Raw genomic sequence first — 121,896 nt, forward strand, 5'->3', positions numbered from 1 at the left:
TTGCGCTTTCTCTCTCAAAGTACGTTAAAAAAAAAAAAAAAAGAAAGAAAAACACTGAAATTCCAGAAGGAAGGTGCATGCACGCTTAACACTTTGCACTGAAGGCTATATTTGATAAATAGCTAATGACTGAGGCTATTTAGGACTGATGCAAACATTAATACATTAGAAACCCAGGGGATCCCAATCCGGATAAACGGAAAAAAAATCTCTACCTAGACACATAATAGTGAAAATAGAGAATACTAGACAGAATTCTTTTTTTTTTTTTTAATTTTTTTTAACGCTTTTATTTATTTTTGAGACAGGGAGAGACAGAGCATGAACAGGGGAGGGTCAGAGAGAGGGAGACACAGAATCTGAAACAGGCTCCAGGCTCTGAGCTGTCAGCACAGAGCCCGACACGGGGCTCAAACTCATGGACCACGAGATCATGACCTGAGCCGAAGTCAGCTGCTCAACCGACTGAGCCACCCAGGCGCCCCTAGACATAATTCTTAAAAGTAGCTGGAGAAAAGAGATTACCTTCAAATGAAGTGTCACTAGATTAATGTGGTCCAACTTCTCAACAGCAACAATGGAAGCCAGACAAACTAGAATGATGTTAGTAAACTGGAAGAGAATAGCTGTGATCCCAGATTTTTATACTCAGTAAAAGATCTTTTAAAGACAAGGGTGAAAAAAATATTTTCAGATGGGGGAGCCTGGGTGGCTCAGTCAGTTGAACGTCCAACTCTTGATTTTGCCTCAGGTCATGATCTCAAGGTGGGATTGAGCCATGCATTGGACTTCACACTGAGCATGAAGCCTGCTTGGAATTCTCTCTCTCTCTCTCTCTCTCTCTCTCTCTGTCTCTGCCCCCCCTTCCCTACTTGTGTGCCATCTCTCTCTCTCTTTCTCTCTTAAAATTAAAATTAAAAAGTATTTTCAGACAAAACTGCCATGTTACTACCAATACATTCTCAGTAAAGGAAATTATAAAGGGTATACTTCAGGTAAAAGGAAAATCTTCCCAAATGGAAAGTCTGAAAATGTAAGAAAGTATGATGATCCATGTAAATGGGTAAATCTGAACAAATATTGACTAAATAAAACAATCTTTTGTGAGGTTAAAAACAAAGGCAAATTAAAATACATGGAAGCATTCATGTAAACTTAGAAAGAGATCAGAATTCAGTTATTCAAAAGCCTTTATAAGTATGCTTACTGTAATATCTAAGATATTTGCTAAAAGACTAGAACTTGCCTGTAAAACCTGCAAGTTAGAAGGGAGAGTAATAGAATAAGGAAAAAAAATCATCTACAAGAAAACAAAGACAATGAAAAGAGAAGAGAAACAGTACAAGGTAAAAATCAATAAAAATAGATCAACAGTTACAATAAATGTAAGTGGACAAAATGTTCTAGTTAAAAGGCAATATTTGTCAAGATGAGAAAAAAATCCAACTATCTAGTTTATAAGAGATACAACTAAAAGATAAAATTACAGGAATGGTTGAACATAAAAGAATTTGAGGGACGCCTGGGTGGCTTAGTCAGTTAAGCATCTGACTTTGGCTCAGGTCATGATCTCATGGATCTTCAGCTCAGAGCCTGGAGCCTGCTTCAGATTCTGTGTCTCCCTCTCCCTCTGTCCCTACCTCACTCATGCTCTGTCTCTCTCTCTCTCTCTCAAGAGTAAATAAACATTAAAAAAAAAAAATTTGAAAACATACCAGGCTAATATTAATCAAAAGAAAATTAGCTCAACTATATTAATATTCCTAGAGCTAGAGGGGGTACTACTACTTTTATAATGGTCAAGATTCAATTTACCAGCTTGATATGACATTTCTAATATTTTGCATCTAATTACATAGCCTCAAAATATATAAAACAAAAGCTGACAACTACAAGGAAAATTCACTAGCATAGTAGAAGACTAACAAAACTTTAGTTTTTATCAAGCAGAGAAAAAATTAGTAAGGTGTGGCACATCCAATAGAACTTTCTGAGATTATGGAAATACTCTGTTTTGCACTGTTAAATATAGTCACTGTTCATATAGTCATATATATATATATACATGGCTATTAAGCACTTGAAATGTAACTAGTATGGCTGAGAAACTGAATTTTTAATTGAGTTTCTGTTAATTTAGATTTAGATAGCTATGTGCTTCTAGTGGCTGTCGGACAGCACAGATATTTTTTTAGCCATATATCTGTCAATATATAATATCAACATACAGGCATACCTCAATTAATTGAGCTTTGCTTTGTTGCATTTTGCAGATACTTTGTTTTTTTACAAATTGAAGGTTTGTGGCAACCCTATGTCAAGTCTCTCAGTGCCATTTTTCCAATACCATTTCCTGACTTCGTGTCTCTGGGTCACAATTTGGTAATTCTCACAATATTTTGAAGTTTTTCATTATTATTATGTTTGTTGTGAAGTTCTGTGACTGGTAATTATGACTTGCTAAAAGTTCAGGTGATGGTTAGCATTGTTTTTTGCAATACAGTATTTTTTTTTTATTTTAAAAAAAAAAATTTTTTTTTTTTCAACGTTTATTTATTTTTGGGACAGAGAGAGACAGAGCATGAACGGGGGAGGGGCAGAGAGAGAGGGAGACACAGAATCGGAAACAGGCTCCAGGCTCCGAGCCATCAGCCCAGAGCCTGACGCGGGGCTCGAACTCCCGGACCGCGAGATCGTGACCTGGCTGAAGTCGGACGCTTAACCGACTGCGCCACCCAGGCGCCCCTATTTTTTTTTTAATATTATTTTTGAGAGAACGCAAGCAAGAGAGGGGCAGAGAGATGAGGACAGAGGATTCGAAGCAGGCTCTGTGCCGACAGCAGTGAGCCTGATGTGGGGCTCAAACTCATGAACCGTGAGATCACGACCTGAGCCAAAGTTGGACGCTTAACCAACTGAGCCACCCAGGCGCCCCAGCAAAGGAAACTTTTTATTTTTATTTATTTTTTATTTTTATTATTTTTTTTTTTTAATTTTTTTCAACGTTTATTTATTCTGGGGACAGAGAGAGACAGAGCATGAATGGGGGAAGGGCAGAGAGAGAGGGAGACACAGAATCGGAAACAGGCTCCCGGCTCTGAGCCATCAGCCCAGAGCCCGACACGGGGCTCGAACTCACGGACCGCAAGATCGTGACCTGGCTGAAGTCGGACGCCTAACCGACTGCGCCACCCAGGCGCCCCTAAAGGAAACTTTTTAAATGCACAAATAAGGAGACAATATTTGCAACACATATAGCATGGATAAAGATTAGTTTCCAGAATTTTCAGAGAAATTCTGACATGGTAAGGAAGTCAGATAACCCAAAAGATAAATGGATAAAAGACTGAGCAAGTAGTTCACTGAAGAAACTTGAATGGCCAATAAACATTTAAAATATGCTTACCCTTAGTAATCAAGGAAAATGGAGATGGAAACCATGAGGACATGTCAATTCAGACCTATTAGGACAAAATACTAGTCTGACAGGAACACATAATTGGGGAACATCTAGAATATGCACATACTATTGATAGGAGTGCAATTGATACAACCACTTTAGAAAACATTTGGCATATTTACTGAAGTTCAAGATGTTTACCCTATTAGCCGACAATTCCCTTTCTAGGACTATACCCTCAGGAAACTGGGCTGTGTCTGTTAGGAGCCATGCACAGTCTGGTCCATTGCAGCACTGTTTGCGATGACAGAGGTGGAGGACACGTCAGTAATGGGACGGAAAAGTAAATCGTGGTATCGGCACATTGTTATTTAGAAGTGAAAATGAATTAATTACAGCCATCTGCAACAACAGGATATTCTTAGGAGTTGTGAAATAAGGATTCTATTTGTGTAAAGTCCTAAAATATGTAAAACTAAAGAGCATACATTGTTTTGGAAACAAACATTTGGTGAAAACATGAAACAGAAAATAGTGAAAAATCAAATTCAGGATAGTACTTCAGAGAGTCATACCGAGGACTTCAGAGGCTATATATCTGTAACTGAGTGGTAGTTACGTGCTTTGTTGCCACTACATAAGATGTATAAGATCTTATGCATTAAGTAGTTTATTTAAACTATTCAGTATTTAAAAATCATGGTATCTCAGAGTTGGAAGTGACCTTAAATATTATTTAGTCCACCTTAATCAAATACCACTTTAGGATGTTATTTCATTATTTTGTACTTCAGTCAAGCAGATTGCAGGTTCCTTAGCAAGGACTGTGTCTTATGCTTAATGGTGACGGGTTTCAGACCATAGCTGCAGTCCCATTGTATGAGACTTGATCTCAGTATAATAGAACACTCGAGCAGGACTGCCCTGGAATATCCAGAAGTATGGGCAACATACGAGTACTGGTTGGTTGGTTGGTTGGTTGGTTGGTTGGTTGGTTGGTTGGTTTTTAATGCATATTTTTGAGAGAGAGAGAGAGTGCGAGAGGGGGAAGAGATGGGCAGAGAGGGAGACACAGAATCCGAAGTGGTTCCAAGGTCTGAGCTGTCAGCACAGCCTGACATGGGGCTGGAACTCATGAACCACAAGATCATGACCTGAGCCGAAGTCAGATGCCTAACTGACAGCCGCCCAGGCACCCCAATAAGTGTACTTACTGTATTTTTCACTGCCATCAGGAATACTCTTAAATATGGAAGTTCTGTAAAAAATAAATTACAAAAGGGGCGCCTGGGTGGCGCAGTCGGTTAAGCGTCCGACTTCAGCCAGGTCAGGATCTCGCGGCCCGTGGGTTCGAGCCCCGCGTCACGCTCTGGGCTGATGGCTCAGAGCCTGGAGCCTGTTTCCGATTCTGTGTCTCCCTCTCTCTCTGCCCCTCCCCCGTTCATGCTCTGTCTCTCTCTGTCCCAAAAATAAATGTTGAAAATAAAATTTTTTTTTTTTAAATAAATTACAAAAAAATACATGTTTATTGTCGAAGTCAGACGATAGTTGACAAGGAAAGGTTAAAATCCCTCCCACTCATCTCCTTGAAGGTAAGTGGTGTTAACAGTTTATTGAGTATCTTTCAGACCTCCCTGTGTGCTGAAACAAACATATACTTGTATATCTTCTCTTCTTTAGGAAAGTGGGATCATAATAAATATATTTCCCGGGGAGCCTGTGTGGCTCAGTGGGTTGAGCTTCTGACTCAGGTTCAGGTCATGATCTTGTGGTTCCTGGGTTTGAGCCCTGCATTGAACTCTCAGCTCTCAGCACAGAGCCCACTTCAGATCCTCTGTCCCTCCTCTCTCTGCCCCTCCCCTGCTTGCACTCTCTTTCAAAAATAAACATTAAAATAAGTCTCTTTCCCTAAAAGTTGGATTTTTAACCAGCAGTGTATGGTGAAAACTCTACTGAATCATACACATAGATCTAACTCATTATTTAAAAAAAATTTTTTTCAATGTTTATTTTTGGTACAGAGCATGAGTGGGGGAGGGGCAGAGAGAGAGGGAGACAGAATCTGAAGCAGGCTTCAGGCTCCGAGCTGTCCAACGGAGCCTGACTTGGGGCTTGAACCCGTCAACTGCGAGATTATGACCTGAGCCGAAGTCGGAAGCTCAACCGACTGAGCCACCCAGGCACCCCTAACTCATTATTTTTAAAGGTCCTGTTTGGTTGTGCCATAATTTATTTAACCATGAACAGACATCTGGATTATTTCCAGGCTTCGACTATTCCAAAGGATGTTACCAGTAATCTCTGTGTGGATGTCAGTAAATAATGCCATTTATTTTTGTAAGATGGATTCTGGTAAATGGGATTGCTAGGTGAGAGGGTTTTTAATGACTTTTATGAGATATTCTTCCCTGAAGTTTGTAGTAGTTTTCATTCCTTCTGGGAGTGTTATGAAAGTGCCAGTTTTATATCCTAGTCAGCTCGGAATGTAGCTCCTTATCCCTCTTTTTCAAGTTTGTCAGCCTGGTGGGTGAAAAGCAGTTTTACTTGGTTATATTTGCACTCCTGACTGCTTCTTGACCACTTGCGTTTCTGCACTCACAATTGCTTACTTTGCAGTTTTATTTTGGGGTTGTTATCTTTTCCTTCCAGTTCATACCCTGTTTACATATATTCTCTCCCTGTCTGTTTTTTTAGACTTTGTTTATGGCGTCTTTCATGGCAGCTAACATTTTCTTCTCTCTTGGCGTTCTAAGTCGTGCTTACTGAGATGCAATTTACATCTGGTATAATTCGCTCTTCAGGCATACAGTTCAGTGAGTTTTGACAAATGTGTAGCTATCATCATGTTACCAAAATATAGAATATTTCCATCATCCCAGAAAGTGTTCCTTTGCATTCACTCTCCTTCTGCCCTCCAACCCCCTTACCCCCCACCCCCACCCCAGCCCCTGGCTACCACTCGTCTGTTTTCTGTCTCTGTCATTTTGCCTTTCCTGAATGTCATGTAAATGGAATAGAGTGGGTGGCATTTTGTGTCTGGCCTTTTTCACTTAGCATAATGATTTTGAGATCCATCCATGTTGTTACATATGTCAATAGTTTGTTCCTTTTTATTGCTAATGTATGATTAATACGCTAATTATTAATATAGTAATAATGTATTAGTATTCTATCGTATGTACCCTAGGGCTGCTGTAACAAAGTACTGCAAGTTGGGGGGCTTAAACACCAGAGGTGTATCGTCTTCACGGTTCTGGGGGCTGGAAGTCTGAAATCAGGGTGTCCACCGAATTGGAGAATCAGATATTCCAGGCTTCTCTCATTGCTTCTGGTGCCCCAGGCGTTTTTTCTTGGCTTGTGGCAATAGAACTCTGACCTCTGCCTCCACCGTCTCGTGGTTGTTTTCTCCCTGTGTGTGTCTTCACATCGTCTCCCCTAAGTACACGTCTGTCTCTGCCCAAATTTCCCCTTTCATAAGGACGCCAAATCATATTTGATTAGAGCCCACCTAATGACCTCATGTAACTTGATTTTCTCTGTAAATATTCTTATCTCAAGATAAGACCACATTCCGGGGCACCTGGATGACTCGGTTGATGGAGCATGAGACTCTTGATCTCGCTGTTTGAGTTCGAGCCCCATGTTAGGTATAGAGATTACTTAAAATAATAAAATCTTAAAAAAAAAATAGTTACACAGATAAGATCACATTCTGAGATACGGGTGGTTGGGACTTCAACATACCTGTTTGGGGAAACAAAATTCAACCCGTAACATAAGAATGGACCCTAGTTTGTTTATTGATTCACCTGATCCGTAGACATTTGAATTGTTTATTGATTCACCTGGTCCGTAGACATTTGAATTGTTTCCATCTCAATAGATCGTGCCAAACAGAAGTAGCAGCTTGACTTAACCACTCTTTTCAGCCTTTTGTTATGTACAAGAGGAGAGGAATTACTCCTTTGCTCAGATCCTGACCCACCTGCCCGTCTGCCTGAAGTGCTCAGCAAGCTGCAGAAAGCTGGCGGCAGAAAGGCAAGAGGGGGCTCCACGAAGCTGGAGAGGAGCGAGTGAAAGTGAAAAGCAGAACAGGCGATGAAATGAGTCTGTCCAAAAGCCTTGTATCGATCTTTTAGGTTAAACTTTCATTTAAATCTTTTTTAGGGGCGATAGTTCAGCTTTTAACCCACATGTTCCATAATGAACTGAGTTGAGTAACTGGAGTAGGTCACGGCCAAGCGTATGTTTTGAGTTTGGGGCCCGTCGGTTGCATTTTGGCCCCTGTTTCTCCAGACCCTAAGTCCTGGCCCCAGCTGTTCTTCCAAAGATACTCCCTCTCAGTGTCTTGGTCTCAGTGGATGGAGAAGCAGCCTTGAACAAAGTGTATGCCATATAAAAGAACATGAGCCTCTGGGGGTTTCGGACTGAGATCAACTTGCAGTGGTCCAAGGGGGGGGGGGGGAATAAGAGGGAGTGGTGGGAAGACTTCCCAGATGTTGGTTTCAGTCATGTCGAGCTTCAGCTGTAGTGATTTTCCTGCTGTTGGGGACAGATCATAAAAACGAGAAGCGTAAGGCAAATGTCAGTAGACTTCATCACGTCATGTCAGTGAACATATATGAAGGATTTAGGAGGTGTTACTGTGCTAACCGCTTGGGCACAAAGATAAAGGAGTTGAGTCCTGTAGGTCCTACTGGGGATTTGTGTCTTTGTTGGTCTTAGAGAATATGCTAAGAGTGAAAAACAGGTAACAAAATATTATGTACAATATAATTTCAATTATGTACAAAATAGATAAGTTAAAAGATTAACAAAAACCTTACAGGGGCGCCTAGGTGGCTCAGTCGGTTGACCATCTGACTTTGGCTCAGGTCATGATCTCACCCCCCTGCTTCGGATTCTGTGTCTTCCTCTCTACCCTCCCCTGCTCATGCTTGCTCGCTCTCTCTCTCTCTCTCTCTCAAAAATAAATAAACAAACATTAAAAAAAAAACCTTACAGAAATACACCAAAATTCTAACAGCTTACTTCTGGATGGTGGTATTTTACATAATTTTTTTCCTTCTACTTTTCAGTATTTCCTCATTACAACGTACATGTATCATTTGCAGCATCAGAATGTAAAAGAGCATGCTTTAAAAAAAACAAAAGTAGAAACTAGGTAGCTCTAAACACTCTTGGACCCACTGGACCCATTGTTTCCTTTACGTGATGTTTGGAAACGACACTGACCCTGTGTCTGATTCTTCAGCACAGGAGGAAACGCCGCTCCACACCTTTGACTCCTTCCATGTTGCCCCCACAAGAGACAGAGAAAAGCTCCTATTTGCAAACCACAGAGATTTCACTGTGGACCGTGGTGGCCGCCCTTCAGGCCGTGGAGAAGAAGGTGGATGCCCAGGCCGCCCGGATACAGAGCCTGGAAGGGCGGACGGGCACCGCCGAGAAGAAGCTGGTGGACTGCGAGAAGACGGCCGTGGAGTTCGGGAACCAGCTGGAGGGCAAGTGGGCCGTGCTGGGGACCCTGCTGCAGGAGTACGGGCTGCTGCAGAGGCGGCTGGAGAACATGGAGAACCTGCTGAGAAACAGGAACTTCTGGGTGCTGAGGCTGCCTCCGGACAGCAAGGGGGAGGCCCCCAAGGTAGTCCCCTTGGGGATTAAGAATTAGGCTAGATGGGGAGTCCTGCCTTTTATTCTTTAAGATTCTGACTTGCTGGCTTTTCCTTCGTAGCCGTGGCTGGAGGCGCTCACTGCGCAGTGTTTGTGATTTCAGGTGCCCAGGTCACTTGAAAACGATGGAGGGTGCTTTTCGGAGCAGGAGTGGGAGAATCTGGAGGACTGGCAGAAGGAGCTTTACAGAAATGTGATGAAGAGCAACTACGAGGCCCTGGTCTCTCTGAGTAAGTAGCAGTTTCTCCCTGGAATTCTCTTTCAGCATCTTACATCCCTGGCCAAGTAGCTTGTGACTCAGACCACACCTGTGATTCTAGTCGGCTTTGGCTCCTCTGTCGATCTGGGCCAGGTCGAGAAATGGGAATCTCCAGGTCCTCAGTTCTCGAAGACTTTTAGAAAGGTCTTGGTGTTGCATATTGTGTATTTCTTCTCTCCGGTCACATAGTCCGTTCCTGACAATATTTACTAGTAGATAAGATGTCATATGCATTGTAGTGTAGTGTGGCCAGGGCTCCTCATGCTGTTTTTATTTTTTTTATTTATTTATTTTTTTAATTATTTTTTTTTTTTCAACATTTATTTATTTTTGGGACAGAGAGAGACAGAGCATGAACGGGGGAGGGGCAGAGAGAGAGGGAGACACAGAATCGGAAACAGGCTCCAGGCTCTGAGCCATCAGCCCAGAGCCTGACGCGGGGCTCGAACTCACGGACCGCGAGATCGTGACCTGGCTGAAGTCGGACGCTTAACCGACTGCGCCACCCAGGCGCCCCTCCTCATGCTGTTTTTAAAACTTAAACTGTTTGACAAGAAATCCTTTGTTACCTAAGATGAGGCAGGCAGCACAGGCTAACCAAAACATTTTCTTGGCATTTGGCTGGACTTAGATCCAGTCACTGTGAGCTCAATGTCTATTTTGTGTTAATTACAAGTGCTGCTTAATAGATGTATATCTTTATATATAAAAGACTAGCTTTTACTTAGTAAGTAGATTTTGGTAAACAAAATCTTTTAAAACTGAAGTCCATGGGGGGCCCTGGGTGGCTCAGTCTGTTAAGCGTCCAACTTCGCCTCAGGTCATGATCTCACAGCTGGGGAGTTGGAACCCCACATCCGGCTCTCTGCTGTCAGCCCAGAGCCCGCTTTGGATCCTCTGTCTTCCTCCCTCTCTCTGCTCTACCCGCCCCCACCCCCAGCTCTCTCTCTCAAAATAAACATTTAAAAAAAAACAACACAAGAATGTTGTATGAATGTCTCCCTCTTTCTCTGCCCCTCCCCCACTAGGGCTCTTTCTCTCTCTCTCTCTCAAAAATAAATAAACATTAAAAAAAAAAAAAAAACAACTGAGTTCCATGGAGGAATGTCAGAAAGACCAGTGTGTGGGGCGCCTTGGTGGCTTAGTCTGTAAGTATCCAGGTTCGGCTCAAGTCATGATCTCATGGTTCGTGAGTTTTAGCCTCGCATCGGACTCTCTGCTTTCCTCCCAGGGCCCGCTTCAGATCCTGTCTTTCTCCCTCTCTATCCCTCCCCCACTTGCACTCTCTCTCTCTCTCTCAAAAATAAACATTAAAAAAAAAAGCCAGCATGACTGGAGCAGAGAGGGAAGTAGCAAATGGGCCAGAGAAGGGACTGCTTGACCTCGGCTGTTATGTGTTCTAGTGGCAGGTTCCTCGGCTGTCCTAGCTGGGGATAATGGTGCCTGCCTTACCTTGCAGTATGTCAGCATGGTTGAAATTAGATACCCTGAAAGGAAGCAGCACTTGAAACCCTGTACAAGTGAGGGCAGGGTGGTGCTGGGGGAAGGGGAGCGGGCTCCAGAGGCCGAATACTTGAGCCATGGTAACGCATGAAGGAGCGTGGAAGGCAGCAGCAAACTGAATAGATCTTTCTAATCGTCTCTAATTTTCCAGTTGTCCCAAACTGCCAGGGGAAAGTGGCAAGAACGGTAGCCCTTTAATCTTTTCAGCTTTTAATATCAACCCTCTGGCAGTGGTCACCTTGTTCGTTGGCAACTGACCAGTGCCCAGTGAGCTTTTACTCTCTCCTGGGCTCACACTGTGCCTATTCCAACCCAGAGGTTCTTGGCCCGCCAGAAGAAGAAGCGGAGTTGGGTACAGGGATGCTGGGTGACTTGGAGGAGGAAGGCCCTGGTGATGTCCACCCAGGTGAGTGGAACCAGAATATTCCATCCCTCTCCCTACTCCCTGCAGCCTGTAATGAGCTTTCCTACTGCTAAACTGCCAAACATTGTCAGCAACCTCATCTGGTATTACTTCTTTTAGATTCCTTGATGATTTTCATTAGTTCACCTGCTAAGGAGTCTTAACTCCTTACCGCTGTGAAGGTCTTGAGTTTCATGACCATATCCTACCTCATGCCTGCTCTACTATAAGAGTAGTGTACGTAATAGTTCTAGTTAAAACCCACTGAAGATTGAAGATAGGGTTGGTCAGATCTTAGGAGTTGGTCAGATCTGGGTGAGAGGCAGGCAGAGCATTTATAAGCCAGGTAATTTGGGGGGAATGTGCAGGAAGATTGGGGCTGGATACGTGAATGTTGAAGCTTTAGGTTTAAGGGTTGTTTTTTTAATCATTCACATTATTTTAACACTCTTGAATTAGTACAGTTTTTATAGTGTATTTTGCCATTTTTCATAGAAATTGAATACAAATTTGTGGACAACCTTAGAGAACTATCATTTATAACATTGTTCTAGAAAAATAGTATTCAGATTTTTCTTCATGAATATAGGTTTAGTTTTTCAGGTCTTAGAACCCAGTCTCCTTCTCCTCCAAATTATCCTAATTCCCTTGATCCTGGGATGCTTTGATTTGAGCCCTTTTGAAATTCACGGATGTTTGTTTAGTTCTGAAGAAACCGAACGTGCTAGAATGTGATCTTTTTTGTTGATCTTCTTTCTCTTGGCAGCAGAAGGGGTTATGATCAAGCAGGAGATACAGTATACTCAGGAAGGCTCTGCGGATCTTCCTGGAGAATTCTCAGGCATTGCAGAAGAGCACGCTTTCCTGAGCCCAGAACATACTGAACTCTGGGGTGGTCAGGGTAGTTCTGTCTTCTTGGATCCAGGCCCTGGAGACACTAATCTGGAGGATCCCATCGAGGGCAGTAGAGACTCTGGCAGTGGCGGCACTCTGGGCTGCCCCCCGAAGCAGGAGCCTAGTAGGCAGGTACAGCTGGAACAGCAGTGTGGCCAGGGCGTAAAGCTGAAAAGGGATGCTTCTGGCCCTTACGAATGCTCCGAGTGCGAGGTCAGCTTCCGCTATAAGCAGCAGCTAGCCGCGCATCTGCACACCCACTCGGAGCCGGGCATGGCCTCGGAGCCAGAGGAGAGCCTTAGACCCAGGCCGCGACTTAAGCCCCAGTCCAAGAGGGCAAAGCTGCATCAGTGTGACGTGTGCATGCGGAGCTTCAGCTGCAGGGTGAGCCTGGTGATCCACCAGCGCTGCCACCTGCAGGACGGGCCCAGTGCTGGCCACTCTGTCCAGGAGAGGTTCTCGCCCAACAGCCTGGTTGCCCTGCCCGGCCACATCCCTTGGAGGAAAAGCCGGAGTTCCCTCCTCTGTGGTTACTGTGGCAAGAGCTTCAGCCACCCATCTGATCTGGTGCGGCACCAGCGCATCCACACGGGCGAGCGGCCCTACAGCTGCTCAGAGTGTGAGAAGAGCTTTGTCCAGAAGCAGCACCTTCTGCAGCACCAGAAGATCCACCAGCGGGAGCGGGGTGGGCTGACCCTGCAGCCGGGAAGGCCCAACGGCCTGCTTTAAGGGTGCCGGCCCCTCGTCTGTCTGGGGGGCGAAGGGGCTGGCATCGGTCCCCCTGAAGAGACACTGTGCAGAGTCAGGGACTGACTTCTTCCTGAGGGGAGTCGCGTTGATTTGCCTTCCCTTGGCCAAGCACCAGGCCGAGCCCAGACACTGTGCTGAAAACTGTGGAGGAGGAGGAGGAGTCGGGGGCCGCGCCTCTCCCTGCCGTCTCTACCCTGCTGTGGAGCTTGCTGTCTCGGGCACCTTCACGTCTCTGGTTTTCTCATTCGGGCTGATACTCGTGGGCTGGGGTTGGCCCTCTGACCCTGCAGGGACCGGTGGCTGCTTCTAGGGCCTGTCCCAGCATCTCAGGTCTTCCCGGGAGGTTGGGTCAGGTCAGTGGAGTGAGCAGGTGGGCAAAAGTGTTCTGGGAAGCATATAACCCTCTCTTTCCTCTTCTTTTGTAGTCTCTTTGTTAATAACAAGTAGAGGACATAATTTAAATGACTGCTTACCCTGTTCTGAAGAAACTTTTTTGGAATTAGATTTTAGTTGATTTAAAAAAAAAATACAGTCTGACCTTGTTTTCTAAATTTCCAGCATTGTAGAGGTTGTTCCTAACATGGGGACTGGGCCTACCCTCTAGGAGGGATTTGTTTATGGGGCTCTTCTAGCCCACCCACACTTAGGCCAGAGATCAGGGGGCAGAGTGCTGGGCTCCCTGTCATGGGGGTCCTTGGCAGTCTCACAAGGGGCTACCTGAAGCCAGAGGAGCCAGAGGAGCCAGAGGAGGAGAGCGGTAGGAGTAGACCCCCAAAGCCCCTGCTGAGAACAGAGTCCCTCATGGAGCCAAGAGCTCACTGCTCGGGAATCCCGGTCTCTCACCGTAATCTTCCTCTTCCCACCTGGTCCTCGCTGGGTTCTGCAGCCGCCCAGGGTAGAAGACTACTTCGTTCCTTATGGTTGTCTGACTCGTTCCGGTGGGTGTTGGAGTTTGTTCTTACTACACCAGTTGTTGAGATTGTGCAGATTACACATGTTCCAAATTAGTTCTGGGATTGACTGTTCCAGAGACGGTGGAGAAAAAGCGCAGAAATGCTTATTTCTCAGGAGTGTTGAATGCTTGCCTCACTGTTGTCTGGGGAGATGGGAGTGGGCTTCTGGGTCCTATGTGAGTGTCCCCTTTGATGATTTGCAGTTGCCTAGAATAAAACTTGCTACTAGCAAAAAAAAAAAAAAAAAAAAAATGCTCATGTTGGATATTTTTCTCCCTTTGTCAAGAATACCGAGATGGAGGGGCGCCTGGGTGGCTCAGCCAAGCGTCCGACTCTTCATCTCAGGTCGTGGTCTCATGGATCGTGAGTTCAAGCCTCGCTTGAGATTCTGCCTCCCTCTCTCTTCTCTCTGCCCTTCCCCTGCTCTCTTTGTGCCTCTGTCTCAGTCTCTGTCTCTCTCTCTCTCTCTCCCTCTCTCCAGACAAATAATATGGAAGAGGTGGCTGACCTGGAGCAGTGACAGAGGCATAAAGTCACAGCCTGACCTGCATTTTACTTCAGTTTAGGACAGACGAGAGGAGGGCATGTACGAGGATATTCGTGGGACCTTGTTTGTGATCGAGGGCCGCACACAGTCTGGGTGTTGGTTGTTGGGAGATGGAAGGAAGAGAGGGCAGGTAGGGTGTGATCTCAGGGGGTACTGGGTAGCAGGAATGTCGGCTTGGATATGCATGTGGCCACATTGGTGGTTGATCTTAAACATGCAGTGCCGAGTGGGAAAATGTAAGCAACTGGACGGGATCTACGACAATACCATTTATATGAAATGCACGTACACAAAACATTTTGTAAGAACACCTGGAAACCAAAAGTGACACCTTAAAGGCATTACAGTTGCCTATGGGAGCGGTGAGAGGGACGTGGGGATAAAAAGGAATAAATAAATAGATAAAAATAAACGCAGGTCGCTGTAAGGTGTGGGACTGGCTTGGTGTAGAAATTGAACATGAAGGGAATGCAGGCGCCGTGTTCAGCTGAGGTGTCGGGCTTCGTACATATATGTAGGAAAAACCTCTGGAGCTACTCCAGGTTCCTTCTACAGGCTCCGGCCCCCAAGCTTTTTTGCATCCTGGATTCCCCTAAATCCCATCCTTGAATATCCTTACCTGCCAGTTGAGTGTCTTAATGTGACCAGTCTTTGGCATTGTGGGGAGAAAAACAAAGGACAGGATAGGATTCTGGTTCTCTGGCAGCCTTTAAGTTTTCCCTGAGGCAGAACAATTTATCAGGCCTTTGGACTACTGTAATAATGGCTAATAATTGCTGAGCCCTCATGTGTGAGGCACTCTTTTAAAAGTGAACTCAGCCCTCACACCAGCCTCTTGGGGGGTACGATTATACCCCGTTTCACATCTCGCATTCTGCGAGATGAAGTGACCGGCGGAGGTTGCTGGCAACCCAGGCCATCTTGCCTCAGAGCCCATACACTTGACCATGGGTGCTTCTGGTTGACCGTAACCAAGCACCTCGGGTCCAGGCTGGGTTCTGAGTCTTTGTTACCCAAAGCATGGGTTGCACCAGCGGCATCGGCATGGCCGGGGGGCTTTGTAGAAATGCAGACTCAGACCCACCGAAGCCGAGTCTGCAGGTTTTAACAAGATCTCCGGGTCTGTGTCTGCGTCTGTGTCTGCGGTGCCTTCTTGAGTGTGATACAAAATACCAACCTTTTGCCGGCTCTGCTAGGTGCCGGGAGGGAAACGGGAAATGGAGCTGTCGGAAGGACAAGGATGATCAAGTTAGAAAGTTTTAAATCGACAGTAAGGAAGAATTAAATGCCGAACATTAGTGACTCTCATCTGTCCTGTCTTCTCTCCTTCCTTTCCTACAGATTAGGGTCCAGATTGTTGCCCACCTAAACTGTCCGGTAGCCTAACTGCTCTCCTGCCCTTCACCACATCCTTTATGCTACCAGAGTCATTGTCCTGGCACACGAATTGGAGAAGGGCTTTCCTCCAAGACAAAGAGCCGGCTTTTTAGTATAGAACTTACACTTTGACCGCCTAAAACCTAACCTGCTCCGAGTTTCTTCCCCTTTCACTCTCTAAAGTATCCTTGCTGCTGCCACATTGGGCTGCCTGCCACTTAGTGAATAAGCTGTGCCTTCCATTTTCCAGGAATTCCCTTCTTTGTGAACCAAATACTATTTATTTTTCGCTGCTCAGTTAAAATTTTTTTTTTTTTAATGTTTATTTTTGAGAAAGAGTGAGACAGCGCGAGCAGGGGAGGGCCAGGGAGAGGGAGACACAGAATCCAAAGCAGGCTCCAGGCCCCCAGCTGTCAGCACAGAGCCCGACGTGGGGCTGGAACCACGAACCGGGAGAACATGACCTGAGCCGAAGTCGGACGCTCAACCGACTGAGCCACCCAGGCGTCCCTCGCTGCTCAGTTTATAAGCCCCCTTGTGTGAACGCTTCCCTCATGTGTTTCTTTTATTCAACAAATCTATATCACACCTGTCATCTAGGCACTTTTATTTTTATTTATTTTTTTAAATTTATTACTTTTTTTTGATGTTTATCTTTGAGACAGAGAGAGAGATGATGTGAGCGGACAAGGGGCAGAGAGAGAGGGAGGCAGAGAATCCGAAGCAGGCTCCAGACTCCGAGCTGTCAGCACAGAGCCTGACAAACAGCTGGAAGTCAGACGCTCAACCCACGGAGCCACCCAGGCGCCCCGAGGCACTTTTAAATACTTGGGATATTTAAGTGTACAAAACAGATCTTTGGCCTAGTCGAGTTTGTATTCTATCAAAATCTGTCTCCTCCTTGTGCTGTGTGTTTGCATAACCCTTTCCCAGACTGGTGCAAGATTCCATTCCACCTGAGAGTGTGTCCGCTCACAAGTATCTGAGTAGCCTCCGGGTGCAAGGTCTGCAGAGGATGTGGACGGTTAAATCAGACAGAGGTCTTGCTCTTGGGGTTTACAGGCTGTTAAGGGAATCTAATACAAGGTAAAATTGTATGTCCCAAGTGAGGCTGAAGGTCTGTTAGAATTCAGAGAATTCTTAAGTCGGTTAAGCATCCAATTCTTGGTCTTGGCTCAGGGCTTGATCTCCGGGTTGTGAGTTCAGGTCCCGAATTGGGCCCTGGAGTGGGTGCAAAGCCTACTTAAAAGAGAATTCAGAGAACAATTACATTTAGTTGTGGGGGTTGAGGAAGGCTTTATGAGAGGTGAATTTTTTTTTTTTAATGTGTGTTTATTTTTGAGAGAGAGAGAGACAAGAGTGCAAGCAGAGAAGGGGCAGAGAGAGAGGGAGACAATCTGAAGGAGGCTCCAGGCTCCACACTATCAGCACAGAACCCAGCGTGGGACTCGAACTCACGAACCACAAGATCATGACCTGAGCCAAAGTCAGACACTTAGCCGACTGAGCCACCCAGGCGCCATAAGACAGGACTTTTGGACTGGACCTTTAAGGATGGGAAGAAGGATGGGGTGCCTGGGTGGCTTAGTTGGTTGAACATCCAACTCTTGGTTTCAGCTCAGGTCATGATCTCTCACAGTTCATGAGTTCAAGCCCCGTGTCTGGCTCCGCACTGACAGTGTGGAGCCTGCTTGGAATTCTCTCTCTCTCTCTCTCTCTCTCTCTCTCTCTCTCTGTGCCCTTCCCCGCTCGCTCTATCAAAATAAGTAAGTAAACTTAAAAAAAAAAGGATGGGAAGAAGGACATTCTCGGTGAAGCAACATAAGCAAAAGAGACATTATAGGGCATGTACAAAGAAACACCAATTCATAAGATTTGGCTGGAGGGTGGGATGTGAGAAGAGGAATAGTCGGGGATGTGGTTGGAAAGATAGGTTGCAGTCGGCCTCAGGAGTTTGGATTTTATTGAGTTAGTAATGGAGAGCTCAGAGTTTGAGCAAAATGGTGAACTGATTCTAGCTGTGATTTGGGAATATTAATGTAATGAGAGTTACATCATGTGGGGTGGGGTGGGTTTTTTTGTATTCTTTCTTTTTTTGGTTGGGGTAAGGGGATATGTTAGAAAGTTTCTGAGGCCAACAAGAGCCAATGAAGACCTGACGGTACAGCTGCGATGGGAAGAGAGTGACGGACAAGGATATTGGACGAGATCGCTAAGGTAGAGTCAACAGGATGTGATGCGTTTTGAAGACAGGGACCAGACTCTACAGCTCTGAGTACCAGGGCTTTGCACTTACATGCTCACCACGGTTGTTGAATGATTCTGTATAATGGGTATTGCCGGGATAGGGAGCTCAGTATTGTCTACACTAGGCTCCCGGGAGAAGGTGGGGGGCGTGGTTATACTTCTGGTCTCCCTCTGCTAATACTTCCCTTCCTAATGCTTTATAATTCTGCATGGGCCCATTTCCTAATCTAAGTTACAAGCTTGGAAATAGGGTGTGTGTGGAGGGGGGCACAGGAATTCTTTTTCTGAGCTGTGCCTATCCTTTGGCTCATAATGTGCCGATAGGGCACTCGCACTTGAGTATCTTGACCCCAAGCTGAGTGACCCTAGGTGGTGGTGTGGTGGGCCTCAACCTCTGACGATACCACCTTCTGCAGGAGAGGCCTGAGGATACATTGTTTCAGAGTGACCTACACCTTGGCAGAGTCACCCCTGTTCCTCCAGGGTCTGCGCCGCCATTTTGGAAATCCGGTGTTGTCAGCTCACCGAGGGGTATTCAGGCCCAGGAGATCTGATCCAAAAAAGAGCAAACTCACCAGAAACATTAATAATTAAGGATGCAGGTAATTGTAACTTCTATTAGAGCTGCACAAGGGGGTTCCTGGGTGGCTCAGTTGGTTAATCAAGAGTCAGACTCTTGATTTCAGCTCAGGTCATGATCTCCTGGTTCATGGGTTTGAGCCCCACGTTGGGCTCTATGCTGACAGCACGGAGCCTGCTTGGGATTCTCTCTCTTCCTTTCTCTAAATAAGTAAGTAAGTAAGTAAATACATACATACATACATACATACATACATACATACATACATACATACAAAAAAGCTACACCAGGCTGGTCTGCCCAATAAACCACATCGTGGTGTAAAGTTTTTGTGTTTTTTGTTTAATGTATTTATAAAATCTGAGCATGGGAATTGGAGGCAGCTGTGGGAACCTGATAAACAGGGCAGTGATTCTCACAGTATGATCACCACATCAGTAGAATCAGCATCACCGGGGAGCTAGTTAGAAAAACAGATTCTGGGGGCGCCTGGGTGGCTCAGTCGGTTGAGCAGCCAACTTCGGCTCAGGTCATGATCTCGAGGTCTGTGAGTTCGAGCCCCGCATCAGGCTCTGTGCAGACCACTCAGAGCCTGGAGCCTGTTTCAGATTCTCTCACCCTCTCCCGTTCATGCTCTGTCTCTCCTGTCTCAAAAATAAATAAATGCTAAAAAAAAAAAAAAAAAAAAAAAAAAACCAGATTCTGGTCACCCCCACCCCCACCAGCCTCAGACTTGGGTTCATGTCTCAGACTCCGAGACAGGTGCCCAGCAGTCTGTGTCTTAACAAGCGCACCAGGGGAACATGATGCACACTGAAGGCTGGCTACCACGGACTTCCAGAAACTTTCTAAGAATCTAAGATGGCTGTCAAAAATTAGAGCATTCTTCCCTGAACAGAGTTTGTTAAATACTAATGTTTTCTTCTTCTCCAACTCATCTTCCAGACTCTTTCTGTTTGCATTGGACATTAATTCTTATTTTATAAGACCACAGCTTACCAGGATTTTATAATCCTTAATACATTTGTCTGACCAACCCCTGATGAGATGCTAAGGATGCTCTTAATGTTTTTCAGCACACATTTGCAAATTCTTAGGCTGGGTTATCTCAACAAGGATCTCCACAATGAATGAGGCCATATATTAACTTGATTTTTTTATTAAAATGACACTTCCTGTAGCACCTGCGTTGCTCAGTCGGTTAAGCGTCCGACTCTTGATTTCGGCTCAGGTCAGGATCTCACAGTTTACCGGTTTGAGCCCCCCACTGGGTTCTGTACTGACAGATGGGAGCCTGGAGCCTGCTTCAGACTCTCTCTCTCTCTCTCTCTCTCTCTCTCTCTCTCTCTGTCGCTCTGCTGCTTGTGCTCTCTCAAAATAAAGAAACATTAAAAAAAAAAAAACACTTCCTAAAAAAATAAAAATAAAATAATGCTTCCTAACCTTGCCCCAAATTCTAGGGGTGCACCTTACTTGGAGAAAGTCAGTTCTTTATTGTAGGTCAGTTGACCACACTTTTGCTTGGATCAAATATATGGGCAAATAATTTTCTTTCCTCCCTCCAAAAACAGGAAATACTAAAAAAAGAAAGAAAACTGCAGAGTAATTTCTAGTGGGAACTGTTTTCCGACTTGAACAAAAACTAGGATGAATGGGAAATGCAGAAAAGATAGAAAATAAAACTTCAACTGCATAAGCACATTTTACTTTATATTCAGTGGTTAACTAGATGAGGAAAATGGGTCCCAGATTGAGTGGTTTACTCAAGATGTGTCAGGGCCTGAATTAGCGTTCGATTTACTCTTGCTGCACACCCAGTCGGGAGCCAAAGCTACGGAAGATCCCCAGTTGGTGGCTGATGGGCAAGTGAAGACTGGGTGTGGCACAGAAGGCTCCAGAGAGCTCTGCAAAGCGTGCCTGAACTGACGGAGTGTCTGCTGGGGAAGCAGGCCCCAGGGAAGGAGGAGGAGACCCAGGATTCCCGGGGGGTGGGGGGGTAGGGGGGTGTTGGGGAAGGGAGGGAGAGCTTTTTGCTTTTCTTTTCTTTTCTTCTCTTTTCTTTTCTTTTCTTTTCTTTCTTTCTTTAAATGAAATAATTTTTTCCTGAGGGCCTTCTATTTGCTCTGGAAAACTAAACAAGTAGTTATCTGTCCCACACTACCCCACCGCTGGGCAAAACGTGTATACCAAACTAATAGTCACTTTCGGTCCATTAGAAGTGTTAAAATGGTAAATCTGCATACACTTCAGATTCCCCGCTGAGGACGGCCCTTCCTCCCCCACACAAAGGGAAACTCCCACATTTTCTTAGTGTCCCGAAAGCTTGTTTCGTTAGTAACCTGATCCGATTCTCCCAAGAGGGACGCTGAGGCCCCAGCGTCCTAGAGGGGTTAGGGGCCAGGGCTGGGTCCACCAAGCTGCTCCTGCACGGGGTCCGCGGGTCGCTCCCCCTCCCGCCGAAGCCGGGCTGGAGGGGCCCGCGGCAGGTCCGCCGCCCGCGTCCACTCCCGCGGCCCAGGCCAGGGCGGGCGGCCGCCCTCCCCCGGGTGGGCGCGCGGAAGGCCGCGGGCCGCGGGCGTGCGGTCCTTCGGGCTGCAGGGGGCGCTGTGCGCACCCTCGGGCCCGGCCGCGAGCACAGCTCTTGTTTAAAGGGCCGGCGGGGCACGTGGCTCGGACGCAGCTCGCGGCCGCCCGGCAGGAGCTCCGAGGCTGGGCGGCTCCGCTCCGCCTCCGCCGCCGCCTGCGCGCTGCGCCAGGCCCGACAGGCCAGGCCGAGGAGAGCCGCCGAGAGAGGGACGCGAGCAGCCATGGCCGAAGCGGCGCCCGCCCGGGTAAGCGCCCAGGCGCGCAGACGCCCAGACGGGCCGGGGCCGCCGCCGCCGCGAGGGCCCGCGAGGGTCTCGGCCCGGCCGGCGTGGGGCGGCCCCGCTGCGCGGCCTCCTGGCCCGCCGCCTCCGCCCGGGCCTGCGCCCGCGCCCGCTCGGTCCGCCCCGCCGACCCCGTCTGGCGTCCGGGCCGGGCTTTCGGGCCGACCGGCAGGGCGGCCCAAACGGGCAGGCGGGGCGGCGGGCGCCGGCCGGGAGGCCCGACGGCGGGGGACAGGCCGGGCTACCCAGTAACACCTCAGATGACAGGCCTCACATTAGAACCGAGTAGCTGTTCCCCCCCCTCCCCCCTCCATTGTCTTCCCGGAGGCGCGCACGGAGGACAGGGTCGCCAGCCCCCAGCACCATGTGGCTCTGACAGCCGCAGAGTCTGAGGGAAGGGACCCGCCCAAGGTCACTCACCTAGTCGAGGCCGCGGCCAGGACTTTGGAATTACGCCCCCTCGGAGGTACCCAGTGTTCTTCTTTTACCTGAGAGACAGGTATTGAATGCTGCTCAGGAGAGGAATTGTAGGTAGATTTTTTTTTTTTTTCTACGATTAGCCTGTTGGATTAGATTACTTGTATTCTTTTAGAATATTGGCCGATAATGTGCAGTATGCCCAATTCGGAGAAAAGAATCCTTTGGCTATTTTTGACACACCAGAAAACCACTTGCAAACAGAGCTCAATAAATAGCTTCTGTTAACGCATCTCAGTGAACTTTTTGAAACTTTGAGTTTTGTGGATCCTTTTACAGGAGAAACTTCCTCTCCCTCTTCTTTAATGAGTTTGGTGTGTGCTTCCCTTAGGGTTCCCCGAGTGCAGGGGAGAGAGAATGAGGGTGCCAGTACTGTGGTTACCAACCCCCCCCCGCGCCCCCCCCCCAAAGCATTTTTGTGACGACACTGGTGACAGCACCAGCTCCCACCCAGCCCAGGGCCACTGCCTCAGAACTTTTTCTGGCCATTCCTACCCACTCCCTCCTTTCCCTCTGCCATCATACAGTACCTGAGATTCCCCAGAAACTGCCCAAACAGGACAGAGTTGCCCCCAACTCTTGTTAGCCCATCATATACTGTTGTTTATCATGACGGTTTCTGTACGGAATTTTTCTCCCGGCGAAGGAAGAGCCACATCATTTTTTCTGCCTTCCCACCTTGCACCTTTGCAACGACAGGTGTTCAGTAACTGTTAATTAATGTTGTTTCATTGTGTAGTCCTTCATTCATTCACTAGGTATTAATTGAGCATCCGAGGTGAGAGAGGCGCTCTTTTAGAAGCCGGAAATGCAACTGGGAATCACAAACACACTCTCGGGAACTCATGTTCTGGGGGAAACAAACCATAACACAGATAGATGGGTAGAATCATCACGGGTTATTAGTGCTGTGAAAGAAGGAACCCACCGCGGCGTATTTTAGATGTGTTAGTCGGCGAAGGTCTCCATGGGGCTTTGAGCTGGAGCCTTAAAGATGAGAGGAAGCCAGACGCGGAGAGGTGCAGGGAGAGCCAAAGCCGACATGGAGGAGGGTTATGTGTCCCAGGAATCCAAGGAGGCCGGGGTGGCCGGAGTGTAGTAAATAAGTGAGGTCGGGGGGGCAGGCTGAGGTCTGAGAAGCTTAGATTCTGTTCTAAGTACGCTGGGAAGCTGTTGGAGAGTTTTGAGCGGGGGGCTAAAATCATCTAGCCTGTTTTTTAATGCTTACTGACTACTCTGTGGAAAGTGTATGGAGGAGAAGGGGAAATTAGCATTGCGGCAGCTGTCTGGGTGGACCGGGTGACGGCAGGGGAGAGAGAGGGAGCAAAGAGGGTGGGTTTAAGTTTGGAAGTCAAACGAATAGGACTTGATGGTGGTTTGGCCGTGAAGGAGGAGTGAACTGGAGGAGTAAGAGGTCAGTTCATCCTTCCAACAAGGCTTTTAGCACCATGTACCGGGACCAGGCCATTGCACGTGCTCCAGAAAGGCTTGTGCACCAGGCGCTGAGCTAAGGCGCCACAGGCTTTCAGGACAAGGCTCCTGTCCCCTCTCCATCTGGGTTAGGATGTCCGGTTTAGAGATAACCTAATCTGCGCACAGAACGGAAACGGATTCCACACCGGGGCGCCTGGGTGGCTCAGTCGGCTGAGCATCCAGCTTCGGCGCGGGTCATGATCTCGCGGTCTGTGAGTTCGAGCCCCGCGTCGGGCTCTGTGCTGACAGTTCGGAGCCTGGAGCCTGCTTCGGATTCTGCGTCTCCCTCTCTCTGCCCCTCCCCCACTCGTGCCCTGTCTCTGTCTCTCAAGAATAAAGAAACATTAAAAACAAATTTCTAAATAAATAAATAAAAAAGAAGCTCTTTCCCAGGGTGTCGAAGGATGATGAAATGAAAGAGGGGGAGAAAAAAGCCCATGAGAACTGTTTCATGCTGTGTCCCTGAGCCCAGAACCATTATCATTGTCAGCATCCTGATCATTATCATCTTAGCTGAATCAACATAGGGCGCAGGCATGCATGCACGTATTGGTATTGCGTATTGCGTATATGATGCGGTGCTAAGTGCTTTCAACAAAGATTGTGTCATTAATTCTCAGCACCCTACCACCTGAGCACTATTATTGTTCCATTGTCTAGATGCGGAAGTGAAGTTGAAAGATGTGTCAAAACCTTGCCCAAAGTCAGTGGGCGGAGTTGCCAGTTGCACCCAGGCTCTCTCACTGCAAACCTCATGTCCTCTGTGCTTTAAAGCCTGTGCCTTCATTTGTAGAGGAGACTAAGACCCAAGGTGGAAGTCACCTGAGACCCATGCCTTTGGCCATGTTTTTTCTCCTGTTTCCCACTTGCTAACACCTTGGTCCAGCCGGTGTTTCCTGTCCCTGAGGCTACGCTAACTGATGTCCTAACTGATGTCCCTGCCTCCCATCCCACACTGCTGCCTGGCTGGCCCTCAGGATCCCAGACGGGGCTTTATCAGGGCAAGTGTTATTGTGAGGCATTGGATTGTATATATTTTTTTAATGTTTATATATTTTGCGGGAGAAAATGTGTGCACCTGTAGGTGCAGAGCGAAGGGCAGAGGGAGAGAGAGGGAGAGAGAATCCTAAGCAGGGGCCTCACTGTCAGTGCAGAGCCCTATGTGGGGCTGGATCCCCTGAACTGTGAGATCATGACCTGAGCTGAAATCAAGAGTTAGACACTCAACCAACTGAGCCACCCAGGCGCCCCTGATCGTGTCGTTGTGATACCATCTCCCCTTTCTCGTGTGGACAGGCTCCAGAGAGGGACAAGCAAACAGGGGACGAAAGCCCTTCGACACCTTCTCTGTCACCCCAGCCAGCTGCTGAGAAGAGCTCATACCTGTACTCCACGGAGATCACACTGTGGACGGTGGTGGCCGCCATCCAGGCCTTGGAGAAGAAAGTGGATTCCTGCTTGGCCCGCTTGCTGACCCTGGAGGGGCGGGCGGGGACGGCCGAGAAGAAGCTGGCGGACTTCGAGAAGACGGCCGCGGAGTTCGGGAACCAGCTGGAGAGCAAGTGGGCCGTGCTGGGGAACCTGCTGCAGGAGTACGGGCTGCTGCAGAGGCGGCTGGAGAACATGGAGAACCTGCTGAGAAACAGAAACTTCTGGATCCTGCGGCTGCCCCCGGGCAGCAAGGGGGAGGTCCCCAAGGTATCCCTCGGGCACTGGGGGTGGGACAGCGCGCGGGGCCGTGCCCGTAAGCGTGTGGGTGAGCGCACGTGGTGCTTGTGGTTCCAGGTGCCCGTGACCTTTGATGACGTGGCCGTGTATTTTTCCGAGCCGGAGTGGGGCAAGCTGGACGAGTGGCAGAAGGAGCTCTACAAGCACGTGATGCGGGGCAACTACGAGATGCTGGTGTCCCTGGGTAAGGCTGCATAGGTGGGGATCTGTGTTCACAGATTGGCCTCCGGCAGGGCAGTCTCTGTCTTCGCTTTGACTTCGGTTCTGCTCCGTGTCTCTCCATCTCTGTGGGCAGCTGGGTGGCGGGTGTCCAGTCTTGACCCAGCTCTCCTTCCATTCTGTGCGCAGATTATGCTATCTCCAAACCGGACATCCTAACCCAGATGGAGAGGGGAGAAGAGCCTTGTCCTGAAAGCCTGTGGGGTCATGAGGAGGGGAGTAAGAGAGAGGCAGCACATCCCAGGAGGCCAAGCCCTGGTGAGTGGGGGCGGGGTGGGGGGTGGGCACACCGAATTGGAGCTCTGCTCTCCGGACGGGCTTTCCAGATGTGCTGTGAGGCCAGGAAGGGAGCACAGGCCCCTTTACCCAACGCGGGGCCCACTCTGTCCTAGGCCGGCCTGGTCACAGGCTGTTGGGGGGGAGGGGAGGGCTTTCGCCTTAGAGCCACAGGGGCCGGCAGTGGTTGGTTATTGTGAGGACCGCGTGGCAGACGTAAAGTAAAGCGCACGTGTGCTGCGCATCGTGTCAGTGGGGCCTTATTCCTGACAGTGACCCTCCTGGCACCGGTGCATCACGGGCCTCCCACCTCTGCTCCCCGACCTAAGCGGTGGCTGCGAGGCCTGTGGTGCACCGGCTTCCCTTTGTGGCGACGGCCGTCTCGGAGGGGCAGCCAGGGCGGGACCCTAGCTGGCCAGCTGGCGCGCTGTAGGACCGTGGTTCTAGCAGGTCAGAATCCTCTGGGAGGGTTGTTTTTGTTTGTTTGTTTTTGTTTTTAATAAAACGAAGAAAGTAAAGTCGAGAGAAGGGCAAGCGCACCCCCCGAATGACGGTCACGCACATTCAGCAACGATCGGGAGTTTGCCACCTTGGCTCCATCCGTCTCTTTCTTTCCTTTCTCTGAACATAAACACCAAAATACCACTGTCTCACACCCAGCAGATTAGGATCTCCTCCCAAGTCCGTGTTCTGATTTCCCCAATTGTCTCCAAAATATTTCCTATAGGTATCGGGTTCTATTTCTAGCCCACCAAAGTCCACGTGTTGTATTCGGTTTATAAAAAAATCCGTAAAACAGCCTGGGAACACCTCCTCCTCCGCCATTTAGCAGCTTTACTGAGATATAGCTAACTTGCCAAACCATTCGTAGACGACGCAGTCCGTGTTTCTACTGCATTCACGGTTGTGACGGTTGTGACCATCACCGCCGTCTGTTTTTAGAACTTTCTTGTCCGCCAAAGCCGAACCTGTAGTTGTTAGCGGTTCCCTCGGCTTGCTCCTCAGCCGGAGGCCAGGCTGCTGACCTGCTTTCCATCTCTGTAAATTTGCCTCTTCTAGACGTTTCTTGTCAATGGAATCCTGCTGGGTGTGACCTTCTGTGTCCGCCTGCTTACACTGAGCTTGTTTTCCAGGCTCACCCACCTCTGCACTGTCCCAGCTGGGTGGGTGTATATTACACATTCTGTTCCTTCCCGCTCTTCAGTTGATGGACCGGCCCCACCTCTCCCTCTTTAACGTCATTTATTTGTTTGACCTTCTAACGTCATTTATCTTTTGAATAGTTTTGTGTTTTTTTTTAAGTTATTTATTTCGAGAGTGAGAGTGCGCATGCACGAGAGCCTGGAAGGGGCAGAGAGAGGAGAGAGAATCCCAAGCAGGCTCTGTCAGCACAGTGCCCAACGCGGGGCTCGACCTCCCGAACCGTGAAATCATGACCTGAGCCGAAATCAAGAGTCGGGGGCGCTTCACTGGGCCACCTGGGTGGCACAGTCGGTTAAGCTTCCACCTTCGGCTCAGGTCACGATCTTGCAGTTTGTGAGTTCGAGCCTCCCCCCTGCTCCTGCGTTCTCTTTTCATAAAGAAATAAACATTAAAAAAAAAAAAAAAGAGTCGTGCACTTAACACATAACCGACTGAGCCACCCAGGTGCGCCACGTCATTTACCTTTTTAAATGCCACTATTTCCCATATTCTGGATTTGGTGTCATTTATTGTTCTTCCGTTTTTTTGCATTTCCTATAAACTGGTAGATCGGGAGGCCTGTTTGGGTTCCGGCAGACTCTTACGGGCAGGATTACTTCAGAGGTGGTGCTGTGTGCTCCATGCTGCCCGTCAGGAGGCACAGAGGCTCCGCTCGCCTGGCTTTCCAGTGCTTTCCTTCCCCTGCTCTTCCAAAGCTCCCCGTCACCAGCTCACCTGATGACATCAGTAGTCACTGAACATGATTGCCCGGATTTGTTATTCCATTAGGGGTTGCAAAATGGTGAAATCCTGTCCTCCTTATGCACCGAATAGCTGAAATTCTTTTGTAAAGAGTAATTTCCTGAATCAACTCTTTTAGTTCCCCGGAAATGCAGTCTGTACAGAACAGGCAGGAGAGATGCTGAATTCTTTTCCTTCGTCATTTTTCAGGATGAAGGGCTATTGCCTTAGAAACCTGCAAAGGTGACCAATACTTGAGCTTTTTACGTTATTATCATCATTGTCGTTGTTGCTGTTGTTACTGTGACTTCATAGACTGTTGAATATGTTATATGTGCCAATCCTTTGCAGTCATTATTTTTTGTGCTTAAATTGTCCCATCTTGGGGCGCCTGGGTGGCGCAGTCGGTTAAGCGTCCGACTTCAGCCAGGTCACGATCTCGCGGTCCGTGGGTTCGAGCCCCGCGTCGGGCTCTGGGCTGATGGCTCAGAGCCTGGAGCCTGTTTCCGATTCTGTATCTCCCTCTCTCTCTGCCCCTCCCCCGTTCATGCTCTGTCTCTCTCTGTCCCAAAAATAAATAAACGTTGAAAAAAAAATATTAAAAAAAAAATTGTCCCATCTTCAGCTCACAGCAGCCCCCTTACGTTGGCCTGTAGGTCATTTTGGTGTGACTTCAGTGGCTTTTCAGATTCAAGATGTTCTAGAATCATTTCCTACCCCAGACCTGGAATACAAATTTCTCCATGGAGTTGTTTTTTTTTTTTTTTAATTTTTTTTTTTCAACGTTTATTTATTTTTGGGACAGAGAGAGACAGAGCATGAACGGGGGAAGGGCAGAGAGAGAGGGAGATACAGAATCGGAAACAGGCTCCAGGCTCTGAGCCATCAGCCCAGAGCCCGACGCGGGGCTCGAACTCACGGACCGCGAGATTGTGACCTGGCTGAAGTCGGACACTTAACCGACTGCGCCACCCAGGCGCCCCCTCCATGGAGTTTTAATTCCTTTCAGTGATGAATGATATTTGGAGACCACAGTATCAGTGCTGGTAGTGGCTAATTTTTGGTATTACTTCTAAACCTTTTCAGAAAATATGTGGGTTTTGTTTTTTTTTTTTTTGAGAAAACGGCTATTTTTGTAAAGAAAAAAAATCATGAGTTCATAGTGATATTTCTAACTCAAATTTAATGTTCTTTGATCTTATACTTGTGTGTCACTTTTCTTTTACATGGGAATGTTAAACAATTACACTTTTGATTAACGCCTGATATATATATATATATATATATATATATATATATATATATATATATTTTTTTTTTTTATAGCTCTTTTGGTCTTCTGAATGCATTCCATTCGGGACCTACAGACAAAATAATGCCTTTTAAGGTCCCTTGAAATAATTATTTTCTCTATGTGGTTATGTCATCAACTTGATATACAGTTAAGTTCATTTGCTTCTATTTATTTTTAGATTTTTAGAAATGGCTCTTTTTACTTTTTGATTTAGCCATTTGAGTATGTAAGGCATGTTGTGTTTGCAAAGTCATATTGGTTTAACAGGATACATTCAGGGAAGTCTTATTTCCATCGGTGTCCCCTCCTTGTCCCTACAGATAACGATTTGTATTAGTTTCTTGTTGGTACTTCTGGTGTTTCCTTTTGAAAAGGTCAGTAACACAGAGATACATCCCTGTCTTACACAGTCTGCCCTGGGCATCGCTTCACACGTGTAGGTAGAGATCTTTCTCCTTTCTTTTGTGGATGTGGAATGTTCTGTGGCGTGATATACCATAGTCCGTCTACCCAATCCCCATTGGCGGACCTCTGGGTATTTCCAGTGTTTTACTGATAGAAATCATGCCGAAGGGACCATGTTGTGCCTAAGGCAGTTCGTATTTTTGCCAATGTATCTTTGGGATAGATTCCTAGGAACTGTGCTGCAGGGGAAGTAAAGGCATATGTAAATTTGCCAGAAGTTACCACCAAATACCCCTCCGTGGGGCTTTACCATTTGCATCTCCCTCAGTGTTGTGAAAGAGAGCCTCCTTCCCCACTGGCCCGCTAGCAGAGAATGTGGTCAACCTTGTAGAATTTTTGTCTACCTAATAGGTAAGAAGTATGTCAGTGTAGTTTTTTTTTGGTTGTTTTTTTAAATAACAGCTTTATTAGATATAATGAACTCCCCACGCAACTCACTCATTTAAAGTGTCCAGTCCATTGGTTTCTAGAATGTTCATAGAGACGCGCAACCAGCAAACACGGCAGTCAATTTTACAAAACTTTCATCACCTCAGACACAAACCCTGTACCCTGCAGCTATCACCCCCAACGCTTTCCCAGCTCCCCCAGCTCTGAGCAACGACACGTGTTTCTGACGATACACTTGCCCTGCCTGGACGTTTCATATAAAAGGAATCTTAGAATCTGCGGTCTTTTGACTCTGGCTCATTCCCCTTAGCATAATGTTTTCAAGGTCCATCCGTGTTGTACTGTGTATCAGTATTTCATTTCTGGTTTCTTTTCTCTTTTTCTTATTGTGGTCAAATGCATATAACATAAAATTTACCATCTTTGCCTTTTTTGGGTGTGCTGTTCGATGGTATTAAAAACATTCATAAAGGGGCGCCTGGGTGGCGCAGTCGGTTAAGCGTCCGACTTCAGCCAGGTCACGATCTCGCGGTCTGTGAGTTCGAGCCCCGTGTCGGGCTCTGGGCTGATGGCTCAGAGCCTGGAGCCTGTTTCCGACTCTGTGTCTCCCTCTCTCTCTGCCCCTCCCCCGTTCATGCTCTGTCTCTCTCTGTCCCAAAAATAAATAAACGTTGAAAAAAAAATTAAAAAAAAAAACATTCATAAAGGCGCGCAGTCGTCACCTCCACCCATCGCCAGAACTCTCTTCACCTTATAAAACTGTAAACTGTAAAACTGAAACACTATACCCGTTAAACAGTACTCCCTCCTTCTGTCCCCCTCCCCTAGCCCCTGGCAGCCACCATTCTACTTTCTGTCTCTATGATTTTGTCTACTCCGAGTCGCTCGTATCAGTGGAATCATACCGCATCTGTCTTCTTGTGACTGGCTTATTTCACTTAGCATGATGTCCTTAAGGTTCACCCATGTTTTAGCCTGTGTCGGAATTTCTTGCCTTTATAAGTCTAAATAATATTCTGTTGTATGTGTGTACCACATTTTGCTTAGCCATTCATCCCGTCGATGGACACTTGGGTTGTTTCCATGTTCTAGCTATTGCGAATAACACTGCTACGATCGTGCACGTACAAATACCTCTTAGAGACTCTGCCTTCAGTTCTTTTCGGTGTATACTTCTAAAAGAAATTTTTTTTAATGTTTATTTTTGAGAGAGACACACAAAATGTGAGCGGGAAAGGGTCAGAGAGAGAGGGAGACACAGAATCCGAAGCAGGCTCCAGGCTCTGAGCTGTCCACACAGAGCGCGACGTGGGTCTCGAACCCACAAACCGTGAGATCAGACCTGAGCCGAAGCTGGACACTTAACTGACGGAGCCACCCAGGCGTCCCTCGGTGTATACTTCTAAATGGAATTGCTGGATCATATGGTAATTCTATTTGTAATTTTTTTTTTTTAATTTTTTTTCAATGTTTATTTATTTTTGGGACAGAGAGAGACAGAGCATGAACGGGGGAGGGGCAGAGAGAGAGGGAGACACAGAATTGGAAACAGGCTCCAGGCTCTGAGCCATCAGCCCAGAGCCCGACGCGGGGCTCGAACTCCCGGACTGCGAGATCGTGACCTGGCTGAAGTCGGACGCTTAACCGACTGCGCCACCCAGGCGCCCCTCTATTTGTAATTTTTTGAGGACTCTCACACTGTTTTCCTTAGTGACTGTACCATACACTCACCTACAGTGTGCCAAGGTTCCAGTTTTTCCATGTTCCTACCAAGTTACTATTTTATGTTGTTTCTTTTTGATAGTGGCCATCATTTCCCTGATGATGGGTGATTCCAGGCATCTTTTCATGTGCCTGTTGGCCATTCCTGTATCTTCTTTGGGGAAATGCCTATTCAAGTCCTTTGCCCATTTTTGAGTCAGGTTGTTTGTTTTTCTGTTGTTGAGATTTTTTTTAAGTTTTTTTTTTAAGTTTATTCATTTACTTTGAGAGAGAGAGAGAGAGAGAGAGAGAACACCAGTTGGTGAGGGGCACAGAGAGAGGGGACAGAGGATCCCAAGCGGGCTCTATGCTGACAGCAGAGAGCCTGATGTGGGGCTTGAACTCAGGAGCTGTGAGATCATGACCCGAGCCGAAGTCGAATGCCCAGCCAACTGAGCCACCCAGGTGCCCCATCTGTTTTGAGTTTTAGGACATCTCTATGTATTCTGGAAATTAATATCTTGTCAGATATGTGATTTGCAAATACTTTCTCCTGTTCTGGGGATTGCCTCTTAACTCGATAGTATGTTTTGATGCACATATTTAAAAAGTTTGCAGGAAGTCTTGTTTGTTTCTTTTTTTCTTTTGTTACCTGTGCGTTTGGTGTCCTGTCCAAGAAATCATTGCCAAATCCAATGTCCTGAAGCTTTTGTCCTATGTTTTCTTCTAAGACTTTTGTGTTTTAGGTCTTATATTTAGGTCTTTGATCCATTTTGAGTTAATTTTTGTATATGGAGTTAGGTAAGGATCCAACTTTATTCTTTTGCGTGTGGATGTGCGATTTTCCCAGCACTATTTGTTGAAAAGTCCTTTCCCCGTTGAGTGCTCTTGGGACCCTTCTCAAATATCTTTTGACCAGATATGTGAAGGTTTATGTCTTGGTTCTCTGTTTCTTTAGGCTGCATAGTAAGTTCTGAAATCAAGAAGTCTTTCAACTTTGTTCTTCCTTCTCAATATTATTGTTGCTATTTGGGGTCCCTTGAGACTTCATATGAATTTTAGGGTGGGTTTTTCTCTTTCTACACTTGATCTTAGCCAAAAGGCTGAGAAGTGATGGGGTTTTCTATTTCTGTAAAAAATATCATGGAGGCTTTAATAGAGATTGTGCTGAATCTATACATCGGTGTGGTAGTATTGATGCCATAATATTAAGTCTTCCCATCCAGGAACATGAAATGTTTACATTTATGTATGCGTTTAATTTCTTTTTTTTTTTTTTTTTTCAACGTTTATTTATTTTTTTTGGGACAGAGAGAGACAGAGCATGAACGGGGGAGGGGCAGAGAGAGAGGGAGACAGAATCGGAAACAGGCTCCAGGCTCCGAGCCATCAGCCCAGAGCCTGACGCGGGGCTCGAACTCACGGACCGCGAGATCGTGACCTGGCTGAAGTCGGACACTTAACCGACTGCGCCACCCAGGCGCCCCGCGTTTAATTTCTTAACGCAGTGTTTTTTTTAATGTTTATTGTATGTATGTATGTATTTTGAGAGAGCACAAGTGAGCCTGGGAGGGGCAGAGAGAGGGAAAGAGAGAATCCCAAGCAGGCTCCATGGTGTCAGTGCCGATCCCCACATGGAGCCTGAACTCACGAACTGTGAGATCATGACTTGAGCCGAATTCCAGAGTCATATGCTCACCTGACTAAGCCACCCAAGTGCCCCTCTTTCTGCAGCGTGAGTGGGGGGAGAGGGAGACACAGAATCTGAAGCAGCCTCCAGACTCTGAGCTGTCAGCACAGTTCCAGCGGGGCCGGAACTCACAAACCATGAGATCGTGACTTGAGCCAAGGTTGGAAGCTCAACCGACTGAGCCACCCAGGCGCCCCATACAACAGTGTGTTTCTAATGGTACCTCTCTCATTATGAGTGTGGTCGAATATCTTTTTATGTTTTCATGGGCCATTTAAATTTCTTATTCCATAAACTCTTTGTTCATCTCTTTTGCCCTCGGAAGCCTTTTTTAAAAATGAATACTTTCTAGGCCTACCCAGAAGTCACGGTGATGAGAATCTTGGGGTGCTTCCAAGGGGATCCTTATACATCAGCCTGGTGTAGGACTTGTGATTGGGAGCCACTGTAGTACCGTTCTGAGCTGGGAGTCTCCGAAAGCCAGATCGTTGGCCCTGCTGTGTCGTGACCTGTCTGGGACTATTGCACGAGTTACTGTGCTGTCCCTTTTCCTTCTCTTTTAGCCACTAATGGTCAGTGGAGCCCACTGCATGATCATAACCTGGGTTTGACCCGACGCCCCCCGGTCCCAGTGACTGCGGGTAGCCGTTCCTCAGAGGCTCCTGCCACGTGGGGGATCCCTGTGTTGTCCTTAGCATCCCTGATTTGCATTCTCCAGGCCTCCCTCCACATCCAGAGCACATCCTCAGCCCCGTCAGCCCTGCCCAGGATGAGCCAACAGAAGGGCGGGCCCCCAGGCACCAGCAAGACCCAGAAGCAAGGGGAAGCATGGACGGAACCATCGCTGGTGAGAGAGGGCCGCCGGGCAGCAGCGCGGACGCCACCTCAACAGCGGCCCCAGACAGGCGGTGCTGAAAACGGGGGCTAAAGCTGGCGGCTGGGAGGGGTGGTGGGGACCGGGCTGCCTGGAAAGGGGACCCCTGAGGCAGGCCTTAGAGGAAGAGTAGATTTTGGCTGGGAACCGAAGGCATTTTCAGCAGAAGATGGTCTGAGCAAAGGTGTGGGTCCCTAAGGCCTGGCTGGGCTGAGGGGAAGGGCACACGGGGGCAGGCGCTGGGCCTCCTCAGGCTTCGCACACGGGGCACACGAACTGGGCAACCTGTGTCATATGCCTGGAACAGCCCTGGCATGGGCATTCCTCCGTAGATGTCCTCTTTCTGGAGCCCGTGAGGGGCTCTGTGCCTTCTGTCCCCCCTTCCAGTGATCTCTGCCTGCTTATGTTTGAAGGACATTTCTGTCCATCCATTCCCAGAAATGGAGTATCACGCAGAAGGCATGTAGCATAACGTGTGGCATACCAGAGCCTTGTTCTCTGCTTCCAGACTGTGCTTCGCCAGCTCCCGCCCCCATTCCTCCTCCTCCTCCAGGGGCCTGACTCTTCGGGCTGGGTCACCTTCTCTCCAGTCATTTCTGTGACCCTCCCCCAGTGAATATGAGCTCGCTGAGGTTGGAGGTGACCCTCCCTCCCTCCCCCGAGTCCCTCCTTCCCGGCCAGTGTGTAAGGAGAGGGAGGACCTTCTCACTGTCCTTGTTCCCCTGCAGACCTGGCACTGTGCTCCAGGGGCCTCCCCACACCCTCTGGGTGACAGGGAGTTGTCAGCATTGACCCAGACGGGAACCGGGGCCATGGCCTTCTCGGCCCTCCTCTCACCCCTGACGCAGAGGCCGTGCCGTGGGCAGTCCTCCGGTGGATCGGGCAGTCCTTCGGACAGAGCCCTGGAGCCCCCTCTTCCTGGCAGGTGTTCGAACATGTCTGGGGGCTGCTTAGAGATACCTTTGCTGTCCATCAAGGGCCCGCTGTTGGGAAAGGCCCTCACGGAGTCTCTCTCACAGGTCCACCAGCCTCGGTTAAACAGGAGGAAGAATCTTCAGGTGGGGAATCTCCAGCCTCCCCTCCCAGGGACAGCCTGCCCAGCAGGGGGCCAGGTGAGGAAAGGGAGAGGCCCCGTGGCCACAGCAGAGCCTCGGAGCATCTTGGGGGCCCTTGGGAGTGGGGTGGGAGGTGGCGAAGTGGGACCTGGTGAGGGGCTTCCTCCTGAGGGGTCTCTTCCTCATCCCCGGGTACTGGTGCCCTGGGGCTCTGGCGACCCAGACCACGTAGGTCCTGGTTTCCCCCCATCACATGTGACCTGGTGGAAAGGTGCTGCTTGAAAACAAGCTGTGTGCACCCGGTCTGCGGTCTGGCGACAGAAAGGCCTCCCAGCAGCCCTGGGAAGTGGTCCAGGCTCACAGCTTCCAATGTCTCCCAGTTTGTATGTGGTGGCCTGTGACTTAAATTTCGTTCCCTGGCCTCGAGTCCGTAAAACCAGGCTTACAACCTGATGAGCAGGAAAAAAGAGAGCAATTGTTGCCCATTCTGGCTTTGGGGTGGTTTTCTGCCCTAATAGAAAGGGATCCGGTTCTCACCTGGTTCCACCCTGGTACCTGCTTTGGTGGGAGCAGAGGTGAGATTTGGGCCCACCTCGGGGTGGTGGCATGGTGGGAGTCCAAGCTGGGGATGGGCTTCAAACCAAGAGATCTGGGACCCTTGGCCTTCACAGGGAATAGGGCCTGAGACCCCCAGTTGGGCCATTTCTAGTACAGAAATAAAGTTCTGTCAGGAATTATCTGTGCGGGTCACCAGGAAGCTGCATCAGGCAGGGAGCTGCAAGGTCCTGACATCAGGAGGTTCTGCAGTTAAGGGTTCACTGCATTCTGCCGGGGTGTGGTTTCAGTTCATGCTTCAGCAAGAATAGAAGTCCCTCTTGTCCCTTGGACGTTTCTCGGAAAGGGCTAAAGGTTTCGTCTTAAAGGGCCCAGGGTAAGGTTCGCTGTCAGCTTTTGAGCCTCAGCTGAGCTCCTGGGTGCTGGGGGAGGTCAGAGAAGCCAGTAGTTGGGGCTTATTCCAGAGAAGCTCAGAAGGGAGCGGCAGGTAAAGGATTTGGAAGAGTGCAGCGTTCCAGCAGGGCTTGTGGCCGGAACCTTCTCTCCTCTGTTCTGGCAGTTCCTGTGCCTCAGTCCCGCCTCAGAGTCCAGGGTGACCCACACTGAGGCCCAGCCAGGAAGCCCAGGTCCTCGCGCCTCCTGCCTGTCACTAGAGAGCAGGGCAGGGCGGCAGGCAGGTGGCGGTTGCTCAGTGTAGATTTGTTATGTCCATGAGTAGCTCAGGGTGTGGCTACGACATCCACCACTTTCGGGCCTGAGACTTCTTACTTAGTCTGGCTGCCCAGGGTTCACTGTCCTTCATAGATGGGAACTAAAGTTGTCAGAACTCTTGGGGACCCTGCATGGCCAATGTATCTCAGGGTCCACAGTCTCCCCTGCCCCCACCTACCTATTGTCTTTCATTCCGCCTGACCTCCTGGGTCCTGGTTTTGCGGCTCTGTCTCCTCTCTCCTGATGTCCTTAGCTTGGCCTCCCAGGATGGGCCATCGGAGCCTCTGGGCTACGTGACAGTAAACAGACTGGACGATGTTAGGAGGCAGTGCCTGCTTGCTAGGGCCAAGCGAACAGAGTCCCTGATCTATGCTGTGAGCTCGTGGAGGAGAAAGGACTCTGTGCAAGTAGGTGCAGGACGGGTGCAGATGTGGCCAGAGATGTGCCCGGAGGCAGCACTGGGTCGAGTGGCCTGGGTGGGGGCCCGTGTGGCCCACTGGAAATCAGTGGAGATTCCTCTGTCCAGGTGGTGGTGGCGTGGTCATCAAGACAGAAGCACAGTCTGAGGACGAGAGGACACCTGAGCGGCTCTTCCTGGGGGAGTCCCGGAGCCAGACCGTGTGTCGAATGCCCAAAAGGCCCAGGAGCAGGACTGGGGGCCCTGGGCGGCTTCATGCCTCCGGGGTGCCGCGGGTGCGGGCGGGGAACCCGCGGCCCGGAGGGGCCGCCGGGGAGCCACCCCGCATCCTCCCTCGACGCCGCGAGCGGACCTTCCCCTGCCCCGACTGCGGGCAGAGTTTCCGCCTGAAGATCAACCTGACCATTCACCAGCGGAGCCACGTGGAGGAGGAGCACCGGGAGGCCCCGGGGAGCTCGCCCACCGGCTGGGGGGAGGACCACTCCACACTGGAGCCGGGGGAGGTGGTGGTGCCGGGCCCCGTCATCCGCTGGCTCCCCGACGATCCCGGAGCGCGCCGCTCGCTGGCAGGCCGTCCGTTCATGGGACGGAGGCCGGAGGCCACCAAGGTATATCACTGCAGCGAGTGCCTGCGCTTCTTCCAGCAGCGGAAGACCCTGCTGCTGCACCAGCGCCTGCACACGGGCGACAGTCAGGGCTGGCCCGCCTGTCCCTACTGCGGCAAGGCCTTCCGCCGGCCGTCCGACCTCTTCCGCCACCAGCGCATCCACACCGGCGAGCGGCCCTACCAGTGCCCTCAGTGTGGCCGGGCCTTCAACCGCAACCACCACCTGTCTGTCCATATGCAGACTCACGCCCGGGGCCAGGCGGGCCCGCACTTTCCCGCTCTCTCTGCCGTCGCGGGGAGTCCACCCCGGCCCAGGCCCAGCCACACTGAGGAGGGCTGACCCGGCAGGAGCCCTGCAGGGGGGGGGGGGCCCTCTTCTCTCCTGGGCACCCCCAGCGGGACTGCTGTCCGTCTTCAGGCCTTTCCCCTGGTGCCTGACGCCCGGTTCATCATTCTGGGAAACTTTGGAGAGGTTTTTTGTTTGTTTTTGTTTTTCATTCAGATGGGAAGCGGTGGCCTTTTTGGTGACTGTCTGTGTGTGGCCAGATGCCTGAATTTCCTAAGTTTCCTAAGTTTGTCATTCTTTGCTGCCTTTTCTACATTCCTGACTTAGAAAGGATCCTCGAAGGTTTAGAGGATGTCCAGTTTCGGTGAGAGCCTTTGGCAGGTACGGGAGGCGGGCGGGGGGACTGGAGACAGTGGCCCTTGCAGGTAGGGAGCGACGGAGACACCGAGGGCCTGCAGTTTTGTTATTGTACACAGAGGTCACAGCAGAGTGGACAGTTTGAAGGGTGGGCACTGGAAATTTGAATTTCCTACTTTTGTTATTTGAAACCTTCCCCAACCCCCCTCCTTATGGAGCTTTTCTGATGCTTTTGTAAGTATTGTGTGTGGTTGCAAAGGGGACCAGGAGCCCCCAGGGGCAGGAATTCTCCTGCCACCTTGCGTGTGGGGACAGCAGGGGGGCTCTCCACATCAGCCAGGGTGTTGACAGGGATTCCTTGGCTGCTGCCCTGGAGACCAGGTGCCTTCCCAGGTATGTGAGTCCCCGTATTCCAACATCCATGATTGATTTCGGTTATTAGTTGAGAGCAGGAAACAAGTCGAGAGTGGATGACACCTCCTCCAAGGTCTCAGTGTTAATGGGTATGCACGCTCCTTGCTGGGAGGGGGGTGGTGGCTGCTTTGAGGGGAGGGATGCAGACCCAGCCATAGGAGGCTCTTCCCCACCAGGCAGATCCTGGTGTGGGTGAGGCTGGCCAGTCAGCCTGGACTTCTGGGCTGCCGGGCCTGTCTTGCCACCTTAAAAGAGGGCTCTGTTTCCAAGAACTTGGGGCCGGTAGCAGAGAAAGGCCAGATCTGGGTGAATTTTTCTTAACCACTTCCATTTCAGGTTCCTCACTTGTCAAAGGGGGTAATGACCCCAGCGCATCCTACCTCACCTTAGGGTTTTCAGGGTCATAAGAGATTTAGAGGCAGTGGGGCAAACGGGGAGTGTGGTTTGATCCTGCAAGTTCAGGGCCCCCTCTCTGTCCCATTCCAGCCCTTTCCCCCCCCAGCCAGAATCCCTCAGAAAGGACCTTTATTTTCTGGAGTGAGTGGAAGGTCCTTTGGGTGCAGAGTGAGGTGAGACATTCCCATCGGCTACATCCCCTAGGAGCCCTTTGTATTTCAGCGGAACGAATTCTTACGACAGCAAGGAGGTTCAAGCAAGGAGGTTCAAGCCGTGGAAGCTGGAACAGCGTCAGGCCTCCTGGAAACATCGAGGGCAGCTAGCATCTTGTGCCTCTTAAGTAACACCACCGTGGGTGCTACCTAGAGACTAGCTCTTGGTTTGGGTGATTTTCAAACTGGAGTAATGGGTCCTTCGCTGTTTTGACTGTTGTCTTACTTTTCTGGCACTGTGTGAAATGGCTGGCATTCAGGCCTGCTTCCCGGTGCCTGGGTCCCTGGCTGGGCCACTTCTTGTGGCCCCCTCTGCCCTCACGCCTCTCCCCAAATCATGAACGGAGCTGGGGGCAGATGGGAACATTGCCATAACCTTTGGGGCAAGAACGAGTAAACAAGTCTGTGCGAGCTCAGCCACACTCCCCTGGGCTTTGGAAGAAGGGGTGCCACCCTTCCTACTGTGCATTCTTGCTTCTCTGCTCTGACACTCCCAACCCTCTCCAGGGGCCTCACCAGTCAGGACTGGGCTCTGACTGGATATGGTGTAAAGGTAGCTGCTCTGAGCCTGCCCCTTAGCGCTCAGAGCTGGTCTCCGGTGTTTCCTGGGGATGCCTCAAGGGCTCCAAGTTCCTAGGCCTTTCTAATGCTAAATGCCCTGTGTAAATACTGGGACTTCAGTGGTCGCGCGAACCCGGGGTGATCGGGGTGATCGCAGGGCACAGGCTCCCCCTTCTTCCAAAGCTAAGGCCTTGGGAGTTCGCCTGGCACTCAATCGGTGTTCAAGGATCATTCTTTACACCAGATGAATCAACGGATGCTGCGTGGTGCAGAAGCAGAGGGGTGCTCCAGAGTCCTGGAGACTAGCACTTGGTTTGGCTCTTAGACTCACTCCTAGCTCTGGGTCTCGGCTTCCTCCTTTGTAAACAAGGAAGGGTGGGGTCCTGGCGCTTAAAGGCCCTTCAGAACTGTGACGGTGGCGGCCCTTTGCCTTCATGGGTGCTCAATAAATATGTTGGACTCAATGAGTGCGTGCGCATGACCTGCTTCCTGCTTTCCGGGAGTCGGCCCTACGGCGCAGTCTGTCCGCCCGGCTGGCGAGCAGCTCCGAAGGGCCGGGCCTGGGCCTGCATTCGCGCACGAGACCCCGGTACCCGCGTAGACGGGGCTTCCGCCGCGGGGGGCGGGGCCTCCTGGGCCAGCCAGTGGGGGACGGGCTCCCTGCCCGCGGGGACTAGCCGTCCGCGCGGGCCGGGGGCGGAGCTTCCTGGGCTGGCCAATGAAGAGCGGGCTCTGGGCCGCGGGGCGGGTCCCGTACGGGGCTAGTGGCGCCGACTGCCAGGGCCGCCGCGACGCGCCGCCCTGGGCCGCAAGGTCTCCGCGCGTGCCCGTGGCAGGGGGGCCGGGGCCGGTAAGGACGGCCCTCTCGGAGGATGTCCTGGAATTGGGGAGACTCAGCCTGAGGGGAGGGATGACGACCGGGACGCTTGAGGCCGCAGCGGCCAAGGGGAGCTGTCTGAGGTCGAGGATGAAGTACCCTCTCCTTTCTTGGCCCCAGTTTACTAGTCTACGGACGTAGCCACAAGATTTCCGAGGTTCCAGCCAGCCCTGGTGTTTGGTGGACCAGCTCTGTGGGGCAGGGTGTTAGGCGGTTGGACCGTGAACGTCCTCACAGGAGACACCCTCCAGGGCTTTCCTTTTGGACCTGTCCTTCAGCCCACCCACCCCGTCCCCAACACTGACACCTTAGAGAGACCATCACCCCATCGTCACCCCCTTTTCCACGCTGAGACTAGTTGCTGTTGTCTTGGGAGGTTATTTTCAGGCCAGTCTAGGCCCTCGCTTTTTTCCTGTGGCACAGTCTTGTACCTGATTCTCGGGATCCCATAAAACGCTAGGCCTGAACTCTGACTTCAGTGAGGATGCATTTGAGTGCCTCCTCCCTCTTTTCCAAAATGCTCCGAGAAGTCCTTCCTACTGCTACTGGGAGGGGGTCTGCATTATAGAGGAATTTTGGTTCTGTGTGTTTCAGCTCGGATTCCTCTTAGTCCGTCCCTGGCCTGTGTGACAAGAGGTGTCAAGATGAGATTTTTCTCTGTCTCTGACGGTAGGGTGTCCTCCCCTGGTAGAAATAGCTTGGAAATGATTTTAGATACATTCCTGGGTGTCACGTTTGTGACAGGGCATTACAGGAATATAAAATGTGCATCCTTAGTGTGCGAAGGCCGGATCTTCCTCCACCAGGCTACACCTTGTACTGATCAGAGGCCAGACTCAGAGACAGAACAATTACGCTGTGAAAGAGAGAAGGAAGTACTGATGTCTGATGACCAGTACCTAGTATGTGTTGGACATCTTGCTAAGTGCTTTTTGGAGGAGATCGTGGGGGAACCCCAGTCACATAGAATTGGACTAATCAGTCTTTGGTTCCTAACACATTCTGATTGTTGGCCCACAGCCTTTTATGTCTATTTCAGTAATAGAACATGGGCCAAGGCAAGTAACGCGCGCTGAGTGATTTTCTACACCTTTAGTGCACTGAATCCTCACAACTACCCCAAAACTTGCAGGAGTCAAATGGCAGGAGAGGTACTGAGTCGAGTTTGTAGAGTTCCATTAAAAAAATTTTTTTTTTAATTTTTTAGATGTTTATTCATTTTTGAAAGAGAGAGAGAGGGAGACCGAGCATGAGTCGGGAAGGGGCAGAGAGAGAGGGAGACACAGAAACTGAAGCGGGCTCCAGGCTCTGAGCGGTCAGCACACAGCTGGACGTGGGGCTCCAACCCACGAACCGTGAGATCATGACCCGAACCGATGTTGGATGCTTAACCGACTGAGCCACCAGGAGCCCCAAGAATGTTTCTGTTATACCTTGGCCATCTCTACTGAGCCATTCCTGAATTTCTTATTTTATTACTTCTAGTAATACATGATCAATATTCCATGCCCATGCAGGATATGTTTTTGAAATATGTCTTTGTTCTAACTACTCTTAAGGGCTGGCTCTCAACATTTTCTAGCTCTATTTCCTGGCAGCCAGGACCTGGTCTCCTAGTGCGGAGGGTGCTCTGGGGCTGGTCAACAAGGCACCTGGGTCACAGGGACCTAATGTCCCAGACAGGTCAGTAGGTCACAAGCCACTGAATGTCAGAGTGGGAGGGCCTTAAAGATACCAAAGCCAGAACAACAGAGCCTTTCCTCTGAGTCCTGAGTATGGGGTGGTGTGCTCTAGAACACTCGATGGCTGAAATAGCATTCTGAGTGTGCATTGGTCCCCTGGGAAGTTTTCTGGATCTGACTGTCTCACTCACTTCCTGGTTTCTGCTGGGCTGTGTTCCCAGATGAAGAAAAAAGGTTTGGTTAAGTCATTACCTGAGCTAACGTCACTGTTAATGTGGCAGAGCCGTGATTCGAATCCATTACACTCTGTCCATTTATGATGGTAGTGCTTTGTTATTTCATTTTCCATTGCCCCTGGGTCTTGGTTCAAGATTCTTCCCATGAGGGCTCTGTAGTGCCCGGTGTCTGCTGTCTCTGAAAGTCGGCCAGCTCGGGTCTGTTTGGGGGTCTGACCGGTGAGGTCTTCTGGTGCCCAGAACAAGTTAACCCCGTTCCAAAGGACCCTGGCATTCCTGTAGCTGGGAATGGCTCTGGTACCTCTCTCGTGGTGGCTGACCCACCTCTTTGTGTCTAGTTGCCGGAATGGCGTATGGGGACTGGCCTCCAACCAGAGGCCCAGATCCAGTCTGCAGAGATCTTTCTTCTGGCCATCTTGACTGCCGTTCAGATTGTGGAGAGGATGGAGTCCCACGGCTGCCAGCTTCAAAGCTTGGAGAGGCAGACAGAGACGGCGGGGAAGAAGCTGGCGGACTGTGAGAGGACGGCCGTGGAGTTCGAGAACCAGCTGGAGGGCAAGTGGGCCGTGCTGGGGACCCTGCCGCAGGAGTACGGGCTGCTGCAGAGGCGGCTGGAGAACACGGAGAACCTGCTGAGAAACGGGAACTTCTGGGTGCCGAGGCTGCCCCCCTGGGCGACGAGGAACTTGGTGCCGGTGGAGAGGGCTTGCTTGCCTTCAGCAGGGTCCTCAGACTCGTAGTGGGGGGAACCCCATGTCTGCCAATGCTTGACCTCCTGGCTCTTAATGCCAGCCACGAATTGACTTGAAAGGGGTCGAAAAAACCTTAGAAGATAAGTGACACAGCTGAGACGTCTCTGCCGTGGCAGACGGCGCAGGGTTTGTTGGGAGGGGTACGGTTGTGCTTGCTGCTCCAGAAGGGTCTCTGAGGGCGAGGGCTGGCTCGGGTAGGGGAATCACAGAAGATCCGTGTGACCCTAGGAGAGGGGACGAGCACCCAGGAGCCCGGGTCCCGGATCCTTTCAGCCGCTGGGCCCTGCTCTTACCTGAAGCAGATGCGATGGAGATGAGACGGTATTTGCCCAGTGGTTTGGCCAGCGATGCCCTGTGGCCTGGGGGTAGGGAGAGGAGCTGGAGCTGATTTGAACCATTCTCCAAAATGGCACTAACCCATGTTGGCGTGGGCGGCCTGTACTTCAGGTGTCCCTGACTACTGAAGATGTGGCCGCGTGTCTCTCAGGGCAGGAGTGAGGCAGCCTGGAACACAGCAGAAGGGGCCCTGCGAGCACACGAAAAGGAGCCAGGAGACACTGGTCTCCCTGGGGAAGAGGCTGGCGCCTGGGCGCTTCCAAGCCCAAAGTCCTTGGCTTTATTCCTTTATTGAATCCAATGGGCCCCTTGGATTTGAGAACCCAGAGCACTTTGAGATCATCTGATCAGCTGTCTTCAAGCAGGAAGCAGGTATTCTTAATTCCCATTTTTTTCGGTTTAATAGAATGCAGTGCGATGCAGGGAGGTTCAAAGACTTGCCCAAGGTCTCACGGAGACTAAATGTGAGTTGGCAACTGCTCTTGGCCACACTGCCCTTCCCATGGCCTCAGGGGCAGCTCGTACCCACACATTTACTTGCCAGCCTGTTCGTTTCTGGTGGGCGGAGGCCGCCCCTGATTTGTACTTGCACCTCTAGGACTCGCTGCACACTGTGAGTTCTCAGGAAGCTGCTGCACGAAGGGTTTATTGTGGGCCTGCTCTCCAGGGGTGCCCCAAGTCCAGAAAATGAGGTCCAGTCCTGGAACACGAAGTTCTTCGGGCTGTGGGCGGAGAGCCAGTGCGCGGGCGCTCGCGCGTCGGTGTGGGACACGGCTGGGCCGGTTTTGTCTCTTCCACACTCCCCTTCCGTCTCAGCTTGCACACCTGAATCCTCCCACTGCTTTGAGCGGCTCAGCAGTTAGCTTTCTGTCCTCTCTCCTCCTTGGGAGGCTGGGGCCCAGAGCCTTCCTTCCCTTTGCCTGGCCACAGGTTTTCCTCTTCCAGAAGGTGGACCGGGGTGCTGCGAGGCCTCCGGCTGAGGGGAGCGCGTGGAAGGGAGGGCCTCAGTAGGCCTGTGCCGCAGGGTACACGCACCGAGGGCTGACCTCCACGTGGGACTCGCTCCCCGTCCCGGGTCTCTGTCTCCCCATCTGGCAAGTTGGGTGGCTGGACCAGGTGACTTTGGGTTCTCCCTGCCTTTCTTGGATTCCACTTTGTCCCCTGTGGGGCAGCAGGATCAGAGCCTTCTTCCCGGCCTGGTCACGCGCACTGCCTGCCTGGGGAGCACCAGCGCTCTGCTGCGCCCCAAGCTCAATGCTGTCCTCCACACATCTTGACGGGGGTGGACCCTACTCCGAACCTCCGGCGGGCACCCTTTCCCTGCAGGGCCTGCGGAGGCGAGCCCCATCACCGCCTTCATGCATCCTAGGCCCCCTTTCCTCCCTCCTAGACTGTGCCACCACCAAGCCTCTGGACCCCAGGGGAGGGGGAGGCAGAGCGGCGTGAGAGCCCCCACAGCCTGTCCCCTCAAGACGAGTGCAGGCCCAGCCCCCCCCCTCACCTGTACGGGCATTCTGGTATCGGGAGTCCCCTCTCCCCCCCCACCCCGTGTGGAGAAACAGAGACAGAGGAGGGTGCAGTGAGCTGCCGACTGGTGGGGCCACATCCGGGTGTCATGGCCGCCCTCCCCGGGACCCTGCACGGCCCTTTGGGCAGTTAAATGAATGATGAGCCAATAGTAGCTCGGTTTTCTTTCTCTCTCAGATGACCACAGTTCATCTGATCAATATGCAGTTTTCAAAGCCTTTTTTGGGAGGGGTGGGGTGAGGAACTCTTGATTTGAATGACAGCTGGGAACATATAACCCAGGGCAAGGCGGGACCGCTCTGGTTGAAGCAGGGCACAGTACCCTGGAGGCCCCTTCTCTCCGAACCCCAAGGTCATGCATGCCAAGACACCTATCCCCTGCTTTCTAGACTCAGATGTTTTACTGGGGAGAAAGGCTGACTTTGGAAGCAGGTCCTGGGGCGCCTGGGTGGCGCAGTCGGTTAAGCGTCCGACTTCAGCCAGGTCACGATCTCGCGGTCCGTGAGTTCGAGCCCCGCGTCCGGCTCTGGGCTGATGGCTCGGAGCCTGGAGCCTGTTTCCGATTCTGTGTCTCCCTCTCTCTCTGCCCCTCCCCCGTTCATGCTCTGTCTCTCTCTGTCCCAAAAATAAATAAAAAACGTTGAAAAAAATATATTTTTATGATTAATTCTGCAGAGAACCAGTTTGGGATTTATTTCTGTTTATCTTTATTTCATTCTGTTTATTCATTCTGTTCTTTTTCATGTACCTCTTTTATAATTGTTCTCCTCCTAGAAATTCTCGTTTTGGTCTATTGGCTTTGTAACCTTTCCTCTTTGTTTTAATGTAAGCATTTAAAACTACAGATTTTCTTCTCCACACCACTCAGGCTGCATCACCTAAGTCTGATCCATATGGGTTTCCCTTACATTCAGCTGCATATTCTTTTTTCCATTATTAATAGTTCTCTTAAGAGTTGGGGCGCCTGGGTGGCGCAGTCGGTTAGGCGTCCGACTTCAGCCAGGTCACGATCTCGCGGTCCGTGAGTTCGAGCCCCGCGTCCGGCTCTGGGCTGATGGCTCGGAGCCTGGAGCCTGCTTCTGATTCTGTGTCTCCCTCTCTCGCTGCCCCTTCCCCATTCATGCTCTGTCTCTCTCTGTCCCAAAAATAAATAAACGTTGGAAGCAGGTCCTTTGAGGAGGCGAATGAAGTCACATTGACCTCAGAGCTGGAAGAAGGCGGAGACTGAGCAGGATGCCGAGTCTCCTGTAAGATGAGAAAGGGGAGCCTAGTACCTGGGCCCTCTGCAGCGGGACGAAGAGTGGGAGAGCGGGTAGGCCGTGCTTTCCGTTGGCCTCTGTGAGCGCTCCCACCCCAGGAGCCTGGGGAGGTGGTGTGGGGCTCCCGCGGCCGCCAGGCTGGGCCCCTGTGCCGTTGCGGGAGGACTGGGCTGTTCCTAGGCCGCGGCAGCCAGGGTTCCAGGCGGCGGCAGCTCGCAGGGAGGTACCCCTGTGCCAGAGGCCCCGGCCCCAGCTCTGCCAGGGCGCTGGGGTTTGCTCCTGAGTTGGGCTCAAGTGAGCACTGGGGAGGTGGGGGAATGAGGTCCTCGGGGGCACTCGGGTCTGTCCTGCGGCCTGAGAACTCCCTGCCGTTTGGACAGTTACTTTCTTGCATTCCACCCTCTCTGTAAGCTTTTCCAGACTCCACAGGAGAGAGCTCTGTTTCCTCCCTGGCCCCCAGGACAGGCTTTGCCCTCTGGGGCTGTTTTTGTACCCTCTGCTGTGAACACGGGGGCGCCGGAGACCTCTTTATTTACTGGACGCTTCCACAGGCAGGTTCTTCCTCTGGAGTCCTAGGAAAAGTGCAGATGTGGTTCTCGTTCAGTACGTCTGGGTGGGGTCGGGGCTCCCACAGGTTCCTCAGGGAACCCCGGGCAGGTCCACGTTTGAGGACCAGGGTCGGCCATCTCGAACAGAGACTACCAGCCTCTACCCTTTGCACGCGTTTGCATTTTGACTCGGCAGATGTTTTCTCACAAGAGAGCATTCTCACGGAGAAATGCAAGGGGTGCAGGTGAAGCTGACGGGCTCTCTGTGGTGGGCACCCTCCCCACCGCACCCCTCCCGAGGGCCCCCACACCGTCACTCTGCCGTGTGGCATTTCGGGCTCCTCTGTCACGCAGTTTCACACACGTGGGAACGGGGGAAAGACGCAGAGTTGAAACGACAGGGAGGCCGTGCCGTGGGTACCGACCTGCAGCTTTTCACTTAACAAAATGTCCTAAGAACCTTCAGGAAAAGGTGGGGCGCGTTTTGATCCGCATCACTCTCTGGGAGCCTGGGCCGGCCGCACGGTGGGAACTTGGTGTCCGGGGCCCGGTCCGTCGTGTAGCCAGCCTGGTGGCCCTGCTGGCCGTCTCCCCAGCATGACTGTGGCACCGCAGAAGGGGACACACTGAGCCCTCCTAGTCCTAGGGGCAGGATCTGGCTCAGCCTTGCATGGTGTGGATAGCCATGAGACACTGGTGGCCTGGAATGTTCTCCATTCGCTCATTTATGTAACAAAAAGTGAGCCTACCCTGATGCCTGAGGCAGGAAGGAGGGGCAGGAATGACTCGCTGTGCCCACCTTGGGTCTTAGAGATCTTAGAGACTGGTGCCCTTGGTGAGGTCACTTAGCCCTCCGAGGACATTTGCTCCCCACCACTGTGGCATGCAGGCTGTGTGACGGGCTGAGTAAACAAAACGAAGTAATGAAACAGCAACTTAGACAAGGTAGTGGTGACTGGTGCTGTCCCCGGACAGGCTCTTGGTGTCACAGGCCCAGGCTGCTTCCAGTTCGTTGCTCTATCCTTCCTCAGATGTGGCTTGTTGCCGTGGTTCAAGACGGCTCACTCCCGTGTCTGCAGCCAGTAAGAAGGAAGCAAGAAGGCGGGCGGTGTTCTTGCCCTTTAAGGTCAACGTTGATTTTTTTTTTTTATTTTAATTTTTTTTCAACGTTTTTATTTATTTTTTGGGACAGAGAGAGACAGAGCATGAACGGGGGAGGGGCAGAGAGAGAGGGAGATACAGAATCGGAAACAGGCTCCAGGCTCCCAGCCATCAGCCCAGAGCCTGACGCGGGGCTCGAACTCATGGACCGCGAGATCGTGACCTGGTTGAAGTCGGACGCTTAACCGACTGCGCCACCCAGGCGCCCCAAGGTCAACGTTGATTTATTGCTTGAAAAAAAAAATTTCTTTTAGTTTTACTTTTGAAAAAAATTTACATCCAAGTTAGCATACAGTGAAACAATGATTTCAGGACTAGATTCCTTAAAGCCCCTTCCCCGTTTAGCCCATCCCCCCTCCCACAACCCCTCCACTAACCCTGATTGTTCTCCATATTTAAGAGTCTCTTCTGTTTTGTCCCCCTCCCTGTTTTTCTATTATTTTTGTTTCCCTTCCCTTACGTTCGTCTGTTTTGTCTCTTAAGGTCCGCATGTGACTGAAGTCGTACGATTTTTGTCTTTCTCGGACTAATTTCACTTAGCGTAAGACCCTCCAGTGCCATCCACGTAGTTGCAAATGGCAAGATTTCATTCTTTTTGATTGCCGAGTAATACTCCATTGTGCGTGCACCACATCTTCTTTATCCATCCATCCATCAGTGGACATTTGGTCTCTTTCCATCCTTTGGCTCTTGTCGATAGTGCTGCTAGAAACACGGGGGTGCATGTGTCCCTTCAAAACAGCACACCTGTATCCCTTGGATAAATGCCTGGTAGTGCTGGTTGTAGGGTAGTTCTTTTTATTTTTTTTTTTTTAACGTTTATTTATTTTTGAGAGAAAGAGACAGAGCATGAGGGGGAGAGGGACAGAGAGAGAGGGAGACACAGAATCGGAAGCAGGCTCCAGGCTCTGAGCTGTCAGCACAGGGCCCAATGCAGGGCTTGAACTCACGAACCGTGAGGTCATGACCTGAGCCAAAGTCGGATGCTCAACCGACTGAGCCAGCCAGGCGCCCCAGGGTAGTTCTATTTTTAGTTTTTTTGAGGAACCTCCATACTGTTTTCCAGAGTAGCTGCACTAGCTTGCATTCCCCCCCCCCCAATTTTTTTAATGTTTATTTATTTTTGAGAGAGAGAGAGAGACAGAGTGTGAGCAGGGAGGGGCAGAGAGAGAGGAAGACAGAATCCGAAGCGGGCTCCAGGCTCCGAGCCGTCAGCACAGAGCCAGACGCGGGGCTCGGACCCATGAACCGTGAGATCACGACCTGAGCCGAAGTCGGATGCTCAACCGACTGAGCCAGCCAGGCGCCCCTATTTACTTCTTATTTAATAAGCACATATTTAGTACTTACAATGTATTTTATCGGTCCCGACCAGGTGAAGCCTCATTCCAACCTTTTGTTTACTCACATTATAGATAAAGAGACCAAGGCGCAGGGCAGTCCATTGTCCCATGTCACGTAGCTGTGGACGCAGAGCCTGTCACATCGCACCGATGACCAGCCACACACCGCATCTGCTTTCAGGGGAGGCCCGGAAACAGGGTCTTTAGGTGGCCACGTGCCACATCTCCACCGGCAGGAGATGCCACCTCAGGAAGCCGCTTTCTTTGCCCCTCCTCGTCCGTCCAGGTTTCATCCTGAGATGGCGGCGACCCCGTCCCCTCTTCAGGCTCCACTTGTGATCCCAGTTCTCTTGCCGTTTCCACCGTGTCCGCAGTGACGTCCTCCGCCGAGGTCCTGAACCTTCCATTTGTGAAAGACAGGATCTGTGAAGCACAAGAAAGCAGAGCGCAAGAAAATGAGATCGGCCTGTACGGAGAATCAAAACACGGCTGGTACAGTCTCCCCCAGAACCTGGAGCTCACAGCGGCCTTGGTCCCCACGGTCCCACCCTCCCTGGGACCCCAGCAGACCAGGGAAGACTACCGGTGGCGAAGCATGGCCTCTGTGTTGGGTAGGAGGCCGGAGGGAGGCGGGAAGAGCTGAACAGCGGGGGGGAGAGGGAAGGAGAAGGGCGCAGGGAGGAGGGCGGACGCCGTGCAGGGGAGGGTTAGAGATGAAGGTGAGTGAGGACGGGACCTCCAGAGTTCCAGCTTCCGCGTGTGGGTCCCAGCTGTGTGTCCTCCGGCCGCGGGGGGAGCCGAGGTCAAGGCACTGAGGGACCAGGGATGGGGGAGGCTCATCACCACGGATGCACAACCAGAGAGCAGAGAGACCGAGGCCCGGGCCATCCGGGCCGGTGAGGAAGCATCCTGGAGGCCGCGCAGGCAGGATCCCACCCAGACCCCACGCTCGCCACAGAGCCTGAGGCAGGGCTCGATCGCGCCACCCTGGGATCGTGACCCAAGCCCAGTCAAGAGTCAGACGCTCAACCGACTGAGCCACTGCTGTTGGCGGCTGGCCCAGGCTCTACCCACACTCGGTATGGCGAGTCTTCAGTCTTCCTGATGTGCGTTCTAATGTGACGCGGTCGTATCTCGTCGTGGCTTGTGTTGTCTTCGGTGTCGTTTCTTAGCACAAGCTGGCGTGGGGGTGGGGGTGGGGGCGCAGGGGGAGGGAGAGAGCGAATCCCACGCCCCGCGCAGAGCCTCACTTGAGGCTCCGTCTCCCAACCGTGAGATCATAACCGGCGCCGAAATCGAGAGTTGGCCGCTTCACCGACCGAGCCGCCCACGCGTCCTGATCTCATTGTGGTTTTAATTTTTATTTCCCTCATTACCAATGATGTGGAAGATGCTTTTCTGTGCTTGCTGCCATCATACGTCTTCTTTGGTGAGGTGTCTGTTCAGGTCTTCTGTCCGTTTTTTTTCATTTGGGTTGTTTACTTCTGACTCCGTTTTGAAAGTTCTCTGTATTTAATGGCGCAAGTTCTGTGTCAGATACGCGGCTTCCAGACACTTCCTCCCAGTCTGTGACTTGTTTCACTCTCTTAACAGTGTCTTTCAAAGACCGAAAGTGCTTAATTTTGATGAATTGCAGTATATCAAGTGAGCTTTTGGTGTCATGTCTAAGAAAATTTTGCCTAACTTGGGGCACCTGACTTGCTCAGTCGGCGGAGGGTGTGACTCTTGATCTCGGGGCTGTGAGTTCGAGCCCCGTATTGGGTGGAGAGATTCCTTAAAAATAAAATCTTTAAAATAAAAAGAAAGAAAGAAAGAAAGAAAGAAAAAGAAAGAAGAAAGAAAGAGAAAGAAAGAAAGAGAAAGAAAGAAAGAAAAGAAAGAAAGAAAGAAAGAAAGAAAAAGGTTTGCCTAATTCAAAGCCACACCCCTGGCTCTCAATCTCAGAGAGAAGCCAGTTTTCTTTAATGGTTGGAAATACCACATATCAGGAAACGCTTTATGAAATTTTCCACGCAAGAACCCGAATATTTCTGTTTTATGGCATGACGGTGTAAAAAGTGCCCGTTTCTTCCTCAACACGATGCAGCAGGAGCACCACCTTTTGAACATTTTGTGTCACAAACCGGTCGGGGAGCCTCCCCGTCCTGTCATCTCTCCCCGCGGCTGTCGTGACCCCGTTCTGTTAGAATTCGCGTCACCGGGTTGAAAACGGCACGGCCCTGCCCTGCTTAGAACCCACCTGCCCTGCTCTCCTGAGTAATTGGACATTTTGGCCATGTTTACGTGGGGTTTCGTTCTCAGTAAGCACAGTTAACTCAAACAGTGTCAAAGAACCGCCCCTTCCCTCTCCCCAGCGCCTCTGCCGCGACTGTCCTCATAACGTCTGTCTTTCTGGCCACCTCCCGAGGGGCCAGGCCTAACCAGAGGCCTCTCTCCCCTGCACCCACGCCAACTCCTTCCGCCTCCCTGTCCTGCCAGCCCCAGGGCGCACACCGTTGGCTCTTTCAGCCCTTGGAGCCACTTCTGGAGCAACTGCCTGAACAAGCCTTCTTCCCAGGGGGCGCTGGCGTGGCACCCGATGTCACGGGGGTGGGAAGGGAGTCCGAGGGGCGGGAGACCCACGCGGAGCGGGAGCCAGCCAGCAGCCTCACTGCCGGCCTTCTGGCCGGGGAAGGTGCCCATCCGGCTGGGCTGGCCTGGGTTCACGGAGGTTCCGTAGAGGCGGGGGGCAGGCCCCAGGACGCCTAGCCAGGGACCAGGTCACCCTTGGTCCGCCTCAGGTTGCCACCTCCTTCCCCTACAGTCAGTTGGAACTAAAAATATCACCCCCTTGGGTCAACGGGCCGGTGGCCCCGATGGAAGGGGTCTGCGGTCAATTTTGGCGTGTCCCGGCGGCCTCAGGGGGAGAGCACCAAACGTGTGGACTCACTTCGGGTGCTCGGTCACTTTGCACAGCAGCCCGGGGGCTCTGGGGCCTGCCTCAGTATTTCTGCCCTAAAGGGCTACTTCCCCAAAGTCCTGCGAGCGGCATAGACTATGGAAGACTCCTTCTCTGGAGGAAAGGCACTGGGAGGGGTTGCTAGGGACTCAGGTGGGTGGGGGCAGGGTGGGAAGAGCCTTCTTTGGCTGGGTCCCCCCACCAGTGCCCAGCCTTTCAGATCAGAGGACCGTCCCTCCCCTCCCCTGGCCGCTTCCCCGTTCTCGCTGCCCACACGGAGCGACCTGGCTTTGCTCCGGTCTTGGGACCCGTGGCTTTCCATGCCCTGGGGGCTCACAAGCGATCCCGGAGGACACCCCTCCTTGAGCGGGAAGCTGGAGCTGGTTCCCCAGATTCCCGCACGGTATTTCGGGGGCTGAGCGGGTGAGCGTATGGTGGAAAAGGAGAAAGGGGTCCTCTGCGTCTCGGGGGGTGGTGTCGGGACCAGCTTCTTGTCCCGGACCTGCTCTTCTACCTGGACAGAGACCCCCTCGCCTCAGCGCCCCAGCTCAGGGAGGAAGAGGAAGTGGGGAGGCGAAGGGAGGACCAGCCTGGCACGCGGGAGCTTGTTAGTAGGTGTGGAGATGTGAACGCAGGAGTCAGATGAGAGGGAGAGCCGGGCTGTCATCGGGCAGGCTGCCCGCCTCCAGGAACTTGGCTGTCACAGTCCAGGGACAAGTCAACTGCACAGTCCAAGAGGTGCAGTTAAGGCTCTGAGGCAGGCCTGGGGGTATAGCTCAGGGGCAGAGCATTTGACTGCAGATCAAGAGGTCCCCGGTTCAAATCCGGGTGCCCCCTTGCCGAGGTCACTTTTGGCCGTGAAGTCTCAAAGAAGAGGCCAGCAATTCTCATGCCTGCTGCCTGGTGTCTGGGTCCTGTTCTGTCCTCATCTCTAGGGTGGCGGTGAAGGTTCCATGAGGGCACGGCTGGTCATGCTGTGCCACAGGCTGTCCCCCACAGGCAGTGTCCGGGAGCACCTTCACTGCATTAGCAGGAATCTAGACTTCCAGAATGTTTCCTGGCACACCTTCCTTGTGACCTCGTTCTCCAGCCTCACTGATGTGCAGATACACCTGACCCAATCTTTTTTTTTTTTTTTTAATTTTTTTTTTCAACGTTTATTTATTTTTGGGACAGAGAGAGACAGAGCATGAACGGGGGAGGGGCAGAGAGAGAGGGAGACACAGAATCGGAAACAGGCTCCAGGCTCCGAGCCATCAGCCCAGAGCCTGACGCGGGGCTCAAACTCACGGAGTGCGAGATCGTGACCTGGCTGAAGTCGGACGCTTAACCGACTGCGCCACCCAGGCGCCCCTGACCCAATCTTTAAAAACATTTTTGGGGGTGCTGGGTGGCTCAGTTGAGTGTCCCACTCTTTTTTCTTTTTAATGTTTATTTTGAGAGAGAGGGAAAGAGGGAGAGACAGACAGCAAGTGGGGGAAGGGCAGAGAGAGAGAGAGAGAGAGAGAGAATCCCAAGCAGGCTTCGTGCTGTCAGCACAGAGCCCGATGCAGGGCTCGAACCCACGAACTGTGAGATCATGACCTGAGGCGATATTGGGAGTCTGATTCTTAACCGACTGAGCCACCTAGGCGCCCTAAGTGTCCGACTCTTGATTTTGGCTCAGGTCATGATCCCATGGTTGTGGGATGGACCCCTGCATCAGGCTCTGCACTCAGCATGGAGCCTAAGATTGTCTGTCTGTCTGTCTGTCTCTCTCTCTCTGCCCCTCCCCCACTCTCTTTCTAAAAACAAAAAATTATTAAAAACATTCTTTGTTCTTGGGGCACCTGGGTGGCTCAGTCAGTGAAGCGTCCAACTTTGCCTCGGGTCGTGATCTCACGGTTCGTGAGTTCGAGCCCCACGTCGGGCTCTATACCTACTTACAGCTCGGAGCCTGGAGCCTGCTTCCGATTCTGCTGTCTCCCTCTCTCCGCCCCTCCCCTGCTCAGGCTCTGTCTCTCTCTCAAAAAAAATGAATGAACATTAAAAAAAATTTAAAAACAAAACAAAAATCTTTGTTCGTACTCCTCCCTTGGCCTTATTCCTCCTTGGCCTCCTCTACTTCTTCATGTAGCGGGCTCCTCCTTGCCCATGTCCTCCAGAAAGTTCTTTGTCCGTGAATGAATAACACAGTGAGCACCTTCCCCGAGGCTTGGAGTCGGTAGGAGGCTCTCCCTGGGATGAGTGTGAGGTTCCCAGAAACAACCACACTCATCCCGATGAGAGCAAAACACAGGCGCGCAGAGATCCTGAGTGCGGTGCCTGGGTGGAAAGGTGATGATGGGAAGCCATAGGCAGGTGGGGGCATAGCTCAGGGGTAGAGCATTTGACTGCAGATCAAGAGGTCCCCGGTTCAAATCCGGGTGCCCCCTCTCCTCCCTTTTAAGTTACTGAAGCAGGTATTGGAATTTCTGCCTCCATTAAGTTAATGCTCTGTCTTGGGATGAGAATTTAGGATCTGCACCAAGACCAGCCCCAAGAATCTGTCCCTGAGCATCATCCAGACAATACCTCCTGGGATCACATTTGACTGAAGAGGCTGACGAAATTGGCCCCGGCCGCTCCCACCTACCTGGGGACTCTTGACCTTCATGGCCTGCGGGGGGACATCACTTTCCTTCTCTTAATGTCTCATTTTTCTCGACCTTGTTATAATCTCCAGAGAGAAGGCGATCTCTTTGTTCTTACTGCCTCCACGTGTGCAGGATGGACATACATCTTCCTACTCCCCGGGAGGGACTGTGCGGATGAGAGAACATATCAAAAGCAGAGCCTCTGTTCTCTCCCTGGGGATTTCTCAGAGGTGCTGTCTCCACCACAGCCTTAGACCCACTGCATCCTCCCTGCTCCCTCCTTAAAACGCAGGATGGGCATGAAGAATCCTGCAGAGGGGCGCCTGGTGGCTCTGTCGGTTAGGCCTCCGACTCCGGCTCAGGTCATGATCTCGCCGTTCGTGAGTTCGAGCGCCGCGTCGGGCTCTGGGCTGCTAGCTCGGAGCCTGGAGTCTGCTTGGGATTCTGTGTCTCCCACACTCTCTGCCCCTCCCCCAGCTCACACTCTGTCTCTCTCTCTCTCTCTGTCTCAAAAATAAAAACATTAATTAAAAAAAGAATCTTGCAGAGCAATCTCCATGTTCCTTAAAGAGAAAAGTAATTTGAAATGATCTTTCCTAGGAGGACAAATGAAGAAGCTGGGAAATATTGCCAAACAGCTCATTAAAAGCCTCAAAGAGCTTTGGGACGCCAGGGTGGCTCAACTGGTTAAGTGTCTGACTCTTGGTTTCGGCTCAGGTTATGACCGTGCAGTCTGTGAGCCCGAGCCCCACATCGGGCTCTGTGCTGACAGTGCAGAGCCTGCTTGGGATTCTCTCTCTCCCCCCCTGCCCCTCCCCAACACATGCGTGCATGCTCTCTCTCTCTCTCAAAATAAATTAAAAAACTTAAAAAGCCTCAAAGAGCTCACTGGTTAGATAGGAAGTAACTGGTTAGATAGCTAACTAGTTAGATGGGTGGAGATTCAGAACAAATGTGAAACATGGGGCAGCTGGGTGGCTCGGTTGATTAATCGTGGGACTTCGTCTCAGGTCACGGTCTTGCCGTTCGTGAGTTCGAGCCCCTCGTCGGGCTCTGTGCTGACAGCTCAGAGCCTGGAGCCTGCTTTGGGTTCTGTGTCCCTCCTCTCTCTCTGTCCCTCCCCCACTCCTGCTCTGTCCCGCTCTGTCAAAAATAAATAAATGTTAAAAAAAATTTTTAAAGAACAAATGGGAAACAGAAAGAGAAGCTCTACATGAGAAGCTGCTTTAGGCCTCAGTCCAGAAGAGGCAGGGGAGAGCCTAAGTGAACTTCTGGAAGTCTCTCAGGACCAGGGGATAGAAGTCAGAATTCTGGGCCCACCTAGAGGGTAAACTGAATGAAAAAAGCTCCTGTAAGAATTTGTAGCTGGTCTTGTATCATTCGAATGGCCCAGAAAACTCAAGCCTTGAAATTATGTTAAGGTATCCTGACTGCTAGAGCCCCTCAGATACCTGCAAAAAACAAAGGAAGGATATTATCATCTCCACCTGGCTTCAAATCAGTCCCACAAATACATTTCTGAATACATTGTTCAGTAGGCAGTCAAGAATAACTATTTACACAAGGAGGCAAAAATCACCAATAAAAATCAATAGAAAGAACAGGCCGCAGAACTAAACACAGGAACTTTTGTATTAGAACATCCAGAAACACACTATACAAAGATAATGCTTACTGTTTTCAAGAAGGTAAGAGACAAGCTTGAAAATTTCAGTAGGAAGCTGGAAAGCATAAGCAATAACTAAGAGGATATGAAATGAGAACATAGACATTTTATATCTACAAATCAATAACTAAAATTAAAATCTCAATGGGGGTGCCTAGGTGGCTCAGTCACTTAAGTGTTAGACTTCAGCTCGGGTCATGATCTCATGGTTCGTGAGTTCGAGCCCTTCAGTGGGCTTTCTGCTGTCAGCACAGAGCTGGCTTTGGATCCTCTGTCCCGCCTCTCTCTCTGCCCCATCCCCACTGGTTCTCTCTGTCTCTCAAAATAAATAAATAAACTGAAAAACAAAAACCTCAATGAATACGTCCATGTTACTCTCAGTGAATAGTTTCAGCCAAAGAGAAAATCGTGAATTAGAACATTGGAATGAAAAACTGTCCATTAGAAAGCATGCAGAGAGAAAAGCATAGCAAACACAGAATAGAGAGTAACAAATTTAGAGGATACAATGAGCAAGTCTCATGTACATTGAAATGGACTCCTGGAAGAGAAAATGAAGTAGATGGAATATTTGAGGAGACAGAGGCTAAGACAATTTTGCCACTTAGGAGTTACTGTAGTAAAATTGCAGAAAATCAGAGACAAGAAACTCACAAACGTCATGAAAAGAAGACCCATTACTTTCAATGAGTTCCAATGAGACACAACAGTGAGTTTTCAAGAGCAACAGTGGAAACCAGAAGGCAGTGGAATTGCATCTACTGAAATACCATAACTGTTAACATAAAATTCTGTACTCGGGTAAAATATCCTTCATGAGTGAAGGTAAAGTAAAGACAATTTCAGGCAAATAAAAACGGAAAGAATTCATCCACAGTCTGCATGCGCTAAAGGAAATTCTAAACGGTATACTCTAAGCAGCAGGGAGATGATTTGGACGGAAGGACGGATGTAGGAAGGAAGACAGAGGCAGAGAAACAGTAAATATCTGAATACATCTAAGTGAGCGTTGACTGTATTAAAAAAATAATGAGGTTGACACAACTTATGGAATAATGAAAAAGGCAAAAGCTGCATATAGGTTGGGAGGAAAGTAAATGGAGTTAAAAGTATTGTAAGATGCTTGTATTACCTGTGTAGAGGGTAAAGCCATTGGTTAGCCATATACTTTGAGAAATAGCTATGCATATGGAGAAGAAACATCATTTATGTTTTTCAAACTATCAGGGGGAAATAATAGCATTATAAAAATCTCAGTCAAAGAAAGAAAGAAAGGGAGAAAAACATAAATAAACACTATAAATTGAAAGCATAAAATAAGGAGGTAGATTTGAATACAAATACATCAGCAATTACATTAAAAGTAAATAAGTTTAGTGCCCCAGGTAAAAAGACAAAGATTATCATATTGGGGTTAAAGCAACCGACGAACTATATTCTATTTACAAAAGATACCAACTACAACCTAAGGTTACAGAAAGATTAAAACCTAAAAGGAGGAAAAATATATGGCTGCAGAATATTAACAAAAAGAAGGCAGACAAAATAGACTTTAAGACACGAAATATTGCTCCCACCCTGGATTTCAAGGATCAAAGAGCACCCGCTTGGACCACCCACTTCAGATTTCCCCACCGGTGTCCCAGACTCCATCACTACAGTGACTTCTCAGTGACAGATGACCTTTCTCCATAGAGGTACGACTTTACTGTCCATGTTGGATTCAGCTTCCTCTGCCTTTTGTGACTCGCCTGTACATTTCCTGACTGACCAATGTGGATCCATAGGTAGGGACATCTCTATGCCCCTACTCAGCAGGAAGAAGCAACAGAAGATGGGACCTTTCACCTTCAACAACCTTGAAGATTTAAGGGTCAAAATTTTTCAGGGGGAATATAATGAGGAACCATAAGGGAAGCTGAGGGCCAATCACAAGCTAGCACGACCCCCCCCCCCCCCCCACTCAGGTGGGATATATGTGATATTCCTCAGGCACTCCTGGCTGCCCAAGGACAAAGGAAAGGACAGAAAACAAGTGGTTAAACTTATGGTCTCCATCAGGTTACAAATATCTCATCAGTAGCCTAATCTCCAGGAACCCCCTACTATCTTAATGATAATGCTTTGCTAGAGGGAAAAACAACCTTAGCTTGGCAATAGCTAGGCCTCCAGTAATCTGTAAATCCTCTTTAGCATATGGAAATCCCTTTTAGAAACTTTCTCTTGACTTTACCTCCCCCAACTCCATAGTGTCTAAGCGGTCACTCTGCACAACCCCAGTGCAGCTTTTCTGGCCCATGGGTCCTGTCTTTGTGCTTTAATAAAATCACCTTTTTGCACCAAAAAAAAAAAAAAAAAAAAAAAAAAAAAGACACGAAATGTTACTAGAGACAACAAGATCAGTTATTAATAATCAAAGGCTGAATTTATCAGGAAGATGTAAGAATTCCTAATCTCTATGCTGCTAGTAACACAGCTTCAAAATATGTAAGGCAAAAACTTGACAGAATAACAAAGAGAAATAAACAAATTTAGAATTTGAGTGGAAAATTTTTACATACCTTTCTCACTCATGAACAGAAGGGAGCAGAAACATCATGAATAATTAAAAATTTTGTTTAGTTTCTTTCCCCCATAGCTTTATTGAGGTACAACTGACAAATAGAATCGTAATATATTTAAAGTGTACAATGTAATGATACGATTTACGTATAGATTGTGAAATGGTTACCACAATCAAGTGAATTAATACACCCATCACCTCAGATAGTTACCTTTGTGTGTGTGTGTGTGTGTGTGTGTGAGAGAGAGAGAGAGAGAGAGGATGCTTAAGATCTACTCTCAGCAACTTTCAAGAATACAGTACAGTATTATTAACTATATTCACCATGCTGTACATTAGATCTCTGAAACGTATTTATCTTATAACTGAGAGTTTCTACCCTTTGACCAACATCCCCCCATTTCCTCCACCCCTCAGCCCCTGGCAACCACCAATCTACTCTCTGTATCTATGAGTTTGACTTTTTAAAAAATTCCACATATAAGTGATACCATGCGGTACTTACCTTTTTTTTTTTTTTTGGCTGGCTTATTTTGCTTAGTACGATTCCCTCCAGTTTCACTAGATGGCAGGATTTCCTTCTTTCTAATGGCTGAATAATATTCCACTGTGTATGTGTAACATTTTCTTGATTCATCCATTGATGGACCCTATATAGGCATTTAGAGAAATACGTATAGCTTTGAGCAATATGCTGGAAAAGAAGATTAAAAATAAACTAAGAATCCATCTCAAGAAGTTAAAAAAAAAACTGGATGAAAGAGCACTATGAGAGGAGAAAGAAATAAAAGAACAGAAATTAATGAAATAGAAAGTGAACACACAGTGGACAGGATTAACAAGGCCAAAGTTGGTTTTTGAAAAGGAAAGATGGATTAACCTCTGGTGAAACTGTTAAGAAAAAGAAGAAAGCAGAAAAAGATAAAGCAATATTATAAATCGAAAAAGAAAAACTGCAGATTCTTTAGACTTTAATGAGCACTATGAAAAATTAATATGTACAAAATTTTTAAATCTAATAAGCATAAACAAAGAACTTACTGTGAGGCAGGCATGATTTTATGTACTTTAAAGATTATTAATTTATCTAATTTTTGTAACCTCTCCACAAACTAGGCACTATCATTGTACTCATTTCTATTATCATGCCCATTTTATATATGGCAAAACTGAGGCTGAGAGAGTTTATCAATTTCGCCAAGGCCCCTCTTGTTAGAACCCAGAATTTGAACCCATGCATTATGCCTTAAGAGTCCAAGGACATTGCCACTGTGCTATGCTGAAATTGATCAAGGACTTAAAAATACTACAACTTAACAAAGTTGACACAAGAAAAAATAGAAAAACTGAATAGTCAGTCATCTAAGTTTTTAAATAGTTTTTTTATTCAAACTGTTATTTGAAACCTTTTGATAAAAAAATTCAGACGAGATGGTTTTACTGGCGAGTTTTGTCTCATACTTAAATAAGCAATAACTATTTTTACGTAAAAATCTGAGAATAGAAAAGGTGGATACATTCTACAACTCTTTTTGTGAGACTAGCACAATCTTAATACCAAAACCCAACGAGGATGGTATAAAAAATGCATAGACCAATCTCATAAAATATAGGTATAAGAAATTAAATAAATTATTATCTAACCCAATTCACAAGTATATAAAAAGGGTAGGACTTCATGACCAAGTTGGATTTATATCGGAAATGCAAAGTATGTTTAATTTTAGAAAAAGCAATAAGTGAAATTCACTATGTAAATAGACTAAAAGAGGAAAATCGTATGATTATCTCAATGGATCAAAGGGGAGGGTTGATAAAATTTCACATCAATCCATGATAAAAAAAAATTCTTTTAAACTAGAAATAGAAAATTCCTTAATTTGATAAAGACCACTTATTAAAAGTATAGTTCACAATAGGTACTTAATGGTGAAATGTTGAGAACTTTTCATTTGAAATCAGAATGAGTCAAGATATCTGCTATCAACATCCTATTCGACATTATACTGGAGGTCCTAGTCAGTATGAAAAGGTAGAAAAACAAAAAGTAAGGATTGGAACAAGGGAAATAAAACTTCCAAACTACTTCGATGATACGAGTATATACATAGGAAATTAAAAGAATCAACAAATGAATTATTAGAATGAATGCATGGTTAGCAACACGAGTACCATGTACCCTCCATTCTTTTATCCCCTTTTGCTTGGCAAAATCACTCTTAAGAACAATTTTTTTTTTTAACATGTATTCATTTCTGAGAGACAGAGAGGGACAGAGCACAAGCGGGGGAGGGGCAGAGAGAGAGGGAGACGCAGAATCCTAAGCAGACTCCAGGCCATCAGCACAGAGCCTGAGGTGGGCCTCAAACCCACAAACTGCGAGATCATGACCTGAGCTGAAGTCGGAAGCTTAACCGACTGAGCCACCCAAGCGCCCCCAAATCACAACTTTTGAAATGATATACTAGAAATTTCTGTATTCAAATCTTAAAATTCTAAAGTTAATCAACATCTTTATCTTCCTCCCAAATTACATAAAACACTGTAACTCTTATGACTCCATTCTTTATATGTTATTATTAACCAGTATTTTTGTTTTATCTTTTTAAAAGAACTATAAATTAGATCTTAGTATTGTTTAAAATTTTTTTTTAACGTTTATTTTTGAGACAGAGAGAGACAGAGCATGAATGGGGGAGGGGCAGAGAGAGAGGGAGACACAGAATCGGAAGCAGGCTCCAGGCTCTGAGCCATCAGCCCAGAGCCCGACGCGGGGCTCGAACTCACAGACCGAGAGATCGTGAGATCGTGACCTGAGTTGAAGTCGGACACTTAACCGACTGAGCCACCCAGGCGCCCCTGATCTTAGTATTGCTTTAAATGGTCAATGATTTTTAAACTTATTTACATATCTTATCATTTCTTTGTTTAACATTCCTTCTTATATCTTAGACCTCCCATTCTGGGATCATTTTTCTTTTCTCTAAAGTAGACACTTAAAATTTGCCTTAGCGAGGGTCTGTTGGCAGGAAACTCTCTCAGCTTTTGTATGTTCTTGAAGAATAGTTTGGCTGGGAATAGAATTCAAAGCTGACTGTGATTCCCTCTCAACATACGGAATGTGTTATTGTGCTGTCTTCTGGCTTCCTCTGCAACTGCTGAGAAATCACACAACAGTCAAAATATTGTCCTTTTAGGGGTGATCTCACATTTCCCTCTGGCTACCTGCAAAGGACAGAGTCCTCGCCCTCAGCCAGGAGACCAAGTGCACCCTGGAGAGTGCGGGGACCAGCTGAGGGGCGTGTGGGAAGATGGGAGGAGGGGACAAACACATCACCTGAGCAGAGCTGCCCGCTTGGGTGTGTGTGATCTCTGCTTCTGCACCCTTTGCAGGAAAACTCAGAGACCAGCTTCTTGGGTGTGTGTGATCTCTGCTTCTGCACCCTTTGCAGGAAAACTCAGAAACCAGCTTCAGCAAGAGGAGAGGAAATTGGAACTTCTTTACCACCCCTGGTGACCAAAACGCTAGGGGGCACCCAGATTTGAACTGGGGACCTCTTGATCTGCAGTCAAATGCTCTACCCCTGAGCTATACCCCCCACTATACCAGTAAGGCCCAATTAACACCCTTTGCCTCCACAGCCACACCCAGGGCTTAGGCTCCGGGTGCCTCTTCAGCACGGTTGGCTGAGTGGCCAGACCTGCTTTACCGCTCACTCCTCTCCCTGCCTGCGAAGCAACAGCTTTCACTCACAACTCTGTCCCGGGCGAGGGCAGCAACTTGGGCAGCATTCCCCGACAGCCGGGAGGACTTCTTGGAACATCCGTCTTGTGGGTTTCGTGCTGAGCACCTGCAAACCGAGAATCAAAATGCCCAGTGGCTGGCCAAGCATGAACACCCTGAAAAAGGGAGAAGACACGCTGACTGGAGAAGGGGTCAGAGCTCTATCCTCGGACGCAGGCTCAGGCCCCTCTGCTGGCCTCGGATCTCCACGTATTCAACCCTTTTAACCGCCTGAAGAAACAATTGGGGAAATGATGGCCCCTCAGTTCCAAGTCCCCCTTTCTGGGCCCCGCTCTGCGATGCTGGCTCCGGGACTCTGTAAACCACGCTTATCCTTTGCCAGGGGGCTTCCTGACTGTTCCCCTGAAGGGCTCTTCGGGGGAGCCCGGAGGGTGGGAGAAGGAAGAAGCCTGCGTTCTGCCCGCTGGGGCTCCTGTCGGTGTCACCGGGCAGCGACAGTCCGTCCCAGGAGCGTCCGGGATTGCCACCTGTGGTTTGGCGTTCATGGGACCAGCCTTGCCCCGACTCTTCAGGGCCACCGGTGCCTCCTTAGAGATCGGAGCCGGGGGCCCACCGAGATCCTCCCCCAGCCTGTGAGATTTAACAAGTTCCTCCTTTTCTGTTTGCTCCCCCAGCCCTAGAGTGATAGCGGCCTCTTATCTTCGAGTTCTCGGAGTTCTGGTTGTTGTGGGTCGAATTGTGTCCTCCCGAGGAGACATGTCACCGCGGCGGTGTGTCCCCAAGCCAAGGAACTCGAAGAACTGCCACCGGACATGGAAAGCTAGAAGACACGAGGGAGGACCGTCCTCTTCAGAGAGGACGCAGCCCTGCCCACACCTTGGTTTCAGACTCCGGGCCCCCAGGGCTGTGAGACAATACGTTTCTGTTGTTCTAAGCTTCCCAGCTCGTGTCTTTGGCTGCAGCAGCTTTTGGACCCTGATGCATTGGTTAACGATTATTATTATTTTTAAAATTTTTTAAATTTTTATTTATTTATTTATTTTTAAATTTACAGCCAAATTAGTTAGCATCTAGTGCAACAATGATTTCAGGAGTAGATTCCTTAATGCCCCTTACCCACTTAGCCCATTGCCCCCTCTAGTAAACCCTCTGTTTGTTCTTCATATTTAAGAGTCTCTTATGTTTTGTCCCCCTCCCTGTTTCTGTATTATTTTTGTTTCTCTTCCCTTAAATTGATCTGTTTTGTCTCTTAAAGTCCTCATGAGAGTGAAGTCGTACGATATCTGTCTTTCTCTGAGTGACTAATTTCACTTAGCATCATACCCTCCAGTGCCATCCACGTAGTTGCAAATGGCAAGATTTCATTCTTTTTGATTGCCGAGTAATACTCCATCGTATGTATAGACCACACCTCCTTTATCCATCCATCCACCGATGGCCATTTGGGCTCTTTCCATCCTTTGGCTTTTGTCGATAGTGCTGCTAGAAACATGGGGGTGCATGTGTCCCTTCGAAACAGCACACCTGTATCCCGTGGATAAATGCCTAGTAGTGCAATTGCTGGGTCATAGGTAGTTCTGTGTTTAGTTTTTTGAGGAACCTCCATACTGTTTTCTAGAGTGGCTGCACCAGCTTACATTCCTATGATTATTTCTATTAAATACTCTGCTCAAATCATGGAGGCAGCTTTTGTTTCTGGACTGGACCCTGGATGCTACTGAAATTGGTACCATTGTGGTCCTGGGGAAACAGACCCTCAGAGAGGGCACTGGGGATAGATTCGGTCTTGTCCTTGGTCTTCAAGGTGGTGCTGAGAGCCTGACTGGCCCCTGCACCTATGACGTGGCCATAAATGTGCTGGCTCGTAGACTCTACCTGCCTCGTCCTGTGAAGGGAACTAGAATTTGGTGTCCATACAACTCGATTTCGTCCTCTCAGTTCAAGGAGGAAAAAAGCATGCTCTCGAAGGGGGCACCTGGATTTGAACCAGGGACCTCTTGATCTGCAGTCAAATGCTCTACCACTGAGCTATACCCCCACCTGCTAGGGGAGCTGTGTAATTAATAAACTTCTTCCGCTTCCACACGCAAGCTGCTCATTCCGACTCAGAGAATTGCTAGTTCTGTGCAACGATAAATGCACTGTCTCGTGCCATAACTGTCCTCCTTTTCACGAGACACCATCCCTTCTTGGCATCAGCTTGGAAGATCACTGAAGGTTCCATCTGAGACAACGGAGTCTGTGCCTGGCTTGGTATTTGGGCAGAAGGTGAAGCCCAGAGGTAAAGCTGCTGTTTATTGAACAGTGACTAGAATGTTCATTGCCAGCTTTTCAATTTTTGTCATATGAAGGTTTAAATTTCGATATGGTCAAGTCGATCCCTTATAGTTTTTCATTTGGGGGCTATGTTTGAGCACCTGGATGGCTCAGTTGTTTGAGCGTCTGACTTTGGCTCAGGTCATGGTCTCATGGTCCGTGGGTTTGAGCCCCGCGTTGGGCTCTATGCTGACAGCTCGGGGCCTGGAGCCTGCTTTGGATTCTGTGTCCCCCTTCTCTGTCTGCCCCTCCCCTGCTCGTGCTCTCAGAAAGAAATATTGACTTTTTTTTTTTTTTTTAAAGAAAATATCCTTCCTTGGGTCAGGATGGCATCCCTGTCCTCCTTTCGGGCTTTGCGTGTTCGATACAGCTGTGACGCACCTGCTGCTTTCTGGTGGAAACAGAGGCTGACGCCCACTGCTGGCTCGTGCCAGTGGGTGCGACGGTTTCTTCCGCATGCCGGTTCTGCAGCTTGCTTCGGGACATTGCTCCTAGAAGTTTAATTCGGAGACTCAGTTTCCACCACTCTTCCCTAGTGAGATCTATATTCGTAATGAACTTTAAAGGCTCAACCTAGCTTCTGTTGCCAGTACCTGAGGGCCCTGACTGCCGCGGCGAGCCAAATCCCCAAGTGCCTTCTGTTCCACACGGCCAACAAACGCGTCTCCAAGGGGGCGGAAGTGAAGCAAAGCCTTCCCAGCTTTCTGCAGTGAAGCGTCAGCTTTATTTTTATTTTCTTAAAATCTGTCATGGCTCAATACCAGTGCAACAGACTTGGCTTTGAGACCCTCCCTCCAGCCCCACACGACGCCAGAGCTGGCTGCCATCGGATCATTGTAGAATTTGTAAGCATTGACACCGAGTTCACGGACAACACGTTGAGTGGCACCAGTTCCAAGGACATGTTGACCGTGAACTTCTCCGGAACGGAGGGATGGCTTCACTGCTCTGTTAGGATAGTTATGGGACCCCTCTGTAGAACCACCTTTTCCAACGGGCCGAAGATTCACACTCCACCGGTTAGGAACTGCGTTCAGCTGCTGGTAACTGACTAGAAATGAGAGTGCTGTTGTGCTAAGGGGTGCACACTCACTCACTACGGTATCGTGCATTCCTAGCGTGAAAGAAAGGAAGTTCCTGGGGGGACTTATAGGCAAGGAAGCTGCCAAATGCACATGGCCCCTGAGCTCTCTTTATTCCACAGAGGAGTGGGTGTGGACCAGGTAAAGTTGGGTGCACCGGGGAACGTGCACCCGTAGGAGGACCTTTCCTTGGGCTGCTCTATATTGTCATGGGGGAGCTAGGAAGACCTTGGAACACCTGCTTGCCCATAACGATGGGAGATTCCTGGTCAAGAAAGTGACCGTGTTAGAAAAGCCTCCTTCTCATGACTAATGTGGACCAACTGAGCTAGGGGCTTGATATGTTGTTGATGGGGAAAGGGCACGAGCCTTCAGAGTCATCTTGATTTGTGGTGTAAACAAGCTAGACATATACACCTTTCTTTTGGAAACCCGACATGTGTGGGGTGAGCAGACCAGGACTGGCATGGCCACTCTGGGATGTCTTTAGGGACACAGGCTCCTTTTAGCTCTCTGGGCAGCCTTTCTTGAAATGTGGATCCCATCCTCAAGGTCGACCCATGGTGCAAGTTGGCAGCTGGTGCTCCAGCCATCACATCTATGCTCCAAGTGGGAAGCAGGAGTAAAGGCCAAAAAAAGGGACATGTTGTGTTTGTCTATCTCTTAAGCTTTCCCAGAAGTCTTGTCCAATGATTGCTTCTTCTCCCTCATTTCCTCCCGTAGCCAAAGAGAGGCCAGGAAGTGTGGTCTTGTAGGAGGGACATAACTGCTGGGTAAAAAAATCAGGGGTCTGTTACTAAGGAAGAGGGGAGAATGTATATTAGGTAGTTAACTGACGAGCTTTGCCCCTTCCACACACACACACGTATCTGTGTGCACACACACACATGCGTATAGCACAGTTTCTACTTTTTTTTTTCTTTTTTTTGGCAAAGGGGGTAAAATGTAGCCAGTATCTAGGGTCACCCCGTTGCATGACTGCAAGGTGCTATGTAATTGGTGGAATCGTATAATACACACCCTGTATATCTCTACGTGGCTGCCCTATCCGTAACCAGCTTGGAGCCCGGAGCCTGCTTCGGATTCTGTGTCTCCCTCTCTCTCTGCCCTTCCCCTGCTCACACTCTGTCTCTCTCTCTTGAAAATAAATAAACGTTACATTTTTTTTTTTTATTGTGGTAAAAGACCCCGGACATAGAATGATTTACCTTAACCACGCTTAAGCGCACGGTTCAGGGGCATTAAGTACACGCACACTGTCGTGTACACAGCACCCCATCCATTTCCTGAACTTCTCCATCTTCCCCAACTGAAAGCCTGTCCCCATTCAGCAATAACTCCCCGCCCCTCGCCCCCAGTCCCCGACAGCTACCCTTCCACTTTCTGTCGCCATGATTTTCACCGCCTCGTGTAAGTCAGCCCCTTTTCATCCTCGTTTGAGTGGCTGGATTTTTATCATATCTTTTATTGCAAGCTGCCTCGGATTCATTTTTTTGAAGCAAGCTTGGGCTAAACAAATAAAACCTGGGTGGTAATAATTAGGCACGAGGGAAACACCCAGAAAGCCTGGGGCAGACTTCCTCTATCCCTTTGGGGAATGAGCTCGGCTGAGGATGTAAACATGAAACACAAGAGAAATGCCACAGGGGGAACATTCGAGTCTTTTACTACATGTTGGAAATCTAGATTCCAGGAGGCTGGGCCTCCCGGGGGGCAAGGAGCTGCCCTTCCCCTGGAGTGAAAGGCCCGTGATATAGAGTCACTTGGATTTGAACCAAGCACCTGTTGGTCTGCAGCAAGGAAAAGCCCAGGGGTGGGCGCAGTGGGAGGGCCAGGGACTGGGCACAGGATGCTTGCTCTCAAATAGCCCCAGCTCGACGGCAATATATTTTTCTAGTACTGAGCCATCATTGTGTTTCTGTTTGACTCTTTCCTGGTTATGTTGTCCTATACTAGTGGACAGGATTTTCTATTATTTTTTCTAAGTTTATTTATTTACTTTGAGAGAGAGAGACAGAGAGAGAGCATGGGGGGGGGCAGAGAGAGGGGGAGAAAGAGAGAATCCCAAGCAGGCTCTGCACCGTCAGCACAGAACCCGACGTGGGGCTTGAACTCACGAACCATGAAATCATGACCTGAGCCAAAACCAGGAGTCAGGTGCTCAATCGACTGAGCCACCCGGGCGCCCCAGGATTTTTCTGTTATTGTATTTAAATGTCTCTGAAGTGAGATTGGCCTTCCCCGGTCCAGGAGGACAGTTCGTTGCTCAACAGCGTCCGAGTAGCTGCGGTCTGTACTGGAACCTCCCCATAAGCTCTCAAGGTCCCCGTGTAGGAGGATGGAGGCTAGTCAAGCTCCCAAGACGACAGACACATCCAAATGAGGTTCTATATGTGGCACTTTCCCTTTATTAAAAAAAAACAACTCAAGAGTGTCGGTAAGTGGATGATTTTTTCCCCACGGTTATCAACAAGGCTTCGATGAACGTGAACATAACCCGTTGCCCGCTGCTCGCGGTTTCCCGAGGACTGATTCCTAAAAGTGGCACGTCAGGCTCCAAGGACGTGGCTCACGGCAGCGCTTCTCAGCAAGCGTGGCCGGTGGCTGTCCTGTGCTCTCCCCTTGTCCCTCCCCTGTGGTCCTGCCGGGTTTCCACGTCGACTCTGCCCCTTCCAGAGGGTTCACCGTCGGCCCCGAAACAGGTGTCCAGAAATCCTGAACTGGCAGAACTTCAGTGTAGTATGGAGCTTGGCTCCCAGACGTGCATACCAGACCCCTGAATTTATAGATGAGACCTGATTTGACCTGGCCCTCAAGACCCCCCCTAATTAGACTCTCCAAGACAGACACCGAATAAGCCAGAATGCCCTCCAGGTTACCTGGGAAACCAGATTAGCTCTCAGAAGGTTGCTCAGTGAAGATATGCAGTCAGAGCAAAGGAATCGAATGCTCCTGAGGGTTTTTTTCCTCAGGCCATGGAACATTTTCACGACTTATTCCTGTTCCAAAGTACTGTCCCTTCTCTAGAGGCCACATCCTCCAAAGTGGGAATCTCGGTGTGTCCTCAGTGACTTGTGCTAGGTCGCTGCGTCCTGTCACCCCCTCTCCTGACCACATGCACACACCCCCCCTTCTCCGTCTAGTCTCTCAACTCTGTGACCTGCTTCTGAATCAATCTTGTGACCTCTGTGTATCAACCTGGGTCCACAAATCGAGGGCTAGAGGATCCATCACTTCATTTCTCTGTGAAACAACTTGATCTCTCTTTTGTGTCCCATCCTGCTGAATGACAGAAATTTAGTCACCCAACTCTGGGGCCCCGCACAACTTCCCCTGTGCTGCACTTAAGTTCCGCTGCCTGGAGAAGTCACTTTGAATGATCTTCCCATAAACACGACTCTCTGGGTCATTTCCGCTGATGGCCAGTCCTATCCATTTTTTGCCGATTCTAGTTTTGCTCCCACGGGCCAATATTATCAAGTTTCAGGGGTATCACCATCCCAAATATAAACAAAAGTGGGAGGGGGTCCCAGGAGTTGGAGGGAAGCACTTTCCCCTAATCTCTGGGCAAGATGAGTCATTTACCCAATCCCCAAGGTGGGGACCCAGCTGGGGCGGGGGGCACAGAGTAGCCAAGGCTCATGAACGTGCCCCGTACACTTGTTACCTCGCCCTCTGTTGCTAGCGATGCTCCTGACGTTAAAGGAGCCCGAAACCATAGCGACTGGTTCTATGAGCGGGCGTCTTTGTTTCTCCCTGCTTGTCAGCAAAGTTCCTTTTGAGAAGTCGGCCTCTCTCCGTGGCGCTAAGAGGAATAAAGAACATTGTCCCCCTCACACGCCAATGCACGGCTTGTTAATGTCAGATGCAAACCCTAATCGGAACCAGAAAATGAAAAATCGTATTGTTTTTTTCACTGGGGGGCACCATTTCCTTCTGTTATATTCAAAAACACTTATGGGAAAGGAATTTTTAAATTTTTATTCTGGAACATCTCAAGTATATACTAAAGTAGTGGCATCCATCATCCCGTGTATGGGCCAGGGTTCTCCACAGAGACAGAAACAGAAACGAGAATGAATGGATTCTTAAATGCATATTTTATGTGTTTCAATCAGTTACGCTCGTTTTTCTTTTGGGTCCTCCAATTGTCCCACCTTTGGCTCTGTCCACGTGACACGCTTCTATCAGTCTTGGGGAATTTCCTTGTTTCCTGTGGGGGTGAGTGTGAGGGTGTGTGTTTGCTTGCGTCTGCGCGAGCAAACTGAGACTGACAGGCTGGGCGGGCCGCCTTTAAGGAGGCATCGAGCCCCATCACAGAGGCTGACTTGAGTTTGTCTGCAAGGTGGAGGGGGGTGGCCCCCACTGGACAAGCGTTGGCTGGAACTTGCCAGGCTGGGAAGGACAGGTTCGGGTTGTGGAGGAGCTTGACTCCCAAGAGAACACGGAGTCTTTGGAGAGGACTCCTGGAGACCCTCGAAGGACCAGGGCTCAGGCCCCATGGAGGGGAGTCCCACAGAAGCTTCTTGCCTGGAAGTGGCTGGGGCCGACCTGGCCGAGGAGTGGGCCTCAGTGCAGACTTTCCACGCTGGAGATTCTGGCAAAACACAGAACAGAGCAGGACATTCAAACGGACCCATGCTGGGTTCCCCTCCAATCTTGGTGGGTGAGACCTCATTTGTTTTATTTTTTTATTTTTTTCAACGTTTATTTATTTGTGGGACAGAGACAGAGCACGAATGGGGGAGGGGCAGAGAGAGAGGGAGACACAGAATCGGAAACAGGCTCCAGGCTCTGAGCCATCAGCCCAGAGCCCGACGCGGGGCTCAAACTCACGGACCACGAGATCGTGACCTGGCTGAAGTCGGACGCTTAACCGACTGCGCCACCCAGGCGCCCCTAGACCTCATTTGTTTTAAAACCGTAAATTATAGTGGGGGCACCTGGGTGGCTCAGGTGGCTAAGCGGCCAAATCTTGATTTCAGCTCAGGTCATGATCTCGCAGCTCATGACATCGAGCCCCGCGTCAGGCTCTGCGCTGCCGACGGAGGGCCTGTTCGGGATTCTCCCTCCCTCCCTTTCTCTCTGCCCCTCACCCGCTAGCTCTCGCTCTCAAAATAAATAAACAGTAAAAAAATAAAACTGTAGATTGTACTTTTGAAAGGTAAATACTGAAGTCACAGGGTTCACATGACACGATGTACAAAAAGTACAAAAAAGTATGTGTGGAAAGGCACTGTCCCACGTGTCCAGGTCACAAAATGTTAGTGCCGAGACGAAATGAGCTAACAAGCCACGGAAAGACGTGGAGAAAGCTTCGACGCCTAGTACTAACCGAAGAAGCCAATCTGGAAAGGGTACATCCTGTACGGCTTTCCAGAAAAGGCAAAGCTATGGAGATGGTAAAAAGTTCAGCAGTTGCCAGGGGGTTCAAGGATGAGGAGAGAGATTAATCAGGCAGAGCACAGAGGATTTTTTCCGGGGGTGGGCGGGGGTGTGTGTGAAAGTACTCCGTGTGATCCTGTAGTAATGGGTACATGTCGTGGTACGTTTGTCCAAACCCGTGGACAACAGCCAGACTGAACCCTCGGGTCCACCGTGCACTTGGGTGATTGTGTTGTGTCCCTGTGTGCTCATCCCGGTACCAGATGCCCCACTCCGGTGAGGGATGTTGACAGCGGGGAGGCTGTGTGCTGGTGGGGGGTGGGGAGGTGGGGGTATATGGGAAATTTCTGCCCCTTCCTCTCAATTTTGCTGTGCTCCTGAAACTAAAAAAAAAATAAGATCTTAAAAATAAATAGATTTAGGGGCGCCTGGGTGGCGCAGTCGGTTAAGCGTCCGACTTCAGCCGGGTCACGATCTCGCGGTCCGTGAGTTCGAGCCCCGCGTCAGGCTCTGGGCTGATGGCTCAGAGCCTGGAGCCTGCTTCCGATTCTGTGTCTCCCTCTCTCTCTGCCCCTCCCCCATTCATGCTCTGTCTCTCTCTGTCCCAAAAATAAATAAACGTTGGAAAAAAAAATTAAAAAAAAAATAGATTTAAAGAATAAAATGAGAAAAAAGGCATGCGGTGAAAATTCTCCCTCTTACTCGTCTGACAAGCCTCCCGCTCCTGGTGCTTGGAGGAAAGCCATACTAGCCGTTTCTTTTACAGTCTTCCCCGGTCTGTACATGTAATTAACCCATAGGCTCTCTCGGATTTTTTTGATATAAACACAAATGGTGGGGGCACCAACACACCGTATCGCCCTTACTTTTCTCATGTAATTTAGTTTTATATAAATAATGGCGTTCCTTGCCAGCAACCATTCCTCTCCATAGGAGGGGAACTTGTCCCCCCAGGTGGGACAGAGCCTCAAAGCTCTCAGGAATGTCATGATGTGACAGCAGTGAGTAGAAGGAATTTTGGGGATAATTGTAAGGGACCAGGGACACCCGGACTTGAACCGGGGACCTTACAATCTGCAGCCAAGCAACTTGCCCCTGAGCTATACTCCCTGCTAGGATAAGCTACCTTGCTCAGGACTTTTCACTTGGGTACCACACCCAAGACCCCTGTGGAACTGGACCTAATGTTTACTGAACATTTCTAGTGTGCCAGATAAACTATTCTAAGGGCTTTATATACAGAGAGGTAGATAGGGATCTAGATAGGTCTATACCATTTAAAAACCATTTGTGCCTGTGCTGTCGCCCCCCCCCCCCCCCATCAGCATCCTCGTCGCGGATGATGATGACACAGGAGATCAAGGCAACTTGCCCCACCTGACAGAGTAAATGACACAACGAGCGTTAATCCCCACTTTACTCAGACCCCTACCTCACACTCATCTGAAGAGCTTTGTCTTCTAAATATTTTTGTGGCAATATCTGTCTTCTAAATGCTGTGTGGAAGAAACATACTTTGAATGGACGCAAAAAGATAGGCCCTATGAAAATTTTGTGACTAAAATATTTACATATGGCAACACACACACACACACACACAAAGAAATTAGCACCAAACATACTCTAATTAGCGTATTTTGCCCCGAGCTTCCCAGTTGCCTTAGCACCCTTATTAAAGCATTTTCATTAAATGTACGAGGGTCTGCAGAGAAAATTGAAGGTGGCTGTCCAGGGACCTGGAAATCCGTGAGTTTCCTCCACCTTCCCAGAGCCGCCTGCCTACTACTGGGGTCTCTTCTCTGTAATTGGGGGAGCAGCCCACCGCACTGTGGGGAGCAGAGGAGCCTCTCTGTACCCTGACCAGCACACCCACCTATCCCCTCCAAACTGCTAGAAGCAACTGGAGGCTTCCCCCGCTCAGGAGCTGCCCACCATCTGCATACAGGTGGCTGGTTCCGATCGATGGGTGCCTGGGAGGAAACTGCACACCAGATTTCAAAGAGTCCCCAAATCCCACAAAACATGAAGTATCTCATTTATAATTAAAAAAAAATTTTTTAAACGTTTATTCATTTTTGAGAGAAGAGAGCATGAGCGGGGGAGGGGCAAAGAGAGAGAGAGAGAGAGAGAGAGAGACAGAATCGGAAGCAGGCGCCAGGCTCTGAGCCATCAGCACAGAGCCCGACGCGGGGCTCGAACTCATGGGCTGAGAGATCATTACCTGAAGTCCCATGCTCCACTGCCTGAGCCACCCAGGCACCCCTATACGTTTTTATATTGATTACATGTTGAAATGGTAACGTTTTGGATTTATTGCATTAAACATATGGCACTTAGTGTCGCTGATTTTTACTTTATACTTTTAAAAAGTTCTCACTTTTGTTGAGATATCATTGACACACCACATTATATGTTGGAATTGAGAAATGACCACCCTCGTAAGTCTAGTTCACATCCATCAGTTATATATATATTTTCCTTGTGATGGCAACTTTTAAGATCTACTCTCTTAGCAACTCCCAAATATACAACACAGTACAGTTATCTACAACCACCTGGCGACCCCGGGACTTCCTTGTGACCCCCTTCCCCCCATCGGGCCCTTTTTTGCTTTATTTAAAGTGCCTACTAGAAAACATAAACTTGGAAACAGTTTGCGTTCTACTTCCGGGCTGGGGTAGACCTGGGCCTCCGCAAGGCCGACCTCGCTGGTGGGCGTTGCCTGTGACCCCAGAGCCCTCCCCCCTCCCCCAAAGCATTGGCTCCGTGTTTCTCTCTGGTCTGGAGCTCTGGGAACTGGGCAAGAAAGGACGCCGGTGGTTGCTTTCAGCTCCACGTCGCAGCCAGGACGCGGGATAAAACACACGGCTCACACAGGGGGCACCCGGATTTGAACCGGGGACCTCTTGATCTGCAGTCAAATGCTCTACCCCTGAGCTATACCCCCGGGCCTGCGGGCTGCGTCTCACGCACGCTCTTCTGCGCACGCAGCCGCACCCGGCCCCGCCGGCCTCGGCGCCCTCCGCGCCTCCGGCTTCGCGCCAAACTGGCCTTTCTTCCCCGAACTCCCGCTCGCTCTCTTGCCCGAGTTAGGTGGCTCCCCTGATCTTGCGCCACAGCCGGAGGCAGCAGAGGTTCGGGACCCTCTCCTCACCTAGACCCCGAAACCCAGGCCTCCCGGAGCCCCTCGCCACGCCCAGCGCCGGGTCTGAGAGCGCGGGTCACCTGGGTTTTCGCCTAGCAGCTTCTCTCGTCTGCCCCTTTCCGCCCTTTCTCCCCTTTGCCCTGCTTCTCTCCTCTTCGCCGCCTGTCCCTCCTCTTCCCACTGCTCTCTGATGTCACTCACGGCCCTGCGCACCACTCTCCTCTCCTAGTCACCGAGACCTCGTGGGCCCCTTACCAAATCAGGTATTACCTTCCCCAAGCTAACACCTTACCTGGGCTGTATGTAAATGGCAGACCAGGCCCAGTAAATACAACGGGAACAGGTTGGAAGCTATGAGAACTGTGAAAGTAACAGGTGCACCACGGGAGGACTGGTCCTGTTAAATACTAGAACAGCTACTGAAACACACCACTGAAAACAGCCTAAGGACAGAAACACCTGAAACCCGGACCTGGGAATCCACGTGGTATAGACACAAATGTCACAAAATAACCGCAGATGTTTACCGAGCAGCCATTATGTTCACGACAGCCCCGTAAGGTTAGGGCCTATGAGTCTTATTCCCATTTTACAGATGAGGAAACCGAGGCACCCAGATGGTACATAAATAGCCCAACGTGAAATGACTAGTAAGTAGGGTTGCCAACTTAAGCAGTCTGGCTCGCCCACACGCTTCGCCACGGTGTTTTACTTGCGTGATGGCTACGGCAGTCATAAACGCATAGGGGAAAGGAAAGGTCATTTGTGTAAATTATACTAGGAGAATTCAGTTGGCCATTTGGGAAAAATAAAGTAGCAACTAAACTTCTCTTTGTATAGCAAAATAAAGTTCCAAGTGGACTAAAGCATTATGTATAAATAAATGAAAGTACAAGGGTGTAAATGGATATTTATACTATGAATATCAAACTGATTTCTGAACAGCAAGGAAAGCATTTCACTGGATAAGTCCCAACAGAAAATACCGATTGATTTGGCGATATAAGCATTAAAAGTTTAGGTATATGAACAAAATCAAAAGGTTAATAGCAAGTTGGGAAAATATTCTCATCATTTACGATAGGCAAAATATTACAAATTGATATCCTTCACATGTAAAGAGCCCACATATAATGAAAAGGCCATCAAGGATGTGTTCAATCTCAGTAAATCAGAATACATCTTAGTAAAAGCAAAGAAATGCAAACTAAAACAGCATTATAATATTTTTCATCCATCAAATTAGAAAAATATTTTTCTGCAATAAAATGTGTTGCTTTCAAAATCAGAAAAACCAAGAAACATTACAAACTTAAGACTATTCCCTTCTAGTAACTGCAAGCAACACCGTCTCTGATTGCCATAACTAATAAGTAATTGCTTTAAGATCAAAAGAATCAGTGGAATGCTAATTTGGGAAATCTGCCTTATAGTTCACATATAGCTCATTTCAGCTTTCGTAGGAATCGTTACTTCCATCCTGAAGATGACACAGCTTCAGAAAGTTTCCAAAAGACTCAGTTTCAAGACCTTCTGGCCCAAGTCCATGGCTGTTCCCACCATACCACACTTCTCCCGTCCTTCTGTGGGGAGCGGTGGGTAATTGGAAGAACAGGAAGGTGGAATCGCAGGAAGGTGGACTGAGTTACCGCCTCATCTGCCGTCTTGCCCCCATCCGTGTTAGGATGTGTGCCAATCTAAAATACTAACAATGGCGCCGATATGTTGAGTGTTGGCTACGTTGGAGGCACTCACGTACCTCTTCTCATTTAATCCTCCCAAGGACTCTTTGAGGTAGGTGCACTTACCATCTCCTGTGAAGCAGCTAGGATTGCCCCCATTTTGCTGATGAAGAAACACGAAACCAGAGGGCTTAGATACTTTCATTCATTTAATGAATACTCAGTAAGTATCCACTCTGATCCAGGTTCTAGTCTAGCACTGAGGGCTCAGCAGTGAACGAGGTAAACTAACAAGGTCTCTGCCCTCCGGGCCCCTGTCATTTCCAAGAGGTGTGGGGGGAACAGACAAGAAAACAAATAAAGGAACCAGATCGTTGCAGATACTGACGTTACAATAGGAACACAAAGCAGGGTGATGTGATGGAAGATGATGGGGGGTGGGAGGGAGGGGTCAGGGAAGTGACCGTTTGAGTGGAAGTCTGAATGACCAGCCAGCGGGTAAAATGCGGATGCAGAGCATTCCAGGCTGTGGTACAGTGACTGCCAAGGCGTGAAGGCAGAAACTAGCTTGGCAGGATGGAGGGGTGTGAACAGTGCCAGTGTGGCTGCGGCAAAGGGACAGAGCAGGACAGGGGTTCAAGTAGAGGTCAGCGAGGTGGGGGAGAGTCAGATGGTGGGTGTTATTTCATGTGCCACCAAGGGAAGGGTGGAGACTGGACTGAATACAGATTGTCTCCTCCCGGGGACGGGGCCACTCAGAACTTCCTAATGGGCTCCCCTAGGTGGTCTCAACACGGGACCTGTCGTCTCTGGCACGATTGCAACAGGCTTCCCGTGTCAGTCTGTCAGTCCCTTTGGCTACAAATTTAGGTTTGTTATTGTTCATTCAGTCCACCTGGTCCCTGTCCTCATGGAAACAACTTTCTTTTTTAAAGACATTTAAAAAAAAATGCTTATTTTTGAGAGAGAGAGAGCACAAGCGGGGGGAGGGCAGAGAGAGAGAGAGAGAGGGAGACACAGAATCCGAAGCAGGCTCCAGGCTCTGAGTTGTCAACACAGAGCCTGATACGGGGTTCAAACCCACGAGCCGTGAGGTCATGACCTGAGCTGAAGTTGGACGCTCAACTGACTGAGCCACCCAGGCGCCCCAGGAGACAACTTTCTAATGGAGGACACACACATGTGATCAGAGACGTCTTCGGCGGTAATCGTGATGACTGCCATGGACCCATGTGGGGCGGGATGACCCTAGTCTGTGGGACTCCAGAAGGTTTCTCTGAGGCAGTGACATTTCCGTAACACTTTGCAGGTAAAAGGGAAGTTAGGCGGAGATGAGCCGTCCAGGAGGACTGTGCAGTTCAGCTGGAGGCCTGAGCCAGAAGAGTGAGTGAAGGCCGGGGTGCCTGAGACAGCTTTTTGTGGGTTGAATAGTGTCCCCCAAAATTCATGTTCGTCCAGGAACCTCAGCATGTTGCATTATTCAGAAATACGGTCATTGCAGGGGCACCTGGGTGGCTCAGTTGGTTGAGCGTCCGACTTGGGCTCAGATCACAATCTCACGGTCCGTGAGTTCGAGCCCCGCGTCCGGCTCTGTGCTGACAGCTCACAGCCTGGAGCCTGCTTCAGATTCTGTGTCTCCCTCTCTCTCTGACCCTCCCCTGTTCATGCTCTGTCTCTCTCTGTCTCAAAAATAAATAAACATTAAAAAAAAAAAGAAATACGGTCATTGCAGATTTAATTAGTTAAACTAAGATGAGGTCATACCGGATTAGGGTGGGTCTTTAATCTAATTGGACTCTTGTCTGTATTTTTTTTGCTTCTGTTTATTTTTGAGAGAGAGAGCCTGCATGAGCAGGGGAAGAGCAGAGAAAGTGGGGGAACAGAGAAAGAGGGTCCCAAGCGGGCTCTGTGTTAACAGTAGAGAGCTGTATGCTGGGGTCGAGCTCACAAACCGTGAGATCGTGACCCGAACCAGAGTCCGACGTGTAATGGACTGAGCCACCCAGGTGCCCCAGGACTGTTGTCTTTATAAAAGGAGAGACACATGAGGAGAACACCATGTGAAGACACACACATGCACGGAAAATGCCATGTAACGACAGAGGCAGACATTGGAGTGATGTGTTTCTAAGCCAAGGCATGCTAAGGATTTCTGGCAACCGCCAGGACCTAGAAGCGAGGAACAGATTTCCCCCTCAGTTTCTGTTGGGCAAAGCCACCGGTTTGTGGAACTTTGCTGTGGAAGCCTTAGCAAACGGATACGTGGCCTCAGTTCGGGCTGGAGAGCTGGGCGGAGCCTAGTGGGCCCTGATGGGATTCTGGATTTTTACCCTAAGAGCAATGGGGGAACCGCTGCTCTTAGGGTGACCCACAAAAGAAGGCAGTGATCAAATCTGCATTTTCAGAGGATCCCTCTGGCGGCTCAATGTCTCAAAAGCATTCAGTCCATCGAGGGTGGGGCCCCACAATATGACCCAGTCCCGGCTCCAGTGCCTTGCCTGGTCACACGGAACCACACACCGTTGGTAGTTCCTCAAATGCCAGGTGATTGTTAACCTCCCTCCCCTCCCCGGCAAGAGCCGACCTTCCCGGTCTGAGCCGGGCCCGCAGGTACCCTATCTACTTCCTGCAGATAACGAACGAGGTGGACATTCTGGGAAAAGGTTTGACAAGATGCATCAAAAGCCTTAAAAAAAAAAAAAAAAAAAAGTCCATACCCTTTGACAGGGCAAATCCACCTCTTGGAAATAACCAAATATTTGAAAATGTATAAAGAACAGACAGAAAGTCCAGCCGCTCGTCACGGTGCTTCTCAAGGTCCACCTCCGCGTGGTGCAGATCCATCGGCCTCCAGCTTAACCGACTGGAGCTTGAGGCGAGTGGCCAAAAGGCAACGCTGCCCGCGAAAGGGCTGGTGCGGCCCGCGGCTCCCGGGGTCCCGGGAGCCCGGGATTCGCTCCCCGCTCTCGCCGGCGGCGGCGGCGGGCCTCCGGGGTGGCGCCCGTCCCCGCGCTCCACCGCGCGGCGAACCCGGGGCCTGCCCTTTGTGTTCGCACCCGGATCTGCACAAAGCACGGGCCCCGCGAAGCTCGGGAACGGGGCCGGGCAGGCGGGGCGCGCGAAGCAACGAGAACACCAGGAAGGGCTGGTCCCGGGCGGGGCGGCCTCGGAGGGAGAGTCCCCCCTCCCCCCACGCACCCCGGGACCCCGGGGACGGCCCCCCGGTAGGCGCGCGGCGGCCGCCCGCGCCACCACCGAGAGGCCGGCGTTCCTAGAGCGGCCGCGGGCGGCCAGGTGCGCGCGGCGGCCTCCGGGCTCCGGCCGGCAGGGGGCAGCACGGCGGCGGCCGCCCCACGTGGCGGGGGAGCGGGCGGCGAGGCCGAGGGCCGCGGCCGGCCTGGGGGCGCCGGACGCCTTCCGCGGCCGGGCGGGCGGCGGCCCGGTTCAAGTCATTAGGGATTAAATTTACAAAACGCACGCGCACTCATTTAAAACAAGCCCAGAGAAGTAAAGTTTTGAAAGGAAACGCTGCAGAGTGGCTCCCCTCCGGCCCTGGCTCCATCGGCTCCGCCGCACGGCTTTCAGCGCCTGGCCCCGTTTCCCCGGGGCGCGCCCGGGGCCCGGGCTGCCGCGGGGTCGCGGAGGGCTCGGGCGGGAAGGGAGGGAGCGGGGGCCGCGGCGGGGCGGTCCTCGGTGGGGGGGGTGCCGGGGCTGCACGGCGCGGGGGACGCGTCCCGGGGCCGCCGCCGCCGCCGGGTCTTAGGCGGAGCGGAGAGCAGGAGGACGCGGACCCGGGCCGCTGGAAGCCGGGGAGCCTCGGCGTCGCCGCCGGCCTGTGCAAACAGACGGACGACGGTGACAGCGCGCAGCCGGCGGGGAAAGGGTGGGAGGGGCCCCCGGGTGCCGGGGGAATCCCAACGGCTCCATCTCCCCCCAGTGCAGCTCTGCTGCCCGCAGACCCTTGGACTCAGGAGGCGGCTGGGTGACCCTCTTTCAAAGGCAGGGCAGCCCAGAGGATTCCTGCCGTCGCCCCTAGGTACCCTGCGACCGTGGTAAGAGGATTTGGCAGTGACTCGGGGGCTCTACCTAATATTGGGGCTGAAATATCGGAGGGAAAGATAAAATGCGATTTTTAATATCTTTTAAAGAATTTGGATTAGCTTGACGAGAAAATCGTCGGCAGCCCCACCAACGGGGCAGAGATTTGGGGGTGTCACCTGTGTCTCTTCCTGCACAGGGTCACCTGTGGCCCACTCACCCAATCATTTTCACATTTACCGCGCCCCTCGCGTGGGTCAGCCCCGGGGGGCCAGATGCGGGAGCAAACAACCCGCCCCTGGGAAGACTGAGGACAACTGTTCCTCCCCCCCCCCCCCCCCCCCCCGGCCCCACGCCCTCAGTGCCAGCCCTGCACACAGAGCCCAGGGAAGCCTGGAGCGGCGTTGTGTGGCCCAGTGTCCTGCAGGCGTAACGTGCACCTGGATCTTCCCTTGCCTTCACCGTGTACGCATTTGCTGTAAAAATTTCTTTGGGGATCCTTGTAGCTTCTGACGGGGCTTTTCTGGGACATCTGTGCTGCTATTTCCCCCTGCCTTCCAGGGATTCTTGGAGAGTGTCACCTCTGCTAGATTTCACTGCGACTCGCCACTGTCTGATGAGAACATCTGCCCGGTATTGTAGAGGTTATAGAGAATGGAAATGTTTATAGCCCGAAAGGAAGAAATAAGAAACCGTGTGTCCTATCAGAGAATGAAGCAAGCATGGAATGGGTCTCTGGATAAATCAAACACACAGAGTTTGGATTGAACTGGGAAAGGTGAAGCGAGAAGGGTCATCAGAGACCCGGAGGGCATCCCGAGGGCCAGGGGAGGGCTGATCAGGTGGGCTTAGTACCTCCCTGGCACCCTGCCCCCCATTATTTTACTTGTTTACTTTCTGAAAATGGCTTTATTTAAACAGGATCCTGGGCTAAAAACAAAAGCCTGAAAACACTGACAGATGAAGCCCAGAACATTTGGCTGATCGTTGTATATTTGATGAAGATTTTGTGTCCTTAGTCTGAAAGACATTCTAAAATATTATAGATTTAGTTTCTGCCGATTCAGTTTCTTCCAAGTAATCCGCTTAATTTCACAGGTGTGGAGGTGTTTAGAAGTCCTCATACTGGGTGGTAAATAAAATGATTTCTTCTGTTACATTTACTGTGGAGACTTGATGCCTTCTTCTGAAGAAATAAAGGGCTCATTCAATTTTGAGATAAACTTTTATTGTTGGGAACTCAAAAATTCCTTTCACAGGAAAAATAACAATGCTATTTTCAGTTGGGGGGAAAAGGGTTTTAAATTAAATTCTAAAATCCTATTATGTGCTTATTACATACTAATGTGAGTTCATCTTTCTGGTAAAATGAACACCCAAGCATGTTTGTATGCAGTTTATGCCCGTTCCAAGACTCTAAAAAGCTGGCACAGATTCGGGCAAGAAAAATGTGTCTATTTCCTCTCAATATGTCTACTGTTTGAATTAAATATACTGGAGACTGGTGCAATTTGGTCTGGATATTGACTTGTTTTTTTTAGCAGTGCTCTGAAATGTTTGAGGTTTAATTTTTTTTTTTCAAACTTATTTCAAAATGTATCACAAACCTTTGACTTGGTAAATCAGTTAATTCAAGATAAGCTAAGGAAACCACTGCCTTAAAGTGGGAAGGGAATAATAGTAATTTTAGTTGGATACATTATTAAATTGTGCAGAGGGTAACTATGCAAAATCAATGTACTGCTTTTACTTTTGGACAAAATTAATGTGACTTTCAACAATGACGATTAAGTTGCCAAGTAGGCAACACAAACTGGGTGGCTCCGTTGGTTAAGCATCTGACTCTTGGTTTCAGCTCAGATCATGATCTCATGGTTTGTGAGTTCGAGCCCCGGGTCAGGCTCTGTGCTGACAGCATGGAGCCTGCTTGGGATTCTCTCTCTGCCCTTCCCCCATGCTCTCTCTCTCTCAAAAATAAATTAACATTTAAAAAAACACTTAAAAAAGGACAAAACATACATAAACATTTTATCTTAGATTTTAGAATTTACATCAATAATTTGCCTGCAGAAAATTCGATCATGGAGCCATGTGGCTCTTGGATCATCCCCTCAGTGGAAGAATGGCAAAAGTCAGGCTTCATAACCTGTTTAACTTTCTGCTGAATTTAGGTTAAATCCAATCAATTTCAATCCTTTGAGGGCACCACCTTTGTGTTTCTGTATCCTGTAGATAAAGAACTGATGGAATACTGTGCTTAAAAAGGTATAGACTCTTCTGATTCTAAAAGGAAACAGTTTGTTATCCTGATATTCATTATTTAAGTGATAGAAGTTTTCACTGGTATATTTCGTCATTAAAATTCAACTTTCCCTTTCTCTGGTTGATAGACAGTAGTTGGCTCCTTCCTATCTTACACTCGAGTTAATTGGGAACCGGGGTATTATTTACAAAGAGAAGCCGTGAGTTTCATTCATGCGGCTGGCAGGAATGGCGAGAAGGAACAGTGACGACCACAGGCAGTGTCGCCTGGAAGAGGAGAGTGGTATTTTATTAGGGAGCAGGTGCATTTTCTTTGTCATCATCTCCCTCGCCCAGCTCCTCTGTTAAACAAATGGCTTGTTAGGTCCTGACTTCAACAAACAGAAGGGGAGCCCCTGGCCTTAACACACAGTTGTCTTCCCAAACGCCTTAAGCAAGAGAGAGAGTTTTAAACGGGTGGGGGCGGCGGAATTCCTAGCTGGGCAGTTCAGCCACTGAGGCCTCTGCAGGTGAGCTGGGCCTCCCAGGGGGGCCGGGTCCCAGGGGGGCCGGGTCCCAGGGTTGCAGGCCAGGCCAGGCCTGGCTGAGCTAAGCTGGTGGGCCAGTGAGCCCTCTGCTTTCAGCCAGATGCAGAGCTTAGGTGCAGTGTCCACAGGACGGTCAGGGCTGCAAATCAGAGAGAAATAGTGCTCTTTGCCTTTTTTATTAAGGATCCACGCTGAAGAAATTGGGAGGCAGTATGGAACAGCAGTTAACAGCACACGCTTTGGGTCCCACACGCTTAAGGGTCCATTCTGGTCACGTGACCTTGGACTAAATGCTTGACCTCTCTGGATTTTATCTGGAAAAGGCAGGGACGAATACCGATTTCACAGGTGGGCACAAGAGAAAATGAAATGAAAGCATTTTGTTAGCACAGTGCCTGGAACATAGGAAGATCGCTGAATCGTGGTGATGATTGTTACCGTCCCTAAAACTCAAGGCTGGGCTGAGCGCTGACCGGAAGTCAGTCCTCCAGTAAGGCCAGCGTCCGCAGTACTCGATTTCATTTTTCCTTTTCTCGTTCTTTCTTTCCTCTTCCTTCCCTCCTTTCTTCCTCTCTCTCCCTTTCTCTTTCTTTTTTAAAAAGGGTGTTAGCCTGGAGTTACCTCTTGTAGAAAATAGAAATAAAAGGGTTAGATTCTATTGTATTTTAATAAAAATACTCGTTTTAAGGAACCCAACTAGAGGAGGTCCATGAAGACTTTTTTTTTTTTTTTTTTAATTTAAATCTAGAAGTTCCCGCTATGCCTGGGAAGCAGTGAGAGGCTTCAGTAGCCAAACAGCTTTCCAGAGCTGGAGGAGAGGCCTTGGCCTGACTCACCGTTGCCCTGGCAACAGGAGGGCCTGGAGGCCTCCGGCCCTGATCCCTTAATCTGAGGAGCCTCCACCACTGTGCCTCGGGAAAGGTCTCCCCCGACACCTGGCTGGTTAAAGCACCAAGAGGAGATAGAGGCGGGGCTCTTTCCTGGAACACAGCTGCCTAAATGTGTCCGAGAGGGTCTCAGCTTTCCAGACCCCCGAAGGCTTGGTCTAGAGGACTAGGCCTCCGAGTCTCCAGCATGTCGAGGAAGCAGATGGCTTCCCATCCTTCTGTGTTTCTCCATGGGGCCCAACACAACCGCTTTGCACACAAGTGGTGCTTAATAAGTACCTGGGGCGGTCCCCAAGGGACCAGACTGCCCCCCACCCCCAACCTGAGGAAGTTGCATGAATTTCTCCAGCTGCAATGGCATAGAGTCCACACAGAGGCCTTTTTTGCCTCTGCAACTGTCTTCTCTGACGATGTTCATAATTTTGGCAAACATATGGCTCAGGGCATGTTCTGCTCACTATATTCTATTTCCTCAAATTTTGTCTTACATCTGAGGATACAATGGAATAATTTGAAAGAGGGGCTGGCTTTCCTTTTCCAACAACCATTCAGATCCCAGGGAAAGGCCTCTGTGGTCAAGCACATGGGTTTGGGAGTCAAAAAGGCTTGAGGTCAGGCGCGCTTGGGTGGCTCAGTCGGTTGAGTGTCCGACTCGGTCATGATCTCGCGATTCCTGAGTTCAAGCCCCGCGTCGGGCTCGGTGCTATAACGGCTCGGTGCTAACAGCTCGGAGCCTGGAGCCTGCTTCCAGATTCTGTGTCTCCCTCTCTCTCTGCCCCTTCCCTGCTCATGCTCTCTCTCTCTCAAAAATAAATAAATGTTAAAAAAAAAAAAAAGACTTGAGTTCAAATTTTGACTGTACCATTAGGTTGCTGGGTGACTTTGGGCCTAGTTAACCTCTCTGAGCCTCAACCTCTTCATCTATAAAAAAGAGTATAACTAAGGTCTTCAACAGTAATTAGCATTCAATTAATGGCAATTGCTCTTCCTGGTACACAACTCCATGGGGCCCATGGCAACTGGTTTCAAAGTCTGCCCTTCTAATTAAATTAAGGGCGCCGGGGGGGAGAGCACTGTGGATGACGACCAGATACTCAGAACGGTGGGGTACAGCCCACTGCAAATTCTGGCTTGCGGCGGACAGGCGTGTTTCAATCCCTGTCCACTCTGACATCGAGACCAAGAGTTGCTTGTGTGCTTTTGAACTTCTTCACACCAAAAATAACTTTCTGCTTCTGCCTGTGGGGGAAAATCTCCTTCTTGGAGATTCATTCTTTCAGAATACAACACGAGCCGGCTACCTACCTGAACTTCTGTTTTTATGTAAATTAAGCCGTCTTTAATTATGAGCTAATAATGAAAAAAGCAAACTTTTACCGAGACCTTAGTATGTGCCAGCCTCTTTGCTACTTATTTATTCTTTACGTGATTTAAGCCTCCGAACAGTGGAGCCTTATTTATCCCCATTGAACGGGCGAGGAAGTTGATGTTCTGCTAATTAGCTGGTTCAAGGCCATACCGCTGTCAAGTTTAAAGCCACATCTGGTCCACTCCAGAGTCTGTCTGCACTTCTGTGACCGTCCTCGAGAGCTGTTGGCCTCTGACGCCATGGAGATCGTGGTGGATGGAAAGTGACAGTCACCATGGTGTGAGCGAAGAGATACCGTGGAGCACAGCCTCCCCCCCCCCCGCCACCCCCCAAGACGCTTGGAGAGGGGGTTAGAGCCAAGAAAGGGAAGGTAGAGGCACAGAGAACCCCCAAAAGCCCAGCCGAGCCCCACGCAAGAAGTACGGGTCCCTGGCTATATTTAATCCGTTACGGCCAGATTTCCTAGGAAAAGAAAGGCTCACCATTGCCACGTGGCCCCCAATGCCCCGAGGATGCCCTGGTAACTGTGTATAACAAATGAAGTCACTCTGAGCCTCCCCAAACCACCGTGGTCTCCTCAAGTCTGAACATCTCCGGCACTCTTGGTCCTCCAGTTCCGGGACCAGTAAATTGGGCACCAATGGCCCTCCACCAAGTATCTCCACAATGCCTCTAACATCCCTTCCAGGCCTCAAATATCCTGGTGTTCCAGAGCACCGGGTCCTCCGGCATTCCTTCAGCCACTAGCCACCAGACCCATCATCCGTGGCCCATCTGCTGCACACGGCTGCTTCCCCCAGATGTCTGACCACGGCACGTTTCCCTCCCCGTCCGCTTCGGTCTCCTGCTATCTGTCTGTATCAAGCCTCTCCTGCTTGGCAAGGGTTTCCCACACGAGAGCAAATCAAACCCCACCGTCACGAAGTCTTAGGTCCAAAACCCCCTCTACACGCAGAATCTGCTTCAAGCCAACCTTTTTGACCTTGGTTTCCTACCCAAGCCCTTTCTCCAGCTCAGTAGGTTTCATCAGTCACTGCTTAACATTGGAGCTCATTTGCCATACCTCCCCCTTTAAGGATCCCGCCGCCGAGAAGGCCTGGCCCATTTCTCTCCTCCGTGGAATCCTCTGCAGCCCGGGATGGGCTCCGTCACCACCCTCGTGGAGAAGCTCTTCTGACTCCTCCAGGATCCTCCCCCTGTGGTCTGCCTCACTGCCTGCTCCTGGATCTGACTGCTCTTCAGCTGGTTCTGCAGCCCAGGACCAAGGCTGGCCTTGCAAGCCCCTCGCACTAGCCGCGGCCTCCTCCCGGCCTCCAGCTGCTTGTTCTAATGTCCTACCAGCCTTGCAGAAACTTTCCAGAAAAGTCAGATCCTTTCAAATGTGAGACCTTGAGCATCGCCTCCCCTCTCTGTGCCTCAGTTTATGCATCCTGATAAAGGAGGCAGTTGACGACCTCTGGGTCTCTGCAGAGCCAATGAAAAGGCACCTTCTCCCTCAGATTCCCTTTTCCGATCCTCTTGTCCACCATCCGCTCCTCTCCACCCTGACTCACGGCTTAACCTGCCTCCCCCGAGCACTTCTTGTCTCGCCCGCTGTTCTCCCCATTTTTCAGCAGAAGCCTGGCCTCCCCGGTTTACCAGGCTGAGCTCGGCCCTCTGCTAGCCTCCATGAATTGTCCCTTCATCAAATTGTCCGAATTCTCTCTGGGTCACTGCCAAGCCCAGGAGCAGGTGAGAATAAACCGCTCCGGTGGGCAAAGTAATGCACCTGCAGTTTCTCTCTGGGCGCCTCACTGGGGGGTCATCGGAGATGAACCAACACCTACAACCAGGGTGCGTTGGTGCATTTCACAAACCCAGAGAGTAGCTTTGGCGCAACATACACATAAAAAAGGTCTGACCGGAGCCTTTTGTGGTTCCTCCAACCACGGGCACCAGGAGCCTCTGCACCCCTTCCCTACCCCCTCCCTGCACCCCTGGCCCGCTATCGCCCACCAGCTGCATTTCAAGCTGGGCGGGAGATCTGGCCCGGTCCCGAGGGAAGCGCCCAGCTTTTGCCGTAGAACTGTCTCTCCAGCCCATTCCAAACCTGTTACCCTTCCTGACCATTCTGGTCAACCGGGCCCTACCGCTCCCTCGGCTCCCAGTGTCCTCCCCACACCACGGCGCGCGCCAGGGTCCGCAGCCAGGAGCGTCCGCCCTGCCGTCCAGGGATTCACTACAAGCTCGCCACCTTTTCCCTGTTCTAATCCGCGGGCTCCGCGCCCCCTCCACCACCCAACACAGGGAGTGGGCACAGAAGAGGGGCTCCAGAGAACCTGTCAACTGACGCTAGGCACACGCCCCTCGGCCACCTTCTCAACCCTCCCCTTCAAAACCAAACAAAAACGGCAAACAGGAAACGCTCGTCTTTTAAAAATTACTCTATTATTATCAAATAGAACCACAGTATCCAAAAGGTAATTATAAAGTTCTATTCCCCAACTAAGTGGCCCTACACCGCCCCTCCGAGTGGCCGGCGGCCAAATCACTCCCCCCGTGCTGATTGGTTTCATCCATTTTATTGTCAAGGAAATTAACAGCCCGAAGGGGGTTCCCCAGGTCCCCGCACTCCCCACCCGCCCCCCCCGGGGCCCCCGGTAAACACGGTAAACACGGCAGCAAGCGACCTGGTCTCACTACCCCCGTGTCCTTGGGAGGAGGGACGAAGGGAGGGAGGGGGGCTCACGGCAAGGGGGCTGGGGGCGCCCCGCCCCCGCCCGCCCGGCTCGGGCCTCGCGGCGGCGGCGGCCGGGCAGGTGTCCGGGGCGGGCCGGCCGCGCAGCTGGCGGCGCACCTGGCCGGGCGGCGCGGCGGCGGGCGCGCTCACTCGCCCGTGTGGGTCCGCAGGTGGTACTTGAGCGACTGCTTGTAGCGGAAGCACTTGGCGCAGTGCGTGCAGGGGTAGGGCCGCTCGCCCGTGTGCGCGCGCTGGTGCTCCAGCAGGTGGTGCTTCTGCGTGAAGCGCTTGCCGCACTCGGCGCAGTGGTAGGGCCGCTCGCCCGTGTGGATGCGCCGGTGCTCGAGCAGGTGGTGCTTGCGGATGAAGCTCTTGCCGCACTCGGGGCAGGCGTGCGGGCGCTCGCGCGAGTGCACGCGGCAGTGGTTGGTGAGCTTGGACTTCTCGCTGAAGCTCTTCTCGCACTCGGGGCACTTGAAGGGCCGCTCGCCCGTGTGAGTCCGCTGGTGGCGCAGCAGGTGCGACGGGCGGCTGAAGCTCTTGCCGCACAGGCTGCAGATGAAGGAGACCTCGTGCTTGCCCGCGTGCACGCGCTGGTGGATCACCAGGCTGATGTGCAGGCGGAAGCTCTTCTTGCACTCGGGGCACGTGTAGGGCCGCTCGCCCGTGTGCGTGATCTGGTGCTTGGTCAGGCTCGACTTGTGGCTGAAGCTGCTGTCGCACTCGGGGCACTTGTAGGGCTTGGGGCCGCCGCCGCCGCTGCCCGAGCTGGGCGACTTGGGGCGCGGCTTGAGCGTGTGCTTGGGGGCGAAGCCGGGCCCGCGCTCGGGGGACGCGTAGCCGCCGCGGACGCGGTGGATGCGCTGGTGCAGCGTGAGCTGCTGCTTGTGGCGGAAGCTGATCTCGCACTCGGCGCACTCGTACGGCCCCTCCTTGATGTGGTTGCGCTGGTGGATGATGAGGTTGATCTTCAGCCGGAAGCTCTTGCCGCACTCCATGCAGGTGAAGGGCCGCTCGCCGCGCCGGTTCCGCTGCTGTTGGCTCGAGGAGCCGCGGTTGTCGCCCGGGTGCCGCTCCCCGTGCGTCGGCGGCGCCAGCCTCTTCACGGCCGGCTTGCCCAGCTGCAGCGGCGGGGGGCTCTCCTCGCCCTCGGGGGACAGCTCCCCGGGCAGCGGGGTCTGGTACATGCCGGCCTCGTAGCGCCCCGACAGCTGCCCGAGGGCCTGCAGGTGCTGCGGCAGCTCGTCCTCCTCCTCCTCTTCCTCCTCCTCCTCCTGCTCCTCGGTTTTGATCACGATCCCCTCTGCTCCAGGGACAGGGAGAGAGACGGAGAGAGGTCAGCTGTCGCCCGGAGCCTCCGCCCTGGGCGCCGGCGGGTGAGGTGGCTTCACCCTCGCCCACACACACTGCCTGTGTCTCACCGGCCCCGGTGCCTTCTTTTGGGAAAACGCTCCTTTCCACTCCCTGCCGCCCCGCGGCTCCCACCTCCACGGGGTTGGGTGTCTGACCCAGGTGGGCCTCGGGGTTGGGTCAGGAAGGAGCCCAGGCCCCCAGTGGCCCGTGGGAGCCCTCTCTGGGAATTCTATGCAGAGGGAGCAGGAAAGGGGCTGCCCGGCGCCCATCTCCCCAAGCTGCTAGCGGGCAGTACTCAGCAGGAACGAAGGAACCCAGCATGCGGAGCCCCCCGGGGAACCACTACGGTCCCGGGTGCCTGAAGCTGGCATGCTGGTTGGACCTATGGATTCCTATCGTGGGCCAATAACCACGCCTTCCGGTTTTCACTTAGGCTGCTTGGGGAGGTGGGTTTCTACCATCTTTATGGAAAGGGCCTTGACTCATCAGGCTGTCACTGTTTTCTGGCTCCCAGGTCTCCTTTCCTGAGCGCACCTCAGGGCTTCCCTCAGGTGCCTTTACTCGCCTTCCTCCAGCAACTGCTCCCTCCTCTCCATGCCTCCAAATCACCCGGGTCACACAACACCCACCTCCAATCCTGTCTTTGCCCTAAAACCTTCCTTGACCTGCCCAAGCTGCAGCCCTCAAGCGCCCCTGAGCGCACAGCACAAGCTGGTGCGCCTCCCCAGGACTTGGGGACCTCAGGCTTCTCATGTGGCACCGCGCACACACAGGTGGGGGACTCACCTGCGGTGGCTCTACCGACCCTGAAGCTGGGGTCGGGGGGGGGGGGTCTCCTCTGCCTCTCCCCCACGCTCTGCTGTGGAGGGTGTTCTGCGAACTCCCGGACTGGACGATGTGCTCCTCCACCCCGCCCTCCACCCTCTAGGCTGGCCCTTTAGGGCCCAACTTGTTAGCTGTTCTGCGTGGTGTTCTATAGTGTTCCCCGAGCACCTAAGTCCTAGAGGAAAGGAGTGGCCTCTGACTCCTATTTGCATTTTCTCAGATGCCGAGTACTTACTTGGCAACCCCCTAAACACTGATAATTGGTGTCACACACTGTGTGACATGAGAAAGGCACTCACCTTTCTAGGCCCACCTGTGAGGCGGACGTGGCAATAGTTGGCATTTGCAGGATTCTTAAAAGCAAACAAACGAGAACTTTTTCAAGTTCTCGCCTGACAACTGGTGTCTTTTTATTCACTATCTCTTAGAGGGTAAGTCGAGCAACACAGACGTGGGGCATCCACCCCAGAGATACCAAGTGACAGTTCCAAATAAAGTAAGTGCAGTCAGACCTTTTCAGAGCTTGCAACTTAGGGACCACCTAGTCTGTCTCCTCAGCTGACGGGGAAACAAGCAGGCAGCATGCGCGAGCTGGCCAAGGTCTTGGCCACAAATTCGTTAGTGACCTCCGAGCCACGGCCCGTTCTACTCCTCTGAACCCAGGACACGGCAGGACGTAAGTGTGCCAGTCCCCGCTCAGGCTGGACAACAGATTCTCAGTAGCAAGGGGCCCAGAACATCCTCAGAACAGGATGCTTAAAAGATCAGGAAGGAGGAGGCAGCTTCAGAGATCGGTAATTAGCTGTCCCTGTGCTTATCCTGAAAATGAGGGTTGTTTCTGAAAGACCCAGGGAAACTATGGGCGCCTTGGGACATTTAAACTCTCCTTGAGGGGCGCCTGGGTGGCTCAGTCGGTTAAGCGTCCGACTTCGGCTCAGATCATCATCTCACGGTTTGTGGGTTCGAGCCCCACCTCAGGCTCTGTGCTGACAGTTCAGAGCCCGGGGCTGCTTCGGATTCTGTGTCTCCGTCTCTCTCTGCCCCTCCCCTGCTTGTGCTCTCTCTCTCAACAATGAATAAACGTTAAAGAAAAAAAAAAAACCTCTCCTTGAGCATCAAAGTTTTTGTTTTTGTTTTTTCAGTGAAATGAGAATGAAACAGCCCTAAAACCCAGGACTCCAAATCCCACCAAGTGCCATTCAGTAATTTCCTAAGGTTCCCAGTAGAATTAACGGGAGTGCCCAGAGGGGACTCTGGCCTTTCTATTGTGAGGCTTTGCTGTGGCACATCCTCAGAGTTTGCCCCATGTCTTTCACTGTTTTCCAGAGACAGCATATGGCATATTAGAAGGATTTCTGGAATATCATGCAGTTCTTTAAAAGCAAGGAGTTAGATCCACATCTTTTGCCTAAGAAAGATGTCCGTGCTATTTTATGACGTGCAAAAAAGGCAAACTGCAAAGGAATCATCTACAAAGTGAACAAATTTTTTTAAAGCATCAGCATAATACTTTAAAAAACCTATTAAATGAAAAATGGATGTGGACACATTTCTCAGTACAAACAGCATATAAACTGATAGGATAGCTAATGACTCTTTTGCACATAAACAAAACATCTAAACAAAAACCAGAACCTAAGTGTATTCCTTAAAAATTCGGTAGAACTCACTTAATTCCTACCTCCCACAGTAGATGAAGAAAGTGGGAAAAAAGAGCAGAAGCTTCCCAGTTCAGCTGGTAAGTAGAAGATCATTTTATTTCCCAAACTAGACGAGGGTGGCTGAAGAAAGGTTCAGGCTGATTTGCTTTATGAATAGAGCTGAGAACTCCTGAGCAAAACAGTAGCTAACTAAGCCTAATGGTGCGTCTTAGAAATACACCATGATGACAAGATGGGGATTTTCTCAGGACTGCCCGGACCGTTCAGCATCAATCAGCCACAAAAGATGTCCTGAGCTCAGGCTGCTGAGGGCGACACTTCCTCACTGTTCTTGAACTCCCGAGGAGCAAGAACTCCCAAGTGTGCAGAAGGGTGACCCAGAGGTTTCACGATCAAACACAAGTGATGGCTCGATTCTACCGGGAAGGGACCGCTTAGTCCGGCATTTTAAAAAGCATGCGTTGTGGGGGTTGAGATCTCCGGGTCACTGAGGCTTCCAGAGTGACCTAAGAACCATCAAGGACACACCGGGAGACGGAAATTCTAGCTTGGCCCCAATGTCGTGACCTTGGGCAATTGCTCTGACCTTCTCTGCCTGTAGAAGGAGGGGAGCTGGAGGGAGATGATCTCTGAGGTCCCTTTGGGTCCTCATCTGACCTAGTCTTTGGCTGTTAATACCTTCTGCCCAGGCCAGAGACCGATTCTTACAAATCCTGAGGCAGGACACCTGCACCTGAGACCACGCCGGGGACGTCACACCTATCCACTGATCACTGCCACATGACCTTCCGGAGAGAAACTCCAACTTTCCCACGAGGCAGGGGCCTGCCCGCGGGCCTGATGGCAGCCGCTCCCCACGCCTGGACCCCCTCCAACTGACCTGCGCAGTTTCTCTGCTGCACCAGCATCTGTTTGAGCTCGCTGAACTCGCTGGAGCCTTCGGTGGACTCTTCCAGCGTATTGTCCTGTTCTTGCATGTCCAAGTCTGGCTGCTCCGCACACGGGTCGCCCAGCTCGGAGTCCTGAAAGCCATGCTCCTCCACCTGTCCCATCAGGGGTTCCGGCGTCTCCAAACTTTCTGAGCCCTCGTCGTTGGTCTGCACCTCGATCTTAATCACGATCCCGTCATGTGCTGGGAGGGCGGGGAGGGGTAGGGGACGGGGGTGGGGGAGGGAAACAAAAGAACCCAGAACATGGTCATTGCACGGCCAAGGTTTCTGCAGCCTAGATTTTACATTTCAAGAATTCTGATTTTAGAGACCGTGAGGAAATACAATGTTGAGTGAGTAGACAGAATCTTCTGGACATTTTGTACGAACTGGAGTAAAGTTAAATAGATGCAGAGTTTGTGTTCCACAACCCCTACAGTTTTTAAAATAGTATTGCCAGGGTTTAAAAAGAGATCTTAATTCCCTTTCCCGGGTCAGGCCAGCCAAAGTCGACAGTTTCTCTCCCTTACATTCAAGGTGAATAACGAAAAGGCCAACCATCTCCTCACCCTGCACACCCTTCCAGCCCATGCCCCAGGGGTCCGGCACAGACAGACCAGAGCCCCCCGAGTCCCCCCACCACCCCGGCCCACAGTTAACAAGCACGAGCACATGTACACTCGGAGCTCTTGGGTTTGTTTTTAGTTAAACAGCATCTGATTACACACACTGCCTTTTTTTTCAACTTGCCGGTAGGCCTGCAGGTGATTTCAAATGTCAACACACACACACACACACACACACACACACACACACACACGGGCATCATGTTGCCTAAGTGGGATCTCGCACATACTCTTTTAGTGCACAGATTTTTCTCTTTTGATTTGCCCTTCCCTTTCCCTCAATTCCCCTGTCGCAGCTTATGGCCTCCCCGGCAACTCCTGTAGTTAACCTAGTATTTTTCTCTATGCTTCTGTGGTTATTTATTGCAACAAGTTGATGCGTATCTGTTTTTTATTTTCTGGCCATTATTGGTTTAAAAAAAAAAAAAAGAAAATTGCCATATACCTCCTCTTCCCTCTCAGGTATCCTGTAGAAATTCCTGCGCGGCAATTTCTGCACAGCTAATGCACTCCTCCTAAGTGCTGCGTGTGTGTGCAACCACTCCCTTCCCGCAGGAACATTCACTTTTTTGTTTCTGGTCTTTTTTCGTGATCAACTGTGCTGCAATCACATGTTGATTTACATGGCCGCCTATCAACTAGGGATTTTATTTCCGTGAGAGCCCCAGGAGCGGGGGCCGCGGAGTCAAAGGTGTCGTTATTTTTAATCTGGTAGAAGTCGTCAGGCTCCTTTTGAGCCAGGCTGTGACAATTCGTATTTCTACCTGCATGAGAACATCCTCTTCCCCACACCCCTGCCAGTGACAGACACCTAAAATTTTCCTCACTCAGATGGGGGTAAATTGACAATTTACTGATACTCTCCTGACTCGGGTGATCTGAGTATTTCTTTTACTTATTGGCCTTTTCTAGTTGATTCTGCATGAACCGTGTTCTGTTTTTGTCAATCGGTAAGGGTCCTTTGGTTCCTGTGCTAAAGATAACCCGTCTTCCCTTAGCAGCATTTCAGACACTCCCAAATCTAACGTTTGTCTGTTGACTCTGTGCCACTTCTTATCAGACCGCTTTCTTCACGTTTTCACGTGGTCACCCATGTCCCTCTTTCTTTCATGGCTTCTGGGTTTTCTGTCTTAGTTACGAGGGTCTCCTCCACCCCTGGATGGTTCATCTGGTCTCCTGGATTTTATTTCAAGGTTTTTATGGTTTTATTGTTTACATTTAGGTCTTTGCTCCATCTGAAATTTATTTTGTGTAGAGTGTGAGGTAGGGATTCAGTCTTACTTTCTTCCATATGGAGAGAGCTGTGCCGGCATAAACTCCCTCACGGTTGAAAATCATTTTGTTAATTAAGGAACTTCTAAATGTATAATGCCGGGGCGCCTGGGTGGCTCAGTCGGTTAAGCGTCCGACTTCGGCTCAGGTCATGATCTCACTTTGTGAGTTCGAGCCCCGCGTCGGGCTCTGTGCTGACAGCTCGGAGCCTGGAGCCTGTTTCAGATTCTGTGTCTCCCTCTCTCTCTCTGACCCTCCCCCATTCATGCTCTGTCTCTCTCTGTCTCTCTCTGTCTCAAAAGTAAATAAACATTAAAAAAAAAATTTAAATGTATAATGCCTAAACATATTCATTCATTCATTCGTTCATTCATTCATTCATTCAGTGCAGATTTACTGAGCACCAACTATGGGCGATGGGGTGTTCGAATGGCTTGGGATACATCAGTGAGCATAGCAGAGCTTCTCCCCTCCCTCACACATCTCACCTCAGGCAATAAACATAATTAATAAATTATATGGTAAGCTAGAAGGTGATAAGTGTTGTGGGAAAAGAAAAGAAACCAGGAAACTCGTAAACAAAGCCAACAGTCCCTGCCCCTGTGAAGCCTCCTGGCTGTTAACCGCGGGCACTGGTGATCCCCAAGCTCAAAGCCGGGGAGAGCGGAGCCACCGAGTGCACTTACTGGCAGCTGATGCCACAGGACCCAAAGCTGCGTTCTTCCCGATGCCCGGCAACCCTTTAATCCTCTTCCACGCAGCCAACCTGTCTCCTGCCAGCGGTGGGGAGTAGCGGCAATATAAGGCAGCTCTGATGGTCCCTGATGCCCTGTCCGCAGCCTTAAACATGGATGTGCCTACCTCTCCCCCAACAACCAAGTTTCCAGAACACTTTCATCCTATTCTCTGTCTCACAAAGAAGATGGAGTCACACACGCTCACGTCGGTGCCTTGCTCCTGCTCTAGCTCAGTCATCCTGCTTCCTCCCCTTTCCTCTCCCAATGTGGTGGTGGGGGGGGGAGGGGACAGTGGCCCCTCTGCTCTTTCCCTTAACCCTGCCAGTTTCCAGTGTTCACGGGGCCACCGGCCACCGCGCTCCACCAGCAGGGCCCGCTTCTCTCTGCAATCCTGGTCTCTGTGCTAGGGTCACAGGCACGACCGTGACTCCGGCACCAGGAGAAGATCTTCCCTGACTTCACAAACACCTGAAAACATTTTGCTTGCCTCCTCCCTAAAGTAATCTTTAGGGGCGCCTGGGTGGCGCAGTCAGTTAAGCGTCCGACTTTAGCCAGGTCACGATCTCGTGGTCCGTGAGTTCGAGCCCCGCGTCAGGCTCTGGGCTGATGGCTCAGAGCCTGGAGCCTGTTTCCGATTCTGCGTCTCCCTCTCTCTCTGCCCCTCCCCCATTCATGCTCTGTCTCTCTCTGTCCCAAAAATAAATAAACGTTGAAAAAAAAAATTTAAAGTAGTCTTAAAAAAAATTTTTTTTTAAATGTTTATTTATTTTTGATGGGGTGCCTGGGTGGCGCAGTCGGTTAAGCGTCCGACTTCAGCCAGGTCACGATCTCGCGGTCCGTAAGTTCGAGCCCCGCGTCGGGCTCTGGGCTGATGGCTCAGAGCCTGGAGCCTGTTTCCGTTTCTGTGTCTCCCTTTCTCTCTGCCCCTCGCCCGTTCATGCTCTGTCTCTCTCTGTCCCAAAAATAAATAAACATTGAAAAAAAAAATAAATGTTTATTTATTTTTGAGAGAGAGAGACAGACAGACAGACAGACACACACACACACACACACACACACACACACACACACACACAGAGTGCGAGCAGGGGAGGGGCAGAGAGAGAGGGAGACCCAGAATCCAAAGCAGGCTCCAGGCTCCGAGCTGTCAGCACAGAGCCCGACACGGGGCTCGAACTCACAAACTGCGAGATCATGACCTGAGCAGAAGTCACACACCTAGACGACTGAGCCACCCAGGCGCCCCCTTAAAGTAGTCTTTAAAAACTAGGTACCCCTTTGCACTTTTTTTTGAATAAACATATCAAATGCTTCAGTAACTGCAAAAGATGTCATTTCTGGAATACTGTAAATATTGATGTTTTAAAATAAACTTTTCCGTCACTTTTTAATGTCACCAGTGGCATCTAAGGACCGCAACAATTTTAAACCCACTATTATTCACTTAAAAAACACACAAACAAGTTCTTCTTTGATACTTGCAATTTTTGTATCATCCCTTTGCACCCTGAACTTCTATTTCCATTCCCACTCTGCCCACAGAATTTTATCCTAATAGAATATATTTTTATGCTTAGAAGACTTTCACAGGTCTCCTCGTCTACCATTCTGCCACAAAAATGTGTATGTAAATTGAAAGATTAATCTTGCTTTCATTTCTACTAACCACAGGGCTCTCTACTTGTTGTCTTCCTGGCTTAAGTTATCCTTAGTTATTATTACTATAGAATGATACACAGTGGTTATTCAAGATAGAAAACAAAAAATGTATTAGAAACGTCTCTTAGAAGGATGGGAGGAATTTTTTTTTTTTTTTTTTACCAATTAGTTTGCTTATCTGAGAATGAGTATTCTTTTTTTTTATAATTTTTTTTAACATTTATTTATTATTGAGAGACAGAGAGACACAGCGTGTGAGCAGGGGAGGGGTAGAGAGAGGGGGGAGACAGAATCTGAAGTAGGCTCCAGGCTCCGAGATGTCAGCACAGAGCCCGATGTGGGGCTCGAACCCACAAACTGCGAGATCATGACCTGAGTCGAAGTCGGTCACTTAACCAACTGAGCCACCCAGGCGCCCCCTGAGAATGAATATTCTTATTGCTTGATTGAGACACAGTTCAGAATCAAATATATTCCTAATTTTCATTTTCATAAATACAAGCATTGGGAAAGCTCATTTACAAAGATACGTGGATGGGCTGGCGGGAGCTTTGTTACGGAATCATCACTTGATTCTTTGAATTTGTCTGAATTATAATGCTATGAAAGCACACATGGTTAACATACCATCAAAAACTGTTTCTAATGACCTATTAGCTGACAACTTAATTAGGTTCTCTTTCAATTTTGTTGAAAGCAAAGTATTGCAAATGATCTAACTTGCGCAAGAATTTGCCATATGGGTCCCAACGCGATGCACTTGCGGCCATGTATCCCTGCGTTCTGGGTTGTCTGTGTGACCCACGGGGCTTCTTATACCTCAGAGAAATGCTCCCTCCTAAGATGGGGAGGGGGGGTGGTTTGTGGGATTTGAGACCTCGCTCTGCCAAACCCGCTACCACGCTCTCAGCTGAATGTAACTGTACTCCTCTCTATGGCGTTTCTTTCTTTTTCCCTCAAAATGTGCCATGTTTATACATTTTCATGCTTCCCTTCCATTTGTTAGACAGTAGGGAAGCCAGCTGTCTCCCATCAAAAAGACTTCCCCACCCCAAACAACTTTTGAAACAGTATTGACAACCAAATTGCATTTATAAGAAGTAATTTGTGGGGTGCCTGGGTGGCTCAGTAGGTTAAGCATCCGACTTCGGCTCAGGTCATGATCTCGCGGTTCGTGAGTTCAAGTGCCGCGTCGGGCTCTGGGCTGACAGCTCAGAGCCTGGAGCCTGCTTTGGATTCTGCGTCTCCCTCTCTCTCTGCCCGTCCCTCACTCGCACTCTGTCTCTCTCAAAAATAAATATACATTATAGGCAGTAATTTGTTCTTCCATTAAAAAAAATAATAAAGACATATCCCTTGTAGGACTATAGTTTATGACCAATGGCAGAACAGTAAGGAAAAGTTTTAAATAAATGGAGTGGGAACAAATGAATGAATGAATGAATGAATGAATGAATGGAGTGGAGACAACTGGCTTCCCAACAAGACAAGCATCTCGACATCAAAATAAATCACTGATGAAACAAGACTTTAGACACGATGAAATCACATTAGTATTAGAAGAAGAAAGCACAGCTTCTTCCCTTTCCTTTTTTCTTTCTTTATACAACTGTGAGGTGTGGAAGAGGCTCTACCCCACGCCCTCTGGGACTTCAGATACTCCTTCTGGAGGCCGTCTGGCCAGCCACGCCAAACGTGAAATGTGCCCAACACATACCCACTCTCATTTTTAGCTGTAACTTGTTTTGGAAAGAATTTCTCTAGTTTTGCCTGGACATTGTTTGGTGATGAGGGACTTCTTTAATATGTGCTTGGTTTGTGATCTCTGTAAGTACAATTCTTCCTAAGAACCCCTGCAAGATGGGAAAAAAAATACTATCCTACAAATGGTTTCCAAATGTATGGTGGGTCTGTGAGCACCACATTTAATAGTTAAGCTGAAATAATGTTATATTTGCAGACACTTAGTTAAAATGTGTCATTATGTATATTCTGCGATTTTTTGTTTTCTGGAGCAAAAAAATATAGTTTATTTCAGATTTCAAATAGTTTTAGAGGCTTTTGAAAGCTCATAGGCCCAAGACCTGTGATCATGTTTACTAAATAAAAGGGGCTGAGTAAGTATTTCTACACATAATGTGAAACCCAGTCACCATAAAGAAAATAATGGGTAAATCTGAATACGCAGAAACTTAAAACTGATAAATTTGGGGGCGCCTGGGTGGCTCGGTCGGTTAAGCATCCGACTTCGGCTCAGGTCATGATCTCACGGTCTGTGGGTTCGAGCCCCGCGTCGGGCTCTCTGCCGACAGCTCAGCGCCTGGAGCCTGTTTCTGATTCTGTGTCTCCCTCTCTCTGTGACCCTCCCCCATTCATGCTCTGTCTCTGTCTCAAAAATAAATAAACGTTAAAAAAAAAAAAACCTGATAAATTTGAACACACAACAATTTAAAACAGCCATACCCACCGCCACACAAATACTGTATACAAAGGTAAACCATATATTTATATACATAATAAGACCTAATACCCTTAACATTTAAAAAGCTTTCACGAATCAATAAAAAGATGAATAATCCCAAAGGACAATAAGCAGAAGATAATTCATAAGACAAGACATCCTGGTGATCAATAAAGGTAGGAAAATAGGCTCAACATTGCTCTTACAGAAGTCAAATGAAAGCACCAAAATATTGTCTTTTCTAGCCATCACTTTGGGCAAATAATAAAAAGATAAATAATACCTAATATCGGCTTCAGTCTGGGGAAAACAGGCAGTCACATGGTTGTGTATAAAACCGAAGGTGTATAAATTGGCACAATTGCTTTGAGGGACTTTTTTTTTTTTTATGTTTATTTTTGAGAGCGCGTGCGCAAGAGACAGAGTGCGAGTGGGGAAGGGGCAGAGAGAGAGGGAGACACAGAATCCGAACCAGGCTCCAGTCTCTGAGCTGTCAGCACAGAGCCTGATGCGGGGCTTGAACCCCCAAACTGTGAGATCATGACCTGAGCTGAAGTTGGACGCTCAACTGACGGGGCCACACAGGCACCCCAGTTTTGAGGGACATTTTTAAAGTATGTATCAATTTTTTTTAATTTATTTTTTTTAATGTTTTTATTTATTTTTGAGACAGAGAGAGACAGAGCTCCGAGCTGTCAGCACAGAGCCCGATGCGGGGCTCGAACTCACAGACTCTGAGATCATGACCTGCGCTGAAGTCAGGTGCTCAACCGCCTGAGCCACCCAGGCGCCCCAGTATGTATCAAATTTTTTAATGGTCTACCCTTCTATCCACAAAGTCTACTTCTAAACAACTTTCTGACAAGTGCATAAGATTTACTTACAAAGGATCTTTAGTGAAGCACTGAAACTTGTAAACACTCTAAATGTACATCATTGGGAGTTCATTTAAATAAGTTATGAGATCAATACATAGAATACTATAGTCTGCTACTAAAAAAAGATTTGTATGTTCTTACATGCAAAGAAGTCAAAGAGACGCAATTGAAAAAAGCGAGTTCCCAACGTATGTACTGCTATATATATATATATATATTTTTTTTTTTTACAATGAGAAGGTATTTATGTCTTATATAATTAAAGTTGTGTATGTGTTAATGTGCACATAAATTAGAAGGAATAAACTGTTGTCTTGCGAGAGAGAACTGTGTGGGACTTTCGCTTTCTCTGCATTCGTTTTTTGAATTGCGCTGATGAAACTTCAGAGTTTTACTGGAAAGTAAAAACGGGTGTTGCCACGTTAACCTTCCCTATCAGCTCAAAGCAAAGCAATGATGGTCAACACTAGCTTTCCAACCTTCTTACAGCTGCACTTTCTGTTAGACTTTAAAAGTTTTTGGCATATTAATTTTTAAAATCTTAGAGGCGCCTCGCTGGCTCAGTCAGTTGAGCGTCTGACTTTGGCTCAGTTCATGATCTCACACTTCGTGGGTTCGAGCCCCATGTCCGGCTCTGTGCTGACAGCTTGGAACCTGGAGCTGCTTTGGATTCTGTGTCTCCCTCTCTCTCTGCCCCTCCTTTGCTCATGCGCGCGCTCTCTCTCAAAGATAAATAAAAGGTTAAAAAAAAAATCTTAAAAAAAAAATGTATATATGTACCCAGGCCAAGGGTTAGTTTTTCAAAATGTGTTTTTAAAGAGCTCCCCCCCCCACTCCCAACCGCTATTTCCTGCTCCCCAGAGGCAACTCCAGCTGATTCCTTTGTCATTCCCCTTCCTAACTCTAAGGAACAGACATCTACTGATACTCCTTGAGTTTTCAATTTAAACATCACCTATTGACTTCCAAGAGCTGAACATGAAGACCATCCCTCCGCATCCAGGCAAATCTTTTCCAAATCCCTCATCCTTCCAATTTAGGTTGCAACTCTGGCTGGATTAATTTCAGGTGTTCACATGACTAGACGACATAAATGTTATGTAAAATCGAATGTGTAGTATATACCACAGTCACTTGTCTGTCTGCGAACGTTTTTGCTTTCCCTGGAGTTGATCATTTTTTTCCCTTGGCTTAGCTTACTGTTTTCATGAAGTGGGCTCTAAACTCCCCAACCTCCTCTGTAACGGTCTCTTCAAAACATTCAGATATAATGGGCATTTCTTACTTTCATCTACTTGAAGAAAAATTTTCTAGAACCTTCTGATGTGCTCCAGTCTGGACTGGTTGCCTCCAGGTGCACAGCTGTCTTCTTGGGATCCCCCTTCGGCAGCACCCCAGGGATTTGCCTCGCCTCGCTCATGTTGGAGCTCCTAACACCTCTTGCTCGGCTTACGTCCTCATTTCAGCAAAGCGCCTCCCCCACTTTGAGAGAGGGTGCGCACAGGAGACCTTGAAAACGTCTCGATTTCATTTCTCACATTAATTAGAAGGGTCTGGCTGATATAAGTCCCTAGAATCGTTGGAAAATATTTTCCAGTTTTAAAAAAATGTTTATTTATTTTTGAGAGAGAGACAGAGTGTGAGCAGGGGAGGAGCAGAGAGAGGGAGACACAGAATCTGAAGCAGGCTCCAGGCTCTGGGCTGTCGGCACAGAGCCCGACGCGGGGCTTGAACTCATAAACCGCGAGATCATGACCTGAGCCAAGGCTGGACGCTCAACCGACTGAGCCACCCAGGTGCCCCAAAACATAGTTTTTTAAATTTCCCTGCATGGTCCATGTTTCTTTGGAATCTATTTTTTCTGCTTTCTTTTCCTTTGGCCTCTGTATATTAGAGGCTTTCCCCAAATGTCTGTGGTTCTTGGTTTTCTATTTATAAGTAGAATACTCAAAAGAGATTTAAAGTTTGGTGTATTTAGGTAGGGCTTGCTAGTGATGGGTTTCCCAACAGGATGACTTCACGGAGTCATTTCACTGGGAAATACCTTGGGCTGGTCCCAAAAGTCTCCGGACAAGACTCTTCGAATACACTGCCCTGAGGTCTCGTCCTGGATGTCAGTATCATTTTGGAGTCCGGTTAGGGAGGAAGGCTGGAGATCTCAACATCTGTAGGTCAAGTTTCACTGATTCCCTTGTTTTCAGCATGGTGCCCACTCTCCATTGTGCCTGGCGTCCACGTTCAGACATCCTCGTGTTCGTCTTCTCCAGGGAGTAAGCCTTGGTTGTCCACGAGGGTTGGCAGAGGCAGATGCCAGTTGTAGGGATTGAAGGGGGCAGCGGAGGGGATATGGTAGTGTTTAAATGCCTCTTTAAAAGATCTCTGACTTTGGGGCGCCTGGGTAGCTCAGTTGGCTGAGCATCCGACTTCAATTCAGGTCATGATCTCATGATTTGTGAGTTTGGACCCGAATCAGGATATCAGTGGGAGCCTGCTTCGGATTCTCTGTCCACCCCCATCTCTGCCCCTTCCTCATTCGTGTTCTCTCTCTCAAAAATAAATATTAAAAAAAAAAAAAAGATGTTTGACCAATCTTCTGTTTTTAACACCACTTTTGCCCCCATTTCCAAAGATACCTAGAGTCTCTGGTACTGCTGATTCCCAAGTCTTGAGTAGGGATGGGGGGTGGAGTGCAAATCGAGTTTCTTTTCTGCTTTCCCCAATACCAATTTTGGATTTAGCTTTCTAAATCAGTAATCACCCAGCCATCTGCTTTCAGACTTCCAAGATTTGGTTGCTGTTGTCTCCTTGTCCATTCCTTTTAAAAGTCCCTTCGCTCTTGCTTTAGAAGGATTCTGGGAGGTAGGAGTAAACACATGTTCAACCTGCCATCTTTAACTCGAAGTCTTTCTTCATGCATTGTTTTTGTCAAAAATTATTTTTACTCAATAAGAAGTAATATATACTTACTTCAGAACATTCTACAAAGCACACAAAAAATAGGAAAAAAAGTCAAGTGGAAACATAATGAAATCGCATTTCTTCATTGAATTTTTTTTTTTCCTATCCTTTGTTTACATCCTGGACTTCATGTTACATTTACATTTTCCACTTCTGCATCGTTAACTTCCCCTATCAACTGGATCACTGCCATCAGTATCCCTCCTCGGCGTTAGCGATCCCCATCTTAAGGAGACAGGGTCCGCTCCCCCAGCCACTGCCCCCTTATTTCCACTCCCCACTCACTGATGGTGGGCGCTGCCTCCCTCCCCTCCCATTCTCCCCTCCATCCACTCCATCACACCGCCAACGCTCCTCCTGCCGAGGTCACTGGTGGACACGGCAGTTTCTGCCTCACTGAGCTGCACTGCAGGATCCAACATGGTTGACCACGCTCCCTGCTTCTGGAAGCGCCCTCCTCTTGAAACACCCAACAATGCGCTATCCGAATTTTGCATCCTCTACCGACTGAGCCAGCTGCCTGCTGGGCCCCAACTATCCTAATTTTTTGCTACCTTTCTGACCACTCCTTCCGTTTCCTTCGGTTCCTCTGCTTCATCCTTCCTTTTTCAAATCCTGGCTGTGCACGAGAATCATCTTGGAAGCGTTTTAAAGAATATTAACGCCTAGGCCCCACCCAGACTGATATATTCCAAATCGCCAAATTTACTCTAAAATTCAGGGCTCCCAAGGGCATGGCCTCTGCTCTTTCTCCTCTCCCTCTCCAGACTGGGCCTATGCTACCAATGCCCAGATGTCTGTCTCTAGCTCACATTTCTGTTTTTAACTCTTTATTCAGCTGCTTTCTCAACACCAACACTCTCTCCTGGAACCCCTGCAGGGATCTCAAACCTGACATGTTCTTGTCGTATGTCTAGGTCTGCACCTCCTATTGTCCTCCATCTAGTGTCCTACTGCAGTCACAGGCGGGGGGGGGGGGGGGCGGGGCGGGGCGGGGGGACAATCTCCCTCGGTCAACACCCGCCAACTGCAGGTTGTCTCGAAGTCTCTACTGCCAAAACAGATCTTGGAAATACCCGCTTCTCTCCTGGGCTACGCCACGATCGCCTGCTTGGACTACAAAAAGTCTCCGCCTGGTCTCCTAGCTTCCAGACTTCCTTCCTTCCAGTAAGTTCTCCCTGGGGCAAGTGGAACTCCTACTTGCTCTTTAAGTTCCCACTAGACATTCCACTTGCCAAAGAGGCCTCTTCTGCTCTCCTATCTCAGTAGAGTCGATTGGGCTTGGATGCTTGCCTCCACAGCTCTCCCACCGTTCCTTACTGTAATTTTAAATGCGGGGGGTAGAGGGGGGCTGGTTATTGCTATAAGCCTCTTGACATATGCAAATTGATGAACTAAGTAATAAACACACAAATGAAACATATGGTATACAAACTTCACTTATGATTTTAGTGGCTAAGAGACTATTGTCATGCAACAAAATATTTGTACATCTTAATCCATCGTTTGGATTCTCTTCCGTGCTATAGACTCTCAGAAAGGGAAGGAAATGATTAGGTCAAGTATATGAACACTTGAAATATTTAAAACGTATTTACAGACTAAAAAAAATATCAAATTGCTTTTTAAAAAGACTGAGACCTTGGATCTCAGCCATGCCTTCTGGTCTGTTTTACTCTCTGCTCATCTGTTAGGTGAAAACGGCACCTGGCTTCACCGGGCCTCTATTGCCCCCTCATAGGGCCACGAATGGGAGCCCGGGCTCTGAGTATTTGGAGAGCAGAGTCGATATCTGAATCATTTTTGGATCTCCTTGCCCTCAGGGATCCAAACCATAAATAACAGTTTACTGAATAAATTTTACTTAGCCAGTTCATAAAATTGTCATGTTCAATGCATTTGGAACTGTGAAAAATTCTCAACGTGCTAGGCTTTTCCTCACCAGTATCACACCACAGCTGGTTTTGCAGCCACCCTTCTCAGGGAGAAGACACGAGAACAGGCAGGTTACCACTAGCACGTCTGGGGCTCAGATCACCACAGATTCACAGAATAATCCCACCGTCCAGAGGCCAGGGCCTCTGGTCTCGCACCGGGGTGCGAGTTCACAGCCAGCCCTGTGTGATGCTGGTTCCCACGTCCTCCCCTGTCCTCCCTCCAGTCCAGGCTCTGAGACGCCAGAGATGGTCAGTGGAACAAATGGCACATTCCAGCCACACAAGGCAGCCTCTGTGAGGCGGCCGCTTCCCACGGAAGCTCGGGCCACAGATGTGCGTGTGCCAGAACAAACCCGGCCTGAGGCAGAGTGGGTTGAGGTGATTTGCTTTCAATTCTGGCCCTACCCTGTGGGAGGCCCATCTGTGATGAGGGTGTGAACACATCGACGGGGTTCGGGGATCGATGTCATCCCAGCGCTTCTAAGAAGACGCTAGAGAAGCAGTGCGTGGACCACAAAATCCTCCTGGGACGTCAGACCGGACCTTAGGGCATTTACCATAAACCGCTCTCCCGTCTTCTCATTCTCAGCCTCCGAGGCCTTCTTTCTCATTTCTTCTGCTTCAGATATGTTTCTTCTTCTCACCTGACCTTCGTTTTTGGCTGTGGCCACGCGAGCCTTTTGGATACGCTTACTTTCTTCCAAACCAAAGGACCCTCTGCCAGATACTATACTTTGTCCCCAAGCCCCCGTTCTCGCCTACTTTTAAATCGTCTTTTTTGTCTGCCAGAATGAATTCAGAGGAGGCTCTACTCTTAGTGTGAGTCTCTAGGAAGTAAGGCCACTGGCTTTCTCTGAAGGATGCCAGCACCCATTTTCCACAGGCTTCTGTCTCTTCTGTCAGTTGCCGTTGCTTTCGGTCCACGGGGTTGACGTTGCTCGGTGTCTCTGGGCCTCCTGCCGGAAGCCGGCTGACAGGTCCCGGAATCGGCGACATTACTTCATAACAAGACCTGGCTGTAGGCTCCAATGAGTTCTCCCGCGAGACTGTCATCTTTTTCAAAAGATATGATCACCAATGATGTCTGGCTGCGAAGGACAAGCATCAGCTTCGCTGCAGACCTTCAAGGTAGATGATACGAGCCCAAAGGCGATTCCAGAGCAGGAACTCCAAAAACAGACTGTGCACCACGAAAGCACCCGCAGGGCAAGCATGTGGGCCACGGATAGGGCGGCTGGGGAGGGACAAGACCCCACGCAGAATGAGAACAGCTGGGGTTTACTGGGCCACTGGTGCACGCCAGTCACCCCATCAGGCCCTAGGTATTGTTCCCAGTCCTATTTTGTAGATGGCAAAAACAAGTTTCCAAAAAGGCTGAGTAACTAACATCAAACCACGAGTGACCAGAGAAGCTGGGATTCTAGGGCAGGCACCTGACACTGGAGTTTGTACTTGAGAATATGGCCAGTCCTGCTTGGCACCTTTCTGCTGCCTCCATCAAACCGTCCCATCTAAGAAATTTTTTTTAATCTTTATTTACTTTTGAGAGAGAGAGAGCAGAAGACAGACAGGGAGACACCAAATCCGAAGCAGGCTCCAGGCTCTGAGCTGTCAGCACGGAGCCCGACGCGGGGCTCGAACTCACAAACCGCGAGATCATAACCTGAGCCGAAGCTGGACACTCAACCGACCGAGCCACCCGAGTGCCCCTCAAACGGTCCCACCTAGACATTGTCCTGCATGTTGCACAACATTCCCGGTCAAGTCTGCCTGTCCCTATCCTTCCACTGACTGGCTGTAGGACCCAGAGTGTGGCCCTTCTCTGGGGGGCTCCAGAATGCATGATCACTAGCATCCCACCAAGTGACCACTTTTCTCTCAGTTCTGGTTTTGTTTCCTGCAAGAGTGAGACAAGGCCAAACACTCCCTAAGACGATGAACCCAGTGGCATTTTTATTTGTTAGCCACTTGGGCCACTGGGGATTGAGGAGGCCTCCAGCAGGCCCCAGTACCTGCAGGCCTCCTTCCCGCACACAACTTGCTGACACATCCCTCCGGGGTCTACTGTGGATTGCAACGCTCCATGCTGGGCCCCCTGAGTGCTGAAAGATCTAGAAGGCAGAGCTCCGGGCCACCCAGTAGCCACTCACCAGCACTGGGATCCGCGGGCGTCTCGCCTTCCTCAGAGTCCTCTTGTTCCTGCATGGTCGGCCTCTCCCCACGCTCCATCTGCGACATGAGGTCTGGTTTGGAAATTGCATAGTCTGGGCAGAAGGAAGGAAAGAAGGCATCCTGTGTGGTGAGGTGTCACCTGGGTGACCGGGACCCTAGGAGCAGCCACCCTACCAGGGGCCGTGTCGGAAGAGAAACGGGCCAAGTTCCCAGCCCTTCTCCTTAGGGGCCCTGGTGTGTGTGGGCCTGCACGCGTGTGCGTGCATATGTGCGTGTGGGCCTGCACGCGTGTGCGTTAACCAGGGCCTCCCACGAGGGAGCCGCAGCAGGCACTGCCTTCCACCGGTGGAAACTGGCCCTCTGTCATCTGTGGCTACCGTTGCCGCCAATGCCTGCTCAGGTTCTCATGACAAAGACCCAAGAGATTTGAAATCTCCTAGAGTGAAAAACTAATCCTGATGAAACCTAGAAGCCATCAAACTCGATAGTAATAGTGTGCCTCACATTAAAAAAAGTTTAAAGCTCTTTGGAGACAGACTTATGAGATAAACCTGGAGGAAATACATGTGCACGTATTTGTCATAGGTGAGGCTTCTATACTAAATAGTTAACGTCCATCATTATATATAAAGAGCCTCTACAATAAGTGAAAAATAAAAAAGGAAATTTAAGTACGTAATTCACAGAGGAAATGCAAGTGGCCAGCACACGCAGGAAAAGATACACCAGTTCACCAGTCATCGAAGACAGACATACTTAAATAATGAAGTGTTATTTTCCACCCGACAGAAAAGACAAGTATTTAAAATGGAAGGACATCGGTTCGGGCCAGGGCACGGTGAGACGACATTGTCACACTCTGTGTTGTAAACACACACAGCCTTCTGGAGGCAGTGGCCGTGGTATTGTAAACCTGCACTCTCCTTACTCGGCAAACCTCCTCCTTGGAATGTGTCCCATGGAAATACTCACAGAAGCACACATAAATACACAGAGATGTCGATTACGTTTGGTGGCAGCGAGAAGACGCAATCGGCCTGCCGCTCATCGACAGCAGAAAGGTCAAATGCCCAGAGGTTCACCTGGAATGCTGCCCCGTCTTTCTGAGCTGACATGGAAAGCTGTCTACAGCCTACTGCTCGGTAAAATAGGTGAACAATCCCATTCGTGCACACCACAGACTGCATATGCACGAGTACCTGCCTCGTGTGTGCGTGCGTGCGTGTGCATGTGTGTGCGTGCGTGTGTGTGTGTGTGTGTGCTTTAATACCTGCCAAAGGGTCTGTGGTGGTTTCCTCTGGGGAGAAGTACTGGGGGGAGGGCAGGGATTGCTCCTTACTATATAAATCTAGATTGCTGAATTTTCACAATTATGTATATGCTTTCAAAAGAAAAGAAAAAAATGAAAAAGAAAAAAGTCCTGTCGGGGAGGTATGTGTGCAGAAAATTAACGGTTCTGACAAGAATCAAAGTTTCTATGCAACAGCATATATAATGTTTTTCTAACTTTTTGTGTGTGTCCAAAGAGTTTCCCATCACAGAGAAAAGGATACCTATAAAACTAAAGTATATTTTCCCAGGTTTGCCTCCTTAAATACTCTTATTAAAATGAAAACAGCAAGAATCCACAAACTTTGGGGTATTAGAGTTCTCAGTGAAATTGTGACTTTTTGGTAGGGATCTGGCATGAGTATTAAACTCCTGGGTCACAGCCTTCTCTATGCACAGTGGAGACCAGAACCCGGGGGACATACGCCCTCCATCAGGGACAATGTTCAGTCAGCTGGATGGTCCAACGGGAGCACTAACACTTGTCCTGTCTCCCTCACGGGAGAGTTGGGGGATTAAGTAACGTGCTTCTCAGTGAAGCACCTCGCACTCTGTTTAATAATAGTTTGCTGGACAAATTCATTACACACACACACACACACACACACACACACACCATGGGGAAACTCATATAAAGGTGAGACCCTGATGTCTGTCTTCCCCCTCCTTGCCCCAGTGTCCCTTGTTTTTGACTATGGGGAGCACTGGAGCACAGAACTCCCAACGTTTCCAAACCCCAGGCCGGTGTCGAGGAAGCCCCCCATAAGCGAACCTTCTCCTTACCCATAGAAACCAGAGACTCATAGTTGCCCCTCATCACGTTCTTGTAGAGCTCCTTCTGCCACTCCGACAGGTTCCCCCACTCCTGCTCTGAGAAATGGACGGCGACATCATCGAAGGTGACAGGGACCTGAAACCACACAAGCTCAGCTTGGACCGACCGGAAGGCAGTCATAGGCCCTCAGCTGCCAAATCACAAGGCGGTGAAAGGCTCCACTCTTCCCCCCACCCACCGCCCTGGCTCAAACACCTCTTCTTAGGACTGGAGTGGGCAAGGCCCAAAGGCACAGCTGTAGGTATTCACCACGGATCTCTCTAGAAACCTGGCCTGACTTTAGCCACTGTCCTGGCCCCACAGAGTAAGGGCCTCATTTTATCTGGTCCGTTTTCTGTCTAGGATAATCCTTGCGGCTCTAAAAGCATGGTCTGCAGACCAGCACCATGGTACCAGGGAACCTGCTAGAAATGCAGCCCCTCAGGCCCGCTGTAGGCCCACTAAATCGGATTCTGCATTTAGTAAGGTCCCCAGGGGATTCAAGTACATAAGAACATCTGAGAAGCACTGGCCTCCAGAATGTTGTCCAAGTCTCTTCCCTACGTAAGGCTGTGAACAGGGACAACCCACAAAAGAACAGAAAGAAAACCAGTCCACGTTCAAGTTCTATCAGGATCTTCTGGGACATAATATTAAAACCCAACCACTCCCTAGCCTTTTAGGATACCTCTTGAAATCACATTTTTTTACTGGCATCAACATAATTTATAAGTCAACTGATAAAAGCGTCGGGCCGGACAGAGCCCTGGAACATTTCACCAAGTTCTCCGTCCACCTCAACAGTGAACCACGGGTTCACACCTGTTGTGAATTGAACACCCTTCCAAATCGACGGTCCCTGGTCACTAGGATGTCATCGGACGTTCTCTTCTATTCACGTAGGGTTTTATTAACGGGACAAATCATCTGAATTTGGGCCATCTTGGGTTTAGTGCAGCAATGTTGGCAACTAGGTATCATTGTATTTGTTTCCTTTTTTTTTAAATTTTTTTAAATGTTTATTTATTTTTTGAGAGAGAGAGAGAGAGAGCGCGCCAAGAAGGGGCAGAGAGAGAGAGGGAGACACAGAATCTGAAGCAGGCTCCAGGCTCTAGCTGTCAGCACAGAGCCTGATGCGGGGCTTGAACCCACAAACCGTGAGGTCATGCCTTGAGCTGAAGTCTGGCGCTTAACCAACTGAGCCACCCAGACGCCCCCAGTATTTGTTTCCTTCTTAAGCATCTCTTTTCCCTTCTTTTATATGAAATTCCTAGAACACGTCCAGTTCAGATCGCTCCTTGGGAAGCCCCAGTTGGGATAGCTCTTACCTTGGGAACTTCTCCGTTGCTGCCTGGTGGCAGTCGTAGGATCCAGAAATTTCGGTTTTTCAGCAGGTTCTCCATGTTCTCCAGCCGCCTCTGCAGCAGCCCGTACTCCTGCAGCAGGGTCCCCAGCACGACCCACTTGCTCTCCAGATGGTTTGCAAACTCCACGGCTGTCTTCTCGCAGTCCGCCAGCTTCTTCTCGGCCGTCCCCGTCCGCCCCTCCAAGGTCAGGAGCCGCATAGCCTGGGCCTCCAGTTTCCTCTCCACGGCCTGGACGGCAGCCCACACAGCCAAGCGGGTGATCTCCGCTGTCGGGAGCGGTGTGTCCTTCTGGGCTGCCGAAGAGATCTGGAAGGGGGTGTCTTTTTGGGAAACTGGGCTCTGAAGCAGGGGGTCCATGTCGGTCTCGGGAACTGTGGGGGACAGGGTCAGGGGGTCTTTCTCAGGAACTTCAGGCGAGTGGAGGAGGGCTTCTTGGTGGGGGGTGGAGTGGGACAGAAGTGATATTTCTTGTTCAGCAGCAGCTGGGGGTGGATACTGGGTCTCTTCTTGAGAAGCCGGGCGACCCTGGAGACGAGTCTCTTGCTCAGAAGCGGCAGGATACAGGAGTGAGGGTCCCTTCTGGAGAACGTGTGGCATTCGGCCAGAGGTCTCTAGCTTGGGAGTTTGGGGCAGGGAGGCTTGTCGGGGAATGGGGGGAGACGAAGAAGGAATTTCTTTGGGGGGAAGAACACGCGATTGGAACAGAGTTTCTCGGGGGGGTCCAGCAGGGGCCTGACGTGGGGTCTCTTCTTGCAGAACACTGGGGAAGGACAGAGGTGAGGAGCGGTGGGTCTCCATGTCCAGCTGCTGGACCTGTGGTCAAGGAAAGAAAGGGCAGGATTGAAGGCCACAGTCTCCAGCTGGCAAAATAAACGCCAAAGTTAGGCACCCACATAAAAAAGGGTTTCTGGTTTATTGGCAATCAAGATCTGTTCCACGGACACGACTCTCTTCTTGAGAACCTCACGCTGATTCAGAGATCAGTTATAAAAGCACAACTAACAACCAAGAAAGGGCGGCCATGCCACCTTCTGCTTTGATGGAGGCGTCTCTTTCTTCACAACAGATGCCTCACAGGATCACCCATGACCAGCAGCGTATGAGACGGACGCTGGCCTTGGCTTTCGGTCCTGTCCACACGGACCGCTGCCTGGTTACTCGACCTGTTCGCAGTGTCCTCACACGGGAAACAAAGACCACCTCGCTGAGTTTGAGCACTGAGCATAAAATGAAATAAAACCTGGCGAAACGACAGAGCAGAGTTTTATCAGTGCCGGGCACTGTTACTACCCCAAGACTCCCAGCAAGGTGGGAGGAGACAGCGGTGGGACCAGTGCTGTTCGAGGACTTACCTGGAAGATGAACGTGCCATCTGGCCCCACTGCTTCTTACGTGAATGATCAGGTAGTCCCAGCCCTCTTCATGCTTTCCCTCACTTACTCTAGTAGTGAGGACACACAATTACCTTGTTTCCCAGGCTCTTTGATAAAAGCTTACTGACTTAGCAATAGCATTTTTCAAAGGATTTATATGGTATAGGTTTGACTTTGAGACATGTTATATGGACCCAGCCCCTCCTGGAGAGGCTGAGTGGGCTTCTGGGCAGTCCAGGCTATAAGCAAAGAGAGAAGAGAGACCTTCAGCCAGGCCAGGGATATGGCAATTCAGCCACTTGTACGGGAGGCAAAGTCCCTGGGGCAGATGGTCCACTGAGGTAGGTGCACTCCTGGTGGTCTGGGTTCCTCCCTGTGGTTTGTGAGATGGGAACTGAGGAGCCAAGGCCTGGACAGACTGGAAACAGAGCCGAAGTCAGCCAGTTCTGTGACTCGCCTCAACACTGGTGGGGACTAGAACCAAAAGAAAGATCTATTCCTTTTGAGACTTTCTTTATTCACTCTCTTCCTGTTCCCCACCTTGCTACATTCACATTGAGAGAATTCTTGTGTCACTGGGGAGGTGAAGCCAAGGTCTTCTGAATGACTAGCTCTGTATTTACGTATCCAGACAATCAATAGCTTTATTGGAGCTGAACAGAATTCCTTCTATAACATGTTTGTCCATTTCCTCATAATCTTCCTTCAGCGAATCTGAATGGCCTGTCACTGTGCCACACACAAGCGATCTTTAATACAACTGAAATGCCCCTTCTCTTTGTTTGAAAAGGAGTATATCCCTGGTGTCCAGTCTGACATGTAGTACGTGCTCAATAAATGTCTGCTGGATGAATGAACAGTATACGTGATTGGGTCACAACAAAAACAAAAATGACGCTCCTTCGGTCACCTGTCAGAGCCTAAACCTATTTACGTTTCCTCCCGCTCTCTTTCCTTTATTTGCTCATTCATTCACTCACGAGAGCCTTAACTGAGACAGCACCACACTCTCAAGCCAAGAACTGAAAACGTAAGGCCTGTTCAGGCAGAATGTTTTCCGAGGTAAGTACGATCCGAGAGCTCTGCAGCTAGCCAGATGTGAGAGCCTATTAGTCAGATAACAGCTAACAATTACTCAGCACTTACTGTGTGCCATGAACAGTGTAAAGCATGTTAAAGGGTTATCCCATTTAATCCCCAGGAAACCCTATGAAATAGGGACTCTGAGAACCATTCCCCACACTTAGCATATGAAGACACTGAGGCGTGGAGAGGCCAACTCACTCGGCCAAGGTCACACAGCGGGCTGGCCGCAGAACCTGGGCCTCCGGGCAGCTGGTCGGTAAGTGTTCTGAATCCTCTCCACCTCTAACATCCAGAGGCATGGAGACTTCCCAAAGACCTGGGGGTAGGTTCTATGTTAGGGAAGGCCCTGCCCATAAAGACAGGGCCGCTGAAAGCCAGGGGTCAGGGACGCCTTTGAAACCCTAATGAAAGTTAGGGATTCTCCACCCGCCCCCCGCCCCCCCGAAAAAACACACACTGGCCTACACACAAAAGTCCGCAAACACTTTCAAGGGCTTTGCAGACCCCTAGACCTGAAGACTCATCAACAAGTAAGCCACCTCTCAGCTCCTCACCGGCGAAGGCAGACAGAGGCCAGGCCTGGAGCCTCAGACACAGGGCAAGTGACTAGCATAATGCAACACAATGAGCCCATCAGGGCCCTGTGCTGGGAGGGGGATTAGGGTATTTGTCTACAACTACTAGGAAGAAGGGAAAATCCCCAGGGGCCAAGTTAGTATCCCTGAGTGATATAGGGGTTTAACTAAAACCATGACAAAAAGCCCCATCCAGTACAGTACAGAGAGCCAGCAGGCTAAGATATCTTTCCCAACCAGTCTCATCAGAGCTCAAGGAAACTACCATTTCTTTGCTCTCTATTATTAGCCTGGCTCTTCCCATTTCCAGATTTGGAGGACTGCTGAGGGATGAGGGGGCCACAGGAGCACACCCCCTCCTCTACCCCCAAATTAAAGCCCCTTGCTATAATGTCGTCAGTACCAATAAACCTGTGGCTTGATTTTACCCTAAGCATAAAGAAATGGCCAAGGAGAGGGATGGAGCTGTAAATATAATATCTAAGATGAACAAGCTTGCATTCTCAAACCATGGGGGGTGGGGGGGGGCAGAGAGGATTCTGGACCTTTATCACAGGATTTAACCGACTCTCCCTGCCTCCTGTATCCCAAGTGGATGGGGGTCTCCAGGCTTCATTTACCTTAGCAGAATAATACAGAACCATTCCTATCAATTTATAAAGAAAAGAAAAGAAAAGAAAAGAAAAGAAAAGAAAAGAAAAGAAAAGAAAAGAAAGCAAGCCGTGCCAGTTTCTTGTATGACCCGGTGTGGTTCACTCAGAATTATACACCATTCAAGGGCCCTGGAGACCTCAACCCAGAGGTGGGCATTTTGAAATCTCCACTGTATTTTGTTTTTCCAAGAGATGATGATGAGTTGTATTGAACCGGGAGGCTCTTTAGGAAGCGTTTATCCCGACCCCTTCCTGTACACACCAGTAAACTGAGGCTCAGAGGCACTGACCCTCATGCAGCAATCCTGCTCCCAGGCACAGCCACCGAATCTCAAAGAGCAGGTCTGCAGGGAGATTTTAGGACCGATTTTTGAGAATGGCCCATTAAAGAGGAACATCAGCCACCAAACCCCTAGGAGCTCGCTCCCCCGACCCCATCCGTCTGGACACCCAGAATTTGGGAGGGGGCCCTCCGGAGGCAGGGGCTGGAGGCCCCAGGCGCCGGAGCCCGAGGGTCACCTGCTCCCCACGACGCAACCGCTCAGCCGGGCACTGCCCGGCCTCTCGTCCTGCCGTCACCTCCCCCCCGACGGGCCGCGTCCACCGCGAGCCGGGCCAGGCCCCTAATCCAGGGCAGGCCGCCGCCAGAGCCGCCCCCCTCCCCGTCCAGGCCCGCCGCCCGGGAGGCTGGCATTTCTGGGGACGCGGGCAGCGGGCCACGGATGACTCGCTACGTGACCTTGGGGCAGGCCGGCCGGGTCGCCGCCAGGTGTCTGTGCCTCAGTGTCTCCGCTCTGCGAAATGGGGAGAGCCGCGTCAGCGCCGCGCTCCGGCCGCGGGAGGCTCGGCGGGGGCGAGCTCTGCGGAAAACGTGCGGCGGCAACCCCGACGGACGCAGCGCCGGCTCCGCAGGGAGCGAGGCGCGCCGCCCCGGGCGCCCACCTCCAGGCCCGCGAGCGGGCCAGGCCCCGGCGTCCCCGCAGCCTCGCCCGGACGGCGGCCGGCTCCTCGGCCCCGCTGCCATCCCGCAGCCCTCCCCCCCCCCACTCCCGTTAAGGGGCGCGCGAGCCCTCCGGCCCCCCACCCCCCGCCCCCCACGTCGCGGCGTTTGTGTCCCTTACCGAGACCCCAGGCCGGGCCGCCGAGCCGGGGACGCGCAGGCCGTCCCCCGGGCCCCGAGTCCGCGCGTCCGTGCGCGCGCGGGCCGCCCTCACCGGAGCCGGGGCCGCCTCGGCCATGGCCCTGCGCTGTCCGGCCCGGGCCGGAGTCGCCGCCGCCGCCGCCGCCGCGCGGCCCCACGCAGGCCGCCCCCCCTCCCGGCCTCTCCGCAGGCGGCGCCCGCCCGGCCCTGCCTTCCCCGCCCGGGCTCGCGCGGCCGTCGGGCCCGGCCTGCTCAGGGCGGGCGGGGACGGAGCGGCCGAGCCGGGCGGCGGCGTCGGAGCGGGGCGCGCGGCGGTGCGGGCGGCCGGGCGGGCTGCGCCCCGGCCGCGAGCTGGGCCCCGGCCCTCAGCACCGGCCCCCGGCCCGCGCGCGGCCCCTCTGCGGCCGCGGCTGCGACCCCGGCTCCGGCCCCGGCCCCGGCTGCGAGCTGCGCTGCCGTCCCGGCGCCTCTTCAGCAGGGGAGCTGCACAGCAGCTGCCATGTTGATACAAACTGCATCCTGGGAGGCATGTCCCTCTCAGGCCGTTTAAAGAGAAACACTCCGAGGCTCGTCGGAGGCTGCAGGAACCCAGACAGCTCCATCTACAGCCGGTAGGAGCGAACAGTGTCGAGCGAGCAGGCAGGCGGCGACGGACACGCCCTGAGCCCCGGGCCAGCCCGTCGTGGAGCCCGGGCCGAACCGCTCGGCCTCCCCCCCGGGGTCCCCCCCTCCCTGGCCTCTCACCTGGGGTCCTCGCCTCCCCGGGCAGCCTGGGGCGAGACCCGGAGGCGGGAGAGCCGAGCACAAACAGCCGCGCGCAGCCAAGGCGACGTGCTGGGGTCTGGAGGCGGCTTGATTGGCTCCGACAGCCTTCCTCCCGCCGGATCCCCCTGCTCCTCTCAAACCCAGAACCCGGGTCGTTCCCTTTCAAAACCTGCGCTCACAAAGGGATCTAAGAAACCCGGCACGGCAAAGAAAGCCCGAGTTCATGTGACCGGCTCTGTGCAGCCCGGGTTCCAGGGAAGCGGGCTGCGTGGTTCCAAGGGTAACAAGGGGGCTGGGTGCTTTTGTGAAATGCCCGAGTGTTGTTTTCGACATGAAAGGACACAATTCCGAGAATCATAGAGTGCTGGGGCTGGAAGGGGCCGGACCCGTCGTTTGGGAGGAAACTGAGGCCGAGCGGGAAGGGACTTGTTTACCCTAAGTTGCTGTGCCAGCCCCTTGTCGGAATGCTCTTTCTTAACCTTCAGGGCTCCCCCAAAAGAAATGGTAGAGCTGCGAGTTGGCGGCTCCCTTTGCTGGACAGGTTCACTTATCCGCATATTTATGGAATACCTACCAGGTGGCAAGAACTGGGGGTGGGGGTGGGGGGGAGAAAGCAAGAAAGTATAGGCAGGCCTCCTGGTTACAAGTGACGAAAACCCAACTGGAACTTAAGCGGGGAAGAAAAGTAGAATATCTTTGTTCACCTAATGGGATCCCTGGGAGGCCAGGGGTGGAGCTGCCTTGGAAGGCGACAGGATCAGGACTCAGTGCGCTGTCCGCTCCTATGTCTCTGTAAAAATGGAAAGTTATGGATGTGGATGAGGCCAGTGCCTCTGTCGGAATCTATTTCCTTCCCTTCGCAGAGGTTGGACCTCCCACCTATATGTCTTGATGCATTTCCTACCATGCATCAGCAAACAGCGCATACCCCTGCTTTTTGGTATTTTAAATGTGTATGTGAATGTAATTCAGCCCATATCAGGTTGCAACTTGCTTTTTTTTTTTTTTTTTTAGTGCATCATTGTTTTTGAGATATAGTCGTGTTGAAACGAGAATATCTGGTCCATTCCTTTTAACCACTATATAGTATTTCATTGAATAAATACACTCCAGTGTACTTTCCCTCCCCCTGCAGAGCAATGAAAACAAACTTGCTGCCGGGAACGTCTGCTTTCACCTCTCGCTGTGTCCGACGGAGTTTCTCTCGGAGAGACCCCGGGACACTGAAGAGTGGGTGACAGGAGCCCTTCCTCTTCCCTAAGTTCACCACATTGCTCACCAGTGAGATGGTGCCCAGCGACACTGCCACCAGCAGTGCACGGGGTCCTGTTTTCAGAGCCTTGCCGACACTTACTGATAATGGACCTTGAACTTCGTCAGCAGGATGAGTTTGAAACTAGTAGTCATTATTTTACCTTGTATTGATGTTTGTATTTCCCTGGTTATTAAGACGGTTGAACATCTAGACATTTGGTTTCTTGCACTTCAAGTTTCCTCTTCCTAGCCTTTGCCAGTGTTTCTGTTGTGAAGTCTTTTTCTTATTGGTTTATAGGTGGTTTTAGAACACATATTGTGGCTATAAACTTTGTCACCAGAACTTAATGTGCTTACTGATAGGATTGCAATTTTTTACAGTTTTTTTTTAATGTTTGGGTTTGAGTTTTTTTTTTTTTTTTAAGTTTATTTATTTATTTTGAGGGAGAGACTGACCAGGGGAGGGGCAGAGAGAGAGGGAGAGAGAAAGGGAATCCAAGCGGGCCCTGCACTGTCAATATTGAGCCTGATGCTGGACTCAAGAACAGTGAGATCGAGAGGCGCCTGGGTGGCGCAGTCGGTTAAGCGTCCGACTTCAGCCGGGTCACGATCTCGTGGTCCGTGAGTTCGAGCCCCGTGTCAGGCTCTGGGCTGATGGCTCAGAGCCTGGAGCCTGTTTCCGATTCTGTGTCTCCCTCTCTCTCTGCCCCTCCCCCATTCATACTCTGTCTCTCTCTGTCCCAAAAATGAATAAACGTTAAAAAAAAAAAAAAAAAAAAGCTAAGAACAGTGAGATCAGGACCTGAGCTGAGATCAAGAGTCGGACGGATAGGACTGCATTTTAATCTACCACCTTGCTAGCTGTTTTCTTTGTGTTCCAGGTTTTCAATACTTTCTCTCCCTCTTTCTTTCTTTCTTTGCCTGCTTTTGGATAGAGTATTTTTTAATTTTTAATTCTATTTTTCACTGTACACTTGGTATTTATACCTCATTTTTAAAGGTTGCCCTAAGTTTTAAAACCTACAGCATTGGGGCGCCTGGGTGTTTCAGTTGGTTAAGCGGCCAGCCCTTGATTTTGGCTCAGGTCATGATCTCACCATTTGTGAGATCAAGCCCCAAGTCTGGCTTCGCACTGACAGGGCAAAATCTGCTTGGGATTCTCTTCATCTCTCTCTTTGCCCCTCCCCCGTTTGCTCATGCGCGCGCGCTCTCTCTCTCTCTCAAAATAAAAAAAAATAAAATATACACTTTTAATTTTATTTATTTATTTATTTTTTTCCAACGTTTATTTATTTTTCGGGGGGACAGAGAGAGGCAGAGCATGAACGGGGGAGGGGCAGAGAGAGAGGGAGACACAGAATCGGAACCAGGCTCCAGGCTCTGAGCCATCATCAGCCCAGAGCCCGACGCGGGGCTCGACCTCACGGACCGCAAGATCGTGACCTGGCTGAAGTCAGACGCTTAGCCAACTGCGCCACCCAGGCGCCCCTACACTTTTAATTTTTAACAACTCACTTCGCATGAGTCATACCACTTTATTATGGTTCGTTAATCTTACAACAGGTTGCCTACCATCCTTTGTGCTATTGTGAGCATACTTTTTATGTTTCCAGATGCTATAATCAGGAAGCGTGAGTCCCTCTCACTTTGCTCTTCTTTTTCAAGATTGTTTTGGGCCATTTGGGATGCCTTGAACTTCCATTTGAATTTTATTTTATTTATTTATTTATTTTATATTTTATTTATTTTTGGTAGTTAGAGAAAGACATTGCACCAGTGGGGGAGGGGCAGAGAGAGAGGGAGACACTGAATCCGAAGCAGGCTCCAGGCTCCGAGCTGTCCGCACAGAGCCCGACGCGGGCTCGAACTCACAAACTGCGAGATCATGACCTGAGCCGCAGTCGGACCCTCAACCCGCGGAGCCACCCAGGCACCCCTCCATTTGAATTTTAGGATCAGCTTGTGAATTTCTGCAACTAAGCCAGCTAGAATTTTGATGGGGCCAAGAGGTCAACTAATCAGCTAATATCCCACTAAGAAACACCTAGATTAATGAGTGTATTATCTTTCTTTTTCAGATGACTGAAAGATGAGATCTTAAGCATTAAATTTGGATTTTCTTGTTACCAAAATAAAATGAAAGACTTCAGCCACCCAAATAGTTAACTGATTGGATTTTTCTTTGTCTTCTAGTGTATACGAAAAGTGGAAAAATAAAAATATACTTTCCATTTGACATGTTTTATATGAATCTACTTTTACAACTGTACCCAGTCTTGGTATATTTTCCTCCTCAAGATTACTAGTTGTATATTTGATACATTAATATTAAATAAATATTCTGTAATCAGCTGCGATTTTTTGTTATAAACTTTTTACAATAGGAATTGTTCGAAAAAACAAACATGTAAAACAGTATTAAAATGTGAGACGGGGCATCTGGCTGGCTCAGTCGGTAGAGTGTGCAACTCTTGATCTCGCGGTTGTGAGTTTGAGCCCCATGTCATTAAACATAAAATCTTAAGGGGTGCCTGGGTGGCCCAGTCGGTTAAGCGCCCAACTTCGGCTCAGGTCATGATCTCACTGTTTGTGAGTTCGAGCCCCGTGTCGGGCTCTGTGCTGACAGCTTAGATCCTGCTTCTGATTCTGTCTGTCCCTCTCTCTCTGCCCCTCCCCCACTCATGTTCTGTCTCTCTCTCTCTCTCTCTCAAAAATAAATAAACATTTAAAAATTAAAAAAAAAAATCTTAAAGGGGTGCTTGGGTGGCTCAGTCGGTTAAGCGCCCAACTTCGGCTCAGGTCATGATCTCACTGTAAGTTCAAGCCCCACGTGGGGCTCTGTGCTGACAGCTGAGAGCCTGGAGCCTGCTTCGGAGTCCGTGTCTCCCTCTCTCTCTGCCCCTCCCCACTCTCAAAAATAGATAAACATTAAAAAATTTTTTAAAAATCTTAAAATGTGAGCAAAAGCTATTTTTTTTTCCTTAGATGGTTCTTTTACAAATGTTTTGTATGTCATTTTATTATTTCCAATTTATTACACTGTGATTATAAAAAGGAGTCTGAATAAAATTGGTTATTTGGAATTTGTCGCAATTTGTTTTGTAGCCAGTTTTTGTAAATACTTCGTGTTCTTGAAAAGAACATAAAACCTCTAATTGTTTGGATAGAATTAGTTAAATATGCTTTTCAACTATTCTATATTCTCACTAATTTTTGTTTGTTTTACCAAATATGGAGAGCTATATAGAAATCTCCCATTGTGATTCTTTTCAAATTTGTCCTCAGAATTCTGCCACTTTTTGCTTTATATTTTTGAGTCCGTGCCATTAGGTACATTGTACTTTATTTTGTTCATAATGTGTGACCCTTTTTACCTAGAAATGCTTTTGGCATTAAAATCTGTTTCGTCTAAAGGTATTCCTGGTCCATTTTCTTTCAGTGAGTGTTTGCCAGTATATATTTTCTGCCCCCAATTCTTTACTTTGCGCTGTGTGTCGTGCTGTTAACTTTTAGGTACGTCTTTTGTAAACATCATGTGACAAGATGTCAAGTGTCATTTTGTCCTTGTCTGGGGATCGAGGCGAAGGCCCAGAGCCAAGGACAAAAGGCATAAGCTACCCCACCATTTACTTTTGTGTGGCCAGTGGGACAATCACTCACCTACAGAGCCTTGCTGGCACCCCCCAGCTCAGAGCCTACCCCCCGCCACACACACATGAAAAGAGGCCTAGAGAGAAGGGAGTTCTTGGCCATCCTTCCCTCTCCCTGTGAGAGAGCTCAAAGTGTCTCTGTGGAGCCCAGCACTGTGCTCGCTGCCCTTTCCGGGCTCCCTCTTCCACCACAGGGAAGAAGAGGAGTGTACGTGATATGTGTCCC

The 121,896-nt window shown here is 49.9% G+C and overlaps 3 protein-coding genes, 2 long non-coding RNA genes and 5 other non-coding genes across 13 annotated transcripts in view; 5 read left to right on the forward strand and 5 right to left on the reverse strand.

Moving 5' to 3' along the window:
* The window catches only part of ZNF212 (zinc finger protein 212), a 16,064-nt gene extending 2,631 nt beyond the window's left edge, over positions 1–13,433 (forward strand). Inside the window, exons 2-5 of one of the 2 annotated variants that reach the window (XM_043589834.1) lie at positions 8,655–9,044; positions 9,177–9,303; positions 11,152–11,241; positions 12,005–13,433. In XM_043589834.1, the coding sequence (XP_043445769.1) occupies positions 8,655–9,044; positions 9,177–9,303; positions 11,152–11,241; positions 12,005–12,861 (1,464 nt within the window). In that variant the 3' untranslated portion in view covers positions 12,862–13,433. The remainder of the gene's footprint in view (positions 1–8,654; positions 9,045–9,176; positions 9,304–11,151; positions 11,242–12,004) is intronic. The other variant, XM_043589836.1, reaches the window with a different exon arrangement.
* Positions 7,177–7,509, reverse strand: LOC122488485. Its single transcript, XR_006298626.1, has 2 exons — positions 7,246–7,509; positions 7,177–7,209 (listed from the first exon to the last, which is right to left on the reverse strand). It is a non-coding gene; the product is annotated as an uncharacterized LOC122488485 (long non-coding RNA).
* Positions 13,434–21,243: 7,810 nt separating the features above from the next.
* Positions 21,244–39,999, forward strand: ZNF783 (zinc finger protein 783). Its single transcript, XM_043589837.1, has 7 exons — positions 21,244–21,417; positions 24,700–25,101; positions 25,189–25,315; positions 25,480–25,608; positions 33,808–33,936; positions 34,983–35,075; positions 36,811–39,999. Exons 1-7 carry the CDS (start codon positions 21,394–21,396, stop codon positions 37,647–37,649), a joined length of 1,743 nt encoding a protein of 580 aa, XP_043445772.1. The 5' UTR covers positions 21,244–21,393; the 3' UTR covers positions 37,650–39,999.
* Positions 40,000–52,959: 12,960 nt separating this feature from the next.
* Positions 52,960–53,031, forward strand: TRNAC-GCA. The gene has a single exon. It is a non-coding gene; the product is annotated as a tRNA-Cys (tRNA).
* A 1,505-nt stretch (positions 53,032–54,536) lies between these two features.
* On the forward strand, positions 54,537–54,608 carry TRNAC-GCA. Its single transcript has one exon. It is a non-coding gene; the product is annotated as a tRNA-Cys (tRNA).
* A 7,957-nt stretch (positions 54,609–62,565) lies between these two features.
* TRNAC-GCA lies at positions 62,566–62,637 on the reverse strand. The gene has a single exon. It is a non-coding gene; the product is annotated as a tRNA-Cys (tRNA).
* Positions 62,638–64,749: 2,112 nt separating this feature from the next.
* Positions 64,750–64,821, reverse strand: TRNAC-GCA. Its single transcript has one exon. It is a non-coding gene; the product is annotated as a tRNA-Cys (tRNA).
* Positions 64,822–74,441: 9,620 nt separating this feature from the next.
* TRNAC-GCA lies at positions 74,442–74,513 on the reverse strand. Its single transcript has one exon. It is a non-coding gene; the product is annotated as a tRNA-Cys (tRNA).
* A 5,619-nt stretch (positions 74,514–80,132) lies between these two features.
* Positions 80,133–81,938, forward strand: LOC122488501. Its single transcript, XR_006298632.1, has 2 exons — positions 80,133–80,445; positions 80,993–81,938. It is a non-coding gene; the product is annotated as an uncharacterized LOC122488501 (long non-coding RNA).
* Positions 81,939–88,289: 6,351 nt separating this feature from the next.
* On the reverse strand, positions 88,290–116,959 carry ZNF777 (zinc finger protein 777). 3 transcript variants are annotated; one of them, XM_043589850.1, is made up of 6 exons: positions 115,982–116,129; positions 111,135–111,986; positions 109,776–109,902; positions 107,642–107,755; positions 92,915–93,166; positions 88,290–89,498 (listed from the first exon to the last, which is right to left on the reverse strand). In XM_043589850.1, the coding sequence occupies exons 1-6, from the start codon at positions 116,096–116,098 to the stop codon at positions 88,342–88,344; spliced, it is 2,619 nt and encodes an 872-aa protein (XP_043445785.1). In that variant the 5' UTR covers positions 116,099–116,129; the 3' UTR covers positions 88,290–88,341. The 3 variants fall into 3 exon arrangements, with proteins under 3 accessions (XP_043445785.1, XP_043445786.1, XP_043445787.1); XM_043589851.1 differs by lacking the exon at positions 115,982–116,129 and adding an exon at positions 116,746–116,959 and having other exon boundaries at positions 88,291–89,498; XM_043589852.1 differs by lacking the exon at positions 115,982–116,129 and adding an exon at positions 113,831–113,957 and having other exon boundaries at positions 88,291–89,498.
* Positions 116,960–121,896: the final 4,937 nt, after the last annotated feature.

This window comes from Prionailurus bengalensis, chromosome A2, assembly GCF_016509475.1.
Source record: "Prionailurus bengalensis isolate Pbe53 chromosome A2, Fcat_Pben_1.1_paternal_pri, whole genome shotgun sequence".
NCBI classification, from domain to species: domain Eukaryota; kingdom Metazoa; phylum Chordata; class Mammalia; order Carnivora; family Felidae; genus Prionailurus; species Prionailurus bengalensis.

Excerpts from the sequence above, each read along its gene's own strand:
- ZNF777 (XM_043589850.1), bottom strand. The coding sequence starts at position 116,098 with ATGGCCGAGGCGGCCCCGGCTCCGGTGAGGGCGGCCCGCGCGCGCACG. Across the intron at positions 111,987-115,981 it reads CGGCCCGGCCTGGGGTCTCG|GTCCAGCAGCTGGACATGGA; the intron begins GTAAGGGACACA and ends CCTTGACCACAG. Across the intron at positions 93,167-107,641 it reads GCCCGCGGATCCCAGTGCTG|CACATGACGGGATCGTGATT; the intron begins GTGAGTGGCTAC and ends CCGCCCTCCCAG.
- ZNF783 (XM_043589837.1), top strand. The coding sequence starts at position 21,394 with ATGGCCGAAGCGGCGCCCGCCCGG. Across the intron at positions 21,418-24,699 it reads CCGAAGCGGCGCCCGCCCGG|GCTCCAGAGAGGGACAAGCA; the intron begins GTAAGCGCCCAG and ends TCGTGTGGACAG. Across the intron at positions 35,076-36,810 it reads CCTGCCCAGCAGGGGGCCAG|GTGGTGGTGGCGTGGTCATC; the intron begins GTGAGGAAAGGG and ends TCCTCTGTCCAG.